Below are 140592 nucleotides of genomic sequence, written 5' to 3'. Positions count from 1 at the left end.
TTCTTCTGGAGTTCTGAGAAGCAGCTGCTCTTCTTCCAGGACGTGAGCGACCGCATAGAGAGCGAATCGACCAGCAGTCGGATTGTGGACCGACTTTGTGGTCAGCGGAGGAAATCACCCCTTTGGAGACGTTTTGAGGCGACAGATCAACATCCTGTCAGGAAAATACTGCCTGTCGCATTTGAAGGAGGATATACGCGATGATGTCACAGCAAAGGATCTCATTGAGCAGATGATCAGCGTAACGGGTGTGGGTCTGTTCATCGTTAGAAGTGCAATGTTGACTTGGGGCACATCCGTTATCCTTGGTGATATCTGCCTTGTGTTCTTTGAGTACTTGCACTGAATGAAGGAAGGACCAGGAAATGGCGTTGACCACTGGAAGCACTTTTCCTGGCATTTCTGCACAAATAATAGAAAATAAAAATGTTCTTGTCACACACGTAGTCTCGTCTCCCTCATCGGTCGCCTCCTCTCAGACTGTTTAGTACAGACTCTGGCAGCTTATACAGTGCATATACATTTAATCAGCCTTTTATCAATACAATTTTAACTTATAAAATAAAATACATGAATTGCATTTTCAAAATATCCAGGGTAACTTAATACATGAACACTATTGTCTGAATAAGTTGCACATACCTGCACAAATAACAGAAAATAAAACTGGTCTCGTCTTCCACGTAGTCTCGTCTCCCTCGTAGTCTCGTCTCCCACGTAGTCTCGTCTCCCACGCACGCGACGCTCATCTGTCGCCTGCTAGCAAGTGAAACATGAGATGTTTTAGCTAGCTCTCACACGACACAGTAACTTGCTAATAGACACAGAACTGTTTTTACATGGGTCTCTTAGTACATGTTGACTCTCCAATATAAATGTAAATATTTTCACCATTAATTTTTATATTCTTGAGTGTCCAATTAAATAAATGATATTATACGCTGACGAGAGCAACTCGGCACCTACCTCCTCTCAGACCGTTAGTACAGGCTGAGGGAGGCGCGCGCCGTGCAGCCTACGTGACAAACTGCACTCGCCATTCTCTTAAAGTGGCAGTACAGGCATAAAAGTGCAACTCTAAACAATTAAATAAGGCTAGAACTTGCCTCTAAATGTGAAATAGTTATAGAACATAACAAAGTTAAGGATTTGGTGAAGTTCAAATACAAAAATAAAAGTATCATTTTCCCTTGGTTACATCAGCTACTTCACCTCACGGTTCCCACGGTTACTGAGTCAGTTAAAGTTGGCTCGATATTCACAGATTCGGACCTCCGGCATCAATAGCTCCTTAATGAAACGTTATCAAGATATAAACTATGCTTCTTTCGCGTCTTTTTAAGGTAGACGATGTTCTACAACCTCACTTATCAAAAGTAGCTGTCTATCGAAGGGCAGAAATAGAATTGCTGCTTTCGCGGAGCTGGCTGAGCGACGAGTGCCAACGGACCGTCTGCAAATAGCAAAACTGCCTCAACAGTGAAGAAAGACACAACACAATATTCAATAACTTCACCTTTAGACACTGTACTGTCACCAAAATCATCAACTGGGCCCTGCCCATCATACTAGACGACGTGTATTTTCATTTTGACCGTTTTCCTTTTTAAAAATATTTTTCTTTATTAATTATTATTTTTAATAGCTTCGGAGTTATGCACTGGTAAGGCACCATATTTACTGTACTTATCAACCATCCCCTCATGATCTTACTACAACACGTGGACTTTCATTTGAACCTTTCTTTTTTAAATATGTTTTTTTTATTAATTATTATTTTACAGTTATGCACCGCTAATGTACCAAATATTGTGTTGTGTCTTTCTTCACTGTTGCAGCAGTTTTGCCATTTGCGGACGGTCCCTTTGCAGTCGCTCAGCCAGCTCCGCGTAGACACCGATGTGGCAAACGAATGGCAAAGAATCAAACATTTGTACTTTTGTAAATGAGTGCATTAAATAAATGCTTTATTTGTGCCAAAGAAAGGAGGGGAAAAAATAGAAAAAAAGAACCAGATATAGCAGCTCAGAACTAGAAAAGCACTCGGAAAGCACAATCCTCCGCCAAGCAGCTCATTCCCCTCATAATTTAGGCTGTCCACATGGTGATCTGGATCATCATCAAAAGGTTCTAAATTGTTCTTGGTATCTTTATACACCAACAATGAAAAGTAAAGGTGAATTGGAGTTGATGTGTATTTTTAACTAATTTTTCTTAAACCATAAATAGGGTTTGTAATGTTAAAATTTAAAAACAAATTCCTGACCTCATTCTGGGTCAGATCCAGAAGAGAGTTTTGCATGATAGTGCATATCGGACCCCTTTATCACCGTGATTTCTGGTGAGTGAATTGAATGCATATTTTACAAGATATGATTATTTCTCAACAAATCTCCATTTTAAGTAAATGGAAAAATCCAGATTCTTTATTTTTTATTTAAATCCATATCGCAAGCTATCCAGATCGCTCTCAAAATTGAATAGGATCTAAATTAAACAAAAAAATAACATATTAAGATGGCCCAACAGTTTTTCCGTAATCCTCCTAACAAACAAACAAATGCCATCAAAAACATAATCTCCTTGGCGGGGGTAATAAAAGAAGTTGCTCTCGTCCTTGTTCCTGTTTCCCACGTGCCATTGTGAAGTTGCACAAGTGACACCGATAAACTACTGCTAATGACGCGTGTGTGTGTGTGCAAGCTGTGCTTTTAAGAAGCCTGGCCAGATATAGACTGAATGGATAGCAGTTGTGTGTGAACAGGTAGGCCAGGTTTCTCTATTTGCAAAGGATGTTTTTTTTTTTTTTTTCAATTCAGCCACATGTATGACTCCGGGCACTGTGAAAGCTGTGATCACATTTGCTTGCTCCCAAGTTTCTGTATGTTGGAAAGCTAGCAACAGCTTTTTGATGACATTTTGTGTTGGGGTGGGGTCTTTTGGACATCTTTTTCTCTTTGTTCAACATTGCTGTGCGTTTATTTTTTACATTTAAGACAGGCCTCTGTCGAGAAGCGGGGGCAGCGTGATGAGAGGGACTCAAATTCACAGACAGCAGGAGTGATCTGCCGAAAACAGCATCCAAAAGGCCCAGCGGCATATAACAAATACAGAAACCTAATCAATAATTTGTATCAAGAACCACTAAGTACAGCTGACATCTCGGCAAGGGGCTGACGACAGACCAGAGCCTAAATAGTGAGACGGCTGATGATGAGACGAGCAGCAGGTGCCCACGTTGGAACAGGTGAAGCTGGTCAGCTGATTGGCAGGCTCTGGGAAGACAGGCAAAGTCAGTGAGTGGGCAAACGCCGTGGCTTGCCCAAGGGTCGTGGAAAACTCATTAGGAATAACAATAGGCCGATCAAAGTAAAGAATACCGAGGATGTAAACCTCATGATATACGATGGTGATAGCAGTATACATCTGTGTATACATCAGTATACATCTGTGTAACCACTCCGGCTGCTGCTGTGTCCGTACTTGTATGGTTTTTGTATTTTGTCATTAACGTTAAATGTAGCACGACTTCACCGAGAAACGTTCCTAGTCTGTGAACCCTCACTGACAATGGCAATAAACCACTTCTGATTCTGATTCTGATCTGCATCACTAGATAAGACTGGATCCTAATCCAGTTCTGGGTGAGTGATCGGTATGGAGCTGAGATAAAGCAGATTCAGAGTCCTTCACATCTCCTTCTTCCTTCGCACCACCCACCCTACCTTCAATGTCTCTCGCACTGCTTTATGAATATGGATGCATGTTGTTTGGTACTGGCTGGAGTGGGTTGGTAGACAGATTCCTGTTAGTCTGCCCCGGGGGGCAGGTGTGCACGCTGGTGTAGTTTACCACCAACCAGCGTGACCGTGAAGAAAAAATGGATTTAGTGTAAAAGCACTTTGACCTCCATACAGTCATTAATATCAGAGATGTTTAGTCGAAAAGGGGAGCAGTGAAAGAACCTGCAGAATAAATGATGTTTTTCATCATATATTTTCAAATATATCTAGTTTTGATCCTTTTTTTATATATATTTTTTGTGACAACTACCAACAAGTTCGATTTAATTTAATCCAATCATCCAAAGACATTTTTAAAGGTAGACATGATCGTCATTAAAGCACAGCGTCACACTTCTTCATTCAGGCAGGAGAAGAATAAATAAAACATTTCTGTCTGAGTTTGGGTAGAAAACAAAATGAAAAATAAAGTGAATGCTTCACCGTTCCACATTCATGTTCCAATAACTTCATAAGATTCTCAAGGAAATGTTCATCTTTGCAGCCTTCATCACGGTAAAACCAAGGAACCTAATCGTTACTCATAAACCGCCGGGTCAATGAACCGTTCATGCTGCTGGATAGAATAAAAGCATCTATTCACAAAAATTAAATAGGGGGAACAACATGAAAGGATTCAGACTCATGTACATATGAACAAATGTATATTTTGTCCTCAGTGGAAATCTTGGGATGCAGTATCTCAGTGGGTGGACCTATAAAAAAAAAAATAGAAAGGGGAATAACAATAAAAAACAGAGATTCAAACTCTTGAAGACTCCTGGTTTAAAAAAAAAAAAAAGAGAGATTTTGCATTTTGACAAACTGGTTCCAAGTGTCATTTCCTTCACAATATCTCTTATCTTCTTTCTCTTATCTCTCTTCGTTGCAGCCATTCTGGCAAATACTTGTCAACTTGAGTGTGTTTTGTCCCTCTTAAGTGTCTGTACACACCAGTGTACGTCGCGTACGCCCGTCCTTCTGGCAGGTACAACCTCTGGAGAGTCCAAGCAGTCTTGTGTAAGCGCCATTCTGAAGGCTGCCCAGGCAAGCTCATCCTGGGATTGCATTGCATTGCATTGAAACCTCTTCTGCACTCATGGAACCTGAGTTGGCCCACTTTGATTTTTGTATTTGTGAGGAATTTCCTGTCAGGGTTGCAAAGAAAAGGCCAAAAAGAAGAAACATTGTGGTCTAGAAGTTCGTTTGCCTTGTTGTGTACAACTTTCTGTCTGTTTATTTTCACATTGTGGCTGAATGGTGATGAAGGACATACAGTATTATTACCCTGCATGGCAGAGAAAGCATTTCCCAGGCTTTGGTTTGGATTTGTGAAAGAATGTGTATATGTCTACAACAGCGTTTTCATACACGTGTGTCCATCGTAAGTCTCCTTCTTTCTCGCAAAGCGTTACATTTACTCCGTGTGTTCAGACAATTCGAGTCCAACACGTAAAATACATAATAAAATCTGAGCTGTGAACATCCAAGGCCACCCCATAACACGCCACCTACGATGTCTACCATCATGGATGTTGTTGCTCGAGCTGCGCACTGGGTTCCACACATTTCCAGAAAATAAATAACACTGCGGTCACAAACAAGATTTCCAAGCTGACGTAGCACCTGAAGGACAGAGAGAGAGAGAGAGAGAGAGAGAAATCCAAAAGAAAAGAGGGGTTGGAAGTGAACAAGAAACATGTTTAGAATATTTAGAAGTTTGTTTTTATAATTAAAACATTTATATATATACACACCGTAATATCAATCATAAAGATACAGGTTGAAATGTTTAACCCTAATCAATCGAGATATTGAGGAACACATTTTAAAGCTCCGTTGACTGCAATGTTACTGTATTTCCAAGTGATCCAGCATCCAGGATCTCTTCTGGTTCATCACCAAAATGTAATCATCTGTTCCTGGTAACATTCCCAACATTTCCTGGAAATTTCCTCTAGATCCGTCCAGAAAGTTTTGGGTTATCTTGATAACAAACGGCAGCAAAGGTAATTATTGTAAGTTCCATTCTTCTATTCCGTTGGATCAAAGTTAGAATCAGCTTTATTGCCTGTCTGTAGGTCTGTACACGCAGACAAGAAATGCATGTTGACTGAGCGCTTGTGAAGGACAGTTAGGACTTTGGAGCTGGAGTCTTCATAGATTTGACTTTGACTTTGTTGTGCAGGTGCTGCTTTAATAGAGGCCTATTTAACTAAGATGTCAGAAGAGAGAGGGTTTTTACTCAAAGGTACGGCGACTCACCTCTGCTATAGTACATGCCAAAGACTTCAAGGCCAAAGGATGAAGGCAAGAGAAAAGAACAAGAACAGGAATAGAAACTAAAGAAAGGAAAGAAAAGAGTAATGATTAGACTAACACTCAAGACATGTCAGTAACAGCAAAGAGAACCAGAGGTCGAGGGAAACGAGAACAGAACCTATGAAAACGTAATTACGGTAGATGCACATTAGAGAGTTTGCATAATGTGACAGGAAAAGGTCACAGCATTTAATCTATACTCTAAAAAATTAAGATCAATATTAATAACACAGTTTGAAAAAAACTACTGGCCTCGGGGAAGAGGTTCCGCAGCCGCCGAACCAGATCAACATGGTTCCATAGCCGTTTCTTCCCCCATGCCCCCCCCCCCACACACACACACACCCTCACTTATTCCTGCCAATCATCTGCTGCTAATATATATATATATATATATATATATATATCTGTTTTATGCTTATTTTCATTTGCACTTTAATGCTGTCCACATCTGATAATTTCTGGGGGGTTTTATAGCCGCTGCATCAAGCTGCTATATTTAATCTACGTATTGACTTTACAGAAATGCATGAAGAATGTTCTACCTTCTCCTCCAGGTCTTTAATCTGCCTCCTCTGGATTTCTGTCTTGTCTTCAAGGTCACGAATTCTCTGCAAAGGATTGAGAGAGGAAACAGTCAGGAAGGTTTTCCTTCGTGTTGCTGGACCCTGAACAGCATTTTTAAAATGAGGACTAAGTTCCAATAAGTTGGTTTTTCTGCGAGTTACTTCAATTCACTGGAAGCAGCCTTTTCAGACATGCTTCTCCGGGGATGCTTATGTTTGAAGCAGGTGCTCTACATCAGCTCTGACAGAGTAGCAGAGGCTTAAATGTTTTAATACATATATATCTATCAGCCGTGCAGACATGGACGGACCTGGTGCGCCTGGTGCAGCAGCTCCATCCTCTCCTGGAGAATCTGGCAGTCGTACTCGCGACTCTTCCTCAGCATTTGCCTCCTGAGCTTCTCCACCGCTGTCCGCAACTCATCCTTTTGAAACTCATCGAGAGGTTCGCCGTACTTTATTACCTGAAGAAAGCAAGAAGGTGTCAGACGCAGAAGATATACCATTATGGGTTTAAAACAAAACACCCTGAAAAGATGCTGTTGTCAATTGTCTAGCTCTTAAAGAGTCTTAAGAATTAAAGCAATATTATGTTTCCTATGTGTTTTTACAAAAGTTAATCACAGAGCTTACAATATTCATTAAAAAGTTATTTATTGTCAAATGTTTCTCAGCATTTTTCAAAATGAAGCTTTAACAGTTTGATCAAAGTCAAAAATGATTTTAAACCTGTAATGCATTATGATATGAAGCACCTTGTCCTGCTGCAGGGCGTTGTACAGTGTTGCTTCCAATTCTTGGATTTGCTGGCAGGAAGAGAAAAATAGGTTGTTTTTAATATAAATATATCTATATTTTAATAGTAAACTCCTACAGGCAGTTGGCGACGTCACAGCCCTTAACCCAAGTCTTAATTTATGACCCAATATATACATATATATAATGGAATATACATAAGTTACAGAGACACAACTACTTGTCTACAGCTGGGTAATAAGTTTGACTCGCACACATACATACTGACCATATAGGCCTGATCCAGAGTCTGTTTCCTGTAGTCCAGCTCCTCTTCTAGGTATCCTTTCTGCTTACAGAACATCTCCTGAACGCAGTACAAGGTGGTCAGGGCAAAATTTTAAAGTTCATTATGTGCAACGCAATTGTGCAATAATAATAATAATTTCAAGGCCCTATTTTATTACTAAGTGTCGTTGTGGATGCTCAAAAACTAGCTGCCATAAGCCATCTGGTGTGCAAACATCCATGTGGAGTATTATTACGTATTCATCCCACAAGACGAAGAATTTATCTGATGAATTCACATCTTCTGAGTCATTTAACAGGATCACAATGGCTGCAGCTTTCATCTTATCACACTGGACTAGAGCTGCTGTGAGGCTTTAAGGGCAGGACTAAATGTATGATGGAGATCACAGACATCAACTAGTAATATCCAATATATGATCGCCTGTACCGGTACTTGATTATTACGACTAACCATCTCTATCTCCAGGTCCACCATCTTCTGATGGAGCGCAGCCTCCGTCCCCTCAATCTGTTGAATCCACTGGAGAAACAGGAAGCAGGGAAACATGAGATTCTCATGGTGTCATCTTAATGTTTTAGTTTAGAGACTCACCTTCTCTGCTAGTGACAAAACAGTGCTAGCCTGAATGATGGCTACTTGCTCCTCATTTCGTAGGTTCTGTTGGGGAAAAAAAAGTGGTGGGGGTATTAATAACGAGCCTGTTTTTTTTTATGTTATGTTCATATGTCGAATTCCAAATTATTCACCCCATTGTCCCCAAGGATATCTAGAAGTTTGATGAGATCTGGTATGCACACATCCTGTAAAGGAAGCAGTATCAGGATTACAAAATTATTGTAAAAAAAAACATGAACATACCGGTACATCAAATATACATGCAAAATGCATAAAATAATAATAACAAGGATGAAACTTTACAGCTTTAAGTTTCCTAAAGTCATGAGAATTGTGCAACATTGGAATCCTTTAAAAAAAACAAAGCGTAAGCACATAGCCAAAGGGTATAATAAGTTATTAATTTAAAGCAGATGGCAACTTCCTCTCTTGCATACCTTGACCCCCTCTTTCATACAGTAGATCTGCAGCGCACTGACTCCCTCGGAGAACGGATGCATTCTGAGATGGTTGAATGGAGGGGACCTCCTCTCACGCTCCTGTCACAGCAGAGATAAGCATTCTGTTATGTAAAGAAAGCGCTGGAATGCTTGGCCCTTTCGTATTAATTTCCTCCTCCAACGCAGTCAAAAAAATATTGCATGATAAGCAATGCCGAAATATTAGAATGAGTTTTATCTTCATGAAGGCTTCGCGACTCACCTCGAGCTCCAGTATTCTAAACTCTAGCAGTTCATTCTGGTCTTTGGAGTCTTGTAGCTCCTGTTGCAGTTGATTGCATTCTGACGCCAACTTTTCCACCTGGACAAAAATAAAGAAAAAGGAAAGGTGGATAACTCTAACGTGAAACGATAATAATTCAAGAAGTCATGACTAATTATTTCAAAGCATGTTAAATAGCAGCTGTAATGCCGGTAACACTCATCGGGCTGATACAACTGATAGATCTTCGGGCAGATAGCAAGAAAATGTATTAAACGTTACTCAAATAGAACGCTGACATATTAAAGTCATTAAAATCAGGTCATCTTCAAACAAAAAGTCGAGTCCCACCTTCTCTAAAAGCTCCTGATTCCTTCGTAAAAACAGCTGTTTCTCCTCCACCCATTTGGAGTCCTGACGGAGCACAGATAGAGTGGAAGTCATGTCTTACATTAATGTGAGGACAAAGAGGAAGCTGGAGTGAAGTGTTTGGTGCATGCTGTATATCGTGTGTGTGTGTGCGCGTGCACGTGTTCTACCTGTCCCTTTACAGTCAGCTCCTTCTCCAGATCATCTATTTTGGCTCTATACCTGAGAACATCTGCTTGGAGCTGCTCATGAGCCTGAAACATGAACATTAACGTTCATCAGCAGACGTTTCACTGTTTCAATTTTGAATGAGATTGAAAAACAATTGATCGTATTTTAGTCTAATTTACATAATCCTTTTATTTCATTCACAAATATTTCAGGTGGAAATGAAACCCGTGACTGTGCCTGCATGTACCTTTGCTTCCATCTCAGCATCCAGAATGCCTCCCTTCTGCTCCTGCAGCAGGGCATAGGCTCGCTGTAAGGCCTGATACTCCCTCGTCAGCTGGCGAAATCGCAGCTCTGACTCCTCATTGGATAGCCCCTTTCGTCGCACACAGGAAGTAAAAGACAAAAGGCTCAACTGGGCTTCTGTGGAAGCGCTGCTTCAACGAAACGGAATGATTTGAAGTTCTCACCACTTCCAGGTCTTCGTCAGGAGTAGCTGGGGTCCTGTCCATCCGGAATGAAGCGACTGAGGACGTCTCTGAGTCCATGGACTCTTCATCGTACCCAAAGAAGGTGTCAACTACAATGTGCCTCTGCAAAGATAAAAGATAAATTCAATTTAAAAAAATGTAAGTCTCTGGTGACAAATGGCCAATGATAATTACATCACAGTTAAATAACAAGCTTGGTTCTGAGTATCTTTGGAAGATTGTTCGTTTCAATTCATGTTGCAATGTGAAAGGTGAAATTAAAATGTCAATTCTGAGATCACTTGAAGGTCAATTTTTTTTTTTTTTATGCATGGCCGTGACAGTTGTGTCAAAGCCTATCCGAACAGGTCTTTTGTACCTTTACTGGCCTCGAACTTCTTTTATGCCTTTTCTTTCTTAGAAGCTTTTCTCGGTCCTGGAAAAGGAAACAGATAAATAAAGGATTGTAAGAAATTGAATTTAAGGTTTCGCATTTGCACTCTGATAATTCAGGTTATAACTCAAATATATTTGTAAAATAAGCTAAAGTACTACAAGTGCCGATGGGACGTCACACTCCAGACAAGACAGAAGGGCAGATAACATCCATCTAGTCAGCATATATATATATATATGTACAAGCACTTTTGGATATGCCTATGAAACAGAAAATGTGTAAAAACACATTTAACACTACGCTGCCTGCTTATTTAAGTTTTTATTGCTTTTACGCGCACTCAGGATTAATCACTGAAGATGAATTCTCTTCAGTTTATCGCCTGAAACGGAATGGAAACTTAAAAAAAGAATATTCATTTGCACCCTCACGAAACACATCCACACAAAAAACATACTCTTGTTAGTTCATCAATCATGCTTTGCTGCTCCAGGACTTGAAGCTTGAGAAAGGCTATTTCCTGGTCATCGTGTGCTTGGTCCAGGTCATTCAGAGACTTGAGCTTCTTCAGAGGAGCATGGGAGCTCATCTTCTCCTTCTGTAGACACGCGACAGACAGGAAGAACCCTTTTCTGAGATCCTCCGATCATTTTGTTCAAATGGTAAAACAAATAACGTGCACGATGTCGAACTTTGTGCTCACCATTTCGAGATTCTCCTTGGATACGCCCTTGAGTTTATCCTCCATCCTCTGGATGGTCTGCGTCAAATCGTCGTTTCTCTTGCAGAGCAGTTTGTTCTTGTCCAGCAGGGGCTTGCACTGCTTATCTGATTCGCGTACTCGCTTCAGCTGTAGTGCAGAGAAACGGACACGAGGACATATGCAACTGAGACTGACGAGGAAGGAGGACGGGAATAAGCTGGAGATCACGGGGGGGGGGGGCGGAAGAAAGAAGAGATAATGCGAGAGATGTAGTTTGTGTAGCTAAATCCTTTTGTCGTACCAGCTCGTTCCTCTCGTCAGCCAGCAGTGAGTTGCGGTCTTCTAATTTACGTATATTGGAGTTGAGTTCGGCAATGCGCCGCTGGTTTCTCCTCAGGTCCTGAAACAAGCAAACAAACAAAAACAAACCATATAATCTTATCCATTCACTGTTCAGAGGGAAAACATACACGTATGAAAATGTTTCAAATCCTCCGGAACTTTTCACGGTCAGTGATTATTATACACTCAAATTGTTGGGGATTTATCTCAATTTTTCCATTTGGTAGGGGAAAAAATAAACATCTAATTTAATTTTAAAATTAGTCATTGGGCACTCCTGAGGTCTGACTTGACTGAATACTGTTCAATTCTGTTTTTTTCTCTCTCCAATATCTTCCCATTGCTTTGGAGCTGGAGATTCAGGAACCTTATCTGTAAAATGTAAAAAAAAAAATGTCTTAAAACCAGCCTTGACACATTAGGACTGAATCTAAGGGTCTAAAGAGAGAGAGAGAAGAAAGCGAAGGGCGCTCAGTCTCTTTCAGATGAGTAGGTCATTATTAATATTTGATTTGTATACACTAAGCGTGAAAAGTGACTTTGATATTCCTCTACTCACTGGACTCCCGCAGTGTTCGGCTCCATCGCCGGCTCTGCCCGGGATCTCTCTTTTGGGGCTCCCCAATCCGCATTCAGCCTCCTTGGCGAGGAAGAGTTGCTCATCCAGGGCATCCTTCTGAAGCTGCAGCTTCTGTAAGAAACCCGCCACCGACTCCAATTCCCTCTCCAGAGAAAAGATGGTGCGATCTTTGGATTTGATTTCATCCACCTAGAATGACATATAAATCGTGTGTACTTAAGAAACTGTTGAATGGATTTCTTTTTCCGAGTGTGTAGTATGATTTTTTTTAATTAAATGGCACAAACATCTATTACTTTAAAAATATGAATCACTAACACAGTCTTCTTCTTCCTCTTCTTCCCCATTACAATGGCAAGATTTTTTTTTAACCACTGTGAAGGTCATGTTTTCAGCTATTTATGTTACACAGAATCTACAAAGTTTTCTCCATGTATCTTAATGGGATGTTGGAATTTGGACCAGATTAATATTTTTCTTGGCGTGCCCATCCCTAGATCTTTTGTCTGCAACATGAGCTGTGGGCTAAATATATACGATGATGATAATATTGGCATTAGTGAGGTGGTATTTAGAATTGAATAGCAGTGACTTTGCACACCAGTCTGCGGATGTCCCTCTCACAGTCCCACTTGATCTTGGAAATCTGCTCCTGGTGTTGCTGGTGCTCCACCCGCAGGTCGCCAGCCTTCATCTTGTCAGATTGGATCATGGTGCTCAAAGCCTCATCGGTCTGCTTCTTAGAAGACTTCAGCTCAACTATCTCCTGCAAGAGCTTCACCCGTTCCTGGTCAAAGAAGCGACGAGCATCTTCCTTGGCTTCCAGGGTCAGCGCGGTGCGAACCTGAAAACGCACAGAATGTAGCTTTTTACTCTTCATCTTGTGAAAAGCATACATGAGCAGCAAGTATATATTTCTCGTGCTCCTCAACCTTCCTCAGAGACGAAGCCTCTCGCCTCACCTTCTCCCCACTGCCATCGCGCATCCCGCTCAGTGCGGCTTTGAGCCTCTGGTTCTCTTGGTCTTTGATTTTAGCATGGCGGGCCAGCTCCTGCTCATGCTGCCGAGTCAGGTTTTCCCTCAGAGCCTGAAGCTCCTTCTGCTTTTCCTCATGCCACTTGGCCCGCTGCTCTGTCAGCATGGCGGTGTGGCGGTGCTGCTCCTGCTCTTTCACGCGTTTCACCTCCTGCACCTTGTCACGCTCCAGTTTGCTCACCTTAGAGAGAAGCAGTGAAGGAAAAAGAGAATTAAGTTATTTTATAGATCTGGTAGAGATACAATTGAACTTCGTTGACCTTATCAGTCATGAATTTGGAGCTGATCATGATTCTTATCTTCTTTGTTTGTAATTTGTTTAGAATTGACATTTAGCATTAATTGGTGCAAGAATACATTTATTCAATTCCTTTTTATTTCTATAGCGCCAGATCATAACAGGAAGTCATCTCAAGGCACTTTACAGCTGTAAAGCAGGAAAGACCTGCAGGGAAAGACAGAACCCAACTTGACCCACGAGAGCAAGCACTTTGGTGACGGAGGCAAGGAAAAACATCCCTTTACCAGGCAGAAACCTTGAACGGAACCTAAGGCTCATAGTGGACGGCCATCTGTCTTGACTGGTTGGGTTGAGACAGAGGGAGAGACAGAGACAAGACAGAGACAATGACAGAGCGGGAGAGACAAGGACAGGTAGGAGGAGAGACAAAAACAAAGAGAGGGAGAGAGAGTGATAGAGAGACAGAGAGCAGGAGCACACAAAAAGCATAGCCACTGACAAAAGAGCCACCAAATACAACTATAAATGCTAATACCTTGCATTTTTCCTGGTGTAGCTCTATCTGAATGTCAGTCAGCTTGGACCTGAGATCTTCATTTGCTGCCTGGAGGGCAGAGATGAGCGCTTCAGGCTTCTCGCCCTTCGAACGCCCCTTCTTGGCCATTGAGTAATTCACTAGGAACAGTCTTCTGATGCTTTCATTGAGACCTCAAAGAAACTTTCCAAGGTGCTCCAGAGGTTTCCCAGTGCCTCCTCTTCCTCATTCTCCTATCAGACAAAAGGGCTTGGGGGGCGGATGGAGGAGGGACAAATTGAGATATGTAAACACTACAATGTGGGCAATCTCAGTTCAATGAAGGCTAATCAATCATTAGTTCTTTAAGGTATTTGAATGATCATAAATGAGCAGTTACAGTTTTAGTTTTCGACTTCATGTTGGTCCTAGATTTCAAAGAAAACTTTGAAATGTGCAGATTTTACAAAAAGTATACTTCACATGTATGTAAATGATAAACCTAACGATTCAGAGTAGAAAAAGTATCAATTTAATACATGAAGACAGATTTTCATCAAAATAATAAATGTAATGGTGCTGAGGAGGTGAACTAGAACTAGAATTATATCTATTCTACATTAATGTATTATTACATGGGCTCAAGAAAACACATTCTTGTAGCAGCAGATTTAGACTGACAAAAAATAATTCTCCATCAGACCCCCTTAGGAGAGCAAGAGACTGACAAAATTATAATAAAGCAAGGTGACATATTATCAATTTTGGGGCTTGGTTATAACATTTCAGACAAACTTAGCAGATAGAATCCTTCTGAAAGCAAAACGATTTTGATGGAGTTCAACTTCAGCACATACATTTCCATTGCTGATCAGTTGTAAAACATCGTGGCAATATTGAGCATGGAGGGATTGGACGGATTTCTCATTTAATATCTAACTAACCACAAAGAAAAACATTAACGACAGCAGAGCCTCTGCATAACCGTATTTTAATAGTATATATATAAAAAATACAATTACGATGAAGAACAACTTTATTAACCTTGTTAATTTGAACCAGAAACTACTTAAAGTGCATCAATTTGCCTTGAATTCAAGAAAATAAAAACCTTATGTAAACTATAAATATTTTTCACCCAACTAATTGAGCCATTTTATACTGAAAAAAAATAATAAAATAAAATAAATAAATAATAATACATTGATACGGACCATTACCTCAGAAGTATAAGATATAAAACATTTTAACATTTTAATCTAGCCTACATTTGTGCTGGCCTGAAACCACCAGTGTGATAAATACTTTCCCAGCAGGTGTGATGTGTGTTAATCAGGTCGGTGCCTCAGCCTCAAGGCCCGGCCGGGCCCTCTGTGGACCAGCCGGGCCCACCGTGGACCAGCATCGACTCGTCTTGTAGCGTCCACAGAGCTCAGTAATGTGCCATCACGTCTTAAGCAAGAAAAACGCACGCACCCGCACGCACGATGTACAGCAGCCAATGCGCGCATCCTGTTGTAGGTGAGGCATAACAGCTGCACAACGCGCACGGCAGCCAAATGCCTGCGTACACTCGCACGCACGCACGTCTGTCTTGTGAACCGCGCACGGCCCTGCATGGCGCTGAAAAGCACCGAGCGGATGCGCAAGCTTCATCTTCGTCATCTTCGACGGTGCAGGCCACGGAGGCTGAGACGATGCGCGCACAAATGAGACACTGCGCGTGTATGCGTAACGTTTAGGCGAGATAAAAATGAAAAAATGAAAAAAAGCGCACTGGAATGAGATGCGACTCAAAGCAGCAGGCCCGCTGGTCCCACTGACTCCCAGTTAACACGACGCGGAACGCTCCACCGGCAGCGTCTCCGAGCAGCTTTCGCGGCCTTACCTCGTAATCGTCGTGCGTGGGATCATCCTCTGCCTGAAACCGTGTCCGAGAGAAATGCTTCTCTGGAAGTCAGCATCAGCAGCAGCCCGTACAATGAAGCGGTGATGGCCGGTGGCGATGATGCTGCTAAGCCCCGCCCTCCTCCCCATGGAGCCAGAGTGAGCTCACTGGCTTCCAGATCATCCGGCTCCGACGCCGCCGCAGGCCAGCAGCGGAGACGCGCCATGACGCGCCATGACGCGCTTCATGGAAAATATTACATTGAAATATATTTGTTTGTTTGTTTTTGACTGCTTATTTGCTAAATGTTAAGTCAACAATTTGTCTCATTAGTTTAATAGTTGCTTGTTTTTTATTCTTGATTATTGCCTGTTGCATTTTCTGTCATTTATAATTTGTAATTTTCCATTTTCCACACACACGTAGGACTCACAGATCCGTCCATTTCACGTAATGGATGCCCATTCTGTAATGATTTTAGTTACTGCTAGTTAACTGCGAATTAATGAAAAACTAGTTGTTTTCGATGGTTTGGACATGTCCAGAGGAGAGACGGGGACGATATCGGTAGAAGGATGCTGAGGATGGAGCTGCCAGGGAACAGGGCTAGAGGTCGACCCAGGAGAAGATACATGGACGTAGTGAGGGAGGACATGAGAGTGGCTGGTGTTGGGGAGGACGATGCAAAGGACAGGGTGAAGTGGAGAAGGTTTTGGCAACCCCTCACGGGACAAGCTCAAAGTACAGTAGTGGTCACCGCTAATCAAATTGAATTAGAGGAGGTTGCGTGTTTTCTTTGTTCACAGCATATCTCAAGATAGAGCCAAGTGGATTTTCAATAAAAGTTTGTGTAATTGTGAAAAAAAACCTAATGCTATAACTGAAGCTCATGAAAATGGGTTGGGGTTTGTCACGGGTTCGTTTCAAAGTCCCGGGAACTTAATAAAATACTTTAACCTTACACCACCTGGGTTATTTTGTGTTTCTCCCCCCCCCCTACTCCCCGAGCCGGGTCGTGACACCCAGATTAAGAGAGGCGGATGAAGATAAAATTATTAGTTAGTATGTTCATCAAGAAGATGAATGAATGAATGAATGATACCAGATGGTCCCTAACAACATGTGTTCTGTTTTACCTTCTCAGGTGTGGATGGATGCTGGAAGCCAGATCTTCTTTTCTTATGCAATTGGCCTTGGGTTCCTAACTTCTCTTGGAAGTTACAACTGTTACCACAATGACTGTTACAGGTGGGCAGACATCTCAATACTTATCCTGCAAGAGTGACTGCTACTACTACTTTACTTTTAGCTCTACCCGTCAGTAAATCAACCTTCTCCACTGAAGCTTTCCATCACGTATCATGAAATGTCTTCCTGCAGTGATGAAAGATCCTTAAGAAGGAAATAAAACCAGTGCAATCGAGTTTGATTTGTTTCATTTTTCTTTCAAGGACTCTTTCTACCTGTGTTTACTGAACAGTGCAACCAGTGTGGTATCAGGGTTTGCCATTTTCTCTGTTTTGGGATTCATGACCTACGAACAAGGACTGGATATTTCAGAGGTTGCAGAATCGGGTGAGTTCTGAATGTTGAGGTGATTGCAGTGAGTCCAAATACTGTGCATAAGAGTGACAAACTGCTTTAATGCTACTACTACTAACACTGTACTTTCGGCTTGTCCCGTGAGGGGTCACCACAGCAAATCAACGTTCTCCCCTTCACCCTGTCCTTTGCATCGTCCTCCCCAACACCAGCCACTCTCATGTCCTCCCTCACTATGTCCATGTATCTTCTCCTGGGTCGACCTCTAGCCCTGTTCCCTGGCAGTTCCATCCTCAGCATCCTTCTGCCGATATAGTCCCTGTGTCTCCTCTGGACATGTCCAAACCATCTTAGTCTGGCCTCTCTGACCTTGTCTCCGAAACGTCTAACCTTCATTGTCGCTCTTATTGTCTCATTTCTAATCCTATCCAACCTGGTCTCTCCCACGGAGAACCTCAGCATCTTCATCTCCACCACTTCTAGCTCCGCCTCCTGTTTTTTCCTCAAGTCGTCCATCATGGCTGTCCTCACCACTGTCTTGTAGACCTTTCCCTTCATCCTCGCTGACACTCTCCTATCACAGAGCACACCTGATACTTTCCTCCACCCGTTCCAGCCTGCCTGCACACGATTCTTCACTTCCTTTCCACATTCTCTCCATCACTCTGCACTGTAGTGCCTTGGTAGTGAGCATGTTTGCACTCCATCTCACTCAATTCTGTTTGGGTAGGTCCAGGGTTGGCATTCATTGTCTACCCTCGTGCTGTAGCCATGATGCCGATGCCCCAGGTGTGGTCAGTGTGCTTCTTCATCATGATCATTTTGCTGGGATTGGACAGTCAGGTACCAGCCGAACTTCCTGAAATTAAATATTCCATGTCCAAATGAATGAACTGACTTCATGTCCTTCTTTGGGTTTGTTCAAGTTTGTTGGTCTGGAATGTCTGATGACATCACTGGTCGATCTGTTTCCAAATTATTTGCGTCAAGGCTGTAGACGTGAGCTGGCTCTGCTGGCTGTCTGCGGTGTCTGCTGTCTGCTCGGATTCTCTCTGGTCACTGAGGTTTGTATTATACAGACAGCTAAAAGCATAAAATCAACTAAAACCAACCCAATCCGGTTAACACTTGGGACGTTACTCAAAGATGGCTGGAGACAGCTAGCCTGGCGTCATTTCAACAGTATCTCCAAAGCACAAAAATTAAATGATAAAAAATTATCAAAACAAAAAACATTAAGGGTAAATACAATTTTTGCTTTTATGTAATTTTAATCAATGCATTGTGTTTTGTTCAGGAGTGGTGTCACTATGTCAAGCCAAGCTAATCACCTGCCTGCTCCTACTTCATAAGTGGTGTCAATTGTGGTTGCTTTATCAGTGTGATGCAAAAATATCTGAAATGTAAAAGTCTACTTCAGAAACATTTAATCTCAGTAGGCAATCGTATTATTGTGCTCGTCTTTGTCACTTTATTGTACATAGGGAGGAATGTATCTGCTCCAGCTATTGGATCATCATGTCTGCAGCGGTACTACCCTCCTCATCCTCTCCCTCTGCCAGTCTGTCAGCATTGGCTGGGTTTATGGTGAGATGCAATCATGTAAAGGCAATATTCTCTTCACGAAACAAGCAGAGCTCTTTTTTTGGGGGGGGGGGGGGGGGGTTCTGGGAAGTTTCAGCCAAAACCCAAATGCAAAAAATCACTGAATGCACATGTGCTCCTCATTTCAACGATAAATTCAACCTTCCCCTTTCCTTTCCATAAAGGTGCAGACCGTTTTTATGGAAACATCACAGACATGATTGGCTATCGTCCCTACCCATTTATGAAGTACTGCTGGACTTACATCACTCCCTTCATGTGTTTTGTAAGTAATAAGTTCCATCATGTGATTGATGTGAAATATTTTTTTTCTCATTGCTTTGTCATGTACTGGAACAGGAATACACACCCACGGGAGAATTATGTGCAGAACAGTACACAGCTGGGAAACCACCACCGTCTGCTGGATATACTTATATATCATTGTAGTACACTTCTATTAACCTGTTCAACACACAAGTTATAATGCTTGCCTTTCAAATTGAACTTTAAAGCCCAGACACACAATCGCATTAGGCCTATGCATGTTTTTTATTTTATTTTCTTCTGCAAAGTGTCATCTCACATTTTAAGAAGTCCCTTATGTGAAGACTTTATGGGAAATAATTTGGTAATTGGGGCTTGCTTAAATAAGTGCGATTCAGTAAAAAAAAAGGAACATGAATCCACTGTCTCCTTCACAGGGCACCTTCATTTTCTCTATCGTCAAATACTCCCCACTGAAGTTTAGTAACTCTTACATTTATCCACTCTGGGCCAACATTCTGGGATGGTTCCTTGCCAGTGTCTCGCTCTCCCTCATCCCACTGTTTGTGCTCCATAAAATACAGCAGGGAGAAGGCAGCCTTCAACAGGTGAGTGATTCTTTCTAAATGAACTATTGTTGAGCAAGTTTGTTTGAAACAAACGTATCCTTTAGGTTAGACCAGCTGATGTCATAATAATCAGTAAAGCTTTTTGGTGATTTTGTGTATAGCCTACATTTTGTGATTGGTACCAGAAAATTTGTTCTGCTGTGAGCTTTTTATAAACAATTTCCAAAAATCGTTGGATTATTTAAAATGCAGCTTCTTTCTTTTCTTTCTTTCTTTTTTTTGCAGCACTTAACTTTTTATGCCTGATTCTGAGTACAGTATGTGCAGGGTTTTATTTAGGATATCTTGGTAATACAATTCCATTCATAAGTTTGCCTGGAATTTCAGTTGAGAAGAAAAGCAGGATTTGTTACTCACAAGACAAAATGTTCTTAAACTTTAAACTGCAGAATATTTCCTCATTGGAGGGCACATCTGGTCCATGCACAAAACCTCTGGTGAGCTAATCCCATTAAAAAAAAAAAAAAGACCAAAATCAAGGATATAGTTGTTCAATTATTCCAAGGTGGTATATCTTGCTAACAGAAATTGATAATAAAGATGAAAAATAGAATATTATGTGGAAAAAATGTTGGTGTTGATTTGAACAAATCGAGAAATATATTTTATCTTGAGCTACAGAGTAAATTTCACCTAAACATGCTTTTGTTGTTGTTGTTGTCACCCTCAGCGATTCTTGTTGCTCTGCCAGCCCTTGGACAACCCAAATATCCAACAAAATACCCTTCCCTCACAGGAACCAGCAGCACCACCACCCACACAGAGGTCAATCCATTATTCCACACTGGGGAAGTCACTGGACGCAAATGAGTTGTTCAGCAGGGGGGGGGGGGTTACAGTACTGATAGTACTCTGAAATATTGGTTCAGAGAACTTAGTTAAGAAACTACTGGACTTGCTTAGTTAATTACTGTAAATGTTTTGCGTAGTAACGCCGCACCTCGTCTTAGAGAGTGATTTTGTACTGCAGTCGTCTAAAACCTGGGGAGCCTACATTTAATCTCTTAAAAGACCACCCACAACAAAGATGATCAACAGTATGCAGGTAAATAAAAGCTTATACATTATGGCGAAGGTACTTGTACACCATGTCTCTACTGGCTCCTCTCCCTCCCTCCCTCCCTCCCTCCCTGTAGATATCTAGTACAGCGGAACCTCGGTTCTCGTCTCACTTTGTTCTCTTTAGCCCTTCATCATGGATCCAAAAGAAAGACAGCAGTACTACTACTGTATACTTGTACTTGTCCAGTATGGGGTCGCCACAGCAAATCAACTTTCTCCACTTCACCCTGTCCTTTGCATCGTCCTCCTCCTCTAAGTGTTTAGAGGAGGAAAGAAACAGGAGATCCACCAGAAACTGAATAGAATAATTTTGTTCCGTTCATTTCCTCATCTGAAAATCCATTTACAGAGAAGTACGGAATAAAATCCCGTCGCTGTAGCAAACCCTACACGCTAGTTAATGTTAGCTTCTTCTCATAGATTGAATGACATTTAATCCAGTAGTTATTACCTAGTGATAACAATTTATTGCATTTCTAGTCATAAAGAACAACAGTAGCTCATCTGTCAAAAACCTCTGGCACAACCAAGCATATACGTTTTTGAAGTCTTTCATGTTTCCGCCTTGTTGGTTTGCTGGAGTCAATCCCAGGTGGCTATGGCCGAGAGACGGGGTACAATCCAAATGAGTCGCCAGCACATCCCGGGGACAACCACACACACACACACACTCATAAAATACGGACTATTTGGTGACCAACTCACCTAAATTGCATATTTTTTGAAGTGGGAAGAAACCGGAGACACTCGGACACGGGGAGAACAAATAAACTCCACAGATATCATTCAAACCCAGTACCTTCTTGCTTTGAGGCAACAGCGCAACCCACTACGCCACCGTGCTGCCCCTATTGGAAGCAAATGGTTATTAAAATATCCACCCAATAGGCTTGCCAACTCCCTAAGAAAGAAATTATGGGCATCCAGTGGGCCTGTGAGGAGTTTGCATGTTCTCCCCGTGTCTGCGTGGGTTCTCTCCGGGTTCTCCGGCTTCCTCCCACCACCAAAGACATGCAACTTAGGTAAATTGATCCCACTAAATTGTCGATAGGTCTGAGTGTGTGGCCTGCGATGAACTGGCGGCTTGTCCAGGGTGTACCCTGCCCCTGGCCTGTTGACTGCTGGGATAGGGTCCAGCACGACTCTGTAATGGACAAAGCGCTTCAGAAGAAGAATGAATGAATGAATAAAATGCTGTAATATAACCTATCCATTCATCCATCATCCACCGCTGATCCGGTGCCGGGTCGCGGAGGCAACGGTCTCAGCATGGAATGCATTGTAGAGAATTGAGTTCTCTATCTTGTGGTTATATAAAGGTGTAGTGAAGGGGGGTCAGTCGTGTGCTCGAGTTTCCGCCATCATCATTTGCAGAATGTCGGCACCTCTGAGCTGAGTATGTGAGTTTTTGCATGTCCCTTGGGTGTGATCGGACTTTAATCCACTTCCGTCAGGCCACAGGGTCGTCTGAACTCTTGACCTCGTTCGTGAATCCACTTATTTGACACTGAGGAAGCAAAAACATGAAACAAAACCACATGAAGCGTTGAATGAATGTCTCTGTGAAAGAATGTATAAAAAGACACTTCCAGTATATTTTTAGTTTGATAATTAGATTTAAACATTTAACTGTCCTCCTGTGATGAAGCTACAACGTTTTGGAGGAAGACTACGGCGCAAAGTATGAGCTTTTCACCAAACCATGTAGTTTTCTTCGTTTTCCAATGTGATAATTAAAAATCTACATTCAAATGTGAAAACGCATTTTGACTACAGTTTGCTGTATGCGTAATTTTTCACATATTGCTAAATGTATAAGTTCAGTCATCATAAGCGCGTTAAACGTGAACATAAACTCACCCCATTTGCTTCCTATCAAGACAGGACAGGCTGCATGTCTGGTTCTGTAGTCTCCTTCCCCACTCTTGAACAGATTGTACCAGAACACTGCCGTGCCCTGCGAAGACAGAAAAGATAGCAAAATCTAAGATGCGAAATATATATATTTTCATAAGGCATCTGCAAGAACAGCGACAACTTGGAGAATTAGATATGATCCTGGCCAACAAATGATTTTCCCTCAAGTGATCGGTTCAGCTTCCCCGTGTCCAGATATTGCGCTCTGGGTCGCATTTATCGGGACAAGGAGGAGAAAAAAGGAGGGAATGGAGGCTGCCTTTGAAAGAAAGAGATAAAAGTACACCAAGCGCAGCATCTTCAAAAGCAGGGCGGAAGGGTGAGCATCTACCCGATGGAAGTAGGATGAGGTGCATCAGGTAGAAATGCTCCGCAGGCTTGACCACTTTCATTTAGTTAATGGTCCACAGACAAAATCATCTTTTGATCAAACTAGTTCAAGGTTCAAGGTTACTTTATTTATTTATTATTAGTTCACAAGAATTTGAATATTGCATAGAGAGCCTCACAATGAGGAAGGATGACTTCTAGTAAAACTAGATGATCTCAGTAGCTTAATCTTAAAACGGATACAAACGCCGCGAGAATTACATCTGTTTCCCAAAAGGCAACAGACCGAGCTGCAGCATAAACACCTGCAGCGCATTAACTTAACTCATTCATTCACATTCTCTCACAGACGCACACAGAAAGTCGCTCTCCCTTTACCTTTCTAGGCCAGATTGCTGCCCCGAAGTCAGGGAATACCGTCGCACCTCCAGCCTCGACGTCGCTCATCTGAAAACAGACAAACACCCTCTGTAGCTTCCTGTTCAAAACACCCCAAGAAAGGGCAATAAAAAAGACGTCTTTCAAAGCATAGCAAGAGTCAACATACAAAAGAAAATGTTTCCATTAATATGACAAAAATATAGTAATAATTAATTCTGAATACTTTATTACAGCAACTAATAATTAAAATCTGATGGTTCTCTATGCTGTGTAACATCAGATAAAATGACTGCTTCATGAGTGGATTATGTCCATTGTGGACATCTTTACACAGCAGCGGAGAATTAGAAAGTTACTTCCAGAACAACAAATTCAAATTCTTTGAACAGCTTTTACAGAAGAAAATCTTCATGCAATGCTGTAGCGTGCGCATTTCATCTTTTATTTTATTATGACTTTTATATTTACTGCAGTGTCGCCATAATTCCTAATGAAGGTTTCTTTAAATGCTGTCCATTTATATTCTTTCCATTTTGCATGATATGACATTGTGATGAAGCACATCGACATCATGCGTCTTGATCAAATATGAACCATTTCGGTTGCATATCTCACATAACAGTATTTTCTTGGTATTAGTAACGTTGAATTTTGGATCCTTCGGGGTTAGCAGAGTTTATTTAATGAAGCCGAGTCTAAATCTGCGCGTTAACAAGGGATCTTCGACACAACTCACAGCATGCACCGGAACTGACTGGCAGCACTGACAGAATCCTTTGATCTTCTGTTCTGTCTTCTATTTATCTATGAAGTCTCTCAGTCATCTCGATGATGTGCGATTAATCATGCACAGTTTTTTTGAATATAATATCTCCTGTTGTACATTTTGACCTTTGGGACAGTGACTCTACGCCTCAGGCCAGTTAGCAAACTATGAAAGTGAATCAATTCGAGCTCAAGATTGATCCAAACCTTATGCATTCGCCCATGCAGCTACAACAAACGAGGGATGGGGTGGAGCTTTCAGGCCGTTGCTGTGCAGCCAGCCTACAACTACCGGCGACTGGATCCACATACTTACATAGTTCAAAAAAGTCGCCACGCGATTTCCAGTGCCTAATCTTTTGAAAGCATCAGGCTCATCTTTCTACAAAGATAAAATTCAGCAATGAAAATACGTGATGAAAATGACAGGCACAGACACACGTACTTACATAGTTTAAGAATGTTGCAAGTCTATTTCCATCGACCTTGAGGTTGCTGTCAAAAGGGCGCTGCAACAGATGTTTAAAACATTTAACCCGTGACCACAAAGACTATTGGAGCCCGCCTTAAAGGGAAAATAATACTAGCCCTGAGGTGGAACAGCATTTCATCCCCAAGTAGTTCCATTTGTTGTTTTAGACGAGATGAGCTTTAAATATAAGCATATCATGCAATTACAAGAGAGAGAGAGAGAGAGAGAGAGCGTGCAGCTATATATATATCATGTCATCAGTCATGAAACCATGGCTCAGTAATATAATGAAAAAAAATGTACCTTTTAAAATATATTTTAATTCTGCAGCACAATTTCTGACAGCCACACATGTAGTACAAAGTACACTGCCAGGCCAAAATGAAAAACAGAAAAGAGTCACCAACTGCATTTAACTATGTAAGAAAATAGTTAAGAGCCTTCCACTGGATTCAAAATTAGAAAGTTTGCCATCACCAATATGTAGAAATATTCATCAATAGCAGAAGTAAGTTTAATAGCAAAAGGCAGAGCATTTTCACACACAATGCAAAAAAAAAAAGAAGAAAAGTCAAGGAATTGACACTAATCAAATGTGTAGCCTTAAGAAGAAGAAAAAATAAGGAAATCTAAAACATTCTGAGCATCTTTGGGGTGTGTCGAAGACTTTGCAGAGCACCCTCAATCTTCCATCATTACATCCAAGATCTTGGCCAAATCAATAAAGCAGGGAGGCGTCCAGGAGATACCGAGCAAGTAAGTGAACTAACTACTAAGTGAACTCACCCTTGAGAAGTCATAATGTGGCTCATACTGTCCTCCAACTCCATAGTTAGCAACCTGTTCAGTTGGGTGATTTGAAGGGGGGGGGGGGCAAAGGTGAATAAAAATTAATTATGCAGTGCGATGTATGAGTGCTGACACCAATTGACCCTTCTGTGACACGCCTCCTCCGACCCCCCCCCCCCCGCAATGCGACAGAGGGGTCAATCCGACACTATGTGACCAAAATGGATGAAAAGATTTCAATGGCAAAGCTGACAGAACTTCCAGTTGATTTCTCCGTCAGGTATTTCATCGATAGCAAATATTTCGCTGAGGAGCACGCAGGGGGGCTTTACACATTTCTTCACTCAGTTTGATGTTTGTTTGTTTTTGTCAAAGAACGCCGGAATCTAGGTTTGTTTGTCGGAGGAAGCAATTTGCCTTAAAAATGTACACATGCACGTGTCCGCCAAGACATCACGTGTAGCGTCATGGTTGGTCTGCTAAATCATGTGGGTGTGTTTTAAGGAAAGGTCAATTCGCATGCTAAATCCTTTTGATCCCTTCAAAAGGCTCGCTTCTGTAGAGTGGTCACAATGAAATCATGCGTCTGTGATTCTTGTGGTGTTTTTATTTATTCTTCATTTTCTGTCATACTTTTAAATGTTATTATGAGTCTCTCTTCATTTTTTTTTTAAATGCTGTCAAATGTCCTGGTAGTTTGCATCCTGATATTGTGTCATTTTATAGCATGTATTCCATTACCTGAAGCAACTCTGCAGTATCTACTGTGAGACCAGAGATGTCTGCTATTCTCTGATTGACTCTGGCAATAACAGGGTCATCTTCTTCTTCCAACCAGGCACTGAAAAAATACAATAATGTGTCATTACATCATGCAGTTTTGATTTCTTTCGGCAGCGCATTCCAAATGTGTATCCCTTCAACGGAACAAAGATGACTGACAGAATGCAGTTTGGTGCAGAGCCGTCCTGCATACTGGATTTGTAGGCAGTTTATTTACAATTTTTATTCGCCTTCCTGACAATTTTCAGAAACCAGATTTGTTCTGGAGACTGCGAAGATTCAAAAGAACAACTGAAGTTTAGACAAAACTAAATGTATCAGTTCAGCGGCACACACAAGGAGGATCTTAGTCATCAATTTTCAAGTTGGCGAAGACATTTGAGCTGAAATTTCCTCAAGGAAAAGTAGGTAACCACATACTTTTATTTCATTGTCTGGAAAAAACAGTATATTACAGTGGTTTAAAATAAACAGGTATGTTTTAGCAAGGGCGGGTCAGGAATTTTTATTTCTATTTTTTTAAAGCAAGAATCACTATAAATATTCCCTGTAAATGGTTGGAGGATCATATTTAAAGCTACAAAATGTGTTAGTAATGAATAATTGCAAAACTGGGATGGGATGTACCCAAGGAACCTTTCTTCTGAATAAATTACCTTTTTGACACTCTGTAGTTGGCTGTAGTCAGGACGCCTGTTTTGGGGTCGCGGACAGTAGCTCTGGCAAGCTTGAAACACAGAAACAAAGACAGTGCAAAAACAAAAAACATTGTTGTCATAAATCTTGCACTTCGCAATTAATCTACCATTTAACATGTTTTCACACTTGGGTATATGCAGTTTTACAAAAGAAAACTATATTTATTCTCACAAGTGGCTTTTCCTCCAAGTCCAGATGCCTTTAGTCAACACAGAACTACAATGGATGACTGAGCATCTTCACAGACAATATAGTGACTTGTACATGAGCCCACCTCAGGAAAACATCAGTTAATTTGCCTTTGCTCTGTACAATTTATTTTCACTGTGTTCTTGTTTCAACAGGCAGCAGTGGCGGATTTATTTATATGGGTAAAACATTGGCTTTTTGGGTGCATCAATTTAACATACAAAATATAGGACGTTGCTGTAACAGCTGTGGGATCCAGGCTGAAGTAATGGAAAAGTACAATATTAAAACTTAACAAAAAAAATAATCTACTTGCTTTTTTCATTCTGATAAAACATAATAACTTCCTCCATTAAATTAGACCATTAAACATATTTTTAGTCCTATAAAAAATAAATTCACAAATACCATGGCTATATTTTATTTATAAAAATATTTTTTTATTGGATAGCTGTCACACCACTGGCCGACATTACACCCAAAATCCTCCTTCAAATCATATACAAGCATAGAATGCAGCGCCACGGGGAAAGCCTTCTCCCCTTACCTTGGGTTTTGCCAGTTCTTTAATCTTCTCAATCTCGCTGTCTAACAGGGCATCCAGATAGCGCACTATGTGGGGACTGTCCCACTCATCCTCCTCCTTCATGGGCTTCAGCAGGAGACGAGGATTCATCCTGCCATTCTGGTAGCGGCAAAACAAGCGGCTGCGCCTCGCTTCATTCTAAAGATAGCGTAAAAAGCATTTTGAATCATTTACATATAAATATTTATATTAATCACACCAGTAAAATAAGACCCCCAAAAATGGGTTAAAAAAACTTCAGAATTTAGTTTTAAAACTGTTAAACGTTCCTTCTCCTCTCACCAACGGCTGTTCCTCCTTAAGTGCAGCCGCATTCTGAGCAGAGCAGTGTTTTCCTCTCCATGTCTTACCATTTTGAGCCCCTCTCCTCGACAGAGCGCTTCATAGGTCTCCCTCTCTGGGAGATGGTCTTTGGGTCTCGTGTACGTTCCCAACTGGATCGGCTCCTCGGAGGCAGGCTCGTAGGCCTGGCCCATCTCATCGAGTTGCTTGGAGAGTAACTTCTCAAAATAACGGAGGTTCCCTCCTGCCCTCTGGTGGCTGGAGTCTGTCAGTAATAGAAAGGTTCCGTCAGAATAAAGTATTGAATATCTACTCATCTGGAAGGAAGTCATCAATACTTTTTAAACTTAATTGGCCCTTTACAGACCAATAAGTGTATCATGTATTATGTTTTTAATTACACAGATCTGATCTGCATTACACCGTCTAGCCCAGCTGTTCCAGTTCTGCCCCAGTCTTCTGTTTCTCTGCATTCATATCAAGTAATTATCTGCTGCCCTTCTTTGATTCTAATGCGTTATACTTTTGGTAAGTTATCATTGTCTCTAACAAAAGAACACTTTGATTCCACCTACTGCTCTTCTATTAATTAGAGAAGGGTGCTGCTTAAATATACATCAAAAGTACTATTTCAAAGTAAAAAAAATGTCTTTACACCTTGCATCTTACCAATAGCCACAAGCCGCCGCGTCAGTTCAATGGCCCGCGGGAGGTCTCCCATTTGGTAAACGGAGTAGCTGAGGTAGTCCAAGATGTCGGCCTTGGAAACCGCAGCTTCCTCCCCAGAATCCAGCTGCTTTAAAGACTGCTGCATCCACAGCACAGCGTGGTAATAGTCTGCGTCATTATAAGCCGTCTTCCCCAGGTCAAAGCAGTCGTCCACTGTCAGCAGGGCATTAGAGTGAACACCTGGGGGGGCAAGGGGGTGTACAGAATTTAAATACTGGCGTTACTATGCTCTGATGTGATGTCACTGGGACCTGCAACTGAATCCAAGTGAATACCCACAAATGAAAAATTATTCATACCTTCATTTAAAAAAGAAAAGAAAAAGAAAACATGTACAGTTTGATTTCTGACATGATGCAGACAGCAATGCATGGAGAGGAAGGTCAAGGCTCTTGCTGCTGTGACGTTCTTGAACCATTTTTTCTTCCTGGCAGGGCGTATTATCCTCCTGAAAGAGGCCACTGCCATTAGGGAATACCGTTTCCATGAAAGGGGGTTCATGGTCTGCAACGATGCTGAGGTAGGTGTTGTTGTGCCTCGTGGTCCAAGAAATGAAGCAAGGCCTATCCTGCTTTACCGAGCCTCGGAGGCCTTACAAGAAGATTTAAAGCCTGATAAAGTCAGAAAGCAAGAACAATGGGAGCAAAAAGGGAGATTCCATCTCCCAGACATGGTATGTTGCCCCTGGGTAATAAACTATTTGCCCTCATTGGGTGAGCGCCCTTAAAAACCTTCCCTGTGGAGTCACCAAGGGAATATAAGCTGGAGCTCCAGAGGCATTCTCTCAGACTCAGTGAGGCCCTGTGCCATTTTTCAGCATGAACGAGTGTTTCACATTGGGAACGCCCTCGGCTTGACCTCGTCAACAGATCCTGTTGCATTCTGCCTGCCAGGATTGTCTGGAACGAAGCATGTCAGTGCCCGCCAGGACGGACCTCTATGAGTCAGCGGAGCACTCTGCCAACAGAGATCCTTTCACGTACAGCATTCAAACTTTATGAACACTAAACTCAATAATAGCTAGAAAAGCAAGTTTATCCCCAGAACTAAAAACCGGGATGAATGAGTGAGCGTCTGTTCGTCTTGGATCTGAGGAACAGACAGGAGGCGGAGCTAGAAGTGGAGGAGATGAAGATGCTGAGGTTCTCCTTGGGAGTGACCAGGTTGGATTAGAAATGAGGCAATAAGAGGGACAGTGAAGGTTAAACGTGTTGGAGACAAGGTCAGAGAGACCAGACTTTGATGGTTTGGACATGTCCAGAGGAGAGACAGGGACTATATCGGTAGAAGGATGCTGAGGATGGAGCTGCCAGGGAACAGGGCTAGAGGTCGACCCAGGAGAAGATACATGGACGTAGTGAGGGAGGACATGAGAGTGGCTGGTGTTGGGGAGGACGATGCAAAGGACAGGGTGAAGGGGAGACGGTTGATTTGCTGTGGCGATCTCTCAGGGGACAAGCTGAGAGTACAGTAGAAAGAAATAAAACTTTATTCTAGTCATTGCTACACTGCAAGCACACAATAAAATTATCTTTACACCCCTGGAAGCAACCACAAACATGCAGGGGCCCTAGCATGCGGAGAGGGAATAGGGTATAGGCGCCTCCATTCCTTGCTCAAGGGCACCTCGGCAGTGCTCTGGAGGTAGACTGGCCCCTCTCCAGCACACACGCCACATTTGGTCTGGGCTGGGACTCGTACCAGTGAACCGGTGGACTTCAGCCAGCCCACTATGCCGCCCAGTCGTCTCTAAAGCGATCACTTCACAGGGTTACCTGGCAGTTTTCCTCTGGAGAAAGCCTCAGAATCCAGTTTGTACGTATCCTGAAGACGCATCAATGCCTTGGCTGCACCCGTCTCGTCCTCTTCGTCCGGGAAGTACTGTCTGTGTGTGGACATGTTGGAAATGAAACCTGGAGAGGATGCAGGAAAACATTCCCAGGAATATAAGGAAGACGTTGAGGCCGAAAAGAGTCAATTAATGACTAACTAAACGAATGATTACATTTATCATGTTAATAATGTTCTGTGCTTTGTAAAAACTCAGTTATATTTTTACCGTTACATTTGGTTAAAACAAAAAACTACATTTACAGCAAATGCATGGATCTCTGTGTTATTTGAATTTTATTTTTTACATTCTCTCATTTAACTAGACTCTAGAAGTACCACAGTCTTCATGAGAATGTAGTAAACCTACCAGAATCATTGGAGAACATGCCTTCAATAAGTGTGAAGGAGATACAGCATTTCATTTATCATTGGATTTCACACTATTTTAAAGGGAACGTCTCATATCTGCATCTTTACTTGTGATGGGGTGCACAGTAAAGCACATTCCATGCAAGCTGTCTCTGCATGCTATGGTAGGAAATGTACTTGTACCCGCTCCAAGCATCACTCCAAGAGAAGCAGGTATGCAGCGCGGATGTTCTAAAAGTCAGTTTGTGCAAATGAAGTCTACATTTTATGCCATCACACAAAATAGCTCCTCCTGCCCGTTCCTCTCCTGCCCTTACCATCGGAGGGGTTCTGCAGCACCAGGCTCTCCAGTTCAAGCCACTCGGTATTCAGTCTCTTCATCAGTTTGTAAGCGTTTACCGGGTGGCCCAGGTAGCCCTCTGGGTCAGAGGTCGACACTCTGGTCAGGGCGTCCAGCTTGTTGGCCCAACTATGAAACAGACAGTCTTCATTGACTGACTATTAAATTACTATCAGTGCCAAAGGTCAAGCCGCAGTCTTCAAGCCTCACCTCTTGACCGCAGCGAGTTTGAGCTCCTCGGCTTTGATGTATTCTCTCAGAGAATGGACGAGGTCTTTCTCTGCGTAGATGAGGTCCGTCATTTGGCCTGCGGTAACACAAAGACACCGTAGGTGAGGGAAAGGGGTCACTGATGATCCAATCAGTATTGGATCATAGACACGGGACGCCCTTTAATGTCTGCCAGGAAGTGACAAAAAAAAAAACACGTGTATTTCTTTGTTTACTGCTCAGAGATCCGCTATTTTTTAATTAACTGTAACTTCAAGCACTAAAATAGCAAGAAGCCTCTCCCTTCTTATGAAAGGGGGGGGGGGGGAGGTTTCTCAGACACAAGCCAAAACCTTAAAATAATTCTGACATAATTATACAGTAAATCTGTTCTCCACTGAAAATTAAGTAAAAAATATATTCTCCTCCACAATCTGCAGGGTCATGATTGCAGTAAATTACAATGACATGTTAATCTATTAGCCTTTGGGGAGATGACTCAAATAATTCCATGAAACAGTCGGGTCAATGGAAGAGGAGTAATAAAACACTTTTTATTTTTACTGTTGAGCTCATTGGAGGTAGCTGGCTTCAATCTGGGTTAGGTGATGATTAGAACTGTCACCAAACAGAGCGATGATGTACTTTTAAAATTACTGTACTCTAATGCTTGATACTTTCATGGCTAGCTCCTCTCTCCGATGTGATCTAGCCTCAAACGAGCGGCGTCATGTTTAACCCACACCCACAGTGTGTTAGCTCATAGCTCTGGTTCTACCTGAAGTAGAAATATAACAAGGGGATCATTAGATTAGTATTAAAAATAAAAAATAAAAGTGGGGGGGGGGGGGGGGGTCTAAAACCACTCATGCTGCAAATATTTCCATTACAAACAATGAAAAGCTTTTTTAAAACCTACTTATGGAAGTGAAGATATCTGCTTGTGTACTGCAGCAGCAGCAGCACAGCAGAGCCCAGAGAGTATAAGAGAGGTGCTTCCCCATTCTGTCGTTCAACAACCTGCAAAGGAGAGAGAAGAAAAATCACTTTATGCCACCCGAGTTTAATCAAAGCCAATGTCCATGCAGCAGAACATTAGTCTTAAGCCACAACATTATAGCAGTTTAAAATAGATTTGTGTGCGAACACTCACAAAAAGGTGGATACACGCATTTAAAATGGTGAAATAAGAAAAAATCCTAAATACTATTTATATTGGGGTTGTTGTTGTTTTTTACAGTGCAGTTTGATATAGATATTACTGAAAGGAAATCAATAATAAAAGACACGCTTTGTTCCTGCCACACATTGCATGCTGGTACAACGATATCCAGTGTGTTTACTACAGAGAGACATGCTGTCACAGATTCTAGCGCCGCTTATCACTAAGGAAGAGCAAAATTGACAAATAGATATTTGATGTAATTTAACATTCTGTCTCAGATTATTAAGGGTATGCTCTTATATGGACAAAGAGTCTCTGGAATCTGGATTCCGGCGTTTCATTCAGACCCATTGTTGCAGGTTTAGACAGTAAACTCCACCTCCGAGCCAAGCGGCCTGCAGTACAAACATTTGTGTGAGAAAGCTTTGCTCTGAAGAGCTCAGCGGATTCAGGCCTGGTACTGAAATCCTACAGTCAAACTGTTTATTGAAAGGTGAAATAGTTTAAGAACAACAGAACAACGGTAACTCGGCCACAGAGCACGTGAAGTCACCGACAATGACGCACATAGTGGTTCACAGTAATCATTAAATTGGCTTCTGTAGTTGAGAGAATCAGAACATGCCAAACGCAGGCCTATGAGGAGATGATGAAAGCGCCTCGTACGCAATTCACCAACAAACAGTCGTTCCCATACCGGGAGTCAAACCCAGGCCGCCTGGGTGAAAACCAGGAATCCTAACCGCTGGACCATATGGGACGTACTTCAAACGTCCTCTGGAATTAACGGCAGCACCAAAAAAAAAAAAAAAAGAAGCGTGGCGGGAGCTTTATTTGATGGTTTCCAACGTGCAGCGGCTGCATGCAAGGCTGACATTAGGTGAAGTGGTTCAAGGCATGCCACCACTGGATTGTGGAGCAGAGGAAAACGTTTTGTGTAGGAAGTCAAATCACACTTCTCTGTCTGAAAGGCCGATGGATGAGTTTCGCAAATGCCAGAATCGCATTGAGCCAACAGTGAATTCTGGTGGAGGAGAGATATCGCCACAGTATGGTGTTTTTTTTGGGGGGGGAGGGGGTTGGGCTTGACCCCTGAGTGAAGGCAAAACATAATGCTTGTACTGCAGCAATGGCGGGTTCTTCTGGATCTAGATCCATAGATTTTGAAGATACAACAAATCCGTTTGCCCACTACTAATTCCACAGTATCTTGGTAAAGACCAGCATAAAAAGAACCTCCTTTGTGGAGGTAACGAGAGAGATATTATTGACAGGCTCCAAAAACTAAATTGTTTTGTTGTGAAAATTTACCTCGATTTCAACTGGATCTGTTTCCTCTGGTATTAAAGATAAAACAAATCCGTTGTGGAATCGACTCGGCTAGAAGATGATGCTTGTTAGAAACCTCTAACTCTAATATTAAATGCACAGCAGACCGAAATGCAAGTGAACCCCCCATTGTTTTTGTAAAATCTTGATAATATCCACAATCTGGATCCGGATAATATTTGGTGATAAAATAGCCCACCCTAAACAATTGTTCCAAATTCCATAAACATTGGTCAATAATCAACCGAGATATTAAACAAATTCTGAAGCTCCGTTTACTGCAATGTTAAAGATTTCAAAGTGATCTAGAATCTTCTGGATCATCACCAAAATGTTATCATCTGTTCCTGGTAACATTCCAAACATTTCTTAAAAAATTAACCAAGCTCCGTCTGGAATGTTTTGAGTTAAGTTGCTGACAGACAGACCGACCGACAAACAGCAGCAAAAACAGAACCTCCTTGGCGGAGGTAATTATTTCTGGCTTTACTGTGATTTTCCTGTCAGGTGTCACCACATTTTCCAGCAACATAAGTTGTTTGGACTTTCTCCTTTTATAGAGTCAACACTGGAGTTGTCAAGGTAGGCCTAAACATTGGCGTATAAGACTGGGTTGCCTGCCAAACATTAATAACAGCCTTGTTAAGGTCGTTCAAGTGAAAAGAGATCCCCCGCCCAACTGGAGTTCATCTATTTCTGTTTCACCACATCACTACTAAGTAATGATGGCGTGCTGCCTGCGTTAAGTCCACACACGCTCATAAATGTAGGCACACACACCTCTGCATCATCGTGTAATCAAATACTTCAAAAACACAAATGGGGCAAATGCCAAAAGAACTGACAGAAGAGTAATGAGTGAGTTTTAATAAGTTTAATCAAGAAGACAACTTTAAAGGAGACATATTATGAAAAACTCACTTTCCCCATGTTTCGACACTATTGTTGCTGTTTTTGGGTCATTATCGACCCGAAAACAGCCAAATAAACCATCAAGTGAATCCTGCATAGTTCTGTTATCACCTACTGGCAGAAATCTCGCCCCCTATGATGTCACAGAGGGCAAACGTGCACAACATGTGTGTGCACATGCATGCACATTCATTGCTTGCAGGCAGCTGCACGTATGCTCGCAATTAACTTAATTTCACAGAGCTGTTTGAGACAGAATAGAGGGACGGACAAAAACCTTTACAGATATTTCATACAAGTGTCTGAGAACTGCGATACCTTGTGCAAATCACACTGAATTCTATAAGACAAAGGCTAAAAATGACAAAAGCTCTTATAATTCGTTTGGTTTTTTTAAGTGTTGTGTTATAAACTCATGCTATTATCCAGTATTATAATGACAATGTGAAATATCAAGTCTCTTAGTCTCTAAAATGAATTGTGCCGCTGTAGAGCAGTTGTTTCCCATCTTCCCAATTATTCTAGCTTTAGGAACAACTGAGATGATGCAACACTATCATAATCTAGTCTGTTAACTTGGGCTAAAAACACCTTTGTAACAATCCTGGGACAGAGGCTTGTTTCATTTACAAGCCCCGGCCCCAGAGAGCTCACCTCCGCCTGGCTTTTCTTTTTTTTTTTTTTTTGTGCAAAGGTATGGATGGAAGCACCCATGAGAGTGTCTTCTGCATTAAATAGAACTGTGTGTGCAGGTGTAGGCGCGTGTCTCAGGTCTCATCACAGTCCAATCTTGATGTGAAAACATCTGGATCAAGATTTTAACTCTGCAGCGAATTTTGCACACACAAGAAAAAGCATTTCATTCAGTCGATGTTGTTTTTTCACGTGGTCATTTATTTCTTTTCTATAACAATGCGTACAGGAAATAGAAGACGACAAGCTCATAGGTCGTGGAGCATCCCGGAATAGTCGGGAACGCTGATTGGCTTTCAGGAGGTGACGATGTTCAGGTAAGGTCAAAAGGAAGGTGAACCTTGAAACAAGAACTTCCATCTGTTACGTGAACGTCGCACGGGACGTCGACTCGACACAGTCGTTTCTAGAAATTCCCAATTTCCTGCGCGCCGAGGTTTCCAATACGCGCGTCTCCGCCGTTCGTAAACGAATGTGCGTGATTAGTAACGTCGCCTGAAACGCGCCGGAACAGAGTTTCCAAACTTATTTTTTTCTTTGAAAGCGTCGCGCCGTATCACAGAATTTCGTTATCAACGCACAAAACATGCCGCGGGGGGGGGGGGGCACGCAGCTTTCCAAAAGAGACGCGTCACTATCGCTTCATCCTCTTCGTCCAAAAACGCGCCGCAGCATGTTCGGTAAAAAAAAAAACGGGGGCGCGACCTCGAGCCTCGGCGCGTTTCCAAATGAGAATGTGAACTACGGGGGTTCATATTTATCGTTACCTTACCTTCAGCCTCCTGCGTCACGGCCGCGTTATTCATGGAGGACTTTCACTCCACGCTCCCGAGGTTGAGTCGGACCAGGAGAGTGCGTGTTCGTGTGCGTGTGCGTGTTCGTGTTGGTCGCTGCCACGTACAGAAACCTCCCGTCCAGATGCTGTAATGCTTAGAGTAGATGCGCAGAGGAATTAATGGTACGCATGTTGCATCCAACCTGCTGCTGGAATTCTCAGCAGGAGAATATTAATAATAATAATAATAAAGAAATAAGAGTACATAATGTTAGGTTTCCTTTTATGAATCCATTTTCTTGTCGATGAGGAAACCGGAGGGGAGAGCATAAACGCTGACACAGATGGGATTTGAACCCGATACCTTCTATGTGAGGCGACGGAAAGAAGCCTATCACCTTCCACAGACAACGGACTTATTCCAAGTAAAAAGAAAACTATAAATAATTTACAGACAAATAGGATGTGTCTTTATTAACTTGCTATAAATCAATATAAAAATATCCCTGTCAATGAGAACATCTGCTCCACGACTCCAGGTCGGTGACTGACAGTGAACATATTTAAATCTGAAGTCTACAGATCCTATCCCAGTATTTTTTGTGCATGCTGGTGCACGAACAAATAGGTGCTATTCGCCGCAAGATGGAACTTTGCCCGGAAATCTTCACCTACATTTGCAAAGTATGTTTTTTACATAAACAATTAGTGGATAATATTCAGATGTTGAAATAAATGTTCTCAAACAGGGCCATTGCTGTTGTTGTGTGGCAGTAGCAGTAATGATGGGCTGTTTTATATGATGCATTATTATGGCCTGTTTCATACACACAGTAGAACGTTTAATAAAACTGTCTGTCCTAGTAGAGATTTCTGTTTCAGCAAGGCCCCTATGGATGGAAAGCTTCTCCTCAACAGGCCACTCTTTTAGGATTCTTACGGTAAATCCAATCCATGCAGTTTGTCACGTTTCCAGTCTGGAACTGGGTCCCCAGCATATGTTCGATTGATGGACTGAACAACATCTGGAGAAGAAGAAAAAAAACATTTTGTAGATGGATTCACTGTGTCTGAGGTTCCTGTTGCATGCGAGCCGGAGTGTTTTAAAAAAAACTTTTTATCATCATTATAAAAGCATTCCAAATCAAATCTACAATATTTGGAGTCAGTGTGATTTTAAAGGGGACACATTATGAAAAACTCTTGTGGCTTACTGATAAGTGTTTACCAACCTTATAAATGTCATGATTGATTCATCAACTGAAAGATCTACAGGAAAAAGGAGATGCCTGGGGGGGGAGCTTGAAGCATAAAATAGAATGAATCTATAATAAAAGTGCAGCCCCCCCATGTTTCTCTGGTTCGTTTCTGAAGTGGCCTGGAGTTGATTTTATACTCGTCTTCTTTATGAAATGTGTTCTACCCTCTGGTTACGTGTTGTTGTTGTTGTTGTTGTTGTTGTTGTTGTTTTTGTTGATAATACTGATGTAATTTTTAGTATTATTACAGCACTGGTAACTTGTTGACTGAGCAAACGTGTCGCTGCACTGTTCAACAATGGCCAGTAGGTGTCAGCAGTACTCAAAGCGTAAAAGACATGTATGCGCCCTTTAACTTCCCGAGTGTTGGACCTTGTTTTTTGGCACAAAACACTTGTTGATAATCATCTTTATTACTGTGACACACTTCTCTGGCTTTTCTTGTTATACCATGTAACAGGGGCGGTTCCGGGGGGGAGGTCAGCTCCCAGAGGTCAGGCAGATGTTTGTGCATGGAGAATTGACATAGCAGAGAATTGAGATGACAACATTCTGACACGTAAAGCATTACTCATGTCGCCATTTCGTCACGCTCATTATTTGTGTGGTACTGTAGACAGTACAGAAAGCTAAAGGGCCAATCCCTAGAGCAGTTTTAATTCAACAGAAACGGCAAAGGCCGCAGGCCGATGGGAGGAGAAGAACTGTAAGAGTGTTGCTATCACAAGAAGTAGACACAGACAAAATAACACAACTGAGATGAGGACAGACGCAATAATATCAACACGCCAGTGGCGCTCGTTGAGGTGGCTGGTGGAGGCGCTCACAGAGAAGCTGATTCACCGTTTGATTGGCAGCAGTTAACGGGCTATGTTAAGAAATCAGCATTCTTTACACATACAAAACTGTAGCACACAAAGAAAGCTCATTTAATTAAAAAAAATGCTTTCTGAACAAAAGCATTGATAACTTGTTTATGGAGGTTTTCCTGAGTTTCCTTCAATTGTAAAAGTCAAATAAACTCTAAGTTGGGGACTTACTGGGAAAAAAAAGACACCTGAGAAACAGTTTTGTGCTTAAAGAAAACCTGTGATTTTGTTATTGCACGGTAAACTGAATGACATGCTATGCATTCCAATGCAGGTCTCTTTACTGTAGAAAAGTGCCATAAGGGGGTTTCCAGCTCCATATGGAAAGCAGCATTTATGAGGGTTTGCATGTTGACAAAATGTCTACAGAACGCCAAGCATCTCCTTACACCCACGCATCGAGTGGAGGTCGGCATTTTTCGGATGTCTTCCTCTCTTTGAGCATCATCCTGCGTGCTTGGTTCGTCAGTCTTGGTGAAAAGTCACAAGGTCAAAGATGCTTTCCTGTTGAGCAGCGATGATTTAAAAAGGGCGCACACATGGAAGACAGCGTAGCACTCGTGAATGATTTCTATGTGTTGTGCTTTTTTTTTTTTACCGGAGGCTTTTCTGTGTGAGCCCCAGTAATTGCGTGAACACACACAGAGCAGGTTTGGGGTTTCATGCTCTTTGATCAAGCCCCATCAGCTGAGCTCAAGGACCTTGACCATGATAAAAGTCTGTGTGCCACTTATCCTGCCCTGATGGGAGTTTACGCAACGCAGTAAGGGACAGAGTAAGCAATAAACCATGTGTGTCCGGTCCTGTGACTCCAACCGGGTAGTGAGGCAGAAAGATATCAGACACAAAAGAGGGATCATGAATTCTGCCACATAAGAGGAATCATTCCCATGAGGCTCTTCTTTTAGGGTTCACGCACATGCTAAAATATAATATGTCCTTTACCCTTTGGCAAGTGAATCTTTTTGGTAATTAGATTTTCAACATGACCCTGCAAAATTTAGGAAAATGTTACAGAAAAAGTAAAGTGTTGTAATGTCCTACAATAACACTCTACGGGTGAATGCCCTAAAAGGGTTAAACCATTAGTGGATCGCTATCAGATTTATTTTATTTTTTTCTCTGAAGCACACATAGTGTGATTTCTTGTGGCGCATCATCAAGGAGTGACTCAGGGCTGGCTGAGGTACTCAAGGATTGGGTTGCAGCTCTGTCAACAGCAACAAAATACGCTCCCCTCGGGACAGAAGAGATACCGCTGTTCTTACAACGCTAACGTCAGATGCTATGCAAAAGTATGATTTTTTTCCAGAGGGCTTAGAGTCCACACCTTAGAATGGGTGGTGTTTAACAGGAATCATCTAGAATGCATTGTGAGGTCAGCCTGACGGGAATGTTATTGACCGTTCTACAGGCAGCACAGGTTTCCATCCATGTATTCAAAAGGATCAAATTATTTGCTAATCTAGAGTATGGTTTTCCGATGACGGTTAACTCTTCTAGCATTGTATGTGAGGCACATTTCCACTCTTCAAATAATTCTTTTTCGTATCTCTCAGCAAGTCCTGATCCTTTTTCCTGAGCTATGAATCAGTAAAAGCCTAAATCCTAATCCATCCATAAAGTATTTGCTTTACAGAGGGATAAAGTCGACAAGTGTATGTGACATAATAGAGAACCATCACATGATGAGCTGGAAGTCCTCGTGTAAAGATGGTTAGATGTCCTTATTTAGCCCTCCCTAAAGCCACTTAAGCCCCCTGAAGCCCCCGGCAGGCTGAGCACAGGTTTAAAAATCATTATTCAAGACTGTTTCAGAGATGTTCAGCTCCTCACAACGACAATTTTGCAATTATTTTGCATGATTGTAATTAATTTTTATTTTTATTTGTATTGTTAAATGTCGATGAATTATGTATGAAGGACTTTCAACGGAAACAAGACTGCAAGGGCTTTTTTGAAATGCTCCTCTTAGACAGGATGTTTGACTGTACTTGTACTGTAATACATACTATTGTTTGACTGTACTTGTACTGCTCTAACATTCTATCTAATAAACATATTCATATATATTTATACATATCACATTGATTTTGATGTAGATACAAAACACTTTATGTAAATTAACATATCTAGGCTGATAAAAAAAGGATCGCTAATAATAGTTTAAGCTCAGTATGATAATGGCACCATGCCCTATATTATAACTAGGATATCTATTCTCCAACTGTGCTTATTGTGCATGCAGTACATCACTGTCTTCATGTGTCACATGCATGTCTTATATATGTTAAATATAAATATAATGTGAGCAAGTCTACCCCGACTAACAAACAAGAATGCTAAGACCCAGGAAAAAAGTGCCACATTTCAGAAAACAAAAACGAACAGGTTTTAGATACGTGCAACCACAATGTAATTGTGTCCACATGCCACTTACTGTCCCAGGCTTAGTCTTGTGAGGCATGCGCCTGGAAAATGTTATCCTTTAAACAGATAAATTGATCCGCCTTCTGTTGTTTGAGCCAAGTGCTGAGAGATGTGTATACCATATGTCTCAGTCCAGCGATATCCAACTGTTGTTTAATGATTCTTTGCTGTGGTCAGGGGATCAAGCTGCAGTTATAACAACAACCTTCCAATCATTTGTCAGTTGCTCAATCATTTTTTTTATTTACCATTAGACTGTGAGCACATGCCGTGGCAAAAATCATTCATTTTATAGTCTGGCATCAAAGCATGTAATAATTCAGCGCTCTTTCGCAATAGATTCTGTTCATTATTTTGTTAGGTTTGTTCTTATTTCAATGGATGCATTGGAAGATTAATTCACATCTGTTTGTTATTCCAACAGTGTGCCGCATCGGTGGTGCATGTGTGGCAGGAAATATGGCTCAAGCTCAATCAGGATAAAAGGATGTTAAAATAATAACTTTTTTATGCATTTATCAGTGTTTTCACCAGCATGGATCAATTGAAACAAAACAATGAGCCCAATAACTTGAATGTATAAAATGAACATTTACTGAGCATACAGAGGTATTTTATCCTCAAGTGCCTGAATTTTCATGAAGTAACTGAGGTTTCCAATGTATGAGATTTACAGTTGTTGAGCAGTTTCACTGGAGCATTTAGGAATTAAAGTTCTCAACAAAATACAGTATAAGGGAAACAGAAAAATGCTCTCCTGCAAAATTCTAATTCCTCCCTCAAATTATTCTGTGAAAACATCTGTTTTTTTTTTTTGACTACAATATTGCAACCACATAACTTATTATGTTCATTATTTCCCTGCATCTGTTTGCTTCCTCATGGGTCACTCCAGGCACAAACACTGTGCTGCTGTGGCACCATTGTTTCCAGCTTGTACATTCCAAAGAGCTAACCATTTCCAAAAGAGGTTCCATAAAGCTTTGGAAGCTCTTTTTTTTAACAGGCTTACTCAAAATACTATGAATTTGTTTAAATTGTATTGTTTAGAGCGGTTGGGTAGGGCTTAAGGGGAAAATATTTGGTGGAACCAATTCGCCTCATTTGCATGTTTTTGGTGGTGGGAGGAAGCCGGATAACCCGGAGAGAACCCACGCAGACACGGGGAAAACTTCAGCTTCTCACGAAAAGGCCCGAAGTCGGATTTGGACCTGTGACCTTCTTGCTGTGCGGCAACAGCGCTACCTACCAGCGCGCCTCCCAGCGCGCCTCCCAGCTAATATACCCGCAGGTAAACTCAGAGAATGATCATCAATGCAGGTGTCAATCGAGCCAGTAGCAGATGAAAGGACCTGGAAAGACGAGGGTCAGGACAAAAATGACTTTCACATTGGAGCCAAGCCTTGAGAATCGTCGTGACCAGGTGGAGCTGATGAGGTGAATCGTAGCAGATGATCAGGAGAGGAAGTGGTAGAAATGAGATGAATCAGCAGATCTGCCACAACCTGCAGTGTCACACCCACAGACAAAAATAAATAAATAAATCAAACAATGGAGGTTTGTCTTTTCCACATGCTTCAGCTAATTCGTTCCCAAATATGATGTCACAGCAGCTCATTGCGCAAGTGTTTGTCTGAGAGTGTGAAATCCGTATCATGATGCACTGATGGTGACGCCTGACGTTGAGATCCAGCTGGTTTGACACAGAAACTGATGGTTAGCGTCTGACTCAGACCTCCAGACAGAGCTCTGCATGCCTGCAGATGTCGGAAAGACAAACCCAAGAATTTCTGTGAGGTAATTCTTGTAGTACAAATATCAAAGTCAAGCTCAGCGCCTCACGCTTCTATTGGCTTCTTTCTTTCTTTCTTTCTTTCTTTCGTGATACTGTATATCTCTACAGCCAATGGACTTGGACACAAGTTCAATGGACACGTTTTTTCCATCATAAATAGTTGACATCCACTTCAACCAACTACGATATTAAATGTCTTCATTAACCTGCATGTTTGAGCTGTGAAGACATAATAGTAAGCATAACAGCCCCATTGTCTGCTGTACTCAAAAGAGTACTTGTGTCAAGAATACAGTGTAGAAATTAATTAAGGCATCAAACAAACATTTACGTCGCTAACAATAAACATATATCAACACCAAAGTAAAACACACGGAAACTATTAAAAGTACAGTCAGGATATTTTAATTACTGATACACTAATGTGTTTTTTATTTTGCAGTTGTTAACGAATTAATATAGCTTAATATATAATAATATAAGCTTAATATATAATAATACCTCATATTCATACAAACTATAAATATATATTTGTCTAAAAAGCAACCTAATCTAAAGTTAAATGATTAAAAAGTACATTATTCTCCCCTGAAATATAACGGAATAAAAGTTGAAGTGCATTCGGTGCATAAATAGGCCTATTTATAATATTCTTATATTTATAAAATAGCATGTCTACAGGGAGATATTGCAGAGGGATCTGAGCGCCTCCTCCAGCTCTGCTTGTTGTCGTCATGACGCAAGCCTGCACGTCTCTCTCTCTTTGTTCCCGCCCACTTTGTTCCGGCTGGACGGAAGGCGGGGCATCAACACGTCAGAGGCGGTTTCTCTTTATTTAAACGTGATTCAAGTTGAAAGGAAAGTTTTTCTCAGACGGGCCGTCGTTGCCTAGCAGCCGGCTAGAGGGATCCTTGCTACCTTTGAGCTTCCTTGTTTCGTTGGTTCGCCGCTCGGCCCAGCCGGTCAACGGGTCCGTCTGCCAAACATGTCCCGCAGCGTCGCACTGAAGGGACCCTCTCCGTGGGGCTTTCGGCTCGTCGGGGGACGGGATTTCAGCACACCGTTAACCGTCTCCAGGGTAAGTGGAGTCTGCTTCTGGTGCCGAATCATCCACTGAGCCGTGCGCGATCTTGGCGAGATGTTTTTCTACTTCAGAACTTTGATAATAATACTCTTTTCTTTCTTTTTTTTTTACATTAGTTCCGGTGCTAGCGAAGAGAAAAGTCGCGGTGTCTAACCAGTCAATCAATTTGAAATAAAATAATAATAATTATATTTCCAGCAGCGGGTTTTTTTTGTGAATGAAAGTAAAAGTTGGGAGGTTGTTGAATTCGAGGATCCGGATGGTTTCTAGAAGCCGTCAATGGCCAGTCGTCCTTTTAAGCAGCATCAGGAGACCAAATAAAATACAATAATATGTCGATTCATAACTTGGATAAAGCCACGTTATTCCTCTGGTTCTTACTTTAATGCTTAAATAACTGTGAAATTCGATCATATTTTTTCATATTAGTAACAACAGATCAAAACTAGTGCATCATGATCATGATCATTGGATTATTACACTTTATTTCATCACAGTTAGTACTACTGCTGGTAGTACTGCTTAAAAGGGAATAATGGTGGTGGTATTCATAAAGATTTTGTGAACTTCCCCGGACCTTCAGAATTTGGGTCAAAAGTCGGTGTGCTTGGTGGTGTGTCTGGCAGTAGCCGATACTTGATCTGGGCCAGGATAAACACAGTCCTGCTGCAGGCCTGTCACGATGCAGCGAGCGGAGCGGTGGAAGCGGTGCAGACATTTGGTTTTCATCATTGGTGCCGCTGAAGGATTCCAGGTGTCGTGCTCGGCTGCGTTGCCAGTCCCTAAATATTTTAACAGCAAGTGATTCAACGACTTTGAGCGGCACAGACGAGCCCCTGAAGGTCACCTGAAGTGTTTTCTGCATCAAGCCTTTAAAAAGGCGTCGTGATGCGACGGTGAGGCATTCTTTGACTCACGGTGTGCGTGCAAGGCTTCGCAGTTCTTTGGATCTGTGTGTCATTTGAAGACTTTCTTGCTCGGCACCTTTGATTTTCTCAACCACAGAACCCCCCCCCCCCCCCCCCAACCCCTTGTACCTTGATGTCTTCTGTTGCTAGAAGTTGAAATTGTCTTGGCAAAGCCCGGGTTTCATCTGGAACGCTCTTCAGCCTTGATCTTTCAGGTTCAGTTTGTCTCACTGTTCCCCAGTTTCCACTTTCACCAATTCCAGACTTTATTTGGAAAAAGGGGAAGAAGAAAAAAAAAAAAAAAAGAATCTACGCTTTATTCAAAGGATGTCGGGGAAGTCTTTTGCAATTGGAATATTGGGCAACACAAGGGCCGATGGCATCATTGAAATTACTGTAATTACATGTTGAACTTTACAGACAGATGCAGCACATAGTTAAAATTGCAATAAAAAACGGTACTCTCATGGACTAGAGGGCGTATGGAATCATTTCTAGACCTTGGCTGGTTGGATGCAGGCATATTTACAAAAATATGTCATGGCAGAGGCAGTCTCTTGGCAGTCAGTTTGTACATTACCTCTTGGAGACTCCTTGTTTTCTGCCAGCTTTGCAGCTCAACTGGTGTCTCCTCTGACATTGTACATAATCTTTAGTAGGCAGAGCGTGACCTTTGTTTTAACCCCAATGTCTCTTGCCGCTTAGGAGTGAAGACATCCAAATTACCATTTATGGAGACGTGATTAAAAGTAGAAATGTGGAAAAGGAATGTGCTTTTAACTTGTGGCAGCTGGTTTCGTGTTTAGTTTGAGACCAAATTTGATCGGTTGTTGCTGCTGTGCTTGGGATGGCATCTCCTAAACTCACTTGATTCATCAAATGCAATTCTGGCGTGCTGAATGGTGACGCAGGAAGAAAAGAGAGGGAGGGAAAGAGAGCGCGATCGTGCCTTATAGTCTCCCGAATGCATCTTTTCGGGGCATTTTATTATCGCATACTCTTGGATAAACCAGGATTCTGTGACTGGTCTATATGTTAAAATGATCATAGTTAAGTTGTTTTAGACTATTTATTCATGAAATCCAGTAGAACTACTTTCTTCATGTAATTACTCTCCTACCCTTTTCCTTCATCTGGAGTTTAAGTCAGTGACAGCTATAAATGCTAGGAAACAATTTCTGACTCACAGCAGCTGTTCTTTGTACTGAAGTTGCCCTGAGTTTGTGCATGTGTGTGTGTGTGTGTAGTGGCCAAATTTCTGTGTGTGCATGGGAGCGAGTCAGTGGCAGAGATGCTGAATAATAATGAAAGCATTGATGTAGCTGCAGAAGCATTTTGAGGGACTATGTTGAATATGGCAGCGGTGGTGTTAGAAATTTGGCGATGCAATGTCAAACCTATGTGCAGACAGAGAGTGACGCAGGACACTTGTTCGTCCTCCCAAATGGCAAACGGTCATTTTTCTGGACAGGGATTTCCAAACCCGTGTTTGCTACCGTGACTTGATTCATGAACTGAAGAAGCCCCTTGGATGAGAGGTAAAGCATCTTCAAGCTTTTCCTACGAGTCCATTTGACTTCATTCGACACGAGGATTATTCTCGATAATAATTCATCTTCAAATACTCTTGTTTTTTTTTGATCCTATGTATCATATTCATTTGATAGGTCTTTGTCATTAAATTTTGAGGGTGGTCCAAGTACATGTCTGGATACTATATATATATATATGTGTGTGTGTGTGGATTTTACCATTTATTTATTTCATGGAGGCTTTAAAAATATATATCTTGTAAAATAGACATTTAATTTGCTCTTCAAAAATCACAGTCATAAAGTGGTCGGATATGAACTATCATGCAAAATGTCTTCTGGATCTGATCCAGAATGCGGTCAGGAAAAAACATGACATTTTGACATTGAAAGCTCCATTTATGGATTCAAAAACCAAAATCAACACCGATTCACTTTTACTTTTCGTGGCTGCTGTGTAAAGATGACAAGAACAATTTAGAACCTTTTTTGATGATGATCCAGATTCACCATGTGGATCCAGAAGTTTTAAAGGTAGGACCGGTTTATTTTTTTTTTGGCCTTGGCGGAGGTCTGTCCTCTCCGGGTGCTTTTCCAGTTGTGTTTCAAATACCTGAAGGGTATTCTTGTGGTGCTCTGGTGACGATGCACAACGTAGATAGAACTCACCAGACAGACTCTTATTAATCTGATTACAGACCAGTTAGACTCATGACTAATGTCATTAGTCACATGCATTTCTCCCATTTCCTTGTGTTCTCACGGAGTCTCACGTTTACTCATTTGTTACTGTGCTGATTTAGCCTGTTTATGTTGGAGCGATAATCCAGTCAGAACCTCAGGCTATAGAAACACACTTCCATCACAAAGGTGATAACTGCGGTTCCTATCCAGGTCCGGCAAGCAAACACAGGTGCTTGTCAAGCTGTCAGGAATGAGAGGCACTGCTCCCACCCAGCAGAGCGCTCGTCTGTGGAATCCATTCATGAGAGAAGTGTGGTTTAAAAAAGAAAAGCCTGTATCAGCAGGTTGTTTTAGAGCGGTTTCATTGGCCATATTTCCAGGTCCTGAGTACTTTATCTGTACTTTGCCTCTGACTACTTTACGATCAAAACATTGTGTAACCAAAGGTATTATATAACCGGGAAGTGAGGAAATGTTCAGACTGTTCACTCATCGTTTAAACAAACGGCAAGCTATTGTTTGCCCTTCAAACCTCTTTGACCTCTAAGGCGTGCTTGTTCCACTCATGGACCAGGTTCTGTTTATGTCCTTATTCAGAGGAGAATTGCAAGACAATTTGAATTCCAGAGGTAATCTCCAAGAATTTCTACCAGCGTTAGTATTATTAGTTGACATGGACCAAATAAAACATACCATTCTGTGGTATTCAAAGCAAAACTTTATTTAACCATGAAAGGCATTTTATGGTTTCTAATGTGGAACTGCCTCATGGAATTTATCACTGTTGAGATTTCTGATAAGGCTGTTTAGTTGCTGCCATAAATACCATCAAATAAAGCCATAATGGCCACATCTTAGAGAATGTGACCTTTTTAATGCTATTTAAAAAAACAAACTGTGCGCTGCTGAGCGATGGTTCAGAACTATAATGGCATTCAATGTAACAGCAGTTAAAAGCAACATACATGAATCTTACTTTTCTATTGCTAACAAATTCCATTCATCGGCTGATGCTCTAGGTTTATGAATAAAAAGGGAGTTTAATTTGTATCGCATAAGCTTAAGATGTTATTTCTTGTAATGCTCGATGGTTTTCTGTGTTTTTCTTTCCACAGTGGCCTAGAAACAACTTTGTCATCATTCAGAATAGATTTGCTCCATAGTTTGCTTCAGCTCTGAGGTCAGAAATCCTGTTGGCTTTTGGATGGCCCTCATTCCCTGTTATGAGCTGGATACGGAATACCCAGTCAGAAAACGAAACCTGTAGCTTTTGATGACCTAATGGTTTTTACCGCCAAGTTGAAAAAAAAAAAAAAATTAACATTGCCTTAACCTTTTTATTTCCATTGAGACAATCAGTAACAAAAAAAAAAAAGAAGCTTTATTAGATTCAGATGTTCAAGACAATTAATGAATACCAAGTCTGGTTGTGGTTGTTCACTTTGCAAAATAGGGCCACAAACATAGCCACATCTTATTTGATCAATATATTTAAAGGGACAATTCGCCCTCACTTCAAATACATGCATTATACCTCTTGCATGCAGAGTTCTTTCATTGTCTTGACATTTGTGTTGGCATTTCGGAGGTGTGCTAAAAATATGTGCCTTCTCTCAACTATAATTAAACAAGACGGTGCCAAAAAAAAAAAGATATTTGGAAAAGCTCAGCAGCCATGTCTTCTCCCAGGAAACCTTGACCCGGTTCTGCTGGGTGTCCCACAGACCTGGATGTTTTTCGTTTAATGTAGGAACTGTTTTCTTTCCATGATATCATCATTCTGATGCGTTTAGGCTTGGCTGAGAGGCTTGTGACTGCACGCCTCCTTGGTGTTCTCCCTCACTGAGCTCTGCCATTAACTACCCCGGTGAGCTTCATAAATGTGAGGCTGCTGGGTAGATATATTGATCGAGAAAGAAAATACTTCCAACATAAAGCTGCTCAGTACTTCTGGATTGTGTGAGTATCTGGGACTAGACTTTGTTATTGTAGGTGCGTTTTTTTCGGTACCACAAGTGAAATTGAAGTACTATCATGTTCTATTCCACGAGGGAAAAACTTTAGGACAAGCATGTATTACACATTTTGGGACAAACTGTCCCTTTTTAAAATCCTGTTATAGACCTTGTGATCAATTTCAACTAGTTGCCAAAAATCTTCTCCTTTAACAATCAGGAAATGTGTTGCACTAATACTCATACATGTAATGGTGTGATAGCGCATAGAGGATACGAAGGGATTGCAATTGTTCACTTTGACTGCCATATGACATTGTTTTTTTTTGTTTTTGGTTTCATTCTTCTTTTCTGTGACGGCCAGTCAGAGGCAGGCCTGGAAACACCTGTACACGCAAACATTATTGTGGGCCGACTGGAAAATTGTCATCAGATGTTACTAAGTGTGTTTGTGAAGGTGAAATGAACAGACTCGGGCCCTCCTCTCCCTAAATATCCACAGGCCAGCGTGTTTCCGGAATGAGGGATTACAGAAAGGAAGCTGCCGATTTACCAGAAAGAGCCACAGAGCAAATGTTTGCAAATCTATCCAACATTAAACCGAGTTCTTTGTTAATATAATGGAATATTTAAAGGCCAGGCTTGTAAAATGTTCCTTCGCTTTCCAAATATTTCACCTGGTTCAGAACCCTGAGAGGCCTCTCAATTCCCAGGGTTGTTAGGCGACATTTGAAATTGCACGCCTGCGGTTGAGTAAATTCTAAGCCTGCGGTTGAGTGTTCCCTAAGGGATTTTTTTTTTTACCTTCTTTTTGTCTTTTTTTCCCCCCTTCTTCACCGACTGACACCACTTATAATAGCTGTCTTTTCTTTTTGCGTGTGTGTGTGTGTGTGTGTGTGTTTTATCTTCAGGTAACACCAGGCAGCAAGGCCGCCCAAGGTGGCCTTTGTCCGGGCGACACCATCCTGGCTATCAATGGTGAAAGCACGGAGCTCATGACACATATGGAGGCTCAGAACAGGATCAAACTCTGCACTCAGCAACTCACTCTGTACATCAAGAGGTACGTAACGATGAGATTCTGGCGAAACTCTTAGCAAGCTACTGTATGTTGAAGTGCAGGTGTGTGTGTGTGTGTGTGTGTGTGTGATGCCAGAGAGCTTTGTTGTTTTCTTTGAAATATGACTCGAATCTTTTTGAATTGTTAACAAAGCTACGCTGACGTTATTTTAGATTACTACTGCATATGTATTTTTTTTTTTTAAAGTTGAACAAAGCCTTCTGTGGCTCGACAGGGAGCCGCAAGTAATCTGAGAAATCGCCTCAAGGGACAGTTGCGGCTTGGAATACAGGTTTGAAATCCATGGGGAACGTTTCTGAGGCAGGCAGGGACACGCCCCAGTTTCATCCTTAAAGAAAAAGTCATTGGGAGACAAAGGCTTTGACTACGATTACCGGAGACTTTTAGAACACACTGTATACGTCGGGAACATTTGGCAATACAAAGGATATGCGTATCTGTTTTTAGATAAACTTAATATGCCATTACACAAAGTATTGACGTCGCGCTTTGAAGATGTTTCAGGAAAACACACTTGAAGTATGGGAATGTGGCCCACATGCACTATTAACCAATATCCATCAACCACACCCTGGATTAGTAAATAATTTGATAATTTCGGATTTGCTATGTCACATTTTGTCGAGGTGGAGAAAATCCCCATCATGTGACTCGAATTGAAAATAAAAGAAACGTCTCTCCGGGATTTAAATGTGGAATCTTCTCATCTTGTTGTGATTTATTTGATGATTGTGATGATGATGATGATCGTGTTCTTATGTACTGGTGGAAACGAGACAGACAGGCAGACAGAGGAGAAGAAAGATGGAGCAGAGAGAGACGCACATACGCAGCAAGGAGCAGAGGGAGTGCAGGAAGAGATGAAAATGTCAGTTTCTTCCCACATTTGGAGCGTTTTTATTGGAAACTGCAAGGGAAATTCTGGAACCTCCTTAAATTCTGTCCCCTTGGATGAAGAGCTGAGAAATGTTGTTTGAGCCTTGGTTATAAGTGAAAACCACTATCTGGTGTTTCATTACTGTCCTGTCTTTTTAGAGGATTAGCTTGACTTGTGGATGCATTTAAAGTAAGAATCCCTTCCCAATAAGAGTAATCAGTCCTGTCAGACAAGCTTCTGAGCTAAAACTCCAAAGTCACTGAGAAACGCTTTATTTATTTTCTCTCTGCTCTTTCGTTTTGTTTTATTGTGTGCACTCAAGCTTAAAACGGCCCTCTTTTCCGCTCAGCCTGCAGCAGAAACCATGCAGAAAGAGCTGCTGAGTGCCAGATGATGCGTTCACATAGGAATAGTAAATCTATTCGAGCATATACGTAAAGAAGTCTTCTGCATGGTGACCAGGGAAGCTCCGATGCAGCTGCAGGAGCATGAAAACACTTCTGTCCTTCACCACGTTCACCATAACGGACCCGAGCTCAGCTTAAATTTCCCTTAAAGTTGTCGAACGCATTAGAGAATGTGAGCTGTAATTAGTCTGATGAAAACCAGGAGCTCTTTAGAGTGATAGATATAGGCTTAGGCATCTGATGGATTCCATAAGCTGATGCTTTGCGTCGCATGAAATCTTTAGCTTTCTCTTTTCATTGGAGCCTTTTTTTTTCAATTCTACCTTGGTTTTGAAATTCTTTGACATTTTTTGAAATTCTTGGCTCCTTGACCATAATTAAGGCAGGAAATCAAACAACCTGTTTCATATGCAGGAAAATTAGATGAGTCGATGTTAAATGTTTCCCACACTCTCATACCCATGGCGTCCAATATTTGTGTCTTGGGTGTCCCGTGTGAGCTCGGCTTTTTATTGAAAAGAGTGCCGCACAAGAAGCTGTGTTGACAAACGCCAATAGGCACTATGACTCGGCGGTCCAAAAATGCCCGCTGACTCACATTTGGAGGATCACAGAGGCCACAGTTTTTGGTTTCCATAAAGCTACTCAGGAAAATAGTAAAACCTTATAGTGAGCTGCTGTGAGCTTTGAAGCAGACATGTGGTACCGTCTCCTCTGGCCGGTGACTTGAAGCCAAGTGTATATGATACTATCTGGATCATTTGGATGTCATGTTTATATGTAATAGAAGTAGCGTGAAATATCAAATTCAGAGTTTCTTTAAAAACACTCCAGTCCTGGGCTGCAGGATTAACTCAAGAAAATTGATTGTACTGTCCCAAAAAAAGAGTCAGAGTCTCGTACTACCCATCTATAGAGACCAGAACATGGATATAAAGCCATAAAATACTCCAAGCAGTAATAGAATCATGACAGAGAAAAGCAGGAGAGTTCTTATTTTGTATTGCTGTCGGTGAACAAATATCTACGGTACACGTCGAAGCAGAATTACAGCGACGGGGTTGCATGTGAGTTTATGGTCTTATTTAACTCAAACATGTGTGCAATTCCTTCGTTACTAACACAACACTGGTTTTTTTTACATTCCTGCTGTGGAGCATTTTAAGGGCGCTCTACATCAGGCCTTCGTGTTAAGGTGCCCCAGAGAAAGACAATGAGGCCTCATGAAAAATGGGCCGAAAATTCATGGAGAACATTTCAGTTTTTAAAATAATATAAATCTCATTTCTAGTTTTAGACGTTTAAAAAATAAAATAAAAATTTGACCCTCAGACAAATGTCATTTATATTGTAGTAAACTAAGGAAATTAGAGGACACAGTGTGAGCTGATATTTTTCTCTATAGTTGAGCCCCCCCCCCCCCCGAAACTTTCACGAGGACCACATCTGATTTTTTTGTAGTAAATAATTTCAAATCTAGCATCCATCTTTGTTGCATGCATCCTGAATATGGCTGCAAAGCTTCAACATCAGGTACTTTTTTAAACGTACAGCAGGCAAGTCATCAGAAGAATGAAGCAAATACATTTGTGAGGAAAAAAATGAAAGAAAATTACAAAGGCGAGACAAAGACGGGGAAATGGAAAAAAGTGTCCTCGTCTTTCCTGTAATTTATCAGCGGGCCTTCGCACTGACAAAGGCCTGACAGTGGGGTGCTGTGAGGCGGAACACCTTTGTTAGTGTTTGTTCCCAGCATCAGCAATCTAGCGGAGCTGCGTCATCTGAGGAGGAAACGTGGCCACCCCCCTGCCACGCAGACACACTGTCCTCGTTCACCGCTTTGTGGGACGCGCCGGACATCGACCTTTGGCCTCTTTATACCTTAAGGCCCTTTTTACTGTTAACCGAAATCCAACTCAACTGCTTTTTTTTATTTATTTTTTCGATGTCTTCTCTTTCTCCTTTTTTATACACACTTGCTTCCCTCTTTCTGCCAGAGCCTACTGCAGGAAGCCATCTGGTTGCAGATGGCTGAATAACCGATGATGTTAGATGGACGCGTTTCCATTGCTGGTCTGGCTGCTCAGAAACGAACCGACTGAGGTGGCAAGTGAAATGAGTCGTGACTCGTGAGGCTTGTGTGTTGCTGTGTCATGATCTTTTAGGAAGAAATATTGTTAAGGAGACCCTGCGGGCCTTGTTTCCATTTTACTTGCTGTTGGAGAGTAAATGTGGTTTCAGGCTGAATTATACTGAATTAATTTTGCACTGTAGATAATCCATCCATCTTCCACCGCTTATCCGGGGTCGGGTCGCGGCCTAAGCAGGGAAGCCTAGACTTCCCTCTCCCCGGCCACTTCTTCCAGCTCTTCAGGGTGGGGTGGGGGGGATTCTAAGGCGTTCCCAGGCCAGCCGAGAGGCGTAATCTCTCCAGCCTGTCCTTCCTCGTGGTCTCCTACCGGTGGGACGTGCCCTGGACCCCTCACCAGAGACGCATCCCAAATAGATAGTCGAGTCACCTCATCTGACTCCTCTCAACACGGAGGAGCAGCGGCTCGACTCTGAGCTCCTCCCGGATGACGGAGCTTCTCACCCGATCTCTAAGGGAGAGCCCAGCCACCCTACGGAGGAAGCTCATTTCGGCCGCTTGTACCCGCCATCTTGTTCTTTCGGTCACTACCCAAAGCTCGTGACCACAGGTGAGGGCCGGAACAAAGATCGACCGGTAAATGGAGAGCTTTGCCTTTCAGCTCAGCTCCCTCTTCACCGTGACGGATCTGTGCAGAGATTACTGCAGACGCTGCACCGATCCGTCTGTCGATCTCCCGCTCCATCCATCCCTCACTCGTGAACAAGACCCCGGGGTACTTGAACTCCTCCACTTGGGGCAGGATCTCCTCCCCGACCTAGAGGGTGCTCTCCACCCTTTTCCGTCTGAGAACCACGGCCTTGGATTTAGAGGTGCTGATTTTGGGAAACGGTAGTTTTCATAAATTTTTGTTTAGTCAGGATAATCCACTGACCTCATAATAAAGAGTTGGAGCTGTAGTCTCACTGAAGAAATACAGCATCATGAAAATCACTTTCATTTTAATGAAGCCACAGCAAAAAAAGAGGTCAATGTTCCATTCAACCTCTGCACATAAAGTATTTTTATGTGATTTTTGGAATGAATGTTAGTGGAAGGTCCACAAAGGTTTGTGGCGCACATTCTAAATATATATTGAGGTTATATCTTGTTTGTCATCTTTATTGCAAGTTAATCAGAAATATAATTTTACTTACTGAATTACAGTAGAAATTTGGTCCCATGGTTCACTTGCTAGATTTTCTCAGAACTGTCATCCACATTTCACCATCGTCCATGACTGAACCTGGTTTTCACATTGAGCTTACATAAACTCAAAGGTTGTCAGAAGTTGGTCACATGATAAACGCTGGTTGTCAGCTCTCCCTCTCGTTTGGTAAAACTAAAAGGGCAATTTGTGCAGACGTAAGGTTCTGGATTAAGTTCTCAATTAGGATTTTATTTTCAGATTGGAGGGCTTGAGGGTAGGTGCAATATTTAAAAGTATTTGCAATACATGTCCTGCAGAATGAGTAAAATCAAATTTGCTGCTGGTCTGGAGGCTAAAATGGAAAACGCAACACAAAGCAAGGGGTTCAGATGAAATCGGAATGACTGGCAGAGAAATGACAATCAGATCACTCTGCTGGAGATTTTTGCCTCGTCTATCTCCCTTTGATTCAAGTACCAGTGACTCATACTTGAAGGATTATGAGGTTGTGTGGGGACTAAAGGAATGCAGGACTCCAGCTGGGACAAACACAAAAAGAAACCTCCAAAGTACTGAACTCACAAAAACGTCCACTAACAATCCCAGTTACCCAAGGCATTTTGTTTTTGTAGCTGTGACATCAAGAGTATTTTTGTAACTTTGTTGCATGAAGGGAGGAGAGAGGGGGGTGAACATCAATTAATCATTCAATCAAATTTTATTTGTATTTGTATATCTTGGTCAAATTTAGGTGCCATTAGGTTTTGAGAGTAATCTGGATACAAACAATCCAGATTTTCCCATTTACTCAGAATTTGGGCCTTAAAAAATATATAGAATCATATCTTGTAAAATTTGCACTCGAACCATTCCTCAGCAGCGCAGTGATACAAAGAGGGGAGTGAGGACAATGGTGTGACAATGGATTTGAGTTGAATATATCTATTTTGCAAACCATGCTTATATGTTTTAGTATATTATCAAATATCTAGGCTAGGAAGGGTTTGACATTTCAGGCTGGAATAAACATTGGAGGAGACAGAAAGTAGAATAGAAGAAAATAGAAAAGGAAAGCGGGGAGAGAGTGAGATGAAACCGAGATGAAAGAAGCTGTTGAAATGATAAACGGGTTGATGTGTGCAGCAGAAATCAGGTCCTGATCCCCCACACAGTAACTCTCTACTGGATAGATAATAAAACATTTATCATGTCCAAAAAACAGTCCATTACTCGTTATTTGAAGTGTTTGTACGTATTTGTACGTACGAAACCTGTTGGCTGAAGCAACGTGTTTCAAACATCAAGGGCTTTGCCTGACATTTTTCATCAAGATCAAATCAACCAAAGATGCTTTCTTTAATGCCGAAAAAAATCGGGGAATCCAGTAGCGCAGTAATGTAAAATGCAATTTCAAAAAAGGACAAATAGGAGAGCTTCCACCTTAGCTCCTGTGGGATAGGGATCATGTTGTCGGCCAGATGCATGTCGCAGAACGCCAGTGGCTCGTCCCTCGTATAATTATGTGCACCGCTACTCCTCTGCGGCTTTAAAAAGGCATCCATGGGATATACAAGCTCGGATGGGTAGTGTGAATAAATGTAAAATATACAGCCAAAAGGATCCCAGTGCAACGCAGCAGTGCTGTATGAATGTTGCTGCGCCGGGATTACGCAGTAATGGAGGAGTGGACCCTATGATGGCCTGCGTCTCACAGTTTCCTTTCATGCTTCATCCTTCACATCTCTTATTATGGGGTGAATGGCAAGTTCCATGTTTCTTTTTTCTGCAGTTCCAAATGTCAGTTGGAGTAAATCACTTCAGACTAAACTGTCACTCATTCCGTTTTCCATCTAAACCAAAACACTGAAGAGCGTGAAGCCTTGTCTCGGGGGGGGGGGGGTTGCCGGGGATTTGGCAGAGGGCAGGGTGGGTCATCCCACACAGTAGCTGTTGCTCGTCCACCAGACGCTCCCCACCTCGTAAGGGCACGTTTGATTGCAACACATTCATGGTTCATGTCTTCAGCCTTGCTTCACCCCGGCTAATAATGTGCCAGCCGCAACCCGATGATGTCACCTCTTCAAATGTCAACTCTCTGCTGTGGGCTTTGGAAACCCACACTCACACAGACTTGTGGTTGAGACTGGAAATGTGAAAGAATAGTCAGTGGATGAACAGAGGCACAGTCATAAAGAGATATGCGCCTTTTATTTGCTCTGCCTGATGTCATGGTGCGTTGCCCTTTTAGAAGCTGGATGTTTGCCGACTTAATGATATGGCAACGGAAAAAAATAGAAGTAAACTGCCACTCGTTCGCTATATAATTTTGAAGTAAAAGAGAGATGCATGTGATGCCAGGGAATTTTAATCACGTTTTAGTAGGCTAAGAAATAATTAGTTTCAACATAGCTTGTACTTACCTGCCCTATAAAGAGAGGCGCACGAAGGGGAGCTCATTCAGAAGTGCTGCAAATGGGATTTCTGTCAGTAACTCGTACTTTTTTATTAATAAATCAAAGTTAGTTTGGTCAATTAATTTTTCTGACTCTCTCTCCTCCCATGGGTCTTTGTGTTTCAGCTCAGCAGCTGGGGACAGAGTGTGGTCTCCAACATTTAGTGAAGATGGCAAGACAAGCCCTTACATGGATCCTGAGTCACAGGTAAATACTGTTTACTTGGGGTTTAACTGCAGCACAAGGTCACACGTGTTGCTTAAGGTTCAAATTCACACCCAGTGGGATGCTGCCGGGTGTTATTTAGCTGAATTTCTCACGCTGCCAGGACAGTTTCAGGATCATGGTCGTGCCATGGGTGAAAAGAATAACCCACCACCGAACGAATGAGCAAGAATACAATGTTTAGATTTTGTTTTGCTTTTAGACATGCGTGTGTTGCCAGTTCTGTGTTAAGGGTTAAGTGTATTTTAACAAATAGCACTTTGATTTCCAAGTTTCTGAATTATTTGCTGAAAATTAGAATGATTTTCAAAAGGCACGTGTTGATGAAGAAACTGACCAAAAACTGGAGTTGCAAAATGACTCATTTTCTCAAATGTATATTCCGGCCGTTTGCAAAAAAACAAAAACAAAACCGTATCCTGTTGACGGAGCCTGGATCCAACAAAGTTTCCTCAAAAGAAAATGACCTGCAAGAAATTCTGTTTGGGCATCTTGCTTGTGCAGTAGCTCTGGGTGAGTCATCTGCAAAAGTAAGATCTCAGACTCTAGTATTGTTTTGTAACTCCGATGCCGAGACATGTTCTGTTATATATTGCAACTCCTTAATAAACAAGGTGCCGGCTGGTGGTGACAGAGGGACATTTAAAAATATACTTGACTGTGTGTGAGACCAGTTTCCTCCATTTGTCTGTATTGTGAGTAGAATCCATGGAAAGAGGCAGAAGAAAAAATATCCTGAAATCATTTACAGGAATATAAATGAGAACACGTCCCACTGTTTATTGGGCTGCTTTAGAAATAGTGTCTTGATTGTCTTGATCTGGAAAAATGGAAATTGAAGGGACGATGAGCTCTGCCAAACGTTTCCAGTGCCTGCAAGCCAACCTTTCTGAATGCGGAGAAAAGGATGCGACTGTGCATTGTACTATAAATAAAGAGACCATGTGACCGACAATGAGCATATTGTGACTCAGAAATGTGAGAGTGTTGGGTTGCCTCCTATTGTTGTGTAGTCGGGACTGGGTGGAAGAGGGTGGAACGCTCCCAGTCATTCCATCAGTGGGAGAAAACTAAACGGAAAGATGCTTTTTAACAAGATACTTTGAGGGTCGGAACTGTCAGCGGATCATTTCTTTGTCTGGCATAAATCCTATTGGCAGAATGTGCCTGCTTCTTATTGGTTGTAATGTGACTGATTGTCTCATTGCAACCAGTAAAAAATTACAAAAAAAGCGACAAAGCTAAATACAAAAGTGAGATTGAGGGGGGGGGAATACTTAACTTTTCGAGTAGCAGAGAACACTTGAGCGAGAAAACGTTAAGACAGCATCAATCAGAATCAGGATGAGCTGTCACTGGCTGAAGGGAAGATCCCCTCATTTGGTAAAGACATGAATGGTAGAGGAAGGAAAGGGAGAGCGAGACAGATGGAAAAGCACACAGAGAAGGAGACAGACAGGAACACAGAGAGAGAGAACCAGAGAAACGGATGGACACGGGTATTAAGATTCTGTTTACACACAATTTAATTTAACCAGCGGAGGCCGGGCCCAATTTACAGGGAAACAAAAAAAACTGTCCTAAAAACTTGAGATAATTGACTAAATTTATAAAAAAATTGCATGTCATGTTCATGAATTTTTATTGCAGCATTCATTTCCGTTGGAGCCATTCTTGGGCAGGCTCATTGGCAGCGACTGTAACAAATCAACCATTTTCCTGTCTGCCCCCCCCCCCCCCATGTCAGCTTCCTGCTACTTTCTCTGTGGCCTGCCTAGTGGTCCCTGATGGCGAGATACACAGAACCAGGCCTAGGTAGACATAAAGGGCTTGTTTGTGTCTGTCTAGTGGTGCAGAGCATCAAGTGAAAAGCTTCGTTTTCAATGCCTACGGGGATTAAACGATGCAGGAGGCAGGAACAAATGTTGTTTATCATGAATTTGGAAGCCAACAATTTGTGAACCAAGCAGAATGAGGTCTCAGTCTTCAGTCAAAGAAAGCATATGCTTTCACTTAATGGCTCCCCCCCCCCCTCCCCTTTCTCACCAAACTGTGGTACCTGAAGTACCAGAGCTGAAAGCTGCAATCCCTGGAGAAATGGAGAAACTTGGTGTTTAAAAACATAATGCAACGTAGATGTGCTTAAAAAGAGGTATATGAACATGCAATGCACACTTTCTCACATTTCTTTTTAATTTTATTTTATTTGCACATACAATCATTTATAGCCAGTCACCCTGAACCATGAGCCATACTTGGCTACCATTAAATACAGGCCAGTGAAATCCCATATAAGACAAGATGTATGGGTTTACAGCATTAACCAATGCTTGTTTTTATAACTAGTTACTGCTTTTGGTTACTTTTTCCTTCTTCCTTCATTGGTTCTCCCTTCCTTCAAAGGTTATTCTCCACTGAGCCAGGAGGAATGCAGTCAAGATCTGCAAGAAAATGAAATTCTCAAGAGAAACCCTTTCAGGAAATAGATGATGTCACAGATGGTCTTTTTGAGGCATCTTTTTAGTTTGCGTTTTGGAGGTAGACTGAAACTGCTCACATTAACTTTTAAATTGTTCTGACTACACTGGGAAAGCAGCACAAGTTTACTAGAGGGGTTTGGATACAATGCATTTCACCAGATCAATGACTGCCATTGTTAATGGAGGAGAAATCTCCATTAAAGCTACCAAATTAATACATGACAAAAAAATATACATCTATATAAAATGTGTGCATATATTCATATATATATATGGGTTGCTGTAGTTTAAATGTGCCTTTACCTGGATTCACATAGGGCCACTATCTTTAACGACTAAGATCTTATTTGGGCAGAGGTGCTCTCCTTGCCACAGAGTTTCGGCTCTGCTTTGAGAAGGAGCCGCAGAGAGATGGGTGTTTCTGTCCTGCCCATATATGGTTCGGCTTTGGGATAGAGGCGACATTGAGCACCGACTCCCAGCCCTTGTTTTTTTTTAAACTCTAACCATGAATGTCTCTCAACGTTTCACTTAGAAGGTTTCCATCCCAACTAGCCAAGGTTTTCGGGTCGAGCAGGAAGCGGTGGGTTTGAATTCCTTGAAAGTCATCCATCTTAATTTCAGAATGCACGGCGATGACGGACGTTTTTTAAAGTTCGAGAGAGGGAGGCCTCTTGATTGCGCTGATTACAGTAGGACCTGTGAGCATGTGTGGTCCAGATGAGGGTCGAGGACATGATGACATCCAGCAGATCCATCTGATGGCAGGAGTCTCTGAAATATTGCGATTCTGAAGTTATGAAAGATATGGTCGTTCTCTTCAAGTCGAATTCAAAGCACTGCATTACGGACAGAGTGGCGGCGTTCTTGCTGTTGTTAAGCTTTCTGCAAGTTCAGCCTGCACGATGGACTCTCCAGGTTGTTTGTGAGTGTTATCGCTGTGTGCTGATATCGGTGGTAAACACTCGGTGACGTCTCTGCAGAGCTTGTGCAAATGCATGAGGAAGGGCTTTAGCCTCGGCCTGAACTCGTTACTGGGGTATACAGCGGTGTGAGCGTTAGGCATCTCTGCATCTGTCCTACATCTGTCCAGTAGATTTTTACAAACGGCTAACGGCTAAGAGGAAGCACTATCAAAACTCTACTCTGAAGGGAAAAAAGGGAAACCGTTTCTCAGCTCTTTAAGCTTTTATAAACTGAGCTGCAGAAACAGGAAGTGGCTCAATTTTGGCAATGTTTACACAAATTAATTAGTTTTTATAGGAACATCTGTAAGAAATTTAATGCAGGATTTACAATTAACAGAGGTAAACAAAGAAATGAAGTGGAATAGTCTTTTCTTTTAATCCTCACCTCACCAAAGACTGTTTTGGGAACGACCCTGAAGAGTTGTGGTTTACTACTCAGGCAACCGCTGGGCTCATTTCCTAAACCGAAACCTTTACAGCATTGCTGTAAAGGCTCTTATGCTCCTTTTTTTTTTTTTTATCTCACATCTAACGCTTGTATTCTTTCTATCAAGGTTTCACTTTTTCTTTGCTTTTGCAATAGTTCCTGACTGATATTTTGTTATGTTTTATTTGACTTTTTAGGTTTCTTAAAAGTATGTTTTTCCTTTTCTTTTTTTTATTACCAGAATTTCCGTCCAATCAGCGGTTACAGTCGTAAACCTTCTCACACCTCCGAAACGCAGTCGCCGCTGTCTCCTCAGCCCACTCACCTGAATAATGAGCACCCCAGACCCAACAATGGCCACAGCAACATGCACAGGAATGGAACTGGCCATGTTCCGAACAACAACCCAGCAGGACTTTGTGCTCAGAATGGCAGCAATGTGGACAGAGCTCTGCCGAGCAAGATGGGAGGCCTAAGCCTCAGTGCCACTCACAGGTGAGGATATAATAAAGTGTACTGCAAACAGAATAAAGGTATGTTTATACTAATTATTGAGAAATTCACAGAACAGCAGAGGCTGAGACACTTTATTTCTCCAGGAATTTAGAAAGTGTTAGTTTAAATTAAACAGTGTCTATCGGGGGGGGGGGGAAATATCGATGAAGCTAAACTGTGTCCGTTGGCCTTGTTTCAGCTTTAGGCGAGAGTTTATTTTGGCACATTTGGTACCCGTTTATGTGCCGACTACCATGAAGACACTGATTAACATACTTGTGTCTCGTGATACCTCTGGCCCACATGGTCTGGAAAAGCCATTTTCCGTGTTTCCCCTGAATATGTTCTTCACGCCTGGTGGTACCCACTGAAAAAATATTTCAAGTACCAGTAGTATATCTGTGAAGAGTCATTCAGGTCTTGGTAGATGTCTTTGTTGAATAAAGTCAACTGGACCTATAAGAAAAGCTTTAAGATGTTTTACCTCTCATCCATTCTTCAGTTACTCAGAGAGCTGATTTAATTCCATTATTTGTGATGTCATTTTTTTTTTTCTTCTTTTTGTCCGACTGTATTAATCTTAGTTGTGCTAACATGTCTCCAAAGTATGTGTTGGGTGTACTGTATTGGGAATATAGATAGAAAATGCAATGGTAGTTGTGCTTGAAGAAGACACAAATAAGAAATTGCTATTGGTAAGGAAGGAAAAAGAGGGCATCTTTCAGGGGTTTCCCATTTTTAAACCCTGACTGACTCTACGGGGGGGGGACCCCTGTGGGTTTTTGTGTCTCACACCCAATGACAGCAGATAGTTTGAGTGGAGGAATTTATCACCCAGGTTTAATGTTGCCCCTGGGAAATACAGTCTCCCTTGTACTCCCGTTATTCTTGCTTTCTGACCTTGAGGCAGAGACAGCAAAGCATACATGTTCCACGTTTTCCTAAAAAAGCAAGAGGCAGTTCAGAGTAGTCAGCCTCCGGGCAGAGACTGAGACGTAGAGAACTCTTAGCTTTCCTAAGAGAAGCGTAACATCAAATGAAACAAAATAAAGAAAACTCAAAAAAGAGAAAACTGAAAGGCGGTTCGAAGATTAGAAGGCTTATCCCCGGAGAGGTTTTTGGTTAGCCTGTGGAGTCTGATTTGAGTAGTGAAACATGGCTACAAAACAAGGAGTCTGGCCTGTGACAGTTGGTGTATAATTAAGGTTCACCTGTATGTTACCTTTTCTATTCCCAAAAATTCCACACAGATTTCAGTTGTTATGTCTTTTCTTATGTTATATGTAGATAGAGATTACATGTAGTGTCTGCACAACAGTGGTGGTAGATCCCAGGGGTTACCCAGCAGATAGACAGCTAGAAATCCTTTCATACCCGACCTGCTGACCAATGAGCTGACCTCTCTGTTGAAGTGCTGCAGTAATCTCGATCAGGACGTTATATCCCCCTAAACACGTCTTAACAGAGTGTCTATCACGTGCAGTATTCCAAACAGAAGAACATTGATTTACAAAGATTGAGGTATAAATCCATTGGTCTGAGTTTGTTTGTTCTTCTGAACATGTCCACACACAAAAAAAATCTAAAAGAAAGGAGGACTCCCACTCTGGCCTACAAAGTATACTGTGGAAGCGGGCAGATATCTGGCCATCTTCATGCAAGCAGGGTCAGGGTGCTCGCATTGTGGAGTTGCACTGGGGTGCACAGAGGTGGTGCACCCCAGGAAGGAAGGACAAAAGAGAAAAAGAGGGCATCTTTCAGGGTTCTTCCATTTTTAAACCCTAGCTGACTTTACAGCGGGGAGAGGGCCCCCTTCGGATTTTAGTGCCTGTTATCCAATGGGAGCAGATAGTCTGAGTAGAGTAGTTTAAAACCCAAGTCTAATATTACCCCCGAGGAAATGCCGTCTCCCTTGTATTCCCATTGCTCTTGCTTTCTGGCCTTATCTGGCTGTAGATCTTACATACAGGCCTCAAAGGTCCATCGAACCAGTCTAAGTCATTCTTTGCTTCAAAGGCTTTCACGATCCAGTCTAGTCTAGTCCTTTCTTTGTTTCAAACCTTGGACCATGCAAGGCCCAACGTCTGATTCCCTTGCCCGATATTGCGTACTATTTGTGATCTCTGCGTTGAATAAAGTCAACTGGAGTCGTAGAAAAAGTTTACGATGTTTTGCCTCTCACCCAAGAGGCTTCTCCAGTAATCTGAGAACTGAAGCCTCTGAACTGAAGTTAAATACATCTTGATATTGATAATTATTCATCATTAATCACTTGGTCTAATGCATTATTTATACAAATTCAGCACTAAAGTTTATCTCCTGTCATTCTTTCACTTTTTCAGGTTTTCTTTCTGACACACAAAAACACACACGCAGGCTGCAGTGAACTGCTTTTTTTTTTTTTGGAACCCTGGAGGGGAGCCCAGAGGCAAACACACTTGAATTTGTCACAATCTGAACTTATCTGTCAGCAGTCCTGCTCATCTCCCAGAGGTTTGAATGTATGAAATGAACAGGAAACATGTAGAACTTTTATAACAGAGCTGTCATGATTAAGACTTGTCTGTGGAATCATGTGCCGTCCCGTAATGCATTTAACTCAGTGAAATTAATATCTATGAGTATTTTAAATTACTTCAGGCATTGTGGCACAGTGGTTAGCAAGGAGGTTCTGGGTTTGATTCCTTCCTGCGTAGAGTTATGTTCTCCCCATGTCTTCGTGGGTTCTCTCCGGGTTCTCCGGCTTCCTCCCACCTCCGAAAACATTCATCTTAGGTAAAACGGTCACACCAAATTGTTTGTAAGGCGTGAGTGTTTGTTTGTCTATCGTATGGCCTGGCGTCTCATCTGGGGTGTACCCCGCCTCTAATTACTTCACCTTCTTTCATTGGTCTCTTGGTAAAACATCACAACACAACAACAACACATATTATCCATATTAAAAACCAATAAAAAAATACTATATACTAAGCATATTTTCATGTGCCCATTCGTTTTGGATTATTTGCAGGCTATGATCATCCTTGTTGGCTTGTCATCCAATCATCATTAATCCTATTGCAATGCATTAAAACTGTTTCCTGCCCCCCCCCCCCCTTGTCTCCTTCAGCCCAGAGCCTCTTTCACTTCCAGGGGGTCGTAATGATTTCAACACCCAGTCAGATGTCTACAGAATGCTGCAGGACTATGAGGAGCCTGTATCTGAACCAAAACAGTCTGGCTCCTTCAAATACCTCCAGGGAATCCTGGAGGCTGAGGATGGAGGTACGTGCTCTACGTGGGTTTTTCTGTGAATGCTTAAATGTGTGTGGTGGTGAAGGAAAAGGCTAACTACACTGCTCTGCTGTCGACAGATCGGACATGATAAATCCCCTGTGCATGACTTGGTGCATCTATCTAATCCTCTAAAGTTGTTTATTCTCTCTTTTCCATATAAGATTATTGTGAAATGAAATTTGTGAATTCAAACAGTTTCTGTTTCTGGCTCCCTGGCATAGTTCTCCTTTTATAGGAAGACACAGGCAGGGCAGTCAGAGGCTAGGGAGGACAACTGAGGCAGAGACAGCCAAAGGAAAAACAAGAGGCAAGGGGTGAGCAGAAGAGATGAGGTGCTTTAAATAGCTCGCACATGGATGAGCAAGTGCTTAACATTTTACTGTCAAAACAAATTCACATCACACAATAAAGTGAGAAAAATGTTTTTCCTGTCTGCCTTTCAACCTCAGCATTCTAGCTTTCGAAGTGATTTTTGAAATGGAGCAGTGGATTGGCAATGATGAATGTTTTTTGTAACCTCAGCGGCTAATGTTGAGCCTCCTTTTAATTCCTTTAGAAAGCTTATTGCAGTTAGTGAAATGTTAGCTGTAAATAAATCCACCGGTAAATCTGCAGTAAAAGTCTGCGTGTATGCTCAGTGAACATTTTTGTTCAAGATAAGTTTTATTCAATGTGTTTTGCCATAAAGTAATCAATCTGATTGCCTTAAATTGAACCCCTATTTGAGATTTTGCTGTTAGTGACTACTCTTAGACTTGGGATTTTAGATATTGATATTGGTTCAAATGGATATGATAAAGGACTTTGGGATCAATCAATCATTTTGCCAGCGGGCTGTCTTATGGAACCTGTTGATTAAGTCCTAGTGCTGATTTGATTATTTTCCTGTCACAAAATAAAATGCCATTTTTATTTAGCCTTTCCATTTGACGTTTACTTTGGACAGTAATTACGAAGATCTATCTCTCTATCTATCCGCATCCGTCGGAGTCGGAGACGGACATTCCACAAAAACACAAAACCCAATTTAAACGGAACCTTCTCACACTGTCTCTAGAAATGATGTTCTCCCTTTCTGGTGTCTTCATTCATTCATTCTCTGTCGATGTTCCATTCCATTTGTGTTTCACGCTAACCTTAACCTGAATCCAAAAATCCCATACTGGTATCTGGGCAGCAGTGGGGGAAACACTCCTTAAAGAGGAGGGAATCAGTGTTAGGGTTGTAAACGCCACTGCTCCGACCTAAAACAACTCCCACACTAAAGTAGAAGACGGTAGGAGCCGGCTTGTGTTACACAGGCATTCAAAACATTTAAAAAGTAAATGTTCCTGACTCTGGGAACTTTTTTAAAATATAAAAAAATATAAGCACTATTCAGTTTTCACTTAACATTGGAATTAATTTGTCTTATTTAAATACTTAAAACACAAACAATAAGTTGATCCTGCTTTAAATTATTGCCTTGTGCAAAGCAAAAATGTGCAGTGTCACAGATTTCAGAATAAATAGCCATATTATTTTCTGTGGAGAGAGAGAGAGAGAGAGAGAGAGAGAGAGAGAGAGAGAGAGAGAGAGAATGACTGACTGACTGGTCAGTCTTCATTGATTGGACCAAAATCTTTCTTCACAATGCTTCAGTGGTCAAAAGATAAAACTTCCCACCAGGTTATCACATCTCAACCTTTTGATGTGAGAGCTGGAGCAGAGCCAGACGAACTCTAGTTCTGTCTGGTGCAGAGCTAGACCAAGCTATTTCCTTAATTTATTGCTCAAACTCAAAACATGAAGAGCGAAGCCCGAAGCAAGCTAAAGACAAGAGACGGATGAGAAAGCCATACATAAGGGGTTAGAGGGAAAGAGGTACAACTGTTGGAATAAAGAGGTTCAATGGGGTTGTTTTTTGTCTGCTGCCAATGCTCGGGAAACTGGGAAGTTGATTGACAGGCTAAGCCCTTGATGAGACATGAAGACGCCTAATGTTTACTTTGGGATTATTTTAATAGCTACTTGTCTCTGTGTGTTTTAATGTGTGTGAGTGAAACCCTGACACAAATTCTGAAGTCAATCATTTTCCTTTTGTTTGTTTATAGCTCAAATAAGCAAACTGACAATTTAAGAACTTTGACATTCAAAGTCAAATTGTCCTGTTTTTCAACACATACCTTGCTCTTGGACTTTTAAATCACTGGAGTTGGTCTCTTTTTGAAGGTGGAACCCCCCTGCTGAGAGCATATTGACTTTCAAGGCCTTTTAAAATTAAAGTAAACAAGAGTCTCAGTTTACCCTGAATTCCACCACCATGATTGGGTAGGGGAAGGTTGGAATGACTTTGAAATGCTCCTGTTGAGGTCGGCAGGTTATAACACATCGGTAGACATTGGAAAGTGCAGAGGCTTCTTCGTGGATGACTGAGAATCTCCACAGATATTCTGGAAATCTATTCTAACATTCATGTTTGACCAAATGTTTTATTCTGTATGTCAAAAATGAGTTAATTTGTTTACTGTTGGGGTGGCCCGGTGGCGCAGTGGTAAGCGCTGTTGCCTCACAGCAAGGAGGTCGCGGGCTTCTCTCCGGGTTCTCCGGCTTCCTCCCACCTCCAAAAACATGGATTTTAGGGGGATTGGTGACACTAAAATTGCCCGTCGGTGTCTGTCTCTGTGTTGCCCTGCGATGAACTGGCGGCTTGTCCAGGGTGTACCCCGCCTCTCGCCCATTGACTGCTGAGATAGGCTCCAGCTTGGCCCGCGACCCGATACCGGACAAAGCAATTGGAAAATGAATGTTTACTGTTGAATGTAAAAATTTTCAGAGAAAATGTATTGTGTGGTTACTTCACTGATTTTAAAGATGAGGGAGAAATAGACAAAACTTAGTTTGGGAAAACCTGTGCCCCATCAGAATAGGGCCTCTGAATTGGAAGACATAAGCATCAGTGATATGTGTAACCGGGTGATTGTAGTTAATTGGGCAGGCAGGTGTGGGAGGGAGCACCTGTGGCCCATTTACCACTGATTGGGGGGGCGTATATAGGTGCTTCCCCTCCCTCGTTCCAAGTCCTCATTTGTGTTTTCCCCGTCTCAAAGGCAGGTTGGCCGTGGACTGTCACTGCCGTGTCTCTCCTTTTCTTTTGTTAGTTTTGCTTTTAGAGTGTTAATAAATGTTTTGAATCCCTAATGCTGTGCTGGTCATCACTGTGAGCGGACCTGCGGGTGGGGAAACCCGCTAAAGCGAGCTGGGGGACCAAAAGGAAAAACTATATCTTTAGGGGCAGGTCCTAAAGTGGCGTTGTTGGCGACCATCGATTAGCCCCGTATTCACCACGTCACATTTGGAAATCCTTTTAATGAATTGCATGAATTGCCCTGAGTGTAAGAATCTTTATATCGAAATTAAAGTATTCCAGTGAGGGGAAATGTGATTTGTGCGTTGAGGGCCTGAACCCCTCGACTGTCTGACACAAGATGGCTCTTCTCTCTATTCACCTTGACTTCGGGCTTGGCTTCAGCTTTTGGAGAGGTTTCAGTTTAGGCCGCAGGGCTAAAATATGTGTTTGACTGTTAGAGTGTGTCAGGTGCATATTTGTTTTTTACACACAGAAGATCATTGCTGAGATAAAATCTTGATTAAATCTCTTTCTTGAGTGTATCCTGTTACAAGACTCCTAATAACATGTCACAGTGTCGGGCGAACGTGCCATTAATGCTGTGTGGGGCTCGGTATGCATTGTAAAAACCTACTCTTTATCCAATTAAATGAAGTGTCTGTCTGCACTAGGCAACAAAATGAGGCCTAAGTGGTCTGGCCGTTTAAAAATGTAGAGGCAAGTCTAAACAAACATTCTTTTTTTCCTGCTTTTATGTCCATTCCTGACTCTTGTTAAAATAATATTTTTAGTTAACCTGCTCTTCTCTAAGAAAGTCAGCTTAACACCGACCTTAAAAGTTACCAATTTTAAATTGAAACCGAGTCTTCTTGAGCTGTTGTTTTTTTCCTCATGTATTAAGATGAATGATCACCGCTCATTCGGACACAAGCCCTGTCCAAAAGAGAGTCGTCACCTGGATTTCAAAAAAATGAATAGCTTTCCATCGGATAAACATGAAACATTTGGTGAAATCAAATCTGTACGATCTCAATGGTTGAACTCACGGCTGTGTTTAATAGTGAAACTTGGACCATGCACAAAGAGAACCCAAGGCATTGAGACTAAACAACTGTGTAGCCTTAAGAACACCACCTAGCAGCGAGGCTAACTGAGGAAAAAAAAAAGCTTCAGATTGCTCAAGAGCACAAAGATTGGACTCTGGAACAATGGAGACAAGGTCAGGTGGTCTGAGTTCAGGTTTATCCTGTTCCAGGATGGGTGCAAGAAGAGAAGCAGATGAAGTGATGCACCCACCATGCCTGGTGCCATTCGTACAGCTTTGGGGGCAGTTTTATGATCTTATTTCTTCAGTTGTAGTCTCAGCAATGCTGAGGACTACAGGACTGTAGACCTGACAAACACCACACGCTTGTCTTTCTAAAGGAACTGAAGCACAGCCTCATAAATCTATGGAGGGCTTACACGCACTGCATATTGAACAAATATATTGACATGTGTGTGCTTGTTCTTCACTGTATTTCCTAATTCCTACATTTATTCTAGGCTTTTTTTTTCTTTTAGGTGTGTCCCCAACAGACAGAATGAGAAACCTAAAGTCTCCAGTCAGATCTCCAATCCCAAAACTGGGAAGCCCCATTCCCAGTTCCATGTCTTGTCTTCAGAAGCTACCCGAGTGCACGCGCTGCTGTAATGGCATTGTGTGAGTATTTTACTTATCCTTGACTGAACTGGGCTTTAAGGAAATACTAAAAATAAGTGGACTGCATGACTATAATGAGAATGTAAGTGAACCTTTTTGATAGGAAATCCTGAATAAATAGGTGGTGATTCATTCTTTTCATGATAGTTTTTCATTTTAAAACTTGGTTAGGGTTATGCTTACAATTGTTTTTCATGAAAAACAGCGTCATTAAACACACATATCTATAAGTACTTATTGTGCAATGACATGCCTTTTTGACATGATTTATTCTCACATTTGCTGCATTTCAATTGCCGTGTGGAAAAAAAAATAAGCCTCTGTTGGGTTTTACCACAACTCAAACAATCACAAAAGATTTTTCTATAGATTAGTCAAGGTTCTTCAATGACTCAAACAGAGAGGTTGAGCTCTCACAGGTCAGCCTGCACCAACACGTTTCTGTCAGAATACAGAAAGGAAGTCGTTCCTATTTGTTAAATCAACCCATGTGCTACACCCTTTCCTATTCACAAATGCTGCTCATAATCACACACACACACACACACTCCTGCCAGGCTGCGTTCAGTCTGTGTGCATGTGATGTGCATCGAATTCATTCGGTATCTCCTCATCTCTCCCTCCAGTGGCACCATCGTGAAGGCCAGGGACAAACTCTACCACCCCGATTGCTTTATGTGCAACGACTGCGGCGCCAACCTCAAGCAGAGAGGCTACTTCTTCATCGAGGACAATCTGTATTGTGAGACCCACGCCAAGGCACGTGTCCGTCCCCCGGAGGGCTATGATGTTGTTGCGGTTTACCCCAATTCGAAAGTAGAAATAGTCTGAGATGGGGATGGCGCTTACTGTACCGTAGGCTCCAAACAGGGGAACTAAAGTCTTGGAGAATTCAGCTATGGAATATTTTAGCCTACATTTATCAACTCTCTGTCAGGTTGGAATGCCGATTTTTGGATCGGTTTTTGCTTTTGATAAGGGTGACATTTTTGTTCCACTGATCCAAGATCATTGTTTTGTTTTTTGTTTGTTTTTAAGTGATAGACACAATAAATACTATGTATATTGAGAATATTGAAACATGTATGCAAAACAAGACTCTGGTCCAATGAATATCCCAAAAGTCAAGCCCATTTAAAAAGCAGGCATTCTGTGCACTGTTCCAACTTGGCTGCACTCGTCCTTCAATCGCTGCATTGACTTCGATTCTAAATCAAAGAAATATGGTCCTGCTGAGAACATGTGTTCATATGCATGGATATATCCAGAGAACATGGTCGTAATAAAGGAGAGCAGTGTGTGTGTGTGGAAGGCGAGGGGTTGCTTGGTTTTCTGCCTATAAAGCTATATCATTGTATTTTATACAATATTTTTCTCATTCAGTACAACACACCGCGAGATGACAGTTCTTATTGCGTAGAGTCTTTTAACGTACAATAATTGTTGCGGTTTCATTGTCTTTTTAACCAGGCCACAGTTGCACAGTTTCTCATTTGACATCTATTCAGTGTACTCAGAACGCGTTCTATGTTGCAAAACTGGGAGGCGATATTCACTCTGAAACAAGCGATAATTCATTAGAACTTGCATGATAAGCAGATCTCTATCAAATTTAATTATGAGCATATGGAATGTGTGTGCCAATGTGCTTCTGTGGAATATCTTTGCTGAACCTATTACCTGTGGAAAATGCCTTCAAGCACCACATTGATTTGGGAACAAAACCCATCAAAGGACCTAATAGGTGCGTTAAAATCAGCGTGAAGAATGTCCTCCAGATGTGATCGCTATATCTTCAATTTGTCAATATGATATTGAAAGGCATTATACTTAAACAATGCAAAGTACATGATGCCGAAGCACTCACACTGAGATAGGAATTTTGACTATTGCTCACGTTCACATGAGAAATTACAGTTAATAAAAACAATTTTCATTTTGGCATTCTTGTGCTCTCCTGACACCTTTTTGATTATAATCATCTGAATTTGAGACGGAAGACATTTGAAACCAGGATTCACATGTGGGCCGAATTAACATTTTGTTGTTTTGTTTTTGGATGAAGAACAGAATAATCACAAATCTCAAAATAAATGGGAGGGAGTAAGGAAGACATGAGAAAAAGGAATTTGGGGGCATCAATTTTCTCTCCCTTTTTTTTTTTTGACAAATACGTTCTGTAATAAGAAGCAAGCATTGTTATCTAACTGTAATATTTGGCCATCACTGTTGGCTTATTGTGAATGGTGATGTAACCTGGGTGGAGAGAAGTGTGCTTATTCTTACTTTTAGCAATCTTTCTAACAAATCTATGAAATTGAAATGAGAATGAGGAAGTGAATTTTGCAGTACCTACTCTTAACCCTAATTTCCTCTAGAACTCAACAGTAATGTGTAGCTGCTGATTTGTCATCGATATTAGATATCTTGTAAATGACAGGATTTTCTTGCTACCACATTGCTTCTTATTGTACATATTAGTTTTTTTTCATGATTTAACATAGTGAATAACTTGTGTGTCTTTGCATACTTTGATTTCTTTGACAAATCCTCTTCTTAATCTTAACTTATTGTTCTACCAACACATGCTATTATTTGCTTTTCTTTCTAGAATCTGAATAAAATGATAAATGCGTTTCCATGATGTGCTGTGTGTTGATTGTGTCTACGAGAGACACTGTCCTTTAAACACAAGCGATTGATTTATCTTCATCAAAGCCCATCGGCCGTGGCAGCTTTTCGTTAGCAGCTCAACCTGACAGTTTATGGTACGTCTTTTGCTGGAGGAGAGTGACCAAGAATGGACGGGTTTCAGAACAAGTACATGAGAGGGACTGCTCATGTTGGACAGTTTGGTGGGAAGGTGAGAGAGACATGGTTGAAATGGTTTGGACGTGTAGGTGCGATGATGGCGAGTAGGGAAAAGGATGCTGCAGTCCAAAAACTTCTCTCCAAAAATTTCCAAGAGCAGACGGGGGGGCAGAGCTTTCAGTTATCAAGCTCCTTTATTGTGGACTCGGCTCTCTGATTTGGTTTGTGAGGTGGACACCAAGAGTAGAACATTTTTAACAAAGCTTATAGTTAATCAATACAATAATCAGTATGCTGTCATGGGCCTAGACTGCTTTATTATGATCTGTAATTAATTAATCTCTTTAAATCACTTCCACAAACACTGAGCGTCACACACACACACACACACACACAGTCCCGTCACTCAGGTGTTGGACGGGCCGCGCCCTTCTTGCATTGGGGCTGGTAACTGAAAGATTCAGTCCTCTCTTTCTTGTCAATATTTTTGAGCTGCAAAATAAGTGAAAAGATATTAGACATCAAGAGCAAATCTTAAAAACGATCACTGTTTGCCACCAAATAGTTCAACCTGACTTAGAGGGGCCACTTACATACATATCCTCCAGGAGGCAAAGCTCGTCGATGGTACTCTCCACACGGTTGTGACGACCTACAACCGTGACCAGGTCTGGCTCTGCCGATCCCCTCTCCGGAAAAGTGATATCAACCTAAAAAAAAAAAAAACAAGGTTCATGAAGGACGGAATCATTTTCTTTTAGGAAGTATATTAAGTAGTTCTTAAGTTGATACCAGCGGATCATCGCTTGCACATCTCAAAAATCACAGGTAAATCCTGACAGCAAAGAGGCGATCAAATGAGGAAAGATTTAAGATAAAGAGACCGGGAGGACGATGGTCCAGCCGTGGTGAACCGTATGTCCTCTACTACGGAGTGGCATCACAGTTGGGAAACATGTTCTTCCTTAAAGGTCCATAAAGTGTGTTAGAACATCTAAACTTGCCATGTGGATGTCCATCATGCTTTGGAGTTTCAATCTGCCTTTCCCAATAATTAGATGGTGAATCCGCCTGTCCAGATTGATGGAATCCGTGATGTCCCCGCCGTGCTCTATCACTGTCGCCTGGATGAAATCTTGTGCATCCAGAACGTCGTCCTCTAGTCCTGTAATCGTCATCTCATTCTGAGAAGCAAATACAAACATGACAAAGAAAGAACTGTGACTTTAAGGGCAAAAAACAAACAAAAATAACTACGACAGTTGCAGGGAATTCCTTTTCTGAGTATTCTATCTAGGAAGAGGAACATTGGCACCACATGCTGGTGGCTGATGAGCGTCCCACTTTTTGCCCGTATCCTTTATTACACGTATTTAAAGGCAAACAAAGCAACACGTGCTGAAACACCGTACCTGCTTCACAGCCTTCCTGTCTGGTAAGCGGATCCTCACATTGTGGTTAGCACAAATTTGCTTAATCCCTTCACCTTGGGGCCCGATGATTTTACCGAAGAGCTTGGGGTCCACAGTCACGTTCAATTTAAAGTTTTTGAGTGTCTGTGGAGGAAGAAGCAAAGACAATTATCATGACTAGATTTTGATGTATTTTATCACGAGAAACACGCAATCATATATTTATTTGCCAACGCATCAAAGACGCATCAGTTAACCAGAAGTAGGCACTGTAGAGCCAAATACCCTCACCAGTTCCTCCTGAAGGGACAACACACGACTCTTCGCAGCCTCGCAGTCTGCTTTCCTCCCCTTAATAACGATCGTCTCCGAGTTGCTATTCTGGGGAGGCACAAGAATCCTCGTGTTGGTTTCCTCCCGGAGCTACAAAGCAAAAGAAAGACGACAGTCGAATCAAATCCAGACAACCCGAAGAAGTCCTTCAACTAGACAATTGTGTTTGTAATTTAGACACAGGTACCTTCTTGATTGTTGATCCTGCCTGGCCGATGATGGACTTGTGGAACTCTTTCCTAATTTGGACTGAGACAGAGACGATCTTCTCCACCTGAAAGAAATAAATAAACAGGCTCTCAAGGGTAACGTTCACTGCATTCATTTAAGATCCAATTTGTAGCATCTTGCCGATAAACTTGTGTCTGTGCTCACCTTGGGCGGCACCAGGTCGGGCGGCGCCAGGTCGGGCGGCGCCGGGTCGGGCGGCGCCGGGTCGGGCAACGCCGGGTCGGGCAACGCCGGGTCGGGCGGCGCCGGGTCGGGCAATGCCGGGTCGGGCAGCGCCAGGTCGGGAAGCGCCAGGTCGGGCAGCGCCAGGTCAGGCAGCGTCTTCTTGGTCTCCTGCACAATTTGGGGAGCCGAGTCCGATGTCGCTGTGCCGGCTGTTGCCTGCAAAGGGAAACATTCTTTAAGTTACTCCTCAGAGGTTTTGAGACAATTGCCCATGTGAAAGCTGATTCTAGACATGCGTACCACACCTTAATATAAACTTGGGTCAGGGCCGGAACCAGATGGCATGGCTCCCCTCGCAGAATCAGAAATTCCGAGCTGCTGTCGCTAGCTGGGACCTCCACGGAGACGCCTGTCTTTTCCAGGATCTCATGGAGGTTTTGTCCGTCGGGGCCGATCACCATCTGGTGTACAGATTTCTTCACCTCCACTGCAATAGTGGTGGTGTGTTGCCTCTGCAACGCAAGGGATACGTCAGTACAATTTTACATAATCTCTATCAACGCTAATGAATGGTTTTATTTTAGCATACCTTGTCCTTGTAGATAGCATTAATCTTAGCAGCTGCTCGGGCCACCTGCTGCTGTCCACCTGTGATGACTATCTCTGCTTTGTTTTCACTTCGAGGTGGGACATTGACGTGGGCACCGGTGTCCCGCATTATTTTCTCCACAATCTTATTGTGGGCACCGGTGATGAAGGGGTGGTACGTCACGTCAACGTTCACTCGAGCAAGGGAAGATGAGCCCATGGATGGAGCCACTAAAAGGAGAGCTTACTTTAAAAAACTTCATCATAGAAACATAATTATATTTCATGAATCCCAGAATGAAATGTTTTTTTTTTTTACATTATCCTCATATTTTCTGACAAAGACTGGGTCAATTCATTCATTTTCCAACCGCTTCGTCCGGCAGACTGGGTATTTTATCATTAGTTCATTATATAACCGAGACATGCCATTTTGCATTTACTATAAGTTAAAATTAAAATAAACCGGTCCATTGCTTAAAGGGAACATATTATGAAAAACTCATTTTCCCCATGTTTCTACACTATTATGGCGATTTTGGGTCCTTATCAACCCCAAAACAGCTAAATAAACCATCAAGTCAATCCTTGGTAGTTTGCATAGGTCTGTAATCACCTCCTGAGACAGAAATAACGGACGCTGTCCTGCCGCATCTGTTTGCTATTTTGACCAGACTAGCACAGATATTTCATATAAGTGCCCGAGAACTGCGTTAACTTGTGGGAAAATGGTATAATATGTCACCTTTAAACATTAGTATTAAAAAAATCATCCTCTGAAGTGTCTTATGAACACAATTAGCTGTGGTTATGCCAGTTTATTACTGATGGAAAACAGATGTAGGAGAAATAACTTACATCTTGTCTGTTCAGAAGAAGACATTTTATCCATCTTTATGAATAGTACTCTATATGTCCTCAATGATGAGAGGAATATAGTGTTTCAACAAGGACATTTATTTTGTCCAAACATCAAAGGATAACTCCTTTGAAATATGGCTTTGAAATTTTGAGCCGTTACCAGGGTGCTTTCACACTGTCACTGTTTGCTCCTATTTAAACGGACCAGAGTTCCTTTTCTCTGATAATCCGCTCCGTTTGGGCTGGTGTGAAAGCGCATCCGGACTCTGGAGAGGAAGTCTGGTCTCTGACCTTATCTCCAAAATGTCTAACCTCCACTTCTCTAAATTGTCCTCTGCCTGCTCTCTACACTAAACTCCCTTTACTCTTACTGCACACTTCACGGCTGTCGTACAACCGTCATACATGTCCTGAACTACGTTCCCTCTAAGCTGCGCGCGTGCGCAATTGCGCACTGCTGACGCGGTCTTTGCGCAGCGAAAATCTCCGCGGCGCACAAAAACAAAATCCAACCTGAATGTAAAATAAAAGAAACACGTAAAAGTTCATCCTGTGCTACTTTTCAATGTGAGCCAGTGAGTGGCCGGTGACCGGTGACCGGTAACCGGTGCTGCAGCTAACGATGAGAGTCACGTGCGTCTTTACGCAGCTAATCGACGTCCACAGGTGTTTGAGTGAACGAAGCGACGTGGCCGATGTGGGGGGAAGACGCGTTATAATAATGACAAGGCGAACGGGCAGGCGCCGCCATCACCTCCATCATCATCCAGTTCTACTCCCATCTTTCCTTCCCATTTCGTGTTGGAAGGAAAGTTTGCGCGTTTTGGTGATCGATTTTGGACTATTTCGGATTACGGACATTGGCCTATTTGATGAAACCCTTGGCCTGAACACTGCCTGGACTAACGAGGCTCATTTTGGGAATACGGACTCGAAAATGGAGCGAGTCATCTAGCTCACGGGCGTCTTGGCTAACGGCAGACTCGAGCCGTTACCTTATGTAACCGGATGATTGGGGTTAATTGGGCAGGCAGGTGTGGGAGGGAGCACCTGTGGCCCGTTTACCACTGATTGGGGGGGCGTATATAGGTGCTTCCCCTCCCTCGTTCCAAGTCCTCATTTTGTGTTTCCCCGTCTCGAAGGCAGGTTGGCCGTACAGACTGTCACTGCCGTGTCTCTCCTTTTCTTTTGTTAGTTTTGTTTTTAGAGTGTAAATAAATGTTTTGAATTCCTAATGCCGTGCTGGTCATCCCTGTGAGCGGACCTGCGGGTGGGGAAACCCGCTAAAGCGAGCTGGGGACCAAAAGGAAAAACTATATCTTTAGGGGCAGGTCCTAAAGTGGCGTTGTTGGCGACCGTCGATTAGCCCCGTATTCACCACGTCACACTTACAAAGTGGGTCCGAGGAGGGCGACGACATTAAGAAGTCTGGACTTCTCGTCGATTTCAGTTGTTTGATACCAACATGATTTATGTGTTTGCTTACTTTATTTATTTTCTATTTGTTGTAAATGTATATTCATTTACTCTATTTTCTATTTGTTGTAAATGCACAGTATATTCATTTACTCATTTTCTATTTGTTGTAAATGTGCAGTATATTCATTTACTCTTATTTTCTCTTTGTCGTAAATGTACAGTATATTCATTTACTCTATCTTCCATCCATGTGATGAATGGCCGGTTGCCTTCTTCCACTGCACTGTGGTCCAGTTGTGGTCTATAGTCTATAATAGCCAGCCCAATGCTGGGCTATTGTCGTGTTGCCGGTAGTTCTCGGTTAGACGCGCTCCAGCCGCTACGTTTTGTTTTCCCTTCTCCGTGTCCACAAAAGGAGAGTCCAGAAGCGGTTTAAGAGGGCAGCAAAATGGTCCCAATTTATTACAGAATACAACACAATCACAATCGATAAAACTCGAGCATCTGGGTAAAACTATTCCGCCAAAGCGGTTAAAGAACCTGTATGCCCTTCCGGTTTCGGGTCAACACCTGATTGGCTCTGCCTTACATACCTTAGAGGCCACAGCGCCACACAGTGCATTACACAGGAAACACACTCCACTAATTTCCATTTGGCTCAGACACCATCTCCATGTTCAAGAGTAGACTAAAGACTTTCCTTTTTAACAAAGCTTATAGTTAATCAATACAATAATCAATATGCTGTCAGAGGCCAGCACTGGTGGCATAACCTCCTATGACACGCTGAGCTCCTCCCTCTCTATCTGTTTATTCATGTTATAAATACCTGTCAGTAATCCCTCTCTCCCTCCGTTTGTCCCTCTTTCTGCAGGTCCTTCTGTCCGTGGTTCTGCAGATCCTGGACCTGTGGCCCCCAGCGCCGATACCTGCATCGCTAGCATGAGCATTTATAGTTTTATACATTTCGTTTTTGTCTGCTCCTGCTCTCTGTCACTTCCATATCCATCTCCTTGTTTTTGACTCTCTCTCTCCCTCTCCTTCCTTCCTTCCTTCTCAACCCAGCCGGTCAGACAGATGGCCGTCCACCATGAGCCTTAGGTTCTGTCCAAGGTTTCTCCCTGTTAAAGGGAAGTTTTTTCCTTGCCTCCGTTGAGAAAGTGCTTGCTCTTGTGGGTCAAGTTGGGTTCTGTCTTTCCCTGATAATCCTGGAAAGTGCCTTGAGATTAATTTCTGATGTGATCTGGCACTATATAAATAAAATTGAATTGAATTGAATTAGTGATATAAGATCGGTATTTAAAATAAAATCACAGACTAAATCAAAAACAGTGATACAATGATGACTAATCTCAAACAAGCATTGATAAATATTTTTATATCACTATGTGGGAAAACGGTGTCACCAACACAGCTGCTATTTCTGTGGAATAGACGTAGCTTCAATTCACAATAGCAATACATTTTAATTCCTTACGTCACACCAACTATACCACCGCTTGACTACACCGTACAGAGCAACTCTGGGCTTTGGGCCGTATGTACCCCAACGTGTTCTACAGCACAAACAACATCAACATTACAAGGTTATATTGATACATGTGGCGCTACAACCGTGGAAATACGCCGAGATTCTAGTTGGATGTGGACGCTTGGTCCTGTGAGATTAGTTTGGCGTCACAATGGTATGAAAGATTACGAAAACAATGGCATTCAAATAAAAGAACATTTAAACACATTGAAGACTTTTAACTATTGTTCAAAAAAAAATAAGGCCTGGAAAAGAAAGCACACAGAGGTAGATGCATATTCAACTGGAATGAAAATCTAAGTGTGTGAAAGGCCTGTGGAACTCGGTGGTTGCAGTTATCAGGGCTACTACAAAAAGAAATGGACATATGGAGGGAACAGGCAGATTTCATTCAGTGGCACAGGTGCGTTAACGTGTAAAGAACGACTACGGTGGATTGGTTAGTGGTTCCAGGCTAATGAGCAAATAATTTAAAGCTCAAATCATGGAAACAAACAATTTCATGCAAGAATTTAAATTTACTAATTCTATGACGACAGAAGATGCTCGACGTGATGTTGGAAGTGCTTTTCTTTTAGCTTTTAGAATCCTCCATTGTATCCATATCACATGTTGTACATGCTATTTTCAATGTGCCTGTAAGGACCTGAAAATATAGTTTTAATAAAGAGACAAATATTATGAAGAGGGTGAGATGAAGAGTCAGGATTTAGTAGATAGTTTCCTTGTTCAAGATATTCATCTATTAAGAAATGAGTGGCCTGCAAGAGGTAAAGATTCTGCCAGAGAAGAGCGTAGTCGGATCTAATGGACACCTTAATAGTAACAACTCTTTGCAGACTGATGGCAGAAAGAACTGATCAAAACTGAAATCATCTGTAGCTGAAACGGAAGAAAAAGCCAAAACCACGAAAGAGCCACAAACGGTACAAAACAATGTTCCCTCGCTCAGGCAATTTAACCATCAGTCACATTTTTACAACATTAAGACACAAAGTTAAGCGTGGAATGGTTTCATTCGGAGTGGTAAATGCAAAATCAGGAGTTGTAAACGAGGATTTAATAATTCTTTGAACTGCCAAAATAAAGGAAACGCTATCTTAAGTTTCACTGCAGGACAATACGAAGAACAGCAAGGCATCAAACGTCTGTATCCACGGGCAGCTGCCTTGATGCTTTTATAGAGGCAATCTGAACCCAATAATCCTAATGATTCTATCCTTTACTGTTTGGATTCCCCGGTTTTTAGCAGTTAGCTGTAGATAAGAGAAAAGATAAAACACTGCTGCTTGTTGTTAGGGATTCTGGGGCAAGTCAGTTCTTCAGAACAGAGTCGTACATCTGGTAGACGTACTGAGAAACCTCAGGGGCCCGACACTTGAGAGAAAGCTGTGGAGACGGAGAACACAAAGAGGTACAGCGTGAGACGCCGTCACTCGCGTGTCCGAGAGCTGAAGAGATAGCAGCAGCAATAATAACAATGCTATTACTAATACTATTATTATTATTATTATTAACCATTTCTCTGGTTTGATGTTTGTGTTAGCAATTTGAAGACGACACAAAAATATCCAAATCATCTTGAAGCTAAATTCTGACATTCACAATGATTTGTTTTAAAATTCGGGTTAACTTAAGAATAAATTAAAATAAATATGCAGCTCAACATGGAATTATTTACTTGACAGATGCCGCTTGTGAAAAATCAAGACTCTTCTGTTATACCAGAACAATTCAACACACAGTATGTAACAAAGTCATAAACATGACAGGTAACCATAGAAACCCTAAGTACATTCTTCCTACTACATTGAGGTACTTCCCTACCACACCCAGCCTTCAGGATTTGATATTGAATGGCAGGTAATGATAAAAGAATTGAGGACTGTACCGTGTAGTTTGGGTTGCCAGGTTGGATACGGAGCTCTGCCAAGATCCAGATGCCATTGGTTAGCTTGAGGGACTGGTAGAGCATGTCCTGACCTTCCACGTTTCTTTTGGCAATGGTGTAGATGTTGTTATTCTGCAGTTTCCCCGACACCGTGTCTGCAGGAGCAGGATCAAAGTCAAGAGAAACTCTCAACCCCAAGAGGTTGTAACCAGCGCTAAAGCCACATGACTATAGGTACTAACGCTAATGCACACATCAGCTAACTCCAAACCGGCACACTTGGAAGACTCTAGATGGGGAATTCTACAACACTAGGCATCCTGCTGCCAGGATAATAGCGTTACGGGTGTTCATTCTAAAAGTCATCGTCCTTCATGCACAGAGGAAGAGGAAAAGATGAAGTATCCCGAGAAAGGCATGTGGGTGGAGGAAAAACAAGCAGAAAGACATTTAGTTGTCTGAGGTGAGAGTCTGGTGAACTGTTACATATCAGACATGTTCACTCCTCAAGCTGATCAGGAGGAGATCGTCCCTGAATTTATTTATTGATGCTCATCTGAGCGGCCCCTCTGATGTTCACCGATTGATTTCTGTGCTTCTCTTTATATCTACACATCCAAAGTTCGATTGAATCATTTCACGCAGGGAAGGCAAGACTTCTTTTTCTTAGCTTTTTTGCTGTACAGTAGTTATAAAAGACAAGTAGCAAGCAGATGAAGAAAAACACACCAAGAAGTTCCCTGGGATATTAAAACAATGAGTACGAGTACAGTTGCACTAAACTCTGATGACATAGAAACAGAATATTTTCTCATTTGTTTATTCCCACGTCTACGTACCTGCATTGAGGTGGCACTCCTTAATTTGGTACTGGAGCTCATTCTCATTGGGGATGTCTTTCCAGGTAGCCAGGAACACCTGTCGCTCTGCCATTTGTAGCATGTGATCAAAGAAGAAAGATAAGAAGTATAGTAGATTAGAGAATTGATTCACATAGGACAAATATATGTTGTTTTGTATGTGACATATGTACGGGTAGCCGTCAAGGTAGACGGTCCTGGTTTAAAGTAGGCCAGAGTCTATTGAGTCTTACATTTGTGAATTGTAAAAAAAGAAAATGAGACAAAATGAGTCCTTCCTGATCTGATTTGTGTGAGTATCCGTGTGACCAGCTGATGTGCTGCCGTTACGTAACGTAGGGTGACATACCCATTTTTCCATCCTCAACAAAGAATATATTGAGAGGGATGAGCACACTGAAGTAAAAGACGTCAATGCTGTTCTTCACAGCCACCTGAGTAACAAGGGATCAAAGGAGAAGGCAGGAGAAAAGCCATTTAAATAAGATACAAATAATGTCCTCCTTTTTACGATGGAAAAATGATTTGTACTTCAGCGTCACGACTTCTGTACCTGCAGATTGTTGAGTGGGTCCATCTTCATGACTGGCCCAATGGTATTGATTGGCAAGGAGACATCAATACTCTGGCTGGGCATCAGTGGAGTGTGAACGGGTAGAGAACTTGTTGGGATCATCCCAAAACTACATGGGGGGGGGGCAGAGACAAGAGAGATGTGAACTCAACATGGTGACAGGTGCGCTGTGCTTTAATGCAGCGGTCCCCAACCTTTTTCCTGCCACGGACCGGTTTCATGCTGGGCAATATTTTCATGGACCGGGGGGTGTAATTAAATAAAAAAAGAGGACTATAATCTTACCAATAAACTTTATATAATGCACTTGCAATAACTATTAAACAAGTATTACACCAACAAGTATTACACCAGTATCTACTCACCAATAATCGATTCTGTCCTTCACGTTTTTTTGTTTCATAAATTCCACATTCTTGTTTTTTAATCCAGGTTCTTGGTCTCTATATGCCGAGGCAGTTTTGACCCCTTCATTGCTCGTTAACGAAGCTAATCAGCTGTTGTAGATAAACCCGGGTTTTAAGACTGACTCTTTTCTTGGTGGTCGGCGGCGCCTCTCCTTCCTCCTCCTCTCCTTCCTCCTCAGTTGGACTTTCCCATTAGCAAAGAAGCTCTCCAAAAACGTTTGTTTTTTAATTTAATTTTCGCTAGTTTACGTCTGTTTTTAGTAACGTATCACGCAAAGCATGAAAATTCACAGGCGAATGTTACGTTGGTGAAAATCCAGTGGTTTTTCAAAATAAAACACCTTTTTAGATGCTAATAATAACAATAACAACGGAAATTGTATAAATGAGTTATTCTTTCCCTGCGGCCCGGTAACAAATGCCTCACGGACTGGTGACCGCTGCTTTAATGTCCCCGAGTCATTTCACTGACCTGTTCTTGTTGAACTGAACAGCGAAATCGGCCATGTGCTGCAGGGCCTTGTTGGTGAACGTCATGTCCATGTACATGTGGCCCTGACGGCGAGAGAACGTACCGGAGATCTCCAGTCCCTTCGCTTTAACGGCCGGGAGCCACACCTAGACAGAGTACTGGTGTGATCACATACAGGTAGTAGGGTGCGTACTCTCAACGAGCCCCGTCTGGCCTGGCTGCTGAGGGTGGCAGCGTGAACTCACTGCTTTGGGGGCCACATAGCCTCCAGTGGTGACGGCCATGCCTGTGGAAAGCTCAAACAAATCGTTGAGGCCGCTGCTGCTGACAGCTGGCGGCGCTGGTGTAGGCGACGGAGCAAAGGTACTGGGGACCGAAGAGGGGATGAAGTTCTGCCCCACCTAAAGGAATCACAGTAAACACACGCAATCTCAGACGATACAATTTTAGTGACAATAGGAAGACAAAACACACACACACACACCCCCAAAGGAAGAAACAATCAACGAAACTCTTACAGAGAAACACTACATTTCCTCTAAAGCAAGCTCCGCGTGATTAAAGTTGTTACGAGAGAGACGGAGTGGAAAAACATCAAACGTTCAATCAACAACCACGCCGGTGGTTTTGTGTGTTTTAGCCCATCAAGAGTGTTTTAATTCATTCAACTTCAAGACTGCAAAACACGTTTTAATAATTAACTAAATGGTATATTTTCAAAACAATTTATCAAACAGCTGGAGAAAAAAAATATCATGTATGTAAGACTTGGTTTTGATCCATGAACCATCAAACCCAGAATATCAGTCACTGGGATGATGGATGAGATATTCTGGCATGATATTAGTTTAATTATCATATCATCTAATGATAATGAATATTCCCATCAAACACCATTTATGCCTCATGGGTAATAAAGTCTTATAAGAAACATTTCTCAGAGACAAAATAAAAATAATACTGATAGCAACAATGAAAGGAACATGTTGGAAATCGGTTCCGTTTAGTTCATATTCTACTGAGATCAAAATGAGTGGAATTGAGAATATTGAAATGGCCTTTTCTGGTAATAAATGGGGCTGAAACATACAAAACATTTGTGTGATCTTCAAACAGAAACCAGGAGAGTGAGTCAGAGAAGCCTTCTTTCAAAACTTCAGGAAGTTGCTTTGTGGGTTAAAAACCGGGCGCGTGCAGCATGCAGACGGGCAGACTGCAAAACAGAAGGGCTTGACTTACTGCTGGACTTCCCCCAACACCTCCGCCCAGGTCTCCCCCCAGCTACAGGAGAGAAGAGAGGCCCCCAAAGACAGCAGACCAACGCACAAACACAGAAAGAGACAGAGACTTCCTTAGCAACCGCAACCCATCAGGACCAGCCACCACTTTCTTGGAAAACAGGAACTCCACATGGTTTGTTGGACCAAAAAAAAAAAAAAGATCAGACATTTCAATCTGAAAGAAGACTATGAAGAGTTCCAGCAGCTTGGCCAAGTAGACGAATGGCCATTAAAAAAAAACAATATCTGAAGGCTCTTTGGGCCTTTAAAAAAAAAAAATAATGTTAGCAATATGCACCAAATGTATTCACCTTGTAAAAAGTATTTTAAAATATTTAACACAGTACACAAGACATACTTTTTAGGTCTTAGCAAGAAGGAAACATCAGCATGTTCAGCTTCCTTTGCAATAAAGAGGAACAGGCAATGCTGACCGTGGAGAGCCTCACATTAATCAGCACAAACCCGCTACGAACGAGCAACAGCAGCGGTTGTTCAAATGTAACGATGATAAGGACAAGGCTGGAACAATCCTCTGTTCTTCTGTCATTTCTAAATCCCATGGAAAATCTCAAATCCTAAATTGTGTGAGATCCTCTCTCGATCTCCGACTCTCATTAGAGTCATCTGGATTTGTAGGAAATCCAGATGGGGGGGGGGGTCACCCCCACGAGGTTGGAATCACCCTGCAGTCATTGAAACTAAAGCAGCTGCCTCATATTTTCACTGTACAGTAAATTCACTTTGTGTGTTCACACTCACCAAACTGTCCAGGCCTCCTCCTAGAAGATCCACCGCACCCATCTGCATGGAGGACACCTGGGGCACGTTGACCGGAGGGCCCAGGTCCAGGTTCAGCAGGTCTCCCAGCAGGTCACCCTGGCTGGGGATCACATGGGGCTGCTCCATGGCGGCTGCAGGCACTCCGCTCATCGGGCTCTCACCAGCATCGATGCTGCCATTGGAGAAAAGGGCAGTACTGCTGAAATTCCATGACCAATAGAAATGCTCTAAAACTCAACAACATGACAGATTCTCACACCACCTATTGGAAATGGAAACGCCTGCACCTCCCTCAATAAAACAATTCTTCATCGCAAATGTAGCTGGGCTGTTCAAAAATGGCCGCCACGTGTTTGTTTGTCCGTCTGACCTGCTGTGCTGCACAGGAAGGTGCTTGCGGTGAACTCCGTGGCTGCCCTCCACAAACGCGCTGGGGGGTTTGTGATAGACGGACGCCAAGGAGCCGATGTGGCAGATGAGCTCGTCCAGCAGGGTGGGCTCAATCAGGTCGGTCTCCTCTGAGATCAGGGGCTTCTCGGACAACACCACCTCCTTGGCGGTCACAGGGTCGGTGGACAGCAGGCGCCAATAAATGTAGCCCCTGTCACGCAGGTCAGGGTTGTCCGAGTCCTACAGAAGAACAAGAGCGGTCAGCACAATTTATTACCCCCACTAATTTGAGATACGCTGCAGATGATCTGAGATTGAAAAAGAAATGAAAAACCTGACATTTCTAGGGTTTTACAAGAAGACAGGACGATTGGTCAAACTTCAGAAGACGCTCACCTGGGTGGCCAAACTGAGGACCTGCTGGACCAGCTCCTGCGTCTCTGACGGCTTCTTCAGGAACAACTTGACGATAGCAGTCAGAAGAGTTAGCTGCACCTGGAATTGGACATTACACGAGTTAGACTATTGTATTTTCATTGTTCATCCAGAGGAATAAAAAGTAAAAAAACTCCCCACACTTATATCTACATGTACTTTGCAGGAAATACATCAATCATACATATGGTATAAAACTATTTATGACTTTTAGCTGAACATTCTGGCTTCCGGAAGATTAACCTATGTAACCCGTGTACATGTAAATACTACACTTTAATAAAATATGTATTTTTATCTGGATAAAGAAGAGGAATGTGAGATAACTCCTTTTAATTTACATTCTAAACTGATCTGAATGTTCGGACTAATCATGTACATGAACATGATTAGCAAAGTGTTAAGCAGTAAAGCGATGGCAAAATATGTTTCCAGTCAGCTCTCAACATTTAGGGTGTAAAATAAAAAAATAAAATGTATCCATTTTTTTTATCAGAAATAGCTATATGGAAATAAATGTTTTTCATCATAAATTACAAGATGGTGCATCAAAGTATTCACTGCGATTTTTTTTGCAGGACTGTACCACCCGTACAAAATGAATTCATTGAAATCAATTTCATTTTTGGAGGTATTTTTCCTGAAGCCAGAATGTTCAGCTATTAAACACAAAGCGTGGGGATTCCAGATTCTGCCAGGGACTGTGCAATCTGCTCAGAAAAATAAACGTATGTGGAAAATAACGATGTTAAAGAACGAGCAAAAAGAGCACTGGATTTTTGGAGACCTCACCTGAGTGCTCTCATCGTGGAAGCCTTCCAGGAAGCTCTCCAGCAGCTCGTCGGCGTTGTCGATTCTTTCAGCATACTCGCCAACGATCCAGATCATGGCGGCGCGAGCGTCGGGCTCATCCAAAGAATCCAGATTTTCACACAGCGTGGCGATGATGCTTTCATACCTGGCAAGAAACAACATCTCAGGTAGCCAAACGGAAACCTCCAATCAGCTCACAGGTTCAATGTAAGACGAAGACCAATATGGCCTCTTAGACCAGACTGCACTGACAGACAGAGAGCTACGCAGGCCTGGGTGGACAAGGCCTATTCACTGAGCGGTTCACACACACACACACACACACACACACACACACGCGCACACGCGCACACACGCGGTGAAACACGTACTTGTTGGGGTATTTGCGGAAGATGTCCCTGATGACCACAATGGCCTCCTGGACCACGTAGTTGACCTTGGTCTGGATCAGATCCAGCAGGGTGCTGACGCAGCGCTCGGCTGATTGCTGGAAAGGGACGGGACAGAAACCCCTTGTTAGATTACTTGTGGGAAAAGGTCGGACTAACTTTACACCACTTGGGACTGGGACTCCAAGCTGGAGTGAGGAGGGATAATGAATGTGGAAAAGCCAAAACGACCGAGCAAGTGGAGTCAGATATCTGTTACGCGAAATGAAAGTTGAGGCTAATGATCCATAACTCCGTGCTAATTGCTAAAATAACGGTCTCGATGCGGACAGAGGGCTGCTCTTGTTCCTGGATCATGAATTTCATTCATTTTAATCTCTCCCTGAGTGGCGAGGAATTCTTGTGTTGCCTGTTATGATATTGCTGCCTTCCCTCTATTCTAATCCCAAATCTGGTGTTGAGCGGCACGCTACGACAAAATAAAAACAAACAAGGCAGATGAGCACATTTCCTCACCTCCACTTTGATGGCGCAGCGCCCGATCGCTCGTACAGCCTTTCGCACAAAGTCAACATCCACCTCCGTGGCGTATTCCTTCAGCTCAGCCAGCACCTGGAAGTCATGAATCAAACGTTGGTCTTATTCCGGTTGTCTGTATTTATTTAAAAAAAAACATGTCTGATTGTTTATTTACCTTCTATTCACAAATGACAACATGATTTAAACAAAGTTGAAATAGTAAATGTGTGTAGAGGTACAAGGTTAAAATCGCATCTAGGTTCATTTGATGCCCTGAACATGAATATATTTGACCCCCTCCCAAAAAAGACACTCTCTATGCACATAGCTACAAAAAGTGTATTTGTCAATACACACTAAAATCATTCATGTGAGCGGAATCCAATGCAATCCAATTACAAGTTTCCACGTAGTTGTGTTTAAAAGAAGTTACCTGGGCAATGTTGGCCTGAGAGGCCAAGCGGATCATGATGTCCAGTTTCTCCAGTTTCACATAGATGGGGTCATTGTACTTGACAAAGAACACTTTGATCTCCTGCTTCAGGATCTCTGGCCTGAGCAGAATACAACGCAATATGCAATAGATTATTGGAAGGCATGATCCACAGTTCCCTCAAAGCAGCGAAGGCATAATTGTTACTGGCCTAGATATCTAACAAATGTTTTATCTAACATCTGAAACAAGCCAGACTTTATTTGAAGAGTGAGGACTTCTGGATCTTAATGTGATAAAGAGATGCATTGTGGGTTGTTTGTAGTTCTCATGCTTAATAAAAGAAATCTAACTTCACCCATTAGTGACCATGCACCTTTTCTGGACGATGAGGTTGATGTTCCTCAGAGCCACGTACTGAACCTCGGGTTCCCCGGACAGCAAGGTGACCAGCGGTGGGGATAGCTTCTTCAGCAAGGTGTTGTAGTAGTCCGAGTCCTTGGGCAGCAGCTCCAAGAACTTCATCAGAACCTTGACAGCGGACAGCACGACGGCTGAGTTGGCGTGAGACAGCCGTGGCGTGACACGCTCACAAATGCTGTGAAAGGACAGCGGGAAAGGTGAGTCAGGGGTGAACATCGCATAAAACGAGAGATACATAACACATAATAAACTACCTGCACAACAATGGGAAAAGCAAATAGCGCTAGAGGCGAGAGCAGGAGTCTGTTGGTGATCTAGGTGAGCTGATCCCACAATTAGTTTAAAACTGAGACGGCTACCTTTGTGCCTCACGCTCATCCTTGGGGTTGTAGTTGGACAGACAGTCCAGGATGAAGATCTGTCCCCACTCCGTGCACTCGTTCAGGGCCGTCAGCAGCTTGTTGATGTTTTGGGGATTGAGGTCCAGCAGGTTGCTGTTGGGGTGAGACTCGCTGATCTCAGACAGGGCAGCAACGGCATTGGCTACAACCTAGAGCATGGAGACACATTCTGGGATGTAAACACCAGCCCTTATTTTCTTCCTTTTATTACATATAACACAGTCCAGCAAAAAGAAATAAAGAAAATGTTGCTGCCTTGTCTGTGTAGCTCGGCATGTAATGTGCGAGATCAGGGGAGCGTGCGAGCTGGTAGTTGGTTGCACTAAAATGTGTAGCAGCCTCATTTAAGAGAAGTTCACTGGTTTGTACTGAACACTGGACAACTATCAATGTCAAAATGTTAAGTTCAATTGATCAAGTAACTATCATTGCAAAGCTAACAAAGGTTCAGGATGAAAGGAGCGCCGACTCTCACCATAGGATTTGAATCGGCAATGAGATCTCTCAAGGAGTCCAGGAAGCCCTGGTCCTCCACCATCTGGGCATTGATGTCATGAAGTTTAGCCACACAAACAGCCGCAGTCTTCCTCACATAGGGGTCCTCGTCCTTCAGGCACTTCCTCAGTGGCTCGCACAGATACTCTGTGATTTTGTCCACGCGGATGCAGCCCATGGTGCGAACAGCGAGAGCCCGGATCAGAGGGTTTGGGTCCTCACAGTCCTGGAAGGTCAACAAAGTCAGCAAACCTCAGTCAGACATCTTAAGGATAAAGATGGAGTGTTTCACATGAAAATATTTTTGTTTCCCACCCAAAAATGAGGTTTCTTATCTGAGAGTGGGCGGGGAGAAAGCAATTTTTTGCATAGATCAGTCGCATCTATGCAACAAGACACGTCTAGTCAGTCGACGTAAAGACAACCACATCGTTTGGTCTCTGTCTGACTCAAACCCGCAAAACTACTGGGAATATACATATATACTTAATAAAAAATAAAAAGTCTGACTGCGCTCACAATGCCACATTTATCTCAGTTAGGGATTCACTATCTGCTCCATTTCTTGACCGGGTTAGTTTGAAGCAGGTGGGTCAGTCAATCAATCGATCGATCGATCCAGTCATGCAGATGGACAGACAGCGATTCCAATAATTATAGCAAAGCAAGTTTCAGATTCCTGCATTTCTGCCGGTTAAGAAGTTCATTTCAGGCCTTGCCTTTACGAAGCTGTTGACGGCCATGATGGCCATGTCAGGCTGGCTCTTGGCGTAGTTCATCAAGTAGAGGTAGACCAACTTCTTCAGCTCCAGGTTATCGGTCTGCATGCAGTTCACCACATCCGGGAATAAAGAGCTGAAAACACAAGACTTAGATGTGAATCTAGATCAGATCAGAGGCATGGATCAGGTCTCAACACAATAGGTGCATTCCATTATAATGTGGTGAACGCCACGTTAGCCGTGAAATAAGTATAAAATAAAATCTAATTTATGTCGGAGTGTAAAGGATCAGGAATACCTGACGTCCTTCCCGACAGTCATGGCGGCAATAACCTTCTTCACAGCCTCTTTTCTCTTCTCCTTCTTCTCATTATTCAGCTCGGCTTTCAGTTCAAAGATCTCACCTAAAAGTAAAAAAAAAAGCAGCATGATTAGAATAGATTATGTAAAATAATCCTCTTTATAACCTTAGAGCTGATGAAACGCATTAATGGTTAAATGAATTGATCTAAAGTGTGGCACCAGTCCGTTCCTCACTCACCCTTTTTGTTTGTTGTGAAGTACTTGGAGTCTGTCATGACGGCGGTCCTTTTAAGTCTGTACAGAAGAAACACTGCATTACAATCAGGAAGGGAATTTCAAGCAAAATTGCTTTTCAAAATGACTCAACTTGATGTTGTTGTTGTTTTTTTTTAATGTGTGTTTTATTTCCTGTCTGAACCTGCCACGCCAATAGTGCATACAAATACAAATACAAATGTGTTACTGACAATCATCCGGGATAAATGAAAACACAGAAAACAAAGAAGAGGAGAAACACAGGTTGTTAAATCTCAAATGTTTTGAAGACTGCGTCATTTTCCTCAACTTCAAACGATTTTTAGGATGCTGCACAGCGTTTAATACTCGGGCAGCCTTTCAAGGTTACCGTGACTATGTACTTTCTGTTTATTACAAGTACTGACAAATTCCCTTAAACTATAGAACAAGACATCACAGTTAAATAAACCTGAGTTTGCTGACGTCAAGGCAGTTTTCATCTCCCAGAGTGATTTTAACGCAACATAGCAGCTAAACTAGCTTACAGCTTCAACAGTTTCACGGCTTTTTACATCAAATATAACGTTGTGTGTTTTACTCTATAATCCCTTGTTAATTTAGAGATAGTTATAAATGTGCTGTAATATTTCTAATTAGCTAGCTACAAACGTTAGCTCACTGCATGCTAATGTTTAAGTGAAGCGAAAAAAAAGGGACTAGCGCCAAGGCTACCACTCAACTCAATGTTAGCTAGCTTATAAAGATAAATCAAAATATAATAATAATGATGAAAGCAGCATAAATCGTGTTTTCTATTCGGGTGCGACGTTATAGCACGAACGCTTACATTTGACACCTAAACTAAACTACGACCGGCGGCCCATTTTTAATAGCCCTTTACACCGGGCTTGGGTTAACGTAAGGCCGAGCTGCCTGACACGGAAGGAAACAAATTGTAATAACGTTGCAAAAACAAATGTTGCTTTCTGAAATGTTCAAGATACCTGGCGGAGTGTGTGTCTGGGAGATTATATTACGGTTAGTGCAAGACGCAGGTTGGTCCCTCGCCTACTCGGAGGAAGATGGAGAACATGGAGTGTTATGGTGCGTTCAATGTCACCGGAAACCAGACAACTTCCCTTTTGTGTCCGAGACCCTTCTGAAAGTGTAAACACGAATGTTCATCCATTCATTCATGTTCAAGACAGAAGCTAAACCATCTATGAATCTGATGTGGAAAGATCAGTTCACTGTATATAGAGTTGAATGTTTTATTTGCATGAAATTAAGATAAGGTTTTACGCGCCGGGTGTGACTGAGGACTTTAACTTCCGCTTGTCTGAAACGCGACGTCAATTTTGATTGTCGGCAGAGATTGGAGCTACGTCACTAAAAATCTGATTTTACAGATGCAAGTTGGTATTTAGAAGTTTAAACACACAAAGGAATGTTTTAATCGTCTGACTTCATTCTCAGATTTCTGATTTCATTCTCGGAAATTCTGTTTAAAGTCAGAAAAAACTTTATAAATCTAATTAATCCTCTTCCATGTGTCTTGTTTTTACCTCTGGCGAGGATATTATGTTTTAGCCGGCTTTGGTTTGTTTGTTTGTCTGTCTGTTTGCTTTGTCTTTTAGCAAGATATCTAAAAAAAAAAATCTCTGGACGGATCTTGAGGACATTTTGAGGACATGTTGGGAATCTTACCAGGAACAGGAACTGGTGATGATCCAGAAGAGATCCTGGATTCTGGATCACTTTGAAATGTTCCAGTAACATGGCAGTCAATGGAGCTTCAGAATTTGCTTCTCAATATCTCTGTTGATTATTGACCGATGTTTATGGAATGTGACACAGTAACGTAGGGCGGAGTCCTCTCTCTTACCACAGACCACATTTCGTCTGGATCTGATCCAGAATGGGGTCAGGAAAAAATATTACATTTTAACATTGAAAACTCCATTTATGGATTCAAAAATCAGAATCAACTCTGATTCACTTTTCATGGTTGGTGTATAAAGATACCAAGATCAATTTAGAATCTTTCGATGATGATCCAGATCAACATGTGGACGGTGTAAATCTAATTATGAATGAGCTGCTTGACGGAGATCTGGACTCTGAGTGCTTTTCTAGTTTACTGCTCTAACAACAACAACAACAACAAAAATACTTTAGTGTCAGTTGGCATTTTAATCTTCGGTTATAACTGCAGTGTGGACCAGTCTAATTATTCAACTCAAATGCATTACTCTACAACAGGGCTTCACATCCCCAGTAGGTCCTGTTCATAAATTGTCAAATTAAACTAAACCCTTTGCAATGATGTGTGGGAAGGACCGTAGGTAGGATATGGACAGGACTATAGAATGTTATAGCTACCACAAAGCATTGGAAAGAATGCCCGATAATTAATAAATCAATTGTTTCTTTGATAATTTAATCATTCAGGTAAATGTTTGACAACTTTAACAATCTGCAGAGATAAACCTACCTTGAACAGCATAGTAACAAGGTTAATAAAACACCTACATCTTTCACAACTACTCACAAAATGAACGGAAAGTATTTGAACTGCACCAAAGACAACAGCGTATTCTTTGGAGATGATTGGCGCCATAAATGTCTGAAGAAAGTGTGAATGTGACAACAAAACTTTATTATTTACCAGTTGACCAATAAACACAATACCATTGCCAAACAATGAATGACTGGGGGAAAAAAAGGAAATTATGTAATCCAAATCGGTTACATCAGTTTTCTCAAACCTCATCGTCTTTAACTGACAAGATGATTTTCCCAAATATGAACCAAATAGTGACGTTCATTCCAACAAATACTGCTGGTAGTATTCCTTCTATTCTCAGTTGCAAAATGTTATTTTGAAGGCATTTTTTGGATAGAATTAGTCTTTCCCTCTTTTCCACACCTACGGAGAGGAGTCGATCTTGAGTTGGGTGGTGGCGTCGATGAGATCTCTGGGAAGGGTTTCACGAGCCTCTTGCATTCTTCTTCTGGCCCTCTGGAAGGCATCTGACAAAGATAAACAACAGAAACCATTTTTATTTTACACACAAACAAGAGGGTTTTTTTCCTTGAATACTCTGACTTTAGTGGGCGGGACACACGTCAAGCCTGGCTTCTTATGCTTAAAACTATAGTATAACTTACCGAGGATGGTGCTGACAGCTCCTTGCTGACTGAATCCTCCGAGCTGGTCAAAAACTGTCTGCCGCCTGTTTTTCAGAAGGGCTGCATCGACAAATGCCCTGAAACATGCATACATTAAAACATATTGCAGAGCCACTGCTCAAGGAACGAATACATTTCATAGAATAACAAATGATGATGAGAAACGTTTCAAAAACGCTAAAAAATAATTTTGACATCAATCCTGATGGATTCGGTGTGAGACGTCTTTGTCAAGGATCTGGTTTAAGAATTCCATTAGACATCAAATCAGTCTCAATTCTAATCTACACGAACAGCTATTTAAATGTCAGGACACCTTTTCTCATTTTACCTCCCCATCTCACACCGATTTTCTGTAACTGCTCATCCTGTGCAGGATCCCAGTCAAAAAAATATCATGTTGAAATATATGTTAACCGAATCAGAAGTTACTTTTTTATAATAAATCCCTGTCTTGCAAGACAATTCAATGTCGTCATGATTCTAAATGCATTAAGGGCTCAATAAAGATCTTGAACAAATCAGATCCAGGACCAACCAGAGACAGAAAGGTTGTGTTCTTTGACACTTTCATCCACTCACGACTCACCTGGACTGCTGCACACAGTGCAAATTAAAGGTGACACTTCCTGTGGTTTCAGTGCAAAAGCCAAACCGACTCAACCGCTGACCCTGAAGCATATATGGTAAAATAAAATTAAAAAAAATCGCTTCATTATTGACACATATATAAGCAAATATGCTGCATCCTCACAGTGTTGCTGCACTATGATAAACCAAAGTGGAATCTGCCACTTAATGGTGTTTCTACCTTTATTCAGTGTATGTAAACATAAAGTCCAGGTAAATCCGGTGAAGATTTGACCCTACCTTGAAGGTACCTGGTATTCTGACATAGCTCTGGTCTTCAAGCTCTGGTGAGCCTCCGATAAAGAAGCGCCTCAGTGCAGAAACTGTCCCTGTCTGGAGGGGTCTCCACGTATGGCACGTTATTGTATGTTTACCTATCACAAACAAAAGCATACATACGTGCACAATATAAAATGTGCATGATAAGGCTACATGCTTTTTAGAGATTAAAATACAAACAGATTACTTTTTACTTTTTGGTTTAAAAGAAATTAGTTTTTTTAATCTCTGAGTTGTCGGGGAAAATTGATAAGCATTTAAAATAACCTGCTGCAGCCCTAATTTAATCTCAGAACATTTGCAATGTAGGAGGTGTACCGGGCACTGCAGGAAAAAGCAGGTAGCCATAGCCCTCGGTCCGATGGCACTGCCACGAGTCCAGAGACAGAACCTTGAAGTAGAGCACTGGCCACTGGAGATCTGACTCTGCATAAAGAAAAGAATTCACTTGTCGCATGAATGTTTTAAGAGCAGAGGAGTTTTTGTTTAAATGAATTAAAAACACATTTACCGAACACGTGAAATCAATTCTGATACAATATTCCACAGCTGACACTAACCCTCGCTCTCTTTTTCACACATGAAGAACGTCTCAAAGCTGAAGGGGTAACTCCAGAAAACAACATTTTCCTGTTTCGCAGAGAGACACACTCGAGGGTTTAATAAATCCCAGCAGGCATGTTTTCCACCAGTTCACCGGATAACCGTCCAGTCAGCATTACACACCTTCCTCAATGTTTTGCTTCGGCAAGTCTGGGTGACTCCCGAGAGAGACTGATCTGGCAAGCTGGACCAACCTAAAAACGAATACGAGTACAAGTTGAAGTTTTAGATTTATTTTATATTAAAGGACTAAAATGGCTCAACAACACATCTTGCGGTAAAAAGGTGCAGAGTCCATTTTGTGTGACGTACTGTTGGGCAATTCCAAGAAGAAGTGGACGTGCAAATGATCATGCTCAAAGCCTTTGGCTGAGACTGGGTGAGGAGAGGAAGAAGAACACTGACGGACATTTTACAAATGTACACGGTAGCCATGACGACAGGTTTCGTCCTCACCTATTTCTCCATTCATCAGATAACGCAGAACACCAACTGGAGGCTAAGGGAGAGACATTTCATGAGTGTAAAGGCCAATAAACAAAATGAATCATGACTTAACTAATTCGGGTTATTTTTAAAGTACAATAATATCTCAAGAGTCCTTGTAATGACTTTCAAGAGTTAAATATTAAATATACTAATTCCAGTTTCTGAAATGTGACTATCTATTGCTTTTTATACTCTTATAGATAACAGTGGTTGGATTTAGACTCTCACATTAACTTAAGCAACAATGACAGTTTCGTTCGATCGCTTACCATTTCAAAGTCCTGTCCAACGAGACTATCGAGGTACTCCTTGTGTCGCACATACAGCTAGAAAAGGAGAGGGGGGGGTCAGTAAGATTAGCATTAAGACCTATGCCCTGCCATGCTGCTCTGGGTTTGCAGCAAATGAACTCAAAGTTGACTCACATCTTTGTACATGTTCTGTTCCCTCTCCTTTTCCTCTGGGTTCATGGCAGCGGATACGTTCTCCATGGTGAGATGCCAAACGTCTGAGTTCACATCTGTCACTATTCTGCACAATATCACACGCAGCATTAGCTTTTCCTGAAATCTGTCTTCGTGACACCCCTTTATTTTTATAATAGTCGTAGCGCAGGTTTAAAGCATGGCCATCCAAGCGAGCACTATGGAACCTACCTGTAGGGCTCTTTGCCTTTGTTGAAGTCTGGTTTTACGATGACTGTTCCATTACCGTCTGTTTTTATGGTTACCAGCAAATATTCATTCTCTTTCTGGCCCAATCTGAGAAACCAAATCCATTGAAATAAAATCATAAAGTTTAAACACAGTTATATCTTAATTTACATTATCAGCGAAGCCTGATAGTAATATATATATATATATATATATATTTCACGTAGTCAATTTCAATGTTAAAATATACATTTATGAAGGATCAGAACAGAAGCCTTTACACTGTGTAGTACTTCTTATACATACTAATACATTAGCTAGTTTTGAGAAGGAAGCCAGTCACATTCCTGCTCACCGGAAACACATCATGTTGACCGACTGAGTCCAACACTTCTGTCTACACAACTTTCATATTGAACTTTTATCATAATGTTGGCCGAATCCCGTTATTGGCAAATGTAAATATCACGGGTGGAAACTGGCAGAAGAGTTTGTTTTGATATGTCCGTTTCACCACGCTGTAAAACAGTCCTACCTTGCCGGGGGGCCCAAGTCTCCCATGATGTGCATGGTCTGCATGGTACTGTTCACCACATGGCTGCTCTTAACAAACTCCTCTGTGGGCTCCCAGTTGATGATCTTTGATTTTGAGACGTTATAGTCGCTGCAGAAGACGCCAGGAGATCCCATCATTCAACATGAAAGTTGCTGTCTTTGGGGATCAATAAGCCTCATCTGGATTCACGTATCTCCTGAACATTAGATTCTAAATGCACTTTTAGTTCTGCAGATCACACGGAGCAATTGTTAGTTACAAAGGCAGCCTCTAATTCCATCACTGAACACAGTTCCGCTCTTTCAGACAAGTCTCTGCTTCACTCACACGGTCCGTCTGTCCTGCCGTCTCTGTCTCACGCTTGCCATCCTTTCAGCCAGGAATGTGGGACTGGATTTGGGTGTGTTCAATAATTCAGCGAAATACTGCGTCCAAATCAAAAGCAAAGCAACTTTTAAAAAAAAACGTTGCAAACAACAATGGAGCCATTTCTGATTGAACATTCATTTCCCCAATATTTGGGAATCTCCTGATGTATGTGTTGGTTCAATATGATTCATAAATCACTGAATGCTTTCAGTGTGCTTGGATGTGGGCGTGTCAGTAATATATTATTGAACCATATTTCATACCCAGATATAAATTTGAAGGTACTTCAGCAACAGTAATCTCTTGTGTATATTTAGGTCTACACGTGTGTATTTAAAAATTTTAAAAAATAATTTCCCTATGCAGGGATCAATAACGTACCATTCTGCTTCTTCTTTACGAACAAAAAAATAAACTTTGCTAAATAATTAAGGACACGATCACAATTATTCTGTGAGGAGCTCACGAGTAACTTACAGGTCTATTGAATGGAAGACAGTTGGTGTAACGGTCGTGATCGGTGTACGTGAATATCCTGTGATTTCGTCGCCGCCTCGTCCTTTTCAGGGTTTTGACTTCCGTGTGATATTGTCGATCCAGTGGGGTCTGGCACGCCGTTTCATTCTGGAACAGCTCCATCTCATACTGAGACCACAGAGAGGTGATGAGATGGGATTTTTTTTTTAAGGACAAAGAGAGACAAGATTTTTTTTTTTTTCACTGAAATGTAAAGGTAAAATATCAATATTTAATAAATTAATTAAGTTTAGCATTATTTGCTTTGGGACGAAAATATTACAAACTCAAAGATCTACCTGACTGAAGAGTTTTTCCTGCCAGCCCACCACCAACTCGTCCTCATTGTCACCTGAGAGAGAGAGAGAGAGAGAGAGAGAGAGAGAGACACACACACACAGGTGCAATTATTCAGTTATTAAAGTATATGTTTAAAAGGAAACGTCAAACCTTAAACATTTATGCATGTTTAATATAATTTATGCTGTTGATGCTTGATCAATACAAAACAAAAATCACAAATCACAAAATCAATACATACCGGTAGTATGCTTTGACGAAGATGTGCAATGTGTTCTAAACTAAAGTGAACTGTTGACTATTATTATTTTATTAAGTTAATTTATTTTCATGTTCCTCTTTTATTGCCTGTATTGATTTGCTGTTTTTATTTCATCTACACATGTAAAGCAACTTTGAGTTTTTAGAAAAGCGCTCTATAAATAAAATGTATTATTATTATTATTATATGCATTTTCCCTCTGGTCTTCACTATCGGTGCAGCATAAAACCCTTACCAGACTGGCCTTTTGGCACGAGGGTTTCCAGTTCAATGCCCCCTCTGTCTTGCTGGGACAGAACCTGCTGCTGTAGATGCAGGGAAAGAGCAGCTGTGGTCGTCACCCTCTCGATGCGGACCCTTAGGTGGATAAACACAAACCAGGAGTACCAGCAGTACAAATATCATTGATGACAAGCTGACATTTGAGGCAAACGCCGATGCCGTTTGTGCACAGGCCCAAAAGCGCATGTACTTTTACCAGCGCATGTACTTTTACCGGATGTTGAGAAGTTTCAGTGTGGATATCTCTTTTATGAAGATGTTTTATTCTTGTTTTATTTCATCTGTTTTCACCTTCTCTTTTATTTGCTGGTTTGGGTCCCTTAAGACCGGCTGAACAGCATCATAAAGAGGAGCAGCAAGATGGCGGAGGTCAGATTTAAGGAGCTCTCTGTCCTGCACAGAACCAGAGTCGTCGTTGGTACATGGTACCAAAGTGCAGGACAAACAGATTCCCGAAATTCATTTCTTCCTGCATCTCCTGGTTTTATCAACAGCTTGTCGTGACCAGCTTCGATGCAACTTGTGCGTTTGTTATGTTTTTAATTGTGTGTTGAATGAATTGCTGCGTGTCTCTGCTGGCTGTGCAACAAATTGTCCCTCACGGGGATAATAAAGTTTTTTTTCTGATTCTGACACCCTGACCCCAAATCTCCCAAATTCTATTAGCAATGTCAGCTCAATTGATGTTTGTAATTAATGTTGACGTTACAGTTATCTACTTACTTTATTCTCAAGTTTTTGACATGATCCAGGGTCCGAAACACAGCTTCCCCGCTGTCGGCGCTCCAACAGTCCGCCATTATTATTTACTAACTATCGATTACTATTCGCTATTGTTCTGATCGGGTTAGCTAACACTTCGTTATCTACAGTCAGAGCATAAAAATAATTATTTACCACTTATAGAAATGGTTCAACACGAAGTTACAGCTATTGCAGCATTATTATGCGATAATAAACTGACACTCAAGCGCTAAACAAGTAACATTTAGTTGCCATAGAGATTCTTCTTCTTCGTCTGCTTCTTCTTCTTCGGTGGTAATGGAGGGCGAATTTGGTAACATGGCACTCTGAACCAATCAGATCTCCTGGCGGACCCGTCTTCTTCTTCGTCTGCTTCTTCTTCGGTGGTAATGAAGGGCGAATTTGGTGACATGACAATCTGAACCAATCAGATATCCTGGCGGACCCTTCTTCTTCTTCGTCTTCTTCGTCTGCTTCTTCTTCGGTGGTAATGGAGGGCGAATTTCGTGAGATGACACTCTGAACCAATCAGATCTCCTGGCGGACCTTTCTTCTTCGTCTGCTTCTTCTTCGGTGGTAATGGAGGGCGAATTTGGTGACATGGCACTCTGAACCAATCAGATCTCCTGGCGGACCCTTCTTCTTCGTCTGCTTCTTCTTCGGTGGTAATGGAGGGCGAAATTGGTGACATGACACTCTGAACCAATCAGATATCCTGGCGGACCCTTCTTCTTCGGCTTCTTCTTCGTCTGCTTCTTCTTCGGTGGTAATGGAGGGCGAGTTTGGTGACATGGCACTCTGAACCAATCAGATCTCCTGGCGGGCCCTTAAGTGTTGTGACTTAGAACGATACATTAAAGTTACTCTCAGGCATGGCGTCATTTGTGACGGAAGTTCTCGCCAACTGTGGCAAACTGGAGAAAGAAGATCTGTCCAGTAAAATAAGCAAAATGTCGCGCAAGGTGGAAGATACGAAGGTAATAAGCTACTAGCTAGCTACCTCCGTGCTAAACAAAGTTTGAATTATGGGTAGCGGTTAGCGCTAGCATTTATAACTCTATAAAATAAGTCATAGCAACAGAATGGCCTGTCTAACAAAGTTCGTTTCAGCCAGTATGTTAAAATTCATTTTTGCTATCAAAACTATTGGCTAACATTAGCCGTAAGTGGTTCAGTGTGCTGACAGCTTTAATTTTTATTCAGTTTAAAACCGCTAGAAATAGCTTTGTATTATTTACAGTAATGTTATCAGTGACCACCACGCTTCAAAGTCCTCTTCGTTTGTAGAATAAATCAACGTACCCCGATATTGAATAAACGAATATAAGCAGTAATATTGTAATATCGTGTACATCAGCTTTAACAGAACCCCTCAGATGGGATGTGTTTTGTATTGCATGATTTCCAACAGCATGTCTTTGTTGTTTGTTTGTTTGTTTGTTTTTTTCCATGACTAGTATTCCAACAGATAAGAAATAATAGTTGTATTATGGGGGTGGGATTTAATACGTTTTCTTCTTCCCACTATATAATGTATTATTTTCTATTTTTGTGTACATGAACTTTGGTGTTTGTTTTGGACATATTTGTTGCATTTTTGTTTCTTTGGTCGATATATGGTATTGGTGTCTGTTAAGACTCTCCTGAATAAGATGATGTTTTGCTGTGTTTTTGTGTTGTATGTTTTTACTATTGGGTCTAGAGCCTGTAATAAAGTTTATATATATATATATGGTTTCTTGTACACAAAAAGTTATTATATTATTTTGCCTTTGTTTTGTTTTTTATTTTTATTCTGCTTGAAACAAATAAACTAAACGAAACATAATTTCCTAAAAATAGCATGAGTAGTTGTTTTTTTTCTGATTGAGCATCCAAGCCTTTATGATCACATTAGAACAGCATAGTTATTTGTATACTGCACTAGAACTGTGCCAACCTCATTGTTGTTATTGTTTTTCCAACAGGAAGAAGTATGTGATATGATAAACAAGAGGTACGCTGAATTCTTACCGAATCTTCAAGGATCGAAGGAGTTGATGGCACAGGTTGAAGAAATTTCCAAAGAAATCGATTCCCTTAAAGACTGTATTGTGACTGAGGTTTGTGTTTATACATTAAATCAAACATTTAAGGTCTTCTGGAGCAGGACAGATTTAGCACCATTTGGTGTGTGTGTGTGTGTGTGTGTGTGTGTGTGTGTGTGTGTGTGTGTGTGTGTGTGTGTGTGTGTGTACACACAGGTTCAGCAGAATATTCACGTGGCCGTGGCTGAGCATGCGAAACTGAAGCAGCAGCTGGAGAAAAATTCCATGATCATAAAAATGCTTGGACACCTACAAGAGGTACAACGTATGGCATTTTCATTTAGTCAAATATTGTGTAACGCTGTCACAATCAGCATTCAGGCAGGTTTTTATAGGAATTCAATTATTCATATTTAACAGAAAGGTTCCTCTCAAGATATCTTGAAATCCAAAGGATGCTGCTAATGGTTCCTTTCTTGTGGAGCAGGTTGTAGCTCTTAATTTCTTTAGTGTGATTCTGTATTTTCTAATGAGAGCACGACGTTTATTGTATGACCTGGAAAAAAAAAAAAAATCACGTTTAAAAATAGAGTGTTTGTGTTTGCCATACATGAAATGGTAGCCTTGCTCTCAGAAATGCATTCGCAGGAACAGACTGGTGTTTTGAGCGTACCAGCGTGTGTAGCTGTCATATCTTCTGTGTGATTTAGTTTCATAACGCAATGGAAGAGTTCACCAAAGCTCTACCGGATAAGAAGTACGTGGACGCTGCCAACCAGCTGGAACAGGTCAGCGCTGCGTGCGTCACGTCTCCACAACCCAAACTTCTCCTCACTCGGACTGTGAAGTGAATCGCATCCTTAAAGTGTAGTCGAGCTTATTTAGGTCCTGGTGTCTGACAATGTAAAGTCTCTTTAGACTGCGGCTACCAACTACGTCTCCAGCAATGGAGAATCATGGTTTATGATTAATGCAGCTCATTCCAAGCAATCCTGTGAAAAAGTGTCCGGCTTAAAGGTTACACCCGGAAGATGTAGCTTAAATGTGTCGATAAGATTTACACAGTTTTAAAATAAGGTCAAGGGTACAAGGGAAGTTTGATTACTGCTGTTTTATGTGCGTATAGCTAATTACAATATCGTGGTTCCTTAAATGCATGTTAATATACTGATCACTGATCATTTTCATTCCAGGCGAGGGCGAGTGTGAATTCGCTAAAAGACTGGAAGACCTCCCAGCTACCACTGCTCAGCGCCCTCAGCTCCGAGTTGACGGTGCAGAGAGAAACTTTAATTTACCACCTTGGAGAGGAATGGAAGGGCCTTGTTATCTGGAGATTACCATCTGCAAAGGGTAAGGTCTTCCTCAGACTACTACTGTATTTGAAACGTGTTGATCAGTGGTTGCAGGGCGTTGGGAGAAAGAGTAGCGGAGGAGACGTGGACGTCGTACAGAGCTTGTAACTCAAATCACTCGTATGTGTATATATATTTCCAATATAAAATAACTGTGGGGAAAAAATGTATCCGTTTCGGACGTCTAAAAACACTGAAATCAACGCTAATAATAATTGAGAAAAACGTTTTTAATTGCTATATGGATACACACACAAAATGATACAATAAATGACGTACTGTACTATAAAAATGAGGGTTTATTATGGGTTTTATCTTCGAGACAGACGGCAGAACTGCAGTACGCAGGAGGATGGAGGGAGAGAGAGTTGGACGATACGTGTACATTTTACACCAGAGCCAAATCCCTAACGCCGACACCGCGGTCACGTTGACCGATCATTTCACGCTTCATCGTCACCATGCGTTCGTTTCTTCTCGCTGCCATCCTTACCGCTCGCTTTCTTTCTTTCCCATCGCTTATGATGAATACTCCCTGATGCATCCGAAATGAAATAAGAATGCCCTTCTGGTTATAATTCTTTTGCGGAACCAGTGCTGCCCGTTTATCGCCGTTTATCTACTGGCTGCATTCATGACAGTAAATTCGCTAAACACAAAAGGGTTTAGTTGTTTCACTCACACGCCGATCTCATAATCAGTGCCTGTGGGATGTGTGACACTAGAGCCTGCAGGTCTGCAGTCGTTCATCAACGTGGAGCTGAAGCTGGCTCGTTCTGACAGTACGGACGGTGAATCGACGCCTTCTGCTCTGATGCGCTGCGTCCTGCAAGCTCTCGCCATCCAGGGAGAGCTCCACAACAAGATCAAGCTCTTCAGTAAGAGCCGGGGGGGAGCGCTGCGGCGTTCATACGTTTGTGCTTAAATGACTGATCCCAGGTTTAAAGCCCAATGTTTCTCAGCGTTCGTCTGTTATCGTCCTCCAGGTCAGGTGCTGCTGAAGTTTGTGCTGAGGCCACTGGTGATATTTCCACCTCTGTCAGTCACCGTGACGGAGCAGCGGGACGAGGGAATCGTCCTGGCCTTGGAGTGTTTGGAAAGAAGCCAAGAGGAGCGATGCACCCCTTCACAGGTCTACGTTAAAGTGCTTCTGGTGCTCAGGACGCTGCAAACGCACCTGCTAGGTAGGGTATGGTGGCGCTTTACCCAGGCGGTCATGGATGACATCAGATTAGTAGATCCATGTGTGCTTCCCATGCTGAACTCGAGTCTTGTGTAACTCTTACTACACGTTGCCCTCTCTGTCGTTTTCCCCAGATGTGTCCATCAGTGGTAAAAAACTCTCGACCATCTTGGGGGAATTGATTTGGGAGGACGTTTCCCAGTGCGTCATCCATGAGTGTCTGCTGTACTCCATCCCCACCAACAGCAGCCAGCTGGAGAAATACAACACAGTATGGAGCAATTCGCGTGGTAGAAAGTCAAATTGGAAAATATACACGGCATAAACCTGTTTTTTTTTTTGCCGCGTGTCAAATTGAAATGAACGCAGGTGATCAAGGAAACCGAGGAGTTCGAGGCGTCGCTGAAGGAGATGCAGTTTCTCCGGAGTGATTCCACGGATCTGCTCAAATACGCCAGAGATGTCAACTGTCACTTTGCCACCAAGAAATGCAAGGATGTCATTGTGGCTGCTCGCAAACTCATGACTTCAAAGATGCACAACACAGTGAAGGTATCGCTCATTGCAGCATTAGCTCAAGTGCTTGTGTTTTTTTTTTTAATGCTGTTATTCTAAACGGTTGTGTAATCGAACCCACCTTGGCGGCATCAGATTCGACTGACTTCCGTGTTTCCCGCCGTTAGATCACGCCGGACTACAAGCTGCACCTTCCAACGCTTGACTCTCCCGCTTCAGAGGTGAAGCTCGAAGCCACAAAGGAGGAAGCGACGCTGGAGAACTCGAAGCAGCTGTCCGCGTGGAGTCTGTGCCTGCCGGCCTGCCGCATCAGCGAGTCGGTGCAGCAGCTGATGGATCTGGCGCTCGGCACCCTGTCGGAAGCCGCTGGAAGCTCCTCCTATTGGTGCGTTGCAGTGCTCAGAAAACGTAACATTCGCCTGTGAATTTTCATGCTTTACGTGATACGTTACTAAAAACAGACGTAAACTAGCGAAAATTACATTAAAAAACAAACGTCTTTGGAGAGCTTCTTTGCTAATGGGAAAGTTCAACTGAGGAGGAAGGAAAGAAAACTTCTTTTAACAGACACACCAGGAGTCAGACTTAAAACACGGTTTATTTATAGCTGATTAGCTTCGTTAATGAGCAATGAAGGGTTCAAAACGTCTTCTGCACATGGAGACAAAGAACCTGGATTAAAAAACAAGAACCTGGATTAAAAAACAAGAACCCTGGTTTATAAAACAAGAATGTGGATTAAAAAACAAGAACCTGGATTAAAAAACAAGAACCCTGGATTAAAAAACAAGAACCCTGGTTTATAAAACAAGAATGTGGATTAAAAAACAAGAACCTGGATTAAAAAACAAGAACCCTGGATTAAAAGACAAGAATGTGGATTTTATGACACAAAAAACGTGACCATGAAGGACAGAAGCGATTATTGAGACCACAATTTATGGTGAGGAGATATTGGTTTAATACTTATTTAATAGTTATTACAAGTGCATAATATAAAGTTTATTGGTAAAATAATATACCTATTATTCCCCCCCCCCCCCCCCCCCATGAAACCGGGAGAAAGGTTGTGGGCCGCTGTAGGATCTCAGTAGGAGATTCTCACGCGGCAGGCCGGCAGGCAGAGCTGAGGCGATCTCTGTGTTCTTCTTTTCCAGTGTGTTGCAGCTCTTCTTCACTGTGAGAAACATCTTCCAGTTGTTCTACGACGTCGTGCCGACATATCACAAGTACGTGGGCGTTTCCATCCCGACTCACGGCGGATCCAAGCCGACACCTTTTCAGGCCGTGTGTTAAAGCGACTGTTTTACTGTTCCTCTAACTCCAATCAGGGAGAACCTGCTTAAGTTCCCTCACCTGGCTGCCATCCAGCACAACAACTGCATGTTCCTGGCCCACCACCTGCTCACGCTGGGCCACCGCTTCAAAGCCCACCTACCAAAACCCCACAACGAGGGCATTTCCACCTTTGTTGACATGGTTCCTGGATTTAGGAAACTTGGTAAACTAACGTTTGTTTGTTTTGTTTTTTTCATGTCTCACTTCGACATGAACTTTTTGATCGTTTCGATCGTTCGTTTGTATGTTCTCCTCTTCTAGGTGCCCAGTGCTTCTTGGCACAAATGAACATCCAGAGAGCGGAGCTGCTGGAGAGACTTTCCACTGCTCACAACTTTTGCAACCTGGACGATGAGGATCACTACATTGCAGCCAGCAAAGCTGTGAGACAGGTGAGAGGAAATGCCTTCCAACGTGCGCCGTGGTCGCTTGTTCGGGCCGATCTGCGTTCAGTCATTTAGCCGTCCTCTGCAGCTCAGCGGTGACGGTGTTAACTTTATCGCAGGTCGTCCATCAGTTGAAGCAGCTGGGCGCGGTGTGGCAGGATGTCCTACCAGTCGGCATCTACTGTAAAGCCATGGGGACCCTCCTCAACACGGCCATCACGGAAATCATCGGCAAAATTATGTCGCTCGAGGTTTGTCCGTTCCTAGTTTTTAAACCCTGACCTCTACATTAACACTTAATTTACAGATGTAAGTATTATTTGAGTGCAAAAATATATTCTGAACTTTTAATGAGCACTCGAAAAGATCCGGATTTATGAGGTACATTTCAAAAAGCGTCTTTGAGTTTTCAGAAAAGCGCTATATAAATAAAATGTATTATTATTATTATTATTATTAAAAACGAATTGGATAAAAAGCCCACTGTGGATAATGTGACGGACTCGTAGTGTACATTATTGTTCTAATGCTGAGCTTGAAGGATTTTATTTTACACTCTACTGTCTAAAGGATATTTCGTCCGAGGATGGGGAGCACCTCCACACTCTCTGCCAGACAATCATCGAGGAAGGTCCGCTCGTCTTCATTCCCCTGGCTGAGGAAAACAAGAAGTATCAGGAGGAAGCGCCGCTCTATGTGAAGAAGTGGAGCACCTTCAAGGAGCTGGTCATCGTGCTGCGGGCCAACCTGCAGGAGATAGTGGACAGGTAAGAGGACTTAATCTCCTTCATTTGTCCCTCTACTGCTACTGTACGACGTGAGGGGTCGCCACAGCAACCCACCGTTCTCCACTTCACCCTGTCCTTTGCGTCGTCCTCCCCAACACCAGCCACTCTCATGTCCTCCCTCACTACGTCCATGTATCTTCTCCTGGGTCGACCTCTAGCCCTGTTCCCTGGCAGTTCCATCCTCAGTGTCCTTCTACCCATATAGTCCCTGTCTCTCCTCTGGACATGTCCAAACCATCAAAGTCTGGTCTCTCTGACCTTATCTCAATTTTGCAAGAAGACAATTTTAGGAAAATTTTGTCCCTCTGCTCATATCCAAAAATCATCCTCCAAAAGTTTGACAGCAGATTTTAGAACATGACGGTTCTTCTACTGTAGACTTGTATGAATGTTTACTCCATTTACTATAAACATACTGTTTATACATACATATTGCTCCTCTGAATCGAACTCCCGTCATTCTGCCACAGAGGACATTACACAGACGGAGAGAAACTTCACTGAGGCGTGTGATTGGATGACAGTTCTATGGTTCTCCTCCACAGGTGGGCTGATGGTAAAGGTCCGCTGGCATTTGAGTTCTCCAGTTCGGAGGTGAAGAATCTGATCCGAGCCTTGTTTCAGAACACCGAGAGGAGAGCTGCAGCCCTGACCAAAATCAAATAGAGAAGATTCCTCTGTTAATTCATCATCGTGATACCTTTGAGTATTTATGCATTTACATGAATGTACGCTGAATCATTCTGTCTGACAGTTTGTTGTTGAGGATGTATTGGTTCTGTATCGATGATGGGATGTCCTCCTTTAAATCAGCATCCTGTTACAGCATCAGTCATGCAGCTTTGGGGTTTATCGCTACAAATTAGTGGCCTGCCATCTGTTGACATAGTAGGTTGTCTCCAGGGTTCAGGCTGCTGCCTTCACCCGTTACTCCTTCCTCATCCTGTCTGGATTGATGTTATTCAGCAGGGAGTTTGCTTGGATTTAAACGCCTCTAAATAACCATTTGACTCTGGCAGAGTTACCTTTGACCTTTGTGTCTCTTCTTTTCCACACCCAAAGACTGAGTTCTTCTGTAATGTATTTATTGCTTGTTGATATAAATGAAAAAAGATACACTTTCCAGAACCTTTTGCTAACTGTTAGTTTTTAATGAATGTGTTGCTGATCACTGATCTTTGATCTGATCATTGATTTTTAATTCAAATTTATGAATTCTGTGACTCGGTTAAATCCATTGAGGACATTTTTAGGGGGTTCGGTACCTTATTTTATTGCCAATTATCTCGTCAATTCAATGGATGAATATGAAGAGATTTAAACCAATGAGAATGCTCGTAGTAGTTCACAGTACACATTTACAGCAAGAACACCAGCAGTACTTGAAGAGTACTTCTCAGGCTCTAGTTTTGGTTTACTTAAAGGTTTGAATTTGAGTTTATTTAAACAGGGACAATACATAATGATGAACGTTGACATGTAAATATGTAAGATTATAGCCAATGGCTAATTTCCATAGGTTGTACCTCTGATTGTCACCTTGACGTAATTAGGCTTTCAGCCCGGTAGATGGCGCTGATCAACATGTAATTGTTTTAATATTCGACGAAGAAGAAATTGACCAAGAAGAACAGCATGACGGGATATGAGGGTCCTCCGGCGGCGCGTTGCCGCCATGTCACCGAGAGAGAAGCATTTAGCGATTTTCTCTGCCTTAGTATTTGTTAGTTTCGTCTTTTACTATAATCCCGTTGTTGTATTTGCGACTTTAATTCTTGCCGTTTGTTTAGTCGTGTGTTATTTTCACAGCGGAGAGTCGCTTCCCGCCAGATTGGGCCTGAATCCCCGGGCTGGGCTGAACGCACTAGGGGTACTCAAGCGCTGGCTGTGGGGTTGGGGGGTAGCCGGCGTGTCGCTGACCGCACGGGCTCGATCCAAGAGCAGCAGGAACAGAGTCGAGTTCCGGGAAGCGGAAGGACAATACCGAGAACGGTTCGGTGACACCGGGATCTATCGGAGGGAAACCTCGGGAAGTGACTCCTTTCTCTTCAGCCCCCGGGATTTCCTCATGGGGAGTTACGTCGGGAAAACTGCAGAGCCCGTGAGGCCGAGGCCCGGGAGGAACCCCCGAGAACAACTGCGAGAGAAACTGGCCAGACCCAACCACGCTGTCTACACCCCCAACCGGAGGCTGTCATTTACCGGGTACGTTTGTAATCGAGTCGTGATCACTGTAACGTTACCGACGGTCAGGCTGGAGGCGGAGGTTCAGTGACGCGACTTGCGGCTTTGATTCACGCTATTTCGCTGCGACCTATCAGAACAGAACATCAAGGGGGTTAATCTTATTTGTGTAAAGTGGTTCGTGTTTGTAAAAATACAAGGTTAACGTCGTAGACTGATTTTGGTTGTCTCTGACGTCATTATATTATATCCTAGATATAAACTGTCCAGCGTTTTAAATGCCTGCTGGAGAAGAGTTACTGTACTTCATTTAAAAGTTACTTTCAGGACAAGTAACCTTTTATATATATATTAAAAAAAAATGAAAATCAGTCAGGCTCTGAAATCTCTGGCATCTTTATAAATATCTCAAGTTCTGACTTTATTTACTCATTTATTTCGATCATGTAAACAACGAAGAATAAAAATGATAAAACAACGCCGAATGCATACATACATGTACATATACATACATACATGTATAAAGACATATTCACACACACGCATCACATGTAATAGTAATTAATAATAACTCAAATAATAAATAATAGCCATAATGCAGCTTACATGAGCGAAAAGGAGTAGGAAGGAGTATGTGCTTTACTTTGAGTGTTGTATAAGGAAGTACTTTGAGTGTTGTATAGTGAAGTACTTTGAGTGTTGTATAGTGAAGTACTTTGAGTGTTGTATAGTGAAGTACTTTTAGTGTTGTATAGTGAAGGCTGGCGCTGCGGTTGAGGCTCTGTAGGATGTGAGTGTGTGTATTTATTGTTTTTGCCGGTTATCCATTGCTGAATGCAGGAAACGTCTCTTTAGCTCTTCCGTGTATCTGTTCTCCGCTGCACGCAGGGAGCCCCCGGGAACAGTGGGCAGGTTTCCCATCACCCCCCAGCGCCGCTACCCCCTGCAGCAGTCGGGCGTCTCGTCAGTGGGAGTGTTTCCTCCTGCCCAATGGGATGGCTTCAGGAAGAAAAGCGTCCTCAGCCCTCGTAACTCCCCGGCGGCCCTCAGCCCCGTTACCGTGAAGATTGCGAGGCCCGACCGCCGCAACCGCCAGAGGTCTCAGCGACAGTCTCACAAACATACGGCCGTCGCCGCGGGCACGTTCGCTAAAGATTATTGTTATTATGGGTTGGATGTTGCGACTGCAAGTGTTTAAGGCGTGATCCCGCTAAAACTGGAGCGTCTCTATTAGCCGATCGCACCGCGTCTCTTCGGCGGTGCCTGAGATGGAGGCAGAAAGGCGTCGCATCCATTGCGTCGTCCTCCAACTGGCGCCAAACGTCGGTGCAACCGCGGATGGTTTTTGTGTCTTTGCTTTGTCGGATGTGTGCTTGGAAAATGTCTCATTTGTTTTTCCTGTTGGGGGGGGGGGGGTCACCTGTCTGGGGTTTAGTTTGGACCAGAGCTGTGTGGGGCTCCCCAAGGCCCCGGCAGACCCCTGCTCCAGAGAAAGCGTCCTCAAGGTGCTGAAGGAAAGCCGCAAGAGAGAAGTGGAGGAGGAGGACGGAAGCTTCACGGCTGAGCAGAGAAGCAAAAGAAGGTATCCTGATGAGGGGGGGGGTTGAAGTTTCTAAATATCGATCGTATGTTAAAATGAACTCTGGAGCTCAGACACACGCAGGGAAGCTGCGGCGTGTGTTATCATCATCTACGATGTAAATGTTTCTGACATGCCATGTGCATGCATTGATATATAAAAATATACATTTGTGTATTGTCCTCATGCTGTTCTTAATAACTGTGTCTAATTGAATCCTGAGCGTCTCCATGGTGACGCGTCTACGTCTGACTGGGTGAAGCCAGTTTCTGTAAAATAAGCTAAATTCATATTTTGAAACTTGACACCGATGGTTTTGTCCATCGCCCGTGTTGTGCGTGTTTGTGACCCGTGTTGTGCGCGTTTGTGACCCGTGTTGTGCGTGTCTGTGACCCGTGTTGTGCGCGTATGTGACCCGTGTTGTGCGTGTTTGTGACCCCGTGTTGTGCGCGTTTGTGACCCGTGTTGTGCGTGTTTGTGACCCGTGTTGTGCGTGTTTGTGACCTCGTGTTGTGCGTGTTTGTGACCCGTGTTGTGCGTGTTTGTGACCCGTGTTGTGCGCGTCTGTGACCCGTGTTGTGCGCGTTTGTGACCCGTGTTGTGCGTGTTTGTGACCCGTGTTGTGCGTGTCTGTGACCCGTGTTGTGCGCGTTTGTGACCCGTGTTGTGCGTGTTTGTGACCCCGTGTTGTGCGCGTTTGAGACCCCGTGTTATGCGTGTCTGTGACCCGTGTTGTGCGCGTTTGTGACCCGTGTTGTGCGCGTTTGTGACCCGTGTTGTGCGCGTTTGTGACCCCGTGTTGTGCGTGTTTGTGACCCGTGTTGTGCGCGTATGTGACCCGTGTTGTGCGCGTATGTGACCCGTGTTGTGCGTGTTTGTGACCCCGTGTTGTGCGCGTATGTGACCCGTGTTGTGCGTGTTTGTGACCCGTGTTGTGCGCGTATGTGACCCGTGTTGTGCGCGTATGTGACCCGTGTTGTGCGTGTTTGTGACCCCGTGTTGTGCGCGTTTGTGACCCGTGTTGTGCGTGTTTGTGACCCGTGTTGTGCGCGTATGTGACCCGTGTTGTGCGCGTATGTGACCCGTGTTGTGCGTGTTTGTGACCCCGTGTTGTGCGCGTTTGAGACCCCGTGTTGTGCGTGTCTGTGACCCGTGTTGTGCGCGTTTGTGACCCGTGTTGTGCGCGTTTGTGACCCCGTGTTGTGCGTGTCTGTGACCCGTGTTGTGCGCGTTTGTGACCCGTGTTGTGCGTGTTTGTGACCCCGTGTTGTGCGCGTTTGAGACCCCGTGTTGTGCGTGTTTGTGACCCCGTGTTGTGCGTGTCTGTGACCCGTGTTGTGCGCGTTTGTGACCCATGTTGTGCGCGTTTGTGACCCGTGTTGTGCGCGTATGTGACCCGTGTTGTGCGCGTTTGTGACCCGTGTTGTGCGTGTTTGTGACCCGTGTTGTGCGCGTTTGTGACCCCGTGTTGTGCGTGTCTGTGACCCGTGTTGTGCGCGTTTGTGACCCGTGTTGTGCGCGTTTGTGACCCGTGTTGTGCGCGTATGTGACCCGTGTTGTGCGCGTTTGTGACCCGTGTTGTGCGCGTATGTGACCCGTGTTGTGCGCGTTTGTGACCCCGTGTTGTGCGCGTTTGTGACCCCGTGTTGTGCGCGTTTGTGACCCGTGTTGTGCGCGTATGTGACCCGTGTTGTGCGCGTTTGTGACCCGTGTTGTGCGCGTTTGACCCGTGTTCATTTCCCAAGGCGGAGCGACAGCGATGGAAGCGGGCACTCTGCCTTTGGGCCGCTTTTACCCAACGGAGCGCCGTCGCAGCTGGTTCCCAAGTGAGTCCCGCCTTTATGAAGAGGACGCCCGGCCCGTCTCGTCTCGGCGGCGTGCTTGTGAGCGGTTCGCTGTGAACCCTGTGTCGGGTGCGTGGCGGCTCGATAACGGCTGCTTTCTACAGACCAGGGAGCCTGAAAAGAGCGATGCCCTCACGGACGGAGGAGTCGACCGTGAAGCGGTCTCGCACTTCCCCGATCTGTTCTGGCAGCGGTCTCCGCCCCCCAAGAGGAACGCCAGGCACCACCAGAAATCCAATCCGCAGCTCCTATAGCTCCTCGCTAGGTGTCACCCAGGTAACGCCGGCCCCGCCGGGTTACGGTGCTCCCGGCCCAGCTGAGAGGAGAGCGCAGCCGTTGAGGCTTTGTGTTCCTGTTTCCCTCCCCAGTGGAAGAAGCCGTCTGCGCCCAGCCCCCCTCTGTCCAGCCCCGGGTCGTCTCGCTGTCAGACTCCAGAGGGACTGTCCAAAAGATCCAGGTACGTGTCCACCGGTTTCCTGCTAATCGTTTCACGTTACGGTCGAATACTACAATCCTAAACGTTGTCGTTTCTTTACCAGAGAGGAGGAAGGACGGTCTCCCAGCTCGGCGTCCTCGGCGAGGTCAGACCAGGCAGCCTCTGAGAAGCCGCCGGTCAACTGTAAGTCTCTCTGACGTCCATTTGCTTTCGATTTGTAGCCGACAGTAAAAGATATGACGCAGATGAATAGACAAGCTGGGTCGATAATCCATCAATCACGTTGCAGCCCAGCTGACTCCGGTCGCCGAGGTTCCCGTCACTGCCTCGACGGACTCGACCGGCGGCGGCAAAAGGAAACGCAAGATCCAGCTGGTGTCCAGCCAACGAGATGATCAAATCTTACTCGTATGGAATGCCGGATTCTTCCCGACCGCTCTGGGCGATGAAGCTGATTGGTCGGGAGTTGATACCGATGCCTGTTTTGTTTCTTTGCAGCCCCCGCCTCCAGAGCTGGGCTACACCATCACCGCGAAGGACCTAGACGAGGAGAAAAGAGCGGCCATGAGTAAGATCCAGAAGTTCCTGGAGACTCCTGGTGCGTAGAGTTAAATCTAATGGAACTCCATGCTATACTGTTACCCCAACGTGCTCCCTGGGTGCGAGAAGGAATGCCTACTGCTTCCTGGGCATTTTACGTGACTTTGAAATCATCATATACCGTCACCCACGACAACTCCAGTCTAAAAAGTCGACTCTGACTCCTAATTCTCCGTGTAAGCTCAGTGCTCAGACTCGATTTGTCCTCCTTCCAGCTCCGGAGCCAGCAAAGTCCATCTCTCCTCCAGCCGTCGGTTCCTCCCACCCTCCCTCGCCTAACTGCGCTGCCACTAGCGCCAGCCTGAGCAGCCTTCTGGCAGCCCCTCTGACCACGGCCTCCAGTTCAACCGTCCCAGTCATTAACCTGGACCCGGGCCCGGTCGGCGGCGCCAGCGCCGCCCCAGTAGCCTCCAACCCCTTGCTGGACGCGCTGAAAATGCAGAGCGGTATCTCTGCTAGCTTCAAGTCCGCTGCAAACACGATTGCAGGTATGAGCACGCCATTTGTAATCTGTTCCATTCAGAGAAATAAGTGGTTAGCTTCTGTTCATGCTATTTTCGTTTTCTCAAAACTCTTATTTTTTTAGAGAATATAGCACTTTAAATAATACATATAAAATATTTATTAATCAATAAACATGGTAATCTTATGAAGAAGGCAGCTTTCAATGACTGTTTCCAGTCATTAAAGAAAATGAGTCTGACTTTTTGCCGCCGTCACCCAGGACGTTTCTGATCTGATAGTACATTTCAAAATAAGAGTTGTGCCTTCCATATTTTTAATGTGTAAAATAAAAATGACTCTGATGACTTTCCACTCCCCTCTTTGACTCTGACACTTCCCCCCACCCCCCCCCCCATAGTTCCGTCTGCGGCGGCGGCACCGACCACACCGGTACAACCCGGTGGAGTAAACCTGAAGGTTCCCGCCCCAGCGGCCCCAGCGCCCCCGCCTGCCACCCAGGGCTCCTCTGCCTTTACCCAGGCGCCGGGTCCGGCCGGCGAGGCTTCCGGCGGCACGCCGCCTGCAGCGGCGGGCCTGTTTGGATCGAACGGCCAGAGCGCCGCCCCTCCGGCCTCCGGTCTGGTCACTGCTGCTGTCTCAGCCGGCGGTTCTGCACCGGTCGGTAACACCAACCCTCTGCTGGCTTCCGGATTCAAACCCATCTTCGCCGTCACGGCCCCCGCCTCCCCTTCAGCGCCATCCACCCACACGGAGAGGAAACCGTCTGTCCAGAACTTCAAGCCCCTTTTCGAAGGCTCCTTCGGACGGCCGTCGTCCCTCACGACCGCCAACTCGACGTCTGCTGTCTTTTCCGGTACATCCTCCATGTTTGGCTGCGCAACAAGCAGCACCACGGTAACGGCGTCTGTGTTTCCTGGCGTGACCCCCCCCCACCACCCCCCCGCTGGCATGACGACCTCCAACAGTTCCATCGCCGCCGCGCAGACCTCGGCCCAGACGGTCGTGAAACCCCTTTTTGGGAACTGGTCGTCCTCAACGGCGAGTACCGGTTCACCTGCAGCGGCCCCCGCTGCTGCAGCCGCGGCCCCCCCCAATGGAAACTTCACGTTTGGTGGCGCGCAGCCAGACCCGCAAGCCGCCAAGCAGAAGGCGTTCTCGTTTGGGCAAGCTGCGCCCGGCCCGAACGCCACGACTGCTTCGTTCGGAGGCTTTGCCATGGGCAGCAAAGCGTCCGCCATCACCACCGCCCCCCCTGCTGCCGCTGTCGCCCCCACCCAGTCCACTTTCACCTTAGGAAAGTCCTCGTTTCAAGCCCCGGCAGCGCAGTCGACCTTCGGCTCCTCAACGGCAGCGCAGCCAAAACCATTCACCTTTGGAGGCGTCGCTGCATCATCGACCCCCGCCTCTAACCCCACCCCGCCCGCCTTCACTTTTGGGGCATCGTCAGCCCCCGCCTCTAACCCCACCCCGCCCCCCTTCCCCTTTGGGGCATCGTCAACCCCAGCCTCTAACCCCACCCCGCCCCCCTTCCCCTTTGGGGCATCAGCTGTCACTACGGCAACCACCTTCGGGACCCCAGTCAAGCCAGCGTTTGGAGCCAGCTCCACCAGTTTTGCTTTCGGCGGCGCCGCTGCCCCCCCTGCTCCACCCCCGGCGGCGCCAGGCTTCGGTGCAGCATCCCAGGCGCCGAGCTCGTCTTCGGGAACCTTCACATTCGGCGCTGCTGCTGCTGCTGCTGCTGCTCAGCAGGCTCCCCCCTCTGGCCCGGCTCAGTCAGCGCCCAGTGGATTTACCTTTGGGGCTGGTATGCCATGCCCCCAGTTCGGAACGCCAGTCACCAATACGTCCGCCCCTCAGATGGGAAGCTTCAGTTTCGGCGCCGCTGCAACCGACAAACCAGCTTTCGGTAAGAAATTGGGACAGTTTGGATGTTAGTTCTTGGAATCGGTGCAGCTACGGGGGAGCTTCTCTGAGAAACGATGCAGCGTCGCCTTTCAGTAACAAAACTTAACAGTGAAAGGCAACTAAAACTAAAACTCCTGGCTATCAATGCAATCACAACATGAATGTTCGTGATCGAGTGGATTCAAAATCAGGTTTATGGTTTAACTGTTTCAGCTTGTAGGGCTGTTTCTGTGTGCAGCTTGTAGGGCTGTTTCTGTGTGCAGCCTGTAGGGCTGTTTCTGTGTGCAGCTTGTAGGGCTGTTTCTGTATGCAGCTTGTAGGGCTGTTTCTGTGTGCAGCCTGTAGGGCTGTTTCTGTGTGCAGCTTGTAGGGCTGTTTCTGTGTGCAGCTTGTAGGGCTGTTTCTGTATGCAGCTTGTAGGGCTGTTTCTGTGTGCAGCCTGTAGGGCTGTTTCTGTGTGCAGCTTGTAGGGCTGTTTCTGTATGCAGCTTGTGCGGCTGTTTCTGCATTCAGCTTGTCTGGCTGTTTCTTGCAGGGCCCGCTGCACCATCCTTTGGCCAGAGTTCTCCTGCAGGTCCGGTTCCCTTCGGAACCCCCGGAACTCCAGTTCAAGGCTTCAATCCGGTTTCGTTTGGTAGGCCATCAGTTTATCATTGATGATTAAAGCTTAGCATGTTTCAGGTATGTTTGAGTCCCCAGCTGCATTCACATCAGACCCTTTGAGGGGGGGGGGGGGTCGGTGGCAGTTGATACCGCGTCCCCACGACGTTAGAAGGAACATGTTGCTACCAGTCTGTTGAGAAGTTGTTCATTCCTGTTTGTTTCATCAACAGGATCCGCAGGAACGCCTTCGTTCTCCATCGGAGCCGGATCAAAGCCTTCTGGAGCGCGGCAGCGGCTGCAAGCGCGGAGGCAACACAACAGGAAGAAGTGAACTGTTGCGCGGCCAGAGAACTTGCGGCTGTGGCTAATCTGGCTAACATACCCCCCCCCCCCCCAGTGGGACGCGCTGGCCCGATACAGTTGTTTGCGGAGGAGTCAGGAACACCCCAGTCTGGATAACGGGTGCCTGCGTGGCCCAGCGAGGGAATGCAGCGAGGAAGACGAGAGCCGTAACCGTGTGCTAAACCTGAAGAGGGCGAAAGACGTTTGAATTGTGTATGAACAGAAAGCATATCCAAAGTTCTCCTTCCTTTTACAGTGTGTGGACGCTCCCATTGGTTCAACTTGAGGACAGCGTTGAGCCCAGCAAATAAGGAGCCGTGGCTCAAACATGTATTTTTTTAATGTGGGGGGGGGGGGGTCCCCTGGTTTGTATGTTTTGCTGAATATTTGAGTCGATTCTCTGAATGAGTTTTGTATAGGGTGAGTTGCTTAAGATGAGGTACGCGGTGCAGCGTTAAATGTACAGTTGAGACGTTTTAAATTATTTTTTTAATTGGCTCTGTGACCTGATAAAGTGATTGAAGCATTCCTGCACTCGATGAGTAAATGTCTTAACGTAGGAGGTGCAGGTGCAGACCCCCCCCCCCCGTGTCTTCATTCAGCACCTGTGAAAAGAATCTCAGATCTTTATTTCATCGTTGACTTTTGAGATGTTTGTTCGTGCCAGACTACCTCTTTTTTGTTTTTTTGTTTTTTTTCCAGGTCCTGAATTCTTGTGAATTCACTGAAAAAGGGTCGATTAGAATTCAACTACTGTTAATACATTTGTACCTTTTTTTTTTTTTGTTATAAATACTGAGTTTAAAACATCGGCAGAGCAACACATTTCACCCACTTCAGGAAGAACAATAAAATAAATGACGCCTCCATTGAAGTAACGGCAGATTGATTCAGATTACGGCCTGTTGGGTTGAGGCGCAGACGCCCCCACTGGACTGCAGGGATTTCAGGTGTCTAATCTGTCTCGTTTGCGCCACAGATTTAGAAATGTCAAGCAAACATGATGGTAAAATATGTGTGCATTTGGGGTTGTTGTTTTTAGATGAGGTCATGTGAAAGAGCAATGCAGTTTTTGATGGTAAAATTTAAGTTAATAAAAATTGAATTTTGGACTTTGCTGTTCCAGCAAGACGATGAACACAATTAGCTCTACTTTTTACCGATGAAGCCAGGTTGCGTTTAGCTGCCTCTGAGATTATAAGCCTTACTTATAATAAAAAAAATCATATTAAGATTAGCTTTTATTGTCATGTTTCACACTTTTTACACTGCAAACACACGACAAAATTCGATTTACACCCTCCTGGTACAACGGCCCCTTGAAACAACCACACACATCATGCATATGATTGCTGCACCTGGAGGGAGCAATTGGGGGGGGGGGGGGGGGGGTCTGCGCGCTTTTCCTAGTTTAGTTTTGTAGACAGTTTGACCTCCCGTCCTCGAGGTGGCGCTCATGGAAGTGAAGAAAAGACGACGTTGCCTCTGACGCATGCGCAGTGCTCCGGCAGTGGGACCCAGCAGAGCAGACGCTAACGCTGGGGGAGGACGTGGCAGGGGAGAGCGCTTTTATCATGGAACTGGCCGCGCTGGTCGCACTGACCGCGTTACTGGGAGCACTGGTCGTGCTGGTCGGGCTGGCGCTGGGCAGACGGAAAGAAGAGCTGCGAGAAGAAGCGGAGCAGGAAGCGGAGCTAGCCGGTAAGAGCCACACGAGCTAACGCGATGCTACCTGTAGCGATGAGTCACCAGTCCGGTCCAGCGGCGTCGACTTTGAGTTACTTTGACCAGTCGTTACTTTGAAAGAGCAGTGGGAAGAGTTTTTTCTCATTAAATATGTTCGCAGCAAAAATATGATATCTTGTTGTATACTTATAGCATACTGTTATATACTTGCTTTGTTCCCTACAATCAAATCACGCAGGTACTAATGAGAATGTTTCGATGCAACTTTCTGCGGTTTCAGCGCAAAAAGGCTGTTTATTTCTGACTTCTGCAGTCTCAATGCTGTTCAAAAACTCCGAATGTTGTCTCTAACAAAACAGCAGACGTCGTGGAGAAACCTTCAACCTCAACCTTCGTAGACTAAATTAGTCCAGACCGACCCGGAAAAAGGGGATCCAGCAGCTCAGAGACATCCTGATCAGACCCAGGATCAGTTCTGTGGCATCACAGAAGAAGGAAGAGAGAAGCTGATGCTGATGGGGACCCCCCCCCCCCCCCCCCCCCCCCACAGAGCGATGCCCTGGGGGGGGGCTCCTTTGCTTCCCCGATCCACTGGAAATCTGCAGCCAACTGAGGGTCAACTGGATTCTTGAAGAAAATATCTCAGTGAGGAAGACGAAGCTAGCTTGGACGTCATTGGATGTTCCAAAAGGATGAAGAGCCCGAGCAGACCTCTGAGTCCACCGAGTCCCGGATTGTTCCGAAGGCCGACCGACACAGTCGTCTGACTGGTATCCATAGAAACCAGGAAATATTCCAGAACTGGTGGCCTTCGGCCATGAGGAATGGAATTTAGATTCCACGGCAACGCTGCTAGAAACTGGTGTCTGGATCTGAATCATGTCGGGAGTAGTACTGTCGAGTATTAAGTACTCGACAGTCGTGATATTAACTAACGTTGAGACTGCAGTAAAAGCAGAATTTTGTTTTCTGTTTGGAAGAACACGGTTTTGCCCATTTAACTTGTCCTTGCCGTCGGTAGTCCCGTGTTGGTTTGAATAGTTAAACCTCCGGATGTACAATCTTTCTGCTAATGCAGCTAAATGGAGGAGATATGTTTACGGCCATTTGAACCCGGAACTCGCAAATCCTTTCATTTTTGGCCAAACTCTAAATACATGATCATCGATGTGTTTTCCCTTTTTAGTTAATGATAAATATTATAACTAATATTTTATTGTGTCTGCATCTTAAAAATGATTTCATAGATACTTTCTGAAAACACGGACACCTGTAAATGTTGCGTATATTACATGGCGTTATGTCGGCCCTTTTTATTTGTCAGTATATGGATTTACACTGATTTGGTTTTGTTGTTTAACAGTATATTTGGGTGTCTAGATGCATCGATTAATACGTGTTTATTTCATGAATAATGTTAAACCTGAGGATTATGCCTTTTCTAAACGGCCGGTGATTCCGTTGTGGTGAGCAGTGCAGACTAGTCCTGTTTAAACGCTCTTCCGCAGTGCCCTTCACCGTGACCTTCAACGTGCCCTGTGTGTTTGTCTCTCAGCTGAAGGCAGCGCCGTGAAGGGCCCATCAGCCAAGAGACCCAAGCAGGAGAAGCAGCGCAGCCGGAAGGAGAAAGCTCCGCAGCACACGTTCAGCCATCCGCTGCTGGCCGCCTCTCTGAAGGTAGACGTGGATCCGTCTGGAGAACGCCCGAAGCGTCGCTCGGCCGTGTGGTTCCTCCCGCGCGACAAATGATCTGTGTGTTTGTCTCCGCGTGTTCTTCAGGGTCACAGCGGGAATGTGACGTGCCTTGATTTCAGCAGCAACGGGAAGTACTTGGCATCGTGTGCCGACGACCGAACCGTCCGTCTCTGGAGCACCAAAGACTTCCTGGATCGGGAGCACAAATGTTTGAGGGCCAACGTGGAGCTGGACGACGCCACGCTCGTCCGTTTCAGCCCGGACTCCAGGTCTCCTGTCCTCCTGAGCTCTCACTGTCCCTCGCTGACACGAATCTGTCTTCCGTCATCGTAATCGTAACCGTTTAAAGACCTGAAGCTGACCTTTCTAGACGAGAACCTAGAAACACGACTGAAACTTGAACGACATAGCTATTTATTTATAAATGAATTTTTAAGCGCACCAGAAAAGGATGTAGCCAGAAGAGGAGGGTTACGCTATTGTTGGCAGCAATCACCATTTTGTTTTGGAGAGATCTGTGAGAGTTTGGTTCAGTGATGTCATTAAAACAGAGAGAGGTACATCCAAGAAGCCGGAGTCACGGCGTCCTTTTCTTTAACGATAATTAGCTGTCTCACTTTATCGGCTAATTATTTCAATGCTTTATTGTGTCCAACGAAAGACAGGTGAGAGTAAATCCTGCTCCCTTTCCGCTGCAGGGCCTTTATCACCTGGCTGGCGAATGGAGACACCATTCGAATCTTCAAAATGACGAAGAAGGAGGACGGCACGTTAATGTTCAAAGCCGCCCCGGACGACTTTCCAGTCCGGCACAAGGCCGCCATCCTCAACGTCGGCATCGCGGAGACGGGTACAGAGAACACGCCGTGGCGCCGCTACCCGTGAATGTGTTCTTTCCTCTGTGTTCATATTGTACCTTCAGCACGGTGGCGCAGTGGTTAGCGCCGTTGCCTCACAGCAAGAAGATCGCAGGTTCAAATCCAATTTGCGGCTTTTCTGTGTAGAGTTTTCTTGTTCTCCCCGTGTCTGTGGTGGGTTCTGTCTCGGTTCTCCGGGTTCCTCCCACAATGAAAAACATGGAACTTAGGTCCAGGTTGTTATTGTAAAATATAATTAATTCTCAATTGACTTACCTGGTTAAATAAAAACTGCTGATTTTAGTAAAGATCTTTTTATGTGATGGAATAAAGTTTAATGCAGTATTCAAAAATTTTACAAAAACATGCTTATAAATTATTCAACAAAAGTAATTTTAAATGCTGATGATGGAATCGCCCGCCTTGGAGGATGTTCCTTCTGTTCACAGATATAGCACAAAATTAAAGTCGTTCCAAATGGCAACTTTCTGGCTCTAAGAAACACTAAAAGAAGCCGAGAACATACATCGTAGTCGATAACAATAGCTTTTTTTAGCTCAAGCAGAGGGGAAACAATTCTGAGGAAAACATTATGGCATCAAGGGAAAATAATAATAGACCTGGAAAAGCATTCAGAGGGCGCAGACCTCTGCCAAGCAGCTCATTCCCCTCATAATTAGATTTACACCGTCCACATGGTGATCTGGATCATCACCAAAAGGTTCTAAGTTGTTCTTGGTATCTTTATACACCAACCATGAAAAGTGAGTTGGAGTTTTCGGTTAAAGTTAGATCTGGACTATTTGCAGGCCTTGAGATTGACCTTGTGCGTCTTTCTGCAAGGGACGTTTTCACAGTTCTAGCAAGATGCATTATCATTCTGAAAAATTATATCATACCCAAACATCCTTTTAATTGATGGAATTAAATCGGTGCATTTGCGTGGGCACATTTTCAGAACGTTTCGGTCCGTTTGGGCTTTCTTAAACTTGTGTGAAAGGCAGCCGATGTGGGGATGAGCTCATTTTGTTTTTCTCGTTTATAGGGAAGTACATCATGAGTGCCTCCAGTGACACCAGCATCCATATCTGGGACCTGAAAGGAGAGTTGCTGGCCTCCATCAACACCAACCAGATTACCAATTCATATGCTGCCATCTCTCCATGCGGCAGGTCAGGACCCTCCTCTTCATCACTGCAAACCTTCCACAGCAGCTGTGAAACAGGGGAACTGTACTCTTACCACGGATCCACAAGAAACTGGAAACCGTGGAATATAAAATCAAGCGTAACATCAGGGAGCGCTGGGAAAAGCCTGCCTAAACAGGAAACATAAAGCCTTTCTTGAAAGCATCCAGTGGAGCCCTCTGATGGTCGGGGATGGAGTTTCAAATGCGTGGGGCAAGGGGAAAATCAATTATTTTGACTTTTCTTAAGAAAACTGAGCAAAAGAGAAGGAAAAAAACCCAGAACAGTTACTCAGTCATGTTCCGGAGGGGAGTAACCCTTCCCTCCCCCCCGACACCGCGACCAAAACGGTATGGGAATGGTACGGAATTGCGTTAAATGAACTTTTATTCTGCTTTTTTTCATACTATTTACACTTTTATGTGTTATCTGTAGTTTAGATACATGTAGTTACACATTAATAACTGTACACATGGAATGAATTGTTTCCATTATTCCTTACGGGAAATATAGTCAAACAAATCGGTTTCCGAACAGTATTACGGATTATGTTCCGTAATGCTAAACGTACTCCGGTTCTCGAAAATTACGTTCGAGAACCGATGTTCCACTGTAGTTTGTTAAACTTTTAAACACTGAGGGCGTGTTCGCTAGAAGAGCAGGCATTGATGACGGTGACAGATCTTCACCTCCGTTGGGTGGAGCTAACGGCGGGCTCTGTTTGTCTGTGCGCAGGTTCGTGGCTTCGTGTGGCTTCACCCCTGACGTGAAAGTGTGGGAGGTTTGCTTCGGGAAAGGAGGAGAATTCAAAGAGGTGGCGCGAGCTTTCGATTTAAAGGGCCACTCCGCTGGAGTTCACGCGTTTGCCTTTTCCAATGACGCTCACAGGTAAAGGAAGACTCCTCCCAGCGCCACGGCAAACGCGTGGCACATGTAGCGTAGCATGTCGGATTGGTTCCTTCCTGAGCGTAAAGTGGAAAGATTGCTTAAAAACAGGCGCTGATAGCCTTTAATGCACAATAATTTAGCATAATCCGAATTTTAACGTTCCGTTTATTCGTCAGAATGGTGACGGTCTCCAAAGACGGTACGTGGAAGCTCTGGAATACCGATGTGGAGTACAAGAAGCAGCAGGATCCCTACCTGCTGAGGACAGTCCCCTGCGGATCGTCGGAAGGTAGCCGGGTGGCCTTGTCTCCCGACGGCAGGGTTGTGGCTATCAGCGATGGCTCGAGCGTGGCGATGTACAACGCAGCCAACGGCGAGCTGGAGGAGGAGCTACACGGCGTCCACCACGGAAAGATCACCGACCTTAGATTCGACGTTAACGGCCGCTTCTTGGCGTGCAGCGGCGACAAGGCCATCCGAGTGTTCCATAACACCCCGGGCTACCGGGCGGCCATCAGAGACATGGAAGACATGCTGAAGAAGGCCCAGAACGAGGGCATGAAGCAGAGACTGAAGCAGCAGATCACGGAGGCTCAGACGGCCCTGGACTCTGTCCTGGGCTCTTTCATAGAGTGAAGCTACGATCCGATCAGACTGTTGATTATTGTTTTTTTTTTTGGAGCCTTTGACTCTGCTCAAAGAATCATGGGACTTGCATGCAGGTTTAATAAATCTTTTTATGCAAAAATGAAACGGTTTGTTGCCGGATGCTTTTCTTTCGGTCTGCATGTTCCAGTGAGAAGCTCGTGATTTCAGCTGTGTTTCTGCACGACACTCAAACCTGTGCCCATGATTTACAAGGGTGGGCTGCTAGGAAAACCTTTTTTTTAATTTGGTGGCTCAAGATTGGATCTAATTGGCTCTTTACCGAATTGCACACACTCGTATATTAACTCTTTAATTATACCAGAATGTTTCATCCCAATCTGTGCATTATTCCCTGGGAAATTGAAGACAATGGTTAAAAAGAAAATGCTTTAACTCGCAAAAGTTAAAGTAAAACCCCCCAAAAAATATCCTGGACGAGCCCCTTTCTCCACGTCTAAGTTTATGTCCGTTTGTGGAAGGGACTAATTTTCTTTACCAGTAGAGGGCAGCATCAGTGCGCCTCGTTACATACAGCTCATAAAAATCTACTCTACAGTAGAAAAAGAAGAAAAAGCTGAGGAATTGACCCGGAAGTATTCCTTTTTTTTCTTTTTTTATAGAGCAAATTAAAATACAGGTTTTCATTTAGGATAACAAATATAGAAACACAATGTACAGATACCATGGGGATATCTAACCACAAGTACAACCAGAAATAAATACAAAAAGCTTCATTCAAATACTGTACATTACAAAATTTTGGCATGTTATGTAATTTGCTATTTCTCCATTTCGCACAGTGAATATGATATTTACCCAGTAACACTATTATGTTTATTATATCTGAAACAGATGGGGCCAAATTATCCACATAAAAATATTATATGACGTAATTCCAAACACGGAACATCATTACCCGGAAGTATTGACCCGGAAGTATTCCCGGGTTTAAGGCACGTTTTCCTCCAGCATGGCCAGTAGTAGCTGCTGTGTGCGGGGATGTCTGCAGAGATGGTAGAGCTCCCGGTTAACGCAGCGGAGCCGGCCCGCTCGGCGGGGGTCCTTCAACAGAACCGGGTCTTTCTGGACTTTTTCTGGGACTTGGCCAAACCGGATCAGGATGTCCGACTGAAGGCGATAGAGGACCTCATCCAGTACCTGAAGACCAACAACGAGGTGAGGCAGACTAGTACAAACAGGCAGACTACAGCAAAGTAATAAGTAGAGCAAAGTACAGCAGAGACGATGGCGATAATTAATGGTTCGTGTTAGTCGCACTTTTAATGTATTATTTGAGTATACGCAGCAAAACTTCTCCGTAATAACCAATGGAAACTATGAATATTGTATTAAAGGATTTGTCACGTGGCGACACATCAATAAAAGTACTCATGATGTCAGACGGCAAAACGGATATTTATTACTGTAATCCATTAGTGCGTCATAATTTGCGAACTTGTGTGAAAAATGAAAAGTGCAGTACAATGTCATCTGTTACCTTTAGGTTACAGAAGAGTTGCATAGTGTACAATACTGTGTAGTACTAGTATCTGTATATTGTGTTATTTGTTACAGAACAAATACTGTGTACTAGTATCTGTATATTGTGTCATTTGTTACGCAACCAATACTGTGTACTAGAATCTGTGTTTTGTGTCGTTGATGTTACAGAACCAATACTGTGTACTAGTATCTGTATATTGTGTATTGTGTCGTTGATGGTCCAGGACCAATACTGTGTACTAGTATCTGTATCTGTATACTGTGTACTAGTATCTGTGTATTATGTCGTTGGTGTTACAGAACCAATACTGTGTGCTAGTATCTGTATATTGTGTACTAGTATCTGTATATTGTGTATTATGTCGTTGCTGCTGTCTGTATTACAGGCAGATGAGCTGGAATACACATTTAAAAGGCTGGTGGACGGTCTGGCTCACACACGGGATGCTGCAAGGCCTGGCTTCAGCCTGGCACTGGGACAGGTGAGTGTTACCCTCGGCTTCATCAAGACCATAAAAGACAATATCCTCCTGGGACCCAGTTAGCATGTCCACTACAGAGGACATGCTAACTTTGTCCCAGGAGGAAATATACCGGAGATCGAACAGATGCAACAAAAATCAGTCGTACTACGATAGAATGGGACAGATGAAGATGATGATGATGAATATATTAGATAGAATGTTTGAGTACAAGTACAGTCAAACATCCTGTCTAAGAGGAGCATTTCAAAAAAGCCCTTGCGGTGTGTGAATGAATGAATATATTTATTAGATAGAATGTTAGAGTACAAGTACAGTCAAACAGTAGCATGTATTACAGTACAAGTACAGTCAAACATCCTGTCTAAGAGGAGCATTTCAAAAAAGCCCTTGCGGTCTTGTTTCCGTTGAGAGTCCTAAGTACATAAATCATCGACATTTACCAATACAAATAAAACTAATATTAAATTACTCAATTGATGCAAAATAACAAATTAAAGATGGTAAAACCAATTTAAACTAATCTCAACAATAATTACTTATTCATTTTATGCACACTTCTATTAGAATGTGTCATAAATGATGCATCGATTTCACCTTTTAGAGTAAACTACCTACCGGTACGTGGTAAATTCGGTCAACTCAAAAGTCTCTCAGGACTTTCTACCACATCTTGTTGTCTTTGCCAGTAACTCGACTAACTCGTGTTTCTGCACAGATTAACCAGATACGTCGTGTTGATTACTGATCTTTAGCGGTGTCGGTTGTCTGTCAGACAGGAGTGCCATTGACTGTTGTTGACTTATCCATTTCTAATTTATTTAATTAAGTTGTATTTCAGGGAAATTGTGTTCTGGGATGAGCTTTGATGCACCAGCTTGAGCAGGACGTGATTTATTGGTTTTTCAGGTCCTCAGTGCTTTTGAAGACGTCTCTTTGCAGAATCTCCTCGACAGAATCAAGGAAAAGCACAATTTGCAGACGACCAAAAAGGTGAGTGTTGCCGTTTTTCTTCCTTTTGGGCTCCAGCAGCTTTATGAATGGGCTCTGTGATATCATCTCCTTGTTTTTCAGAAACTGGTCAGAAATGCTTTATTTGGAAACCTGTTTGGGGTCCTCGCCCTTCACCAGTCCGGCCGCCTCCCTAAAGTACGTAGCCTCCACATAATTCTTTAAGAGACAGCGAAAGCCTTATTCATCTCTTGGGAAGGCTCCGTAAGGGAAATTAGGGCAATGCATGGAAAGGAACAGGCAGACTCTCACCTTTACCTTTCCTCTGGAGTGAAGTTCTTGTTGGTTGTTCCACCTGTGGATGCTGCAGATTCGTTATCTCTGGTCCTTGTGTCTGGTTTCTGAAGGAGCCGCAGGTGGTGTTGGGATGCGTGCAGCTCCTCCAGAGCCTCACCCAGCACAGGCAGCACCTGAAGGACCTTCCCACCAAGACCATGATGGACATCCTGAATGAGGTGGCAACTGCGGCTCGGCTGCACCTTCACCCCTACGGAGCCACGTGCACACATTTACATCCGGCGAGGAGGTCGTGTTTTTTGCCGGCGTTAGACTGTTGGCGAAAAGTCACAGATGGATCTAGATTACATCTTAGATGATTATTCTGGATCACTTTGAAATTTCACTCTTGCAGAAGAATCCACCGTTACCCAAAGTGTGTTTTTTGTGAATAATAATTATATAAATGTAAATCCGATTGCTAAAGGTTTGTTTTCATGGTTAAGGAATCTAAAAATAAAGATAAAATAAATGTAGGACAATAATTTTAGGTGTAAATCACAATATAGCGAGACTGAGATCGAATGCTTTTTAAATTAATTACAGGGGGTCGTCGACTTACGCCAACAATTTGTTCCGAGGGTTTTGGCATATGCCGTAAATATATTATGCTGTGTCATGATATGGAAAATATCGGAGTAGGAAGAGACTATTTCCTCTCGGTAGACATCGCGGGTGAGACGGCAGAAACTGTCGCACACTCGATTCGTTCGCTGGCATTCCGGAATGTCCTAAAAACACCTCGTAAAACGGGCACAAATCAACAACAGCCGAGCGCGGACATAACATCAAACATCAAACTTGTGTCCCGTCTGTCAGATCCCTGAGGAAGTGTTTGAGGAGGTGCTGCTTAGTGCCCTGCAGACTGACCTGGCATCAGCCTTCAGGACTCCAGAGCAGCTGCAGCTGCTGCTGGTGGCGCTGCAGCGCTTCCCACATTCCCTCAAACCCAAGAAACTCAAAAAGCTCCTGGGCTCCTCGACCATCATTAATGCCGACAACATCCCCAAGTAGGAACGCTGCGATCGCCGTTATTTGATTTAGACATATGGACTGTTGTGTTCCTCCTAACCCCCCCCCGCCCGCCCCCCGCCTCCGGCAGGTTGACGGAGGTGTTGAAGACGGCGGCCGGGTCTGTGAAGAAGGAGCATGTCCTCCCTGGGGTGGCGCTGGACCTCCTGAAGCTCTCCTTGAAGGAAGACAGCTTCCAGCTCTTCTGGGATAAGGGCATCCTCGGCAGCATGTTGAAGGAGCACCCGGGGCCACTACAGTGAGTAAAGTAAACGCTGCCCCCCCCCCGCTGTTTACCTGTAGCTCCTGTGGCTTCATTAATGAAAGGTGCCCGTCTTTGCCGTTTGCGTCCAGCTACATGAGCTTCCGTCTGCTGGGCAGCGCCCTGCCTCTCCTGTCTCTGGCCCAGCTGAAGGAGGTGCTGTCTGGACAGGTGATGGCCTTCTATGGGGAACACGTGGTGTCCGCTCAGGTGAGGGATCCCACCTGGTGTCGACTGGAAGCGTCTCTTTACATAAACGCTAAATGTACCTGACGGCATCATGAAAAAGTAAAAAGAGGAGGAGCTAAAGGACTTTAACTTCCGGCTCTCCAAATGGATTTTGACCTCGCCTTTTCCCAGAAACCAGACCGCTTCAAACTGGCCCCAGAGATGGACGCCTACGTGTCGGACTTCCTGCAAGGCTGCCAGGACGCAGACAAACAGCTGGCAGTGATGGTGGGCTTCTCCTCGCTGACCAACCAGGGCTACCCTGTGGTGCCGTCGGTGTGGAGGGTGGTGCAGCACCTTCAGCCCGCGGCTCTCCGGCACTACGTCGACTGGTTGAAGACGACGTTCTTGAGCCCGGAGCTGGACAAGCTGCTGGACTTCAACACTCGCAAGCAGAGGGACAATCAAGAGGGACAGGAGCAGTGAGTGTCTCCGGTCTTTTCTGACCTAAGCGACCCTGAACGGGAAGAGACTGATACAAAAACTGGATTCTGTGTCTGTCCTTAGGAAGGAGAGCCCCATATTCCGCTTGAGGAAGTGGATCGTTGCTCGCCTCGCCTCCCTTATCGATAACCACCAAGTGAAGAGGCGGGAGGATCTCATCATGGACGTAGCCAGGTGAGACATTTGTCCACTTGAGCGACGTCAAGACCGTCAGCGTTCGATGGAGAGCAGACCAACAGTCGGTGTCGTGATTCCGTTCCAGGTTTGTCTTCTTCCACGCTTTCTTCACTGCCAAGAAAGCCTCAGCGGACATCCCGGAGATGTCGGGGAAGCTTTCCGTCCCTCTGGATGACAGAACCAGAGGAGTGCTGGTCAATTCCTTCTTTGGGTGAGACGAATCTTCTGATGAATAAAGTGTCGGGAGGACATTAGATTGGAGGCTGGTGTGAGGGTGTTGTCGGGGTTATGACCCTTTAGAGATTCTAAAGGTCCGTCCCACCGATGGCTTGAATGGAGTTCAACGTTTGAAAACGTGCTAATATCACACCTCTGCCTCCAAATCCTCTGATTGGTCAGTTTGCTTTCGCACCACAGAGCGCCAGGGCTTAACCTTAGACTCTGACTTTTGGTCTTTTTTTTTTTTGTTTTTTTTTTAAAGAAATTAATCGTTTTTAACATATAAAGGCATCAAATTATACAAGAACATGAAGTGGCCCCTCTCATTGTTATATATTCCCTTGATTTGTCAATCTCCTGTCTTTGTGGTGTTAAACCCAGTTCTCTCATGACACAAATACTTCTTGTTTATGATTGACATGCTGTTGGCATATGCCCCCCCCCCCAAGCAAGCCAAATGAATGCTAAACATGGAATCAAAGTAATGTTCAGGAGTCTTGTGTCCACCGCTGTCCTCCTCCAGACTCCTCCTGTCCATGCATCACTTGCGTTTGACGGAAGACTCTGCTGAAGATGCAGATGCAGCTTTAAACCAAAAGCGGGCGTTTGGTGTTACGGCTGATGGGACCATGTGGATCCACCACCTGGCCCAGTACGCCCAAGTCCTGCTTGACCACCCGAAGCAGGCCCAGAGCAGCCAGCCCTTCAGCCCGGAGCAGAGACAGGCCTGGGACAGGTAAGACCACGGACTTTCCTCTGAGCTTGGCTCGTGTGATCCCAGATCAAGATGGCAGGGTCGACTTTAGTTCTTCCTTCCAATGTTTGTTTGGCTGTTTTACAAGCTGCAGGTTGAAAGGGTTAAAAGGATTTGAAGGTAGTTTGTTGGTTTTTCAATGAGACAACAGACACCAGGGTCTCCTTCTAAACGAGGACATGTGTGCGTTCCTACAGCATGATGGCGTCCGTGGCAAACCTGAAGAAGAAATCTAAGAAAGGGCCGTCTGATGAGAACGCGGCCTTCCAGCAGCTCTTCCTATTGGTCGGCATGCATCTCTTCAAGGTGCGGCACGCTGGCGCAGAAGTGGCCCCGCTGCTTCTTACAGCCTTGAATATTGATTTGATTGTTAAATCTCCAATCACAAGTACTCCCATCTTCTTGCTGATGAATTGACGGTGTGAACTGGTGTAAACGTTTATCTCCTGAAGGCCCCGGATGAGCTGCTGGACATCATGAGGGACTTGCAGAGCTGCATGGACCGAGCTCAGGAGAAGGGCAAGAAGAAAAAGAAGACGAGAGGTGAGCAGCTTCCACCTGGCTTCTAATGTTACACTGGATTTAGACATTTTACACCTCTACATAACAGATGATGCTTCAATTCTTATTTCATTCTCTCAAAACACTAGATATAGTATTTTATAAACTTGACTGTTCTATTTTACAGCTGCTGGGTGATGTTGAAATTCCTGAGCAGCTGTTAACTAGACTTGGTGAAGCAAACCAGCTTTAGATAATTTAGCAGATCATCTTTTTTGTTGTTGCATATTGATACCAGGCAAAAACAAGATTTGACATCAAAGCCAAGTTTGTAGAATATTCAAAAAAGAACAATTCAAATTGATCAATTCTGTGAGTCATCTAAATCTGTTGAGAATATATATATATATATATTTAGAGGGGTTTAGATATATATTATTTAAATCCTATTTATTGTCAACTACATTTTGCAACGCGTGTTCCACGAGGAATATTACATAACTTTAGCGCCTTTGTTCACAGATCGGCGAATATAAAACAATTTAGAATTTAGAGAATGCTCGTAGAATTTCACTTCACAAATTTACAGCAAGAACATCAGAAGGAATTAAAGGGGAAGGCAGCGCAGACCCTGGTGCAAAGAGGAAGTAACAAACTAGGAGTAAGAATCGAGAACTGACTTTAGTCTAAATCTGAATGTAAATTCTAGCTGGAAAACAATTCTTGAGCTGAAGAGCGACGTCGTCTTAAGGGAAGAGTCCGAAGCACTGGAGAAAAGCAGCGACTGAATATATTTTCACCGTTTCATTAATAATGTTGCCTTTCGTGCCTTTTCTTCCCTGCAGCCACGGAGAAGCAGGAGGCGGAGCCTGATTGGGTGGAGGTGATGGTGGACATCTTGTTATCTCTGCTGTCCCAGCCAAGCAGGCACATTAGACAAGTCTGCAAAACGGTCTTCTCCTCCATCTGCCCCCACGTCACTGCCCCGGCCCTCACCGCCATCTTGGATGTGAGTAGCGTTCGTGGTGGACACAGTTAGTCATCGTAACTGGGAGCGCCTGGCTGAGACCATGCTTACGATTGGTTGGTCGTTGGACTCTTGCAGGTTCTCGACCCAGCAAAGGAGGACGAAGAGGACGGAGCTGTGGTCGTCACTGACGACTACAAAAGCCAGAAGAAACCGAGGGAAGATGACGAGGAGATGGAGGTCCGTTTGTCTGATGAAGATTGTCTGTTTGCTGATTCTACTTCATAAATAGATCTTTGCTGTCAGTCGTACTGAAATGCTAAAATAAGTGGTTATGGTTCTGCCAGGATGACGATTCTGACCAGGGGGAGGAGGAGGAGGAGGAGGAGGGGGAGGAGGATGATGATGATGATGATGACGATGATGACGACGATGATGATGATGATAAAGCTATGGAGGAGGAGGAACCAGTGGACCAAAATTTCCGTTTGGAGATGATGAAGGTCCTGCAGCAGCAGAATGCTCTGGTGGGATTTCAGGATATTTGCATGTCTTGATTTCAGTGGTTTTTGTGTTGATTTACAGATTTGAGCTTTCTAAGCCGTTAAAGGACGATTCCAGCCTGGGTGAACATTGTTCCTGCTATGTTAGCGCTGTAATTAGCAGCATGTTAGCCTGTGTGCGGCATCGGACCCTTACAGGAGTAACCATCGGCCCTTCAGTATATAATGTATCTATAACTATGGTTATTGTGGCGACTGTCTTCGGACTGGGGTTTATTTTCAATTTTTTGGTGGGAGAATCGTAGAGGTTTATGAACTTGACAAATTGATTCTTCATTGAATGAATAGAAAATCCGTTTTAGTTTTTTTGCTACTGTTGGTATTTGCTTATCCTCACGGTATGAAACACACCACAATTGTCTTTCTTAAAAAGTGCATCATTCATGAATGAATTCTTTTGAATTGCTGCCCGCTGTCTTTATTTTGACGTGTTGGCCAATGAATAATGAAGACGGGCTCACAGAAACGGATTGATCTGCCAAACTCCTTTTGTTTAGTTTATGCACCGTGGTGCTCCACGTTCTCTGAACTAATAGGATGATTGTCTGGTCCGTAGTTCAGCTCGGGGTCCGGCGGCTGCCAGGATTTGTTCAGTTGTGTCTGTTGGAATCCAGTTTTTTTTTATTTATTTTTTTTTACTTCAGTTTGTGTGTCAGCTTTCGGTCAGCAGCTTTGTGTTGATGCCCTCTGTTGTGCCGCACCATAACCAGGGCACGGAAGACGATGGCAGCAGTGACGAAGACCTGGACGATGAAGCCATGATGGAACTGGATAAGGGCTTGGCAGCGCTCTTCTCAGAGCAGAAGAAGAAGAACCTGGCCAAGAAGGAAGAGAGAACAAAGCTACAGAAAGAAAAGACGCTGGTTCGAGATTTTAAGATCAAGGTAACTCATCGTCCTGTGAAGACGTTCTGAAGCACCTCCCAAGTTTCGCTCCGTGCCTCTCGCTTACTCAGCCTTTGCTTGCGTTGTAGGTGCTGGACCTGGTGGAGGTGTTTGTGTCCAGGCAGGCTGGCAGTCCTCTCGTGCTGGGCTTGGTGGAGCCTTTGCTCGCCATCATCGACAGAGGAATGCGCTCCGACAGCAACCAGCAGGAGCAGGACTTTCTCCGCCGGGCTGCGCATATCTTCAGGTGACGAACCTTACCGGAGGGCCGAGGTGACCCGCAGCCTCCAATTCGGTTTCCTCATCATTTTATCTGATTGTTGTATCCCTGCCTATTGAACGGTCCATATTCATCAGGCCATGTTGGATGGAAAACGGGCGTTCTTGATTTATCAACGCCACGACTTTATCGCTCTGTTGCTCAGTCCAAAATGTCGTATTTAGTGAAAGCGGCTCCAGAAACTGTCTGACCATTTCTGCCATTCCACACCTGCTTCCTGCTGAAGGGGCTGTGTGAATGCATTATTCATGTTAAATGAATGAGGCTAAGGCTGTGAATGCAATTCTGGACGACGCGGTGGTTCCTACACTGACGCGAGATGTTAGGACCACGCTTTATAGAAAAGCCTTCTGATTTAACAGAGACCCTCCCTTTACCCATCTACGCTGCTTTTTACTAATACGCGAGCCCGACCCCCTGTCCCACAGCCACGATGCTAAATAGACATTAAATTGAGGAGACTCTCATATCTGCGTCCAAATCTTGTGTCTTGGCAGCCGGACACAGATCTTCCATCGGCTGCTGTCAGACTTTGGCTCCAGCCTCCGGGTTTGATGCTGAAGGGGATTATTTATTCATCGTTTGAGTGAACACTCGTGTTTCCTGTTTGCGTGTTTTTCAGGAACCAGCTGTGCAGGTCCAAGGTCTACTGCAGGGCTGTTGATGACAGACAGGGGGAGCTCCACGACCTGCTGGACAAGCTGATGACCAAAAGCCAGAAGCTGTCCGACTCCTCCGTCTGCCTTTACTACTTCAGGTAACAACTTGGTGTTCAGGGACCATTCTAGAAGTCTTCATTTGATCCCATGGGTGGAGAGGAGATCAGTGACACAAGAAAAATAGGTTTTATACTGTGTATATATATATAATTTCACTGGTCAAACCATCCAGGGCTTCGGACTGCATCCTCGTTGTGGTTAGATCAGTCAGTCGTCGAGCTTAGGGTGAACCCGAGGTTCCTTTCATCACCTAACGACAAAATATAGCAGGGAGGGGAGGGATGGATCCAAACATAGATAGTCTGAGTCGGCAGTATTCTCAATGTTATATAAATGAAGACCACAGAGAGCTGAGAGCCACAGTTTGTGTTTCATCCACCAAATGTATTAAAGTCATAACAGTTGAGAAAAATCCTTCGACTTCTTACTGTCAGATGTCTCAACAGAACTGTAGGTCTCTTATTGTTGCGTGCAAAGGCTGCAGCAGTGTCAGGTAGCAGGTGTTGTGGATGACATGTCATAGGTCGGTTATGTTTTTGGCACCGTTTTTTGGTCTGTCTGTTCGTCTATGAGCAGGATTACGAAAAACGGCTTAATAGATCTGGATCAAGCTTTGGAACCCATTTAATTTCGAGAGCGAACTGGGTACCTATCTGGATACACACAGAAAAAGGTCCAATCTCTGCTGTCCGATCACTGATCAAAGATAAAAAGAAAAGAGAATGGTCCTAGTTTATAGTTGCCGTTGGTTACTGTTGCCATTTATAGCCAACAGTACCAGGAAACGGTGGATGGCATGTCATTCATAGATGGATGTTAAATCAGAGCAATCGAAGGTTCTGACAACATGGGTTTAGAAAGAAGGAAACATTTGATTATGATGTGTGTAACACCTTTGTGTACAGTTTTTTTACACAGGTGGAGTTGGACTGTAGATGATGAAATGCTCCATCATTCTAATCCACATCCACATGGAATGAAGCAATGATGCGCTGCACATTTTTAGAGAGTCCAAAAATGTCATTTCTGGTTTTCTGTTTTCTGATGCTTTTGCCGTTTGTTCTTTGTCGTTTTTCAGTGCGTCTCTGTACGTGGTGAAGGTTCTGCGAGGTCCTCCAACTGCTCCACCAGCTGTAATCAAAAGGAAGCGGGGCGCAAACAGACCTACAGAAGATGCCGTATGTTTACACTCACCTGATATACAACCCTAGTTAGAAGAAGGGTTTTATGCACGGGCACACACACACACACACAGCATTTATCCATTCCACTTCAGTCCCTGTGTTTTACTGGGTCAGGAACTAGGTTGGTCCTGAATAACTTGGCCCACTTTTCGCCAGTGTCTCTCTTACAGATTCATTATTCATTTATAATTCATTTTATTGTGGACACATTTTTGGTTCCTGCTCCTTAAAAATCTTTGGTCACGTATAGCCATGCATTTGACTCTTTGGAAGATTGCTATTAAGCTTCTTTTTCGACATTGTGTGAAGCAAACTATGAAGAAAGAAAAAGGAAGTTTCAAAACTTGACACGTGAACTCGCCATAGTGGTAAAAATTGTAATGCTTACACAAATACGGCGGCGTAGCGCAGGCATCCCACAGGGGACTATAGATGTCTCGTTTGCATTGGACACCGCTAGTCGTTTAATTTCTGTAAGGGGAGGCGCGTCTGATCCCCGGTGTTGTTGTTGTTTGTGCACACAGTTGAAGTTCATGGGCAACGTGGATGTGGATCGGGTCACCGCCATCTTCAGCGGCGCTTTGAGCTCCTTCATGAGCAGGAGGAAGAGCCCTCTGACCACTCAGATGTTCACGGACCTGTTCAACAGATTCCCGGTGAGTAGCAGCTACGCATACCCAACGTTGGTTCGGATCACTGACTGATGCAGCTTTTGTCCTTTTGTTTTCCAGGTTTTGTGTGTGAATCTATTGGATGTAACGACACAGTGCATCACATCCGGGGTCAGAGCACACCAGCAGGTAGAGGGTTCAGCCTTTTTTACTGCCTGATGAAAGAGCCACAAAAGAAACTCTGAGATGATTAGCTGCTGATGCAGTATGTGCTTCCACTGAAGCAGGAAAAACGGACGCAGCGCTGCTTTCGACTCGGATTTCTCTTTCATCAGACAACGTGATTCAAGAGGAGATTAGAATCAATGACGTCCCCGGTCTGTCTGAGGGAATGTTCTCTCGTAAACTCTTAGAGTCTCAGGGTGACTAAGATCTGGCAACTCAGTGCAGCTAAATATTGTGCCAGGCTTTTGGATATGCTCATAATGTTTTTCTGTTGGTTCAATTCATGGTTTTTGGTTTTTAATTAATTTGGGAGAAGAGGCAGGAAGCATTTAATGTAGTATAGTATACTGGCTTTAATAGAACATATACTAGCCTTAATAAATAGGCTAGTATAATTTAGTTTATATATAATATACATTTGTATTGAACAAAAGACACAGTATGATGGAATATATTTATCTAAAGCTGCTGTGCTATATATTCTATTAAAGTCTTGTCCTTCCACCTCATCTGCTAGATGTCATTAGCATCATTCATTTTAGTTCCTGCACATGTTAGATTTTGTTTTCATTCGTGTGTGTGTGTGTGTGTGTTTAGGGCCAGGCTTGTGTGCTGGTGTTGCGGGCCATGCAGAACAGGGATGTTCAGAGGCTGCTGAGCGGCACTCCGTGGACCGACCTCTGTGCGAAGGTCACCGATCAGCTGGTAGCGGTAGGTCCGCATGGCTCTACATCACCGTCACGGCTAAGGGTTAACACCGAGCGTGAGCCGCAGCTCCATGGCGGACGGCGTTGTGTGTGATATTCCAGAAGGTTATAGCAGAACAGCATCAAGAACGCAGGTTGCTAACTCGTTGCTCTTCCACCGAACGCCCAGACCTGCACACGGCGCTGCTCTGCCTGCTAATGTCCACAATAACAAAGTACATCCTTGTGTGTTTGGACAGCAGGACATTACACCTGTGGTTTAGGTTTATTTCTGTGCGTACTGTATCGTGATGTCATGTCCGCTGTAACTGCGGTGACGTTTAACCGCCAGCTTTCCTGTAAGGCTTGTGCAGATTTTAATGAAATGGCTCCGGAGGGCTCGGGGGGAAATTGCATCAAGCTGTGCTAAACGGTGATTAGAGCTTAGCAGCACTTTCTGTCTGTGTCTTCAGGACAGCTGAGGGTAAAAGACATGCATACTGGTAATTGCATGCTTGTTATAATTCCTCACCTCTGTACCGCCCCATCCTTTCTTCCTCTGAGATAAATACAGAGCTGCCAAACTACGCTACTTCACTGTCGGATTATTCTTTAAACTCTATTTGCCAAAAAAAATTTTTTTGGGGGTGGTTAATGAGATTAGTGCCGTTTTTCCGAACTGCTCTCTTTTATCAAGCATTGTGAGACCTAAGAGAAAACGGTTTTGTTTTTTTGCTGAATCGCCACTAATTAATTTGCTGAATAACTCAAATTGTGTCGCACAAGCTTTGACATAAGAGGAGGAGCATACTTTATATTGTAAAGCCCTCAGGGGTTCTTAATTTCTTGGCATTTTCTTTGTCGAATCGGGTTTTTCTAGGTTTGTAAGTCCCTTGCGGTTTATTACAAAGAAACTGTTGAACAGGGATTGGTTGACAGGCTGTTTCTGTTAAATGAGCACATTTGAGACGAGGGAGGCCGACGCTTCAACCAGGACACCATTGTTTCCATGGATGCAGACTCACACCCCCCCCCCCCCCCCCCGTTTTCTTCTTCTCTTCAGAGTCTCCATCAGGTCGGTGAAACTGAAAGCAGCGTAGTGAAAGACAAGGTGGTGAAAACCCTGGAGCTCTGTCAGTTCCTGGTCAAGCATGTTCACCAGCAGGTCAGTGTGCAGCTGAGTGTGAGGACGACGAAATACACGGAACAGTCAGTCTGGTTTTTAGTCTAGACCGGACCTGGGCATCGTACGGCCCTTTGGTTGACTCTGACCGGCCCGTGTAAGTTTAATTGGAAATGACAAAATAAACACATTTTCTGATTTTACTTCATGCATGGAGTAAAACTGCATTCAGTCTTTCTTAATGAGCACAAGGACAATATTGTGTCTTTAGGACACTTGGAATCTTCACACAACTTTCCAACAGTATATTAAACTCAAAATGTGTTTTAGAGTGAAAACGTTCACTAATGAGTCACAAATGGTAAAACGTTCACATTTATTTGACCATTGTTTTGAGAAATGTAATTGAATAAATTGTAAGGCAGCCTCAATTTGTCATTGCTTAATTATAACATTCTTACAAGCTTGTCAAAACATTGCTATTTACTGCTTCCTTTATAAAGAAATACAATTAATATTATGCAGAATTGAGTTCATCCTTTTGGCCCGGCCCTCCAGAATATTTTTTGTTTCTCATGTGGCGACATGGAAAAAGTAATTTCCCACCCCTGCCTGGTCTAGACTGTTATTTCCATCTGCACTCTGTAGAAGCTGACTGTGGACCTGGAGCCCCTTCAGAAGGTCCTGCAGTCCCTGACCAGCGCCATCACTTTCAAGAAGACCGGCCAGCTGGAGGACACGTACTGGGCTGTGATGAAACCGTTTGGAGTCGTGTAAGTGGGAGTGGAGTCCACATGCAGGGTTCATGAACGACGGCTCTCAATTTAAACTGAATTTAAAGCCCCTTCTCTTCCTAGTAACACAGATGATTGACTCAAAGGTTTTATGCCGCAGATGGGTCAGTTCAGTCTAACAAACCCAGGATGATGGCTACGGCAGGCCAGGGCCAGGAGCTTATTGTCCTGATCTTGCGCTTTCATTTTCACTTTTACAGGAAACCCAAAGTTGAAAAGACGAAGACTGAGAAGAGCAATGAGCAACCGCAAGTTCCCAAGAAGAAGAAAGGCTTCCTACCAGAAACGAAAAAGCGTAAAAAGCGGCCGAAGCCTGTTTTAGAGCCGGCAGGAGACCAGGCGGCCTGCGTGGCCGAACCAGGTGGAGACAAAGCAAAAGGCAAAAAGAAACGATCGGCTGATGGGAAAACAGATTCGCAGCCCAACCCAGCCAAGAAGAGCAAAACTCAGTCAGAAAGCAACCCAATCAAGAAGACGAAGAAGAAGAAGAAGAAGCCCAACCAGAAGACTGCAGCAGGGAAAAAGTAAAGTGGACACGAGTGCTGAGTGCTAATCAAATTGTAATTTCTTTTTAAAGAGTCTGTTTTCCTTTGTAGTTTGGACAATATGATGTTATGTTAAACATGCTGAACATCAAGTGTAGGAAGTGAATATGTATTTTTTTATTGTGACTGGCAGTGACCTGTAAGTAATAACAATTAAAAAAAGACCTTCCTGGAACTTCAGCACTACTCTGCTTCCATTTTAAAACAACGATTAGCTTTAATAATTCAACAATGATGAGTTGAATGTATTGATAACCTGGGTGAGTTGTACGTTATCACAGCCGAGGTCGGCGGCTCCGGAGAGAAGAGAAGACGCGGCTCTGGATTCCACACACAAGGATCCCGTCACAACCGGGAATGGAAAACCCACTTTCAATATATGGTAGTCTGGAGTCAGTTGGGATTACACTGGATCCGGACTAAACATCTACTCCAAGATGTGATGGGTCCTTCCCTGTCACTGTTCTTGTTCCTTGGTTCCCTGTTCATTGGTTCTGCCAAGTTCCCTAAAACTCCATCCAGCAGGCTTTGAGTAACCCGGCTAATGGACCAGAACTTAACTTGAGCCGAGTAACATTCTTGTTTGGGGGGGGAAAGTCTCTCCCCCCGCCTCTCCACAGAACTTGGAAGTTTTGAGTTTATCAGCTAAGGTTAGCCTTAATTCAGCTGTCATAGATATGATGCAGTGTTCCCCCCAAATGGATTACCGGTACTATACAGGGCAGGAAGCTCCGCAGCCATAAATCTGCTGGATTGTCGGCCAGGCTGCAGCCTCATCCATCAGCTATCTAATCTTAAGACCGCTGCCTCTACCTTGCATCCAACAAACGCGATGCGTTGTTTAGCGTTCCAGTGACTTGAGGAACCTGAAGCGGGTCAAACCGTGTTTAATATTAGAACGTCTTC

The 140592-nt window shown here is 43.4% G+C and overlaps 9 protein-coding genes and 1 non-coding gene across 11 annotated transcripts; 5 read left to right on the top strand and 5 right to left on the bottom strand.

The window, feature by feature from the left end:
* Window positions 1-6073: 6073 nt before the first annotated feature.
* Window positions 6074-14008, bottom strand: jakmip2 (janus kinase and microtubule interacting protein 2). Its single transcript, XM_068745038.1, has 22 exons — window positions 13880-14008; window positions 13030-13284; window positions 12669-12911; window positions 12047-12256; window positions 11447-11545; window positions 11146-11292; window positions 10900-11040; window positions 10425-10481; window positions 10046-10168; window positions 9823-9951; window positions 9575-9658; window positions 9387-9449; window positions 9036-9134; window positions 8771-8872; window positions 8465-8518; window positions 8310-8375; window positions 8169-8237; window positions 7695-7772; window positions 7426-7476; window positions 6982-7134; window positions 6650-6715; window positions 6074-6124 (listed from the first exon to the last, which is right to left on the bottom strand). Exons 1-22 carry the CDS (start codon window positions 14006-14008, stop codon window positions 6074-6076), a joined length of 2469 nt encoding a protein of 822 aa, XP_068601139.1.
* Window positions 14009-22198: 8190 nt separating this feature from the next.
* LOC137900083 (prolyl 4-hydroxylase subunit alpha-2-like) lies at window positions 22199-36491 on the bottom strand. Of its 2 annotated transcripts, XM_068744132.1 has the most exons (16): window positions 36376-36491; window positions 32424-32524; window positions 31505-31601; window positions 31272-31423; window positions 30528-30665; window positions 28693-28932; window positions 28092-28288; window positions 27703-27879; window positions 26924-26994; window positions 26226-26325; window positions 25482-25535; window positions 24673-24732; window positions 24540-24605; window positions 23456-23524; window positions 22691-22787; window positions 22199-22337 (listed from the first exon to the last, which is right to left on the bottom strand). In XM_068744132.1, exons 2-16 carry the CDS (start codon window positions 32506-32508, stop codon window positions 22267-22269), a joined length of 1674 nt encoding a protein of 557 aa, XP_068600233.1. In that variant the 5' UTR covers window positions 32509-32524; window positions 36376-36491; the 3' UTR covers window positions 22199-22266. The 2 variants fall into 2 exon arrangements, with proteins under 2 accessions (XP_068600233.1, XP_068600234.1); XM_068744133.1 differs by lacking the exon at window positions 24673-24732.
* On the bottom strand, window positions 33358-33429 carry trnae-uuc (transfer RNA glutamic acid (anticodon UUC)). Its single transcript has one exon. It is a non-coding gene; the product is annotated as a tRNA-Glu (tRNA).
* A 7203-nt stretch (window positions 36492-43694) lies between the features above and the next one.
* pdlim4 (PDZ and LIM domain 4) lies at window positions 43695-72310 on the top strand. Its single transcript, XM_068744333.1, has 7 exons — window positions 43695-43809; window positions 49806-49957; window positions 57116-57197; window positions 61332-61585; window positions 64695-64849; window positions 69534-69672; window positions 70299-72310. The coding sequence occupies exons 1-7, from the start codon at window positions 43717-43719 to the stop codon at window positions 70501-70503; spliced, it is 1080 nt and encodes a 359-aa protein (XP_068600434.1). The 5' UTR covers window positions 43695-43716; the 3' UTR covers window positions 70504-72310.
* Window positions 72311-78849: 6539 nt separating this feature from the next.
* Window positions 78850-91922, bottom strand: LOC137899936 (AP-1 complex subunit beta-1). Its single transcript, XM_068743967.1, has 22 exons — window positions 91855-91922; window positions 90852-90907; window positions 90609-90714; window positions 90308-90443; window positions 89569-89814; window positions 89052-89242; window positions 88646-88867; window positions 88270-88390; window positions 87834-87929; window positions 87300-87415; window positions 86908-87073; window positions 86077-86175; window positions 85661-85920; window positions 85270-85462; window positions 84467-84508; window positions 83473-83628; window positions 83228-83373; window positions 82328-82457; window positions 82124-82208; window positions 81754-81840; window positions 80915-81069; window positions 78850-80412 (listed from the first exon to the last, which is right to left on the bottom strand). Exons 2-22 carry the CDS (start codon window positions 90886-90888, stop codon window positions 80338-80340), a joined length of 2865 nt encoding a protein of 954 aa, XP_068600068.1. The 5' UTR covers window positions 90889-90907; window positions 91855-91922; the 3' UTR covers window positions 78850-80337.
* A 1569-nt stretch (window positions 91923-93491) lies between these two features.
* Window positions 93492-99781, bottom strand: mks1 (MKS transition zone complex subunit 1). Its single transcript, XM_068744694.1, is given in 18 exon segments — window positions 93492-93883; window positions 94022-94119; window positions 94632-94714; window positions 94913-95046; window positions 95270-95371; window positions 95506-95581; window positions 95678-95748; window positions 95867-95929; window positions 96011-96053; window positions 96313-96369; window positions 96469-96574; window positions 96700-96804; window positions 97232-97360; window positions 97580-97703; window positions 98119-98266; window positions 98437-98489; window positions 98935-99056; window positions 99705-99781. Coding segments are annotated over 18 exon segments (1695 nt in total). The 3' UTR covers window positions 93492-93779.
* An 816-nt stretch (window positions 99782-100597) lies between these two features.
* zw10 (zw10 kinetochore protein) lies at window positions 100598-108427 on the top strand. Its single transcript, XM_068744728.1, has 16 exons — window positions 100598-100702; window positions 101693-101827; window positions 101969-102070; window positions 102463-102540; window positions 102946-103105; window positions 103833-103985; window positions 104094-104291; window positions 104425-104561; window positions 104660-104842; window positions 104974-105191; window positions 105964-106035; window positions 106138-106307; window positions 106406-106536; window positions 106650-106781; window positions 107101-107297; window positions 107864-108427. Exons 1-16 carry the CDS (start codon window positions 100598-100600, stop codon window positions 107982-107984), a joined length of 2292 nt encoding a protein of 763 aa, XP_068600829.1. The 3' UTR covers window positions 107985-108427.
* A 536-nt stretch (window positions 108428-108963) lies between these two features.
* pom121 (POM121 transmembrane nucleoporin) lies at window positions 108964-118494 on the top strand. The gene is made up of 14 exons (XM_068744537.1): window positions 108964-109523; window positions 110391-110600; window positions 110938-111084; window positions 112827-112907; window positions 113030-113201; window positions 113294-113382; window positions 113465-113544; window positions 113651-113769; window positions 113860-113959; window positions 114177-114449; window positions 114824-115843; window positions 115922-116332; window positions 116867-116965; window positions 117165-118494. Exons 1-14 carry the CDS (start codon window positions 108964-108966, stop codon window positions 117263-117265), a joined length of 3462 nt encoding a protein of 1153 aa, XP_068600638.1. The 3' UTR covers window positions 117266-118494.
* A 300-nt stretch (window positions 118495-118794) lies between these two features.
* tbl2 (transducin beta like 2) lies at window positions 118795-124325 on the top strand. The gene is made up of 7 exons (XM_068744816.1): window positions 118795-118977; window positions 120518-120639; window positions 120742-120926; window positions 121356-121507; window positions 122560-122686; window positions 123437-123589; window positions 123766-124325. The coding sequence occupies exons 1-7, from the start codon at window positions 118851-118853 to the stop codon at window positions 124223-124225; spliced, it is 1326 nt and encodes a 441-aa protein (XP_068600917.1). The 5' UTR covers window positions 118795-118850; the 3' UTR covers window positions 124226-124325.
* A 911-nt stretch (window positions 124326-125236) lies between these two features.
* On the top strand, window positions 125237-139856 carry mybbp1a (MYB binding protein (P160) 1a). Its single transcript, XM_068744539.1, has 27 exons — window positions 125237-125413; window positions 126127-126222; window positions 127132-127215; window positions 127297-127371; window positions 127581-127688; window positions 128329-128519; window positions 128612-128779; window positions 128875-128992; window positions 129143-129432; window positions 129518-129628; window positions 129717-129842; window positions 130374-130586; window positions 130802-130910; window positions 131057-131147; window positions 131951-132114; window positions 132211-132312; window positions 132453-132599; window positions 133346-133519; window positions 133609-133766; window positions 134422-134556; window positions 135597-135696; window positions 136227-136358; window positions 136434-136502; window positions 137136-137249; window positions 138288-138389; window positions 138996-139120; window positions 139342-139856. Exons 1-27 carry the CDS (start codon window positions 125237-125239, stop codon window positions 139667-139669), a joined length of 3807 nt encoding a protein of 1268 aa, XP_068600640.1. The 3' UTR covers window positions 139670-139856.
* Window positions 139857-140592: the final 736 nt, after the last annotated feature.

This window comes from Brachionichthys hirsutus, chromosome 10 (genome assembly GCF_040956055.1).
Source record: "Brachionichthys hirsutus isolate HB-005 chromosome 10, CSIRO-AGI_Bhir_v1, whole genome shotgun sequence".
In the NCBI taxonomy this organism is placed as follows: domain Eukaryota; kingdom Metazoa; phylum Chordata; class Actinopteri; order Lophiiformes; family Brachionichthyidae; genus Brachionichthys; species Brachionichthys hirsutus.
Note: the sequence above shows the minus strand (reverse complement) of the source record. Positions and strands in the feature narration are given on the sequence as shown.

What these genes read in the sequence shown, in the direction of transcription:
- pom121 (XM_068744537.1), top strand. Translation starts at nt 108,964, where the DNA reads ATGAGGGTCCTCCGGCGGCGCGTTGCCGCCATGTCACCGAGAGAGAAG. An exon ending in CGGAGGCTGTCATTTACCGG is followed by an intron (nt 109,524 to 110,390) that starts GTACGTTTGTAA and finishes CGCTGCACGCAG; the next exon opens with GGAGCCCCCGGGAACAGTGG. An exon ending in GAAGTTCCTGGAGACTCCTG is followed by an intron (nt 113,960 to 114,176) that starts GTGCGTAGAGTT and finishes TCCTCCTTCCAG; the next exon opens with CTCCGGAGCCAGCAAAGTCC.
- pdlim4 (XM_068744333.1), top strand. Translation starts at nt 43,717, where the DNA reads ATGTCCCGCAGCGTCGCACTGAAGGGACCCTCTCCGTGGGGCTTTCGG. An exon ending in CTCACTCTGTACATCAAGAG is followed by an intron (nt 49,958 to 57,115) that starts GTACGTAACGAT and finishes TTTGTGTTTCAG; the next exon opens with CTCAGCAGCTGGGGACAGAG. An exon ending in CGCTGCTGTAATGGCATTGT is followed by an intron (nt 69,673 to 70,298) that starts GTGAGTATTTTA and finishes CTCTCCCTCCAG; the next exon opens with TGGCACCATCGTGAAGGCCA.
- mybbp1a (XM_068744539.1), top strand. Translation starts at nt 125,237, where the DNA reads ATGTCTGCAGAGATGGTAGAGCTCCCGGTTAACGCAGCGGAGCCGGCC. An exon ending in CTGGTCAATTCCTTCTTTGG is followed by an intron (nt 129,843 to 130,373) that starts GTGAGACGAATC and finishes GTCCTCCTCCAG; the next exon opens with ACTCCTCCTGTCCATGCATC. An exon ending in ACCTGTTCAACAGATTCCCG is followed by an intron (nt 136,359 to 136,433) that starts GTGAGTAGCAGC and finishes TTTGTTTTCCAG; the next exon opens with GTTTTGTGTGTGAATCTATT.
- jakmip2 (XM_068745038.1), bottom strand. Translation starts at nt 14,008, where the DNA reads ATGGCCAAGAAGGGGCGTTCGAAGGGCGAGAAGCCTGAAGCGCTCATC. An exon ending in CCAAGGAGAATCTCGAAATG is followed by an intron (nt 11,041 to 11,145) that starts GTGAGCACAAAG and finishes GCGTGTCTACAG; the next exon opens with AAGGAGAAGATGAGCTCCCA. An exon ending in CTCTGGATCAGGCCTATATG is followed by an intron (nt 7,477 to 7,694) that starts GTCAGTATGTAT and finishes TCTTCCTGCCAG; the next exon opens with CAAATCCAAGAATTGGAAGC.
- tbl2 (XM_068744816.1), top strand. Translation starts at nt 118,851, where the DNA reads ATGGAACTGGCCGCGCTGGTCGCACTGACCGCGTTACTGGGAGCACTG. An exon ending in CGTTTCAGCCCGGACTCCAG is followed by an intron (nt 120,927 to 121,355) that starts GTCTCCTGTCCT and finishes TTTCCGCTGCAG; the next exon opens with GGCCTTTATCACCTGGCTGG. An exon ending in CGTCGGCATCGCGGAGACGG is followed by an intron (nt 121,508 to 122,559) that starts GTACAGAGAACA and finishes TCTCGTTTATAG; the next exon opens with GGAAGTACATCATGAGTGCC.
- LOC137900083 (XM_068744132.1), bottom strand. Translation starts at nt 32,508, where the DNA reads ATGGGGAAGCACCTCTCTTATACTCTCTGGGCTCTGCTGTGCTGCTGC. An exon ending in GCTGCAGAACCCCTCCGATG is followed by an intron (nt 30,666 to 31,271) that starts GTAAGGGCAGGA and finishes CATCCTCTCCAG; the next exon opens with GTTTCATTTCCAACATGTCC. An exon ending in TGGCGACTTTTTTGAACTAT is followed by an intron (nt 23,525 to 24,539) that starts GTAAGTATGTGG and finishes GTCTGTTTTCAG; the next exon opens with ATGAGCGACGTCGAGGCTGG.
- zw10 (XM_068744728.1), top strand. Translation starts at nt 100,598, where the DNA reads ATGGCGTCATTTGTGACGGAAGTTCTCGCCAACTGTGGCAAACTGGAG. An exon ending in CAACAAGATCAAGCTCTTCA is followed by an intron (nt 103,986 to 104,093) that starts GTAAGAGCCGGG and finishes ATCGTCCTCCAG; the next exon opens with GTCAGGTGCTGCTGAAGTTT. An exon ending in GCTGCAAACGCACCTGCTAG is followed by an intron (nt 104,292 to 104,424) that starts GTAGGGTATGGT and finishes CGTTTTCCCCAG; the next exon opens with ATGTGTCCATCAGTGGTAAA.
- LOC137899936 (XM_068743967.1), bottom strand. Translation starts at nt 90,888, where the DNA reads ATGACAGACTCCAAGTACTTCACAACAAACAAAAAGG. An exon ending in TCCTCAGTTTGGCCACCCAG is followed by an intron (nt 85,921 to 86,076) that starts GTGAGCGTCTTC and finishes GTTCTTCTGTAG; the next exon opens with GACTCGGACAACCCTGACCT. An exon ending in TGTTGAGGATGGAAAAATGG is followed by an intron (nt 81,841 to 82,123) that starts GTATGTCACCCT and finishes TACAAATGGCAG; the next exon opens with AGCGACAGGTGTTCCTGGCT.